The sequence below is a fragment of the Abrus precatorius genome, unplaced genomic scaffold (assembly GCF_003935025.1).
Source record: "Abrus precatorius isolate BTA unplaced genomic scaffold, Abrus_2018 Scaffold7, whole genome shotgun sequence".
NCBI classification, from domain to species: domain Eukaryota; kingdom Viridiplantae; phylum Streptophyta; class Magnoliopsida; order Fabales; family Fabaceae; genus Abrus; species Abrus precatorius.
The window spans coordinates 35,046,492-35,150,136 of NW_020874417.1; the positions used below are offsets into that span (position 1 = coordinate 35,046,492).

Sequence of the window (103,645 nt, forward strand, 5' to 3'; positions counted from 1 at the left end):
AAAAAATTAAAGTAAAATATTTTTCTAAAAATATTATTAATACATAATTTTTAATATTTTTACTTTTAAATATTTTAAACAATACCCTTGCCGGCCAAGACCCAATAAATAATAGTCATTTACAGACATGCATAACAAATTATCAACATGTTATATGTTATTCCCTCGAATTTTCATTAATTAACGGTTGAGATTTCCTTATTTTCTACTGATTATAACCCGTGTCATAGTAACTGTTATATACGTATTTCATATATAAACTTGTTTGTATTTTAATATTAACAAACTTTGGCATGGATTTATACCTTATTATGTAATAAACAGATTAAACAAATAATTTTTAAAATATTGAAAACATACTATATGAGAGTGTGGGTCAAATTAAATTTTATGAATGAGTTAATTTTGTACACACACAAAAATATTAATATTAAATTATGATATTATAATAGTACTTAACGGAATGACCGGACGCACCTCCTCGACGTAATTCAATAAAATGATTGTGCTCAGATCAATATACACTCTAATTTATAACATTCCGAGTTTTCTTTTAATATAAGATCATCATCATCAGATTGACTGTTCTTGATAATTACATTAACACACACATGGAGTATTGCGTGAAATCAATATAAATGGTAATAAATAAATTTAAAAATAAAAATAAGCTTGTGATTGAAACTGGTTGCCAAAGTGAAAAAAATGTTTTACTGTATTAAACTCTTTGGATACGTAGGTGCCAAGATTAGAAATGTAATAATAATAATAATCAAGTAAGTTATGAGATAAATTAGATATAAAAAACGAGCTAAATGTTATTTTTAAACATGCGTAATCTCGGTGCATCATAGAGAAACATAGACACTTATTATAGAAAAATAATAAAAAAATAAAGTGTGTTATTTGAGATATATACTTTTATTATTTTTTATTTGAAAGTTATTTTTGTGTATAATAACGTTATATTTATATAAATTTTATATTCAATATAAGAATAACTTTTAGTTACAAATAGTTTAGAAAATTTAAGAATATAATTTATCTATCATTTTTAACTAAATCAAAACTTAAATTATAATATTAAACTGTATCATCAAATTTAAATCACTTTTAACGAGATTAAATTGAAAATTTATTTAAATGACTCCATACAAAATCTCACTGTACTTTTACGATAAAAAATGATTTTTTTTTTCCCTAAAAATCTATTCAATGCACTCTAGGAACACCCTTAATTATAACCTAGCATTGAAACAATCAACACTATATTTATGTCATTGTCTGGACCAACACTACTTTTCCCAGCTAAACACCCTCTTTGTAGTAGTTGAGAAATAAGAAAAAAAATCAAATATTAAGAAAAAAAGGAAAAGGTGAAAATATGATTTTTTAAAATTGAAATGAAAAAAAAAGCCAAAAAAAAATTGATAGAGTACTGACTAAAAAGATAAAATTGTAAAATAGTGAGCAAAAATAAAAACTAAACCTTAAATGAGATAATATAATGTGAAGTAATAAACAATACATAAAAGCTTACATGCGAAGCTATTAGATAAGGTCTTAATTATGTTTGGCAATTGGGTTACATAGATGTTTTGTGTGACTCAGACTGTTTTGAAGTGATGCTTCTGCTTAGTCCTACCACAAATATGCTACATAATTATACACCTCTGATCGTGGACATGCCTAATCTTACACGTGGAGTTTGAACTTCAACTCCAACCCACGTACCAAGATAAACAGGGAGTAATATTTTAAGTTATTCTTTAAAATTGTATCCGTCGTATACTTCATTGTTTTTTGACTTAACAAAATAACATTTGTTTTAGTTATTTTCAATATAAAACAACAAAAAAATTAAATTTCATAATATTTTAAAAATTTATGAACAAAAATACATATTTTATATAATTTTAAAATTAATTTGAGAGCAAACTCGACAAATAAACGAACCAGTACATGAAATTAATTTTTAAATTGATAAGGTTAACATTTGAAAATTTATGTTTGATATTAAATGATAACCTGCTTAATTGTTTTGATTTGTATTCACCATAATGTACTGAAAAGAAGATTAACCACGCATTCCTTTGCGTTTTTTTCTTCTCAGCTTTGAAAAATGTAATCCATCCACTTAATTTTTCATGAAAGAAGGAAATGACAATGGAGAGGGGCAGAAAGATACAAAAATATAGTACAACCAAAACGAAAATCTTTAACCCCTACAAGGTTAATGGTTTATAACCAAACTTATATATGTTGCTATTATTTTTGGAATGGAACAACAGACAGAAACAAATATACAGCTCCTACATGGATAGAAATGAACCTGAAGTTAGAATAATCCAGCTGGGGGAATATCATTTCGAGTTGTTCCACATAAATAACTCATCAACCAGGGCTCCACTTGGTCCCATGTCTCTTATATATATATATATATATATATATATATATATATATATCTGATTGATGATATTTTCATAATCTCTTTGAATTTGCCCATGTCAACCTTAACAATTTGGACAATAATCTCCTTCAAAAGCCCTGTATGGGAGATTACAAACATTATGCATGAGTTGTGCCATTCACACATTATCTTGTCCTACTTTACCCAGTTAGAATGAAGTATCTATTGTGTTTTTCAGAATCCCAAAAACAATCTCATTTTTTGACTCAAGCTTTAATCATATCCAAACATTTTTTTCTTTTGCTTAAATTACAAATATATTTTACATGATACACTTTTCGAACAAAAATATCTATAGCATAGCAAAACTAATTCTATCAACACATTTTTTTCTCGTACATAAAATTTGAACCCAACTCCTTATTAAAAAAGAATGAAGTATATATCATTTAACCAACCCCTTGATTAAGCATCCTCTGTTTACTACGAATTAAAAAAAATAAACAACAGTAAAAGTATGTATCAAAGATTAAATTAACACTACACACATATATGATGAATAATTTTAGTAACAACTTAAAAATCATTTATGAAAACAATAGTATATATATTTTTTTATCACTAATTTGATTCTCAGAAAAGTAAGATCAGATACCTCTGGTGATTCTTTCCCCTGTACCTTGAACCATAATTATTGTAATTTTTATTCGCCAAAAATATTGAAAATGTTTTTCCACTCCAATCCAAATAATACTAAGTTACTTGAAAACAACATTCTGATTCACTCACCTAACGAGTACATGCTTGGAAGAAGGAACACTTTGGACAGGTGTACGACAAGAAGTCACTCACTACCTCAAAGTCTCAAACACTACTAGTCCACTACTTTTTTAGTCTATTTGCAAACTTGCCTATATGGCCAAAGTTTTCCCTGGCCACAACCGGTGACCTCAAAGGGTGGCCCTGCACCAACAACAACTTTGGACTCATTTTCTTAACAGTGTCAAGACCACAAATAACCCACAAAGAACATTTGCTAGTGTTTAATGGAGCTTCAGACAACAACACAACAACAAACACCCGCTCATCACTTTCCACACTTTTTCTCTAGCATCACATAAATACTTACTCAATTTCAGATCATTTATCATTTTAAGAATATTAGTGAAAAATAATGAACATGTTACTTAAATATTTAATTAATTGACAATTAAATTTAAATAAGCTTTTAAAATAATAATATTTTAGTAAAAAAATTATTTTATCATCATAATCAATTGATGATTATTTTAAGATGTATATGTAACCTTAAATGACAGATAATTTAAAACAAAGAAAGTATTCCTTTTCCTGTTCTAACTTCAAATTTAACGTTGTTCAAATGTTTTCTTATGAAGCATTAGGGACACTAAAAGGGGGCAAAGAGACCCCTACCCAGCCTGTCTCATACTCAACTGGGTCAGATTCCATTATTTTTGAAATTATTTACCTAATCCTAAAAGCATACCCCGACAACTAAATCAATGTCTCATTTCAATATTGGTCCGATTATTATTTTTTTAATCACAAATGAATAAAAATAAGTAAAATATTATAAACACTGATCCGACATCTCTAATCACAGTGAGGGTATAGAAAGGTTGTTTGTTTACTTAGAAACGGTGGCAGCAATTCTTTTTAAAAGGTTTTAGTTTTGTTTCTTCAAATGTGAGTAAAACACAGGTATTATATATCAAAACGGATTTGATCTAGAGAAATTATTTTAAAGCATAGTAACATTATTTTAGTATAGTTTTGAAATAAAGAAGTAGCCTTGGGAAAGAAATCCAACACTAAAAAATAAAAGGGTCAATGAACCTTGCCGTTTCACCGCCAATATATATAATTGTACAGTCACATGCAACAAGACCCTACTATGGTCATCTCTGTCTTCTATATTCAGTTTCCTCTGAAACTCAGCCTTTTTTAACTGAACAACAAAGCAATTTTAAAGTCTGTGACCTTTGCTGGTGGCGCTGATGGTGGCCACGTACTATTTATTTCGTTTTAACTTTTTTTTTGGACGTCACAGTATCTTTGATACTTGGATTTTCCTAAACATAAAATTTTGATATACGCAAATAATAATATTCATGATAGAAGTTGAAAACAATAATTGATTGTAGTAACGTAAGCTTTACCATTTTAGAATTCACGTGTTTTTTTGATAACCATGCATTTCATATATATATATATATGAATTCTAGTGATTATAGCTAAGTACAAATAGAATCTAATAATAAATAGAAAGAATATAGAACTAAATAAATGGATTTCGTCTTCTATTTCTAGAAGAAACAAACATATGTGTGATAATACACCTTTTTTTTTATTCTTAGTATTCCTCAATTATTATCTTATTACTTTGCTCTTGTGTGTTCTAATTTTTGATTTTCATCCCAAAATTTGTGTTTTTTTTTTTGAAATTCAAAAATGAAAAATCAAAATTTTTTTTTGCCTCTACCTCATTTTTCATTTTGAGTAAAAAAAAAAGAAAGCATGAAGTTGAAATAACTTTTTTCGTTTAACAAAATTATGTTTTCAAAGCTAATCTTTACATTTCTAGCTTCTAAGCCAAACTCTCTAGTTACAGGCTTCTTTAAAGTAGCCAGTTTTGTAGATCCAAAACCAAAATAAAATCTAAACTAATTAAAAATTTGTCCAAACCACACAATGGATTTTCATCTTCTACGCACTGTTGAACAGACAATTGTATTTACACGGTTAAAATTTCAATGTTTTAACAAAAAAACCTAAATCATACAAACCCGTTTTGTGGTGCATTCATGGGTAAGATAAAAAGACGCATACAAGTTAAATGTCAACTATATATAGGTAACAAGTCTATGTGTAATAATAACAATAATAAGAAAACGTGCATACGTTATTGTTAGTCCATATTCCGTATAACTGAAAGATAAGAGTTTAGTTTTCAAAAAAAAATTTGGGAGATATGGATTAAGCCCACTAAATTGGTGGTGAATGCAAGGCCCGTATGTAAACACCGAATAGAAATATGAATTTCTCATTCTAATAAAAAATCATACACCCTTGGAGTTGGCAGTTAGGCCCGTTAGACGAAAAATCCTCCAGAGTTATATATTAACAATTACGTCTTACGTGGCGGAACTGCTAGCACGCGCCATTAGGAGCGTGAAAGATAGATCTCATCGTCATCATCTCATTTTTCAGTGAGTTATTCTTCTCTCTCTTTCTCTCTCTCTCTCTCTCTCTCTCACACACACACAGAGAAGAGAACAGAGGAAACCTGAAGAAAAGAAGTGAGGCATAAAATCAAAACGACGCCGTAGGAGTTTGCATGCTATCCACTTTGCAACCCTCGTCCATTCCCAAAACCCTAAAACCCTCCATTCACCTTCCATTTCTGGCCATGAAGGACCGCCCCACGCTGTCCTCCTATGGCTCCATCTACGTTCCGCCGCACCACCGTCTACGCTCTGTCGCTGACTACAACAACTCCACCGCTCCGGTTCGCGCCAAGCTCCGCGAAAACCCTACACCCGCATCTACTACTATGCAATCGGAACAAGTTCCCGACAAGGGGCATTCGCGCTTCGTTTCTGCATATGACGACGCCGTTTCCGAGGAAGGCTCCGATCGTGAATTTGAACCTCCCTCACTACCGGTGAGTTATTTATTTTTTTTCCAGTGTAAGTGTGGATATTTGTGAAGTGGTGTTTGGGTTTGATGTGTATTTTCGAAATTTGGTTACCAGAGTGCTTCGCCCTATGATAACACTGATGAGTGGAAGCGGAAATTTACCATGCTCTTGAACGACAAGAGTAAGCAAGAGTTGATTTCGAGGGAGAAAAAAGATAGGCGTGATTTTGATCGAATAGCTGTTTTGGCTTGCAGAATGGGTTTGCATAGGTGACGTTTCTATTACTTTTTTCATGAACAGAATATTAGTGTTTTGAGTGACAAGTAGTGGGTCTTTATTGTTGGGAGTCTCAAATGCATTTGTTTATCGCAGCCATATGTATGCGAAGGTTGTTGTCTTCAGTAAGGTCCCACTTCCAAACTACAGATACGATTTGGACGATAGGCGGCCCCAGAGGGAGGTATATATCCTGCTCTTTAATTTCCTCTTTGGTATTTGCTCTGAGTTCAGACATTAACAAAAACTAAGGGTCTTAAAAATGTTTTTTCTTTTTCTTTTTTCCTTTATGTTTGGATTTTTATATTTGACCAATCAAATTTCTTAATGTTAACCTCATCAATGGAAAAGTTATTTCTCAAGAGAGAGTAAAGCTTTCAGGAATTGACAGGTGATCTTGCCTTTCACCACATTAAACCGAGTTAATGCATATTTCGAGGAATACCTTAACCAAAAATCCAGGATGAACAGAAGCTTTTCAGATTTGTCATTTGCAAGATCAAACAGTAGCAGTAGTATTGGTACAGATGAAGGGCTTTTTGAGCAACCTGAGCCGTTAGCATCCAGTAGGGCTGTTTCAGAAAAAATTCTCTGGCAGAGAAGCTTAGAAATGCGCGTTCAGCAGCAAGCTTGGCAGGTTACCTTCCCTCAAGTATAAAAGCATGGCATGTGTTGGTGTTGTGTGATATAATTCGAATTCATTTTGTATTTTGTTAATTCAGGTTTGCTTCGAAATTTAGAGTTGTAAGATGTTGATATAACTTTGCTACCATTTACTACTTAGTAATCTACGTTCCATGTAAAATGTTAAAAGGGTTTCGCAGGATTATATCAGGGAAAAAAACAAGAGGTTGGGATATGAAAGGTGGGTATTGTAAATCAATGGAAAATCTTAGAACATGAGTAAAGACAGTAGGTGATTGCTCATCAACAGTTGTTCAATCTAATGGTCATTGTTAATAGATATTCATGCCTAACTTTGTGGTAGTAAGTTAAAAAGAAGAAATCTACTGGTTCTTCTTGGTGGCCAATACATTTTGTCTGCTAGATCTGTACAAGTGCTTACAGATACTGGTTATTAGCAGTTACCCATTTTGATGGGTTTGCCCTGAGTCTCTGTTTAATATTTTGTAAAATATTCCAATGAAGTGTGAAAACTTTTGAGACAACAAAATGGCTTGAATGTTCTTGACATCTTGCCTTTTCATTTCAGGAATCTGCTGAAGGAAGAAGAATGCTAGAATTTCGTAAAAGTCTTGCTGCTTATAAAAGAAAAGAAGAGTTATTATCAGTCATATCAAGGAATCAGGTTTGTTGAATAATTGTATTATTAGCTTTATTTTTATGGATTAAGCCTATGTTATTTATTAATTTTATTATAGGTTGAGTTGCGTATACCTAAAATTAGTTTTACATGTATATGAGGATGTCAGCCTTTTCTGTTAACATTGTTGTAAGTGAATTCCTGTTAGCCAGTTTGACTGGCTCACAGAGGCTCAGTTGTGACTTGTGAGTTGATTTTGGAGGATAAACTCAGTGATGTTATGTAAACTAGAAATTTGTTGTGAAATTCTGAACTGCTGTAATGATGCGTTGAATTATTTATTGAAAAAAATTAAACCAATGATATCAAGTGAAAGTATAAAGGTTATGGCGGTGGTATCGTTGAATTTCAGTGCCAGCAGCAGCTGTAAAAGGGGGTTGCCAGTGGTATTATAATTGTATGATAATAAAAATTGAACTATTAGATTACCTGTTATAATGCAGCAGTCAAGTAAATATTTATCAGAGAACTATATATCAGGCTGTTTGTATCATATGGTTAGCTTTAGCAGAATTATCTGACTGAGAATGAGCAAATCAATAATCAGAAAAGCTTAGGATTTGACTTGTTTTATTTTATGTAATTTCTATTATAGCTTTATATATGAGTTGGGGTGATAAGATGAAATTAATGTTCTCAGCCATATGCAGTGGCTCCTTAAGACCCTCGGAGTAATACACAACCTTTTCAGCTTTTATATGCCCACTGCTAGTATCACTTTTTTTATGGAGCCACTGATGTTGTATTGTGACATTATGATAATCACTACAAAAATATATTATGCATCTTGGTAAAGTTCTAGGGTATCCTATACCTTGATTCATTTGTGCAGGTTGGTTGGTGATAAAAGTATGATTTAAAAGTAGTTCATAGTTTCAATTTTAATCCTTTTAAGACTAGATATCTATAATTTGATATTCAGTTATTAAATGGCATGCTTTTTAGGTAGTTATCATTTCAGGCGAAACTGGTTGTGGCAAGACAACACAAATTCCACAATTTATTTTAGAATCTGAGATAGAATCAGTTCAGGGAGCTGCCTGTAATATTATATGCACACAGCCAAGACGCATTTCAGCCATGTCTGTTTCTGAAAGGGTTGCCTCTGAGAGAGGGGAAAAATTGGGTGAATCTGTGAGTTTGTCTACCTCAGACAATTATTGTTAATACACTATCCTGATCCATAACTGTTCTGTTTTCTGAGAATTTTAAGCATTTCTTCCTCTCAATTGATTGCTCTCTCTCCATGAAAGGTTGGATATAAAGTTCGACTTGAGGGTATGAAAGGGAGAGATACCCATCTTCTCTTTTGCACCACAGGCATCTTATTAAGAAGATTACTAGCTGATAGACAGTTAAAAGGTGTAACTCATGTTATTGTTGATGAAATTCATGAGCGTGGGATGAATGAAGGTAGAATTCTGAACTTGATTGCATCTTTTGCCCTTTGAATATTTCTGAATAAATATTCATGTTCCTGCATTTTTTGTGACAGATTTTCTGCTTATTGTCCTCAAGGATCTCCTTCCCCATCGACCAGATCTGAAACTGATTTTGATGAGTGCTACCCTCGAAGCAGAGCTCTTTTCTTCATACTTCAATGGGGCTCCAATTATGACTATTCCGGTGTGTTTCCGAAACCAAGTGATATTCCTTGTCTTGTGATGGGGAATAGCGGTGGCTTTGGGAATTGCTTACAATCAATGAATAATGAATCTGTGAGTAGAAAAATATAAAATAAGATGATTTGGAAGTATTAAGCGAGTAAATGGGTGTGCATAGTAGGTATAATATCATCATAAAAGGGAATGAAATTATTCCACAATTCATGTTTTTCCATTAATTTATATTTTTGTTTTGAGTAGTGTTTATTACCCACCCTTTTCTTTGGGTTAAGCATTATAAAATTCTTCTAAAAGGATAATATTTTGGCACCAAAAACTGCCAATTTTCCGTTATCTTATTGTTTGGGTGGATATGCTTATTAATATAGGGCTTCACATACACCGTTAATACTCATTTTTTGGAGAACATTCTTGAAATGACGGGCTACAAATTGACTCCTTATAATCAAATTGATGATTATGGCCTAGAAAGGATGTGGAAAATGAACAAACAGGCCCCAAGAAAGAGGAAAAGCCAAATTGCTTCCGCCGTAGAGGTATATAAGAAATTTTGAATTGCAGTTGCTTCAGTACCTGCTTGGTATTATCTTAATTTTAGTTCATTTTGGAAAATGTATAATTAGGATGCAATTAGAGCTGCTGATTTCAAAGATTACAGCCCACAGACACAGGAGTCTTTGTCATGTTGGAATCCTGACTGTATTGGTTTTAGTCTCATAGAATATATTTTATGCAATATATGTGAGAATGAAAAGCCTGGTGCTGTTTTGGTTTTCATGACTGGATGGGATGATATAAGCTCTCTGAGAGAGAAGCTCCTGACACATGCTGTCTTGGGCGATCCAAATCGTGTTTTGTTGCTTACATGTCATGGCTCAATGGCTAGTTCAGAGCAGGTGATGTTCTGTCTGTTGATGACTTATTTTTGAAGTTGATTTTATATAATCTGTTTGTGTCACCTAACCTGTTAGGCACTCTGCTGTAGCAACAAAGCTTGTAAAATTTATGTTTGGATATATGTATAATCAAATCCCATGACAATTCATTATCTGCAAATTAACTTTTAACAATGCATTATGTGCATAGTCTTCTGTTGAAGAAAGGTGATATGCTTTGTCCCCTGCTTGCAATCAATATTTAGATACATTATAGTTATACATAATGGATATGGCAATATGCAGAGATTAATATTTGAAGAGCCTGAAGATGGAGTAAGAAAAATAGTGCTAGCAACAAATATTGCTGAAACGAGTATCACAATAAATGATGTTGTTTTTGTTCTTGACTGCGGAAAGGCAAAAGAATCATCATACGATGCACTGAATAACACACCTTGTTTGCTTCCTACATGGATCTCTAAGGCTTCTGCTCAACAAGTAAGGTTTACTTTAGTTGATTGCAGAAGTTGAATTTATCAATTATACAATAGTATGTTCAATATTACTAGGCGTCATTTTTAATCCATCATCCTTATCCTTTAGATATGCATTTTCGAACTTTATGGATAGTTCACACCAGCTTAGTTAAGTGAATGTTACATACCCTACCTGGACTGTTGAAATCATCCATCACATATGGCTTAAGTAAATCACAGCCATCTGGTCTTAAGTTTGCTGAAGGGTCATGTCATGTTAAATAACTTTGAACATCATTAGTGCCTTGTATAAATAAATTATTCAATTGGGGATTTAAATTTTTTATTCTCTAGGATTTGATACCATAATCTTTGGGCTTTGTAGTTTCCCATTGATCTTTTTAAAATGGCTCATTAGATCATAATCCATCATACTTGTGGCAATTTCCACCCAGCATATCTGCATAGACTATCAAGGATAATGTCTGATGAGACTGTGCAAGGTAAATCAAACAAACTGCATATGTCATTCAGGCAAATTAATGCAATTGCTGCTGACAATTATAACAGCCCTGACTGGAAATTGCCATTTTGTTCAAGTCTAGGCTGTGTGCCATTCTTTTATGATTAAGGATTAAAATCAGACTCCAGGATCATGATGGCAACATGTGGTATCCCAAATAGTATTAATATAGCCTCTTACCTGTGAATCTTGATCTTAAATGTTGAACTTGCAGCTATTGAACCTTCAATGTTGACAGTATTATCTGGTTTTTCCCTGAACTCATATTTTTCTAGAGAAGAGGAAGAGCTGGTCGGGTTCAACCAGGAGAGTGTTACCATCTCTATCCTAGATGTGTTTATGATGCTTTTGCGGAGTATCAGTTACCAGAAATTCTTAGAACACCTTTGCAATCTCTCTGTTTGCAAATCAATAGTCTAAGACTTGGAAGTATATCTGAGTTCTTATCTAGGGCTTTGCAGTCTCCTGAGATTCTCGCGGTAAAGATAAATTTGATTTATTCTTTATGATTCCATTTCCATCTATTTATGCACTGTTCTTTTATTTAATAAATTCATATATCGTGTTGGTTATTTATATATAAATTTATGCATCTTATTTTTTTATTTAATTATCTTATTCATAGGTACAAAATGCAATCGAATATTTAAAAATAATTGGGGCTTTGGATGAGAATGAGAATCTCACTATTCTAGGTAGGTTGATCCTTACTAGTACTGGAAAACTTGGCTTCTTACCTTTTTACATCAAAATGAACACTTGGTCTTTCAATTGACAGGGCGCTATCTGACAATGCTTCCTATGGAACCCAAACTTGGCAAGATGCTAATTTTAGGTGCTATTTTCAATTGTCTTGATCCCATTTTAACTGTTGTTGCTGGCCTTAGTGTGAGAGATCCTTTTCTAACACCTTTGGATAAAAAAGATGTAAGTTGTTCCTATTTTAGATGATTGACTAATGATTGAAAAGCTAATCCTTTTTTTGTTAAAGAGGTTTTACTTGATATTTATTGTAGACCTCTGTTACTCACTTGGCATGAAGCCATGAACATATTGCATAGCTATTATGTATTTTCTTTTTGATTTCTTATTTATGTTGTTTGGACACTAATTTCAATTGAAACCGCAAGGAAAACCCAAACAAATCTATTTTATTTTTTTTTAAATTGGGCCTCTGCTTTGTTGAATGCATACCCACGTGTACATATGATGGGAAATCTGTTCATGTGAAGAAAATTCTTTGACTAGCGATAGTGTGTATAAACCTGACTGGATTATAAATCTTGCTTCTTACCTGTAACATAAAAATAAAGCTAAGTCTTTTATTTGTTTAATTTTTATTTAGTTTTCTTCTTCCTAGTCTACCCTGTCCTCCTTGGTAAAATTTGATTAAGTTTGTGTTATGTGTCTAGTAGAATAGAACATGTTTTAATTTATTTATTTTTCAAACTCATTGCCCCTCAGCTATTGTGTTATAATTTATTTATGCTCCTTTTGCATTATATGATATATCTTTATTCTTTAGCATGGTGATTCACTATGCAGTCAATATGTGCTAACTAGTTTTATTTAATATATTTTTCCATCCGACAAAGTGAGCTTCAAACTCCACTAATTTACCCGTTAATTCTTCTTAGTTTCTTCTTTCTCTTTCTCTCTCTCTCTCTCTCACAATTTTGTTCCCTCGGGTATCTTATACCATTCTTTCTCTTGTGTTCTTTCACTAGGCTTTTCTGTTAATTATCTTATCTTCATTAAGAATCTTTTTTTTTTCTCTTCAGAATTTAAGACGAACGGTAGCAACATACTCCTACTAGGTGAACTTCATGTGAGACCCGCAATAATAAAGAATGTTGAAAAATGTGTGTTGCTAGTATTTGTTTCCCTAAAAAAGAATTAGGGAATGCATTTTGTATATTACTTTAAAGAGATTTTTTTAACTGCTTTTTAAAAATTAAATTAAGGTTCTTCATTGGGTTTCATTACGAAAATTATATCACATAATCTTTCTGACAATTTTCTCAATACAAGAGCTAGTTAGAATAAATACTGTTTCAGTTAATTAAATATATTTTCAAGTTTTTAATGTATATGGTCACTTTCATCAAAGCAATATATATAATGGCCCATTTATTTTCCAACTTATTGCTTGATGGCATTGTCGTAAGCTGAATTTCATTATTTGATGGTTCAAAATTCTTCATTTTAGCTTGCAGAGGCAGCAAAATCCCAATTTTGTGGTGCTTACAGTGATCACCTTGCACTTGTAAGTGCATATGAAGGTTGGAAAGATGCGGAAATAGACCTTGGTGGATATGAATACTGCTGGAAGAATTTTCTTTCATCCCAATCCATGAAAGCAATTGATGCTCTTCGGAGGGAGTTCATATGCCTGCTTAAGGATATCGGATTAGTTGATAGTAACCCAGCCAGCTGCAATGCGTGGAGCTCTGATGTAAATCTTATCCGGGCAGTTATTTGCTATGGTCTATATCCTGGAATTTGTTCTGTTGTGGTATGTCCTTTTCTACAACAAAACATAATATACAAGCCTTTCCCCCATTAATCAGTGGTGGGGGAGGTTGGGTCCATGAGGAGCACTTCCCCATCCACTCATCCTCTCTTTGCTTTAACTTTATCTCATTTTAACATACTGCATGTCACAGCATCTTTCCCTTGATATGCCCTTCCACAACAATCTAATCTTTGTTACATCCTAATTTTTTTTTTCCAAATCTCTTATCAAATAAAAGGAATGTTGCTATGTACACACACAAAAAAGATTATTCTAATATCCTAATCCACAATCACACTCACAAAAATAAATTGGGACTAAACTCCACTGGTCATTGATTCAAAGAATAGTTGATTGTCCAATGACTTGGTGTGCCTAATCGTGTTTTGTTTGAGTTTATAGTTTACCCTAGCATTAATCTAGAACAGTTTGTTCGTACAAAAATTGCCTTGTATTTTAGTTCTAAATTTTCTCAATTATATATGAAGAAAAATAATTAAGCATAATTTAAAATAAAATTAATGTGTTTTGTTTTGTGTAAGTAATGATACACAATGATAATATCTTATATTAGAGTTAGTATATTTGGCTCAATTATATTATTAAAAATATATCGTTATTTAAATTTTAAACAACTTTTAGTCATCAAATTCTCATCAATATATGCCCATCATGAAATTTAGTCTTGGTGACTGTCCTTAGAAATGTTCTTGGAGTTGTACAATGTCTTAACATTGTACTTTTAGTATTTTATGTTTTGAGAACATATAACAAGACATGATTTCATTTGCAGCATAATGAGAAGTCATTCTCTTTGAAAACAATGGAGGATGGGCAAGTGCTCCTGTATTCGGTTAGTCCATTCAAACCTTCACAATTTGCTTCTAGTTGTGAAACACTACTTGTATTCAGGTTTTTATGCTGTCTTTTGATTTTATTTTACTTTTGTTTTCCTTTTTTAATTTCATTTTCACTCATTTACCTAGAACTCGGTGAATGCTCGGGAAACTAAAATTCCATATCCATGGCTACTTTTTAATGAGAAGATAAAAGTGAACTCAGTTTTCCTCCGCGACTCAACAGCTGTGTCTGATTCAGTGTTGCTTCTTTTTGGTGGAAGCTTAATGAAAGGAGATGCTGTAAGTGTGATGTAATTTTTTATTGATTTTCATGTTTATTATGAATTCTATAAAATGTTAAATTTCAAATTGCTGTCTCAGTATTAGTTGTATGATGTACTGGAATTTGATCTTTCTCTATCAGGATAATCACTTAAAAATGTTAGGAGGATATCTGGAGTTCTTCATCGAGCCTACTATTGCTGAAATGTACCAGAGTATAAAGAGAGAACTTGATGACTTCATTCAGAACAAAGTAGGGGCAAATGAATTTCATGCTTCTACCAATAGCTTTCCCTTGATATTTGAATATTGGAAAACAAAAAGTTGAACATAGTTTCTTGATGCAAATGGAAGTAGCATTTGGTTTTAAGTGCTTTTTCTCTTGGCCAACCTGCATCAATGACATGAATAGTTAACTTTTGGTTTGAACTCTGTATTTGGCAGCTACTTTTTCCAAGAATGGGCATACACTTCTATCATGATCTCCTATCTGCAGTACGGCTGCTGATTTCCAACGACAAATGTGAAGGAAGATTTGTATTTGGTCGTCAGGTGCTTAAACCATCAAAGCAATCTATGATAGCCACACATCCAACCTTGGTTTCAAGGACTGAGAGTGGACCTGGGGGCGATAATTCTAAAAGTCAGCTCCAAACCTTACTTACAAGAGCAGGATATACTGCACCTGTTTACAAGACTAAACAATTGAAGAACAATCAGTTTCGGGCTACAGTTGAATTCAATGGAGTGCAGATAATGGGCCAACCTTTTAACAATAAGAAGAGTGCAGAAAAAGATGCTGCAGCCGAGGCACTGCAATGGCTGATGGGTGGAAAGCAAACAGGCAGGGAGTATATCAATCACATGTCGATGTTACTAAAGAAAAGTAAGAAAGATCACAATTAAGCAGTCAACTAAGGAGCTCAATGTGAAGGTAAAGGAGCCCATGGATCCGGCAAGAATATATAGGGGTCCTACTCCTCTTCTAGAGGGACTCGGTGATTTGACCAAAAACATAAGAGGGACACTGGTTTAATCCTGAATCATTGTGTCAATTTGTTCATGAAAACAGCCCAGCCCATATCCAACATCAAACAGACTCAATTTGAAGTTGCAAGATGCTAATTCCTGGTTTAAGCAAAATGATGGATCATCTGTGAACATGAAGTGAGAAGTTGTCAATCAAAGTTTGAGGATACTAACTGTCCAATTTGATGCTTTGTTTAACATCAATTAGAAGATAGATGGTTAGTGGTAAGGGTCATTTTACGATGAGGATTACTACATAGCATTCATTCTTTGGGGGCGATGTGCGCATTCAGCCGGAAATGATGCCATTTGAGTCAAGTATCTAATCCCATAAATTTTTTGTATATTGATTATCAATTTTGATATCATAAAATCCTAAAATTTGTTGAACGCCCTGGGCGTTTGTTCCGTGTCTGGGAGCTAAAAATGATGGAAAAGGGAATTAACAGGTTTTGGATTGCAGGTGATTGTTTAACATCTATAAGATTTGAAAAGCGATTTTTTTTTTTGGCGGGGGGGGGGGGGAGGAGGGTCTACGAAAAGCGAAATTTAAGAGTTATTTTTCGTCAAAAAATTTAGAAGTTGGAATTGTTAGCATCTTTTTTTTTTTGTCATTAAAATCTCAATCTCAAGACTGCAGTATCTAAAACAAGTGGGCCGAAGGCGATTCCGTTGCACACTCAACAGTGTATTTAGATCATGACCATGACAAAAGAAATTTAGAGGAAAAGAAAAGGAGAAAATGGGATCGAAATTCAGTTCTTAGTTTTCTTCTCTATAATATAGGGAGGATTTTGACTTCAATGAAAATAGTTTATACTATTTAAAATGGTTTTATTGAGCTACTTTTAAAATAATAACTCATCCTCTAAATAACTATAATTTTTTTAAAACAAGCCAATAAAATTATTGTGATAAGTTATTTTGAAAAATTATTGAAATAAAATTTTAAAAAAGCTTATATAACCTATAAATTATTTTACTAAGTTCTTCATAAACTTTTCCAAACTGCTCTTTATACTGGTTTATTTTACATTTAAAGCAGTTTAATTTGAATTTTATTTAGTCAAGTGCTTTTATTTTTCCCAAAATTAATAAAAAACATGCAATGTTCCCACCCGCTGCTTTCAAATTATAGAAGTTCAAAAGACCAGCATCTACACGCATTTGTTAAAATATCATGGCAAGTGCAGAAGCAATGCTTATTAACTAAACAAAAATAAAAATAAAACCGAAAAAACAACTTTAGAAAACAGTCTTGGCAAGTAATTTAGATCACTTCTCCATAAAGCTTTAAGCATTCAGATACGATGTGGATTAAATATGAATTATTACAAACGGAATAGCCAAGAGCAAAATCTGAACAGGTCAAACAAACATAAAAAAGCAGTAAACTTTGTTTTTCTTCTTTCCCATTTGGTTTTTACTAATCGCCAACCTTATCTTACTAAGGAAAAAGCCTTCGTTCTAGATCTCTCTTTATTCAAACTCATTTGCTAGAAGTTGAAAAAACGAAAATACAACACATCTAAGTCTCCTTAGAATCCACTGCTAATAAGGAATGATAAACAGTTAAAACAAAACAACTGAAGGCCAAAGACAAGGGTCAGAAACTTCTAGTAGGTATAGCCCTTGACAAACATTCCCTTCTTCGCCTCTTCACTTTCACCCTCGGCAGAATATCTTCCAAGTTGAGCCAAGGAGTTTGCTTTAGCACGAACCAAAAGAGCCTTCTGAGCAGCTTCCACATTCTCAGGGCGTCCTTGCCAAGTCTTAAGCACGGTGTTCTGCAGAGCTCGTGCATATGAGAAAGAAACATGCCATGGGTTGGGACTTTGGTTCATTGCATTGAGATTTAGTGTTGCTTCTACTTCGGATTGTCCACCTGACAAAAACTGAGAATAAAAACAGAACATTGTGAACAGCTTAATTTAGGGGATCCAAATTTCAACTTCTAACTCAAGTGCAATCTTAAATGAAAAATAATTGAAATTAGCATCATCACGATGAACAATGCATCCATTCAGATTAGAAAACTGAGATGATAGCATATATACAAAAGGTGATGTATATCTTTTAAGGATTCTGAGTTCATGTAATCCTGAAAAAGTTGCACAGGAAATCTGATAATCACAACAATTTATGTGAAGAGGAAAGAAAAAAGTGTGGCAACTGTACCATGATTCCTGGGACAGCAGGAGGGACTCTTCTTCTAAGCATGGTTAGAGTATATTTGGCAATAGTTTCTGGAGAAGCCTTCTCCTTGTGTTCAGCTCCAGGCGTAACCATGCTAGGTTTGAGCAAAATTCCCTCAAAAATGACATTGTTTTCAGCCAAATAGAAGAAGACTTCTGCCCAGACCTTCTCAGCCACTTCCAATGTCCTCTCAATTGGGTGGTCTCCATCTAGAAGAATTTCAGGCTCTACAATTGGAACAAGACCGTTGTCCTGCAACACAAATGGAGCCAGGGATGAGTGCAGTGTGAGGGAAAAAAACCTTGCTTCAGATAAACAGTAGACATGGATTTTATGTACACTGACATAGAGTATCAAACCATAAAAAGTTCACAACATGGCAAAAATTAGTTAAATTACAAAGTTACCATTCAATCAAATTTGACAGCCTCCGCACAAGTGCCCTTCAAATGAAAGAACCACCCATTTCAAATGGGTATGGAGAATGGGAAAAAAGGATAAACTATAAAAATACGTTATTAATCAGAGAGTATCTAATTTCAGCAAACAAGGTGCGAGAATACCTGAGAGATAGCAGCATAACGTGCAAGTCCCCATGCTGCTTCCTTAACAGCTAATGCAGAAGGACCACATGGAATGCTAACAACTGTCCGCCTGTATATCACAACAAAATCAAATCACCATTTCAACTGATTCACAATACATCCAATCAAGAAGAAAGTTTCATAAAGAATAAAGAAAGAATGACTTACCACTTGGCAAATCTAGCACCTTGCTTGTAGTATTCAGCAGACCTAGAAGCCAATCCATCTAACCCTTGGCACCAAGATTCATTGTTGGACCCCGGCAGAGGGACAAGACCCTAAAAAGAGAAAAACTAAAAAAAATAACCACCAAGCCAGTTTATCATCAATGAGACACGATACCAATGACACTCACAAACAAACAACAGACCTTATCAACTTTGATGCCGGGAACAATGTTCTCTTGGCGGAGGCAATCCACAAACTTCTTTCCATCAGTTGTAGACTGGTAAAGGGTTTCTTCAAAAAGAATGGCACCTGAAATGTATTCACCAAGGTCAGGTGTGGTGAGCAGAAGCTGCCTGTAGGCCTGGCGATTGACCTCGGTGTTGTCCAATCCAATGGATGCTAAACGCTTCCCACAGGTTGCATTTGACTCATCAATTGCAAGAATTCCACGACCAGCAGATGCAATAGATTTCTATACAACCAATAAACCAACCAATCACCAATCAAAGGAAACTATTCAACCAAAACGAGAGAGTAAAGTACTAGTAAAAAGTCAAACACAAGGAAATCTCACAGTAAATTGTAGAACACAAAATAATGCAACTCAACAACCAAAAGGAGAGGCACCAAAATATAAACGAGGGGCGTCCCGTAACAGCAAAGTTGAAAACTTTATAACATGAAAATGTTGTAAATAAACAGAATTGAAAAAGGGTACGAATCAATCAGGAAGAGCTATAAATTATAGAACAAAAAATAATGCAAATCAACAACCAGGCACCAAAATATTAACGAGGCGAGTCCCTTAACAGCAAAGTTGAAACCTTTATAATATGAAACACGATCAATAAAGAAGACGCATAAAGAGAAGGGGACAAACAGCGGTTTGGACGAGTTCATCGGAGTACGAAGCACGGATCGGAAGGGAGACTCGGCGAGTGGCGATGAGATGAGATGATCCACGGCGTGGAGAGAAAGAGTTGTGGGCGATCCACTGAGAAGACAAAGTGTTGAGTTTTGCACACGCCATAGCCATGATAATGAAACAAAGGGTTGTACAATACTTATGTATATTTTCAAGAGGTTTTGAAATTGTTTTGGTTTTTGGTTAGTAGTAAGAGGGTTGGTTGGTTTTCTCGGCCACTCCGCGGTAGGTGACGAAGACAGTCCTCTAAGCGGCAATACCAAACTCCAAAGGCCAACTCTTTTTCTTTTTGTGGGGTTTAAAGAAAAAATATTAATAAGGTAAATTTTATATTAATAAATAATAAGATTAATGGTTTAATTAAAATAATATTAATTTTTTAATTTTTAAATAATAAAAAATTATAATTATTAATTTAAAGAGATTATAAAATATTTTTTTAAAGAATATCGTAATAAATACCATCAATAAAATATAAAATATGTTGTTATACATAATAAAAATTAATAAATAATAAATTTTATTAAAAGTTATAATATTTAATTATATTATATAATTTATTTAACTTTGTAATCTTAAAAATATTTTTAATATAATCTATATTATTTTATTTTATTACTATCAATTTAATATATATATATATATATATATTTTTTTTAATTTTATGAATATTTTTATGTTGATCTTTTTTATATAAAATAATTAAAAAATGATCAAAATACAATGTTTTAAACAAAACAAAAAATAATATTTTTTCAAAATTGCAACAAATTTTTACCAAATCAATTTTTTTTTTAATTGTTACCAACGATTTTTTATTTTTTTAAAAATCACCTGTAATAATTTATGATTTTTTTATAATTTTTAAAAAGTTGTGAGTAACGACCTTCAAAATATTATATTTTTTAATTTCATATTTAAAAAAATATTCCTTTTTATGTTTTAAGTTGAATCTTTACCCTTTATAAGTTTTAATCAAAGATTAAAATTAAATTTTTTATTATTTAAAAATACATTAAATTTGTTAATTTTTTAAAACTTTGACAAAAATTATAAAATTTATTAAAAAAAACATATCAAACATGTTCAACGGTACTTTAACAAAAAAGTTAAATTAATTAAATTGAGATTCTCAAAATTTTAATTTAAAAATATTATAATATTTTAAAATAAACCAAAAGTTTTTATTAGATAGTTGTGAAAGAAGAAAGATCATACCTTTAAAAAAAAAAACATAATAATGACATGAACATATTTTTTTGACATGTTTTAATGAAAATTAGCAGTAGTCTCAATTTTGTCAAAAATTAAGTCGCTCTATTAAGTTAAAATAGCCTCAATTTTGTCAAAAAGTAAGTCACCCTATTAAGTTAAAATAGGGTTACATTTTGAGAGATTTTTAAAAGTTTTAAGAAAAGTTCTATTTTTTGTCGAAGAAGAAGAGAAATTTTAGAAATTTTGAGTCTAAGCTAAAAAAATATCCAAAATTAGAAGTTCCTGATAGATTTGATTGAAAACTTGTGTAAACAATAATTAAAAAAATAATCATCCTAAGTCCAAAAGATAGCTAGCGTGGAACTCATATATTTTTCTTAAAACTTGTCAAAAAAATTTACAAAGAAATTATTTTAAGTCCAAAAAGATAAAACTTTAAAGATAAACAAACATATCAAAAAAACTATGAGACTTAAAGCAACTAACAAAGTAACAGTTACTAATAGTTACCACTAATTGAAGGTCAGAGACACAAAGAACTAATTATGAACAACAACATTTATAAAAAAGGCACGATTACAAGTGATCATGGATGATGGACAACAACAGTTAAAGACAAGTATATGCAAAACGCGGAGAAGACAATTATTAAGAGACCCATAAAAAAATAATAGTTGAGACACATCTGCTTATAAATAATACCTAGCTTTACATTGTAAATAACTTTTTGGCACAAGAGACATTAGCATAAAAAAAAATTTACACACTGGAATTCTACACTAAGTCAGACACCAACTACCATGAGATTCACACGGTTGTTATTATTCACTGTGAGAGTCATATGTCTACGTTCTTGCAATTTAATTCATTTTCAATTTGCTTTTCATTTTGTAATCCCTTTACATTTAGTTCAATATTGGTTTCATTGTTTTGTACTAGATAAGACACTACTCGGTCATTATGACAAAAAAAGGAATCTGAATACCTCTTCAGCCTATAGGACAAACACCCCTCCAATCATATTAAAATAAATAACGACGAATGATTAAAAAGATTAAAATAGATAATAATTCATTATCTATTTTAGTTAGCTAAAATCAGGCTCAGTCATAAAGTTTATTAGCCCAATATATTACCTATAAAAGAAAAGGAAGATGTACAGATAAAAAAGGTTAATTTTTGAATAGTAAATAACATTTATTACCTAAATCAACACTTGACTTTATCATCGGAGTGCCTTTTACAGGTACCTTTCCCATGTCATATAAAGAAAGATCTGACATACCTACAAGAACATCACGACGTAGGACAAAAGAAGAGATAATTGAAAATTATTGTATCCTTAATGGGAACAATTCTATTATTTCTGGTCAATTTTATGTTGTATGACATTGATTCAGTCATTTTAATTACAACATACTTAAAAGAATTTAAAGAGAAATTTAGTTTTAAATTATTTTTAAATTTATTTGTTTACTAATTACAATTTTCATCATAAACACAATTATAAAATATTAAATTTGTTTATAAGTTTTTGAATAAATAATTTTTTTAGAAAAATGTTTGAATTTTTTATTAGAATAAATTATAGTTCAAATAATTTTTATTTGTTTTAGAAATTCTTAACGTATCTTGTTAAAAAAAACTATTTTTTTTTACTTATTTTAAGAAGTTATTAATTAAAATAATGTTATAAATTATCATTTGAATAATTGTTGAATTACCTGTTTATCCGGGCATACTTTAAACTCTTAAAGTTATAAATTTTGTTTATTGAAATTCTAACCATGTTTTTGTTAATATGTATAAGAATTTAATAAAAATTGTTTGAATAATTTAAAATTTTACTTATTTACTAAATTAACAACGTAGTGACTGAGTTATTTGAAAAATAATAATATAGTTCATTTATTTAACAAAAGACCTAATTAAAATGATTTACAAATTCATGAATTTAATTATAAACTTTAAAATATTTAAAATTGTAAAAATGTTTTTAAAGGCTTACAGAATGATTTTTTGTAAAATCATATCAGTTACCAATAATGAATTTATCTTTTTAAAATTTTCAATATAACTTTTTAAGATTATTCTTTTAATTACTTTCCTAATTAATAAATCTTTTAATTAGTAAAATAATTTTCATTTTAAATATAATTCTCTTTTTATTAATGTGGTAATAGTAATTAATTGATAATTGTTGAAGAGATGAGATTCATTTATTTAAAAGAATTTTTAATGTGTTTGATTTTCTTTTACATTCTTAGCTGTTAAAGGAATCAAAACAAGAATATACTTCAGGTCTTGTATTATTGCTATTATTTTTAAATTTTTACTCATTTTTTGTTTTCTTAAATTATGTTTTTCAAAATTACAGCTCAATCCACTAATTGATAGTTTTTTAAAGAATTGTTAGAAATTTACATTCTAATTTATGAATGAAACTCATTTAAAAGAGATAGCATTTAAAAAATAACCAAGTATAACAAATTTATGATATACTGGTGTGTGTTTTTTTTTAATACGTATGGAGTAGAAAAAGAGAGAGAAAAATATAAAGTAAAGTTCTCAATTTAGTCAGAAAAAGGAAAAATAGGAGATTTTTTTAATAAAAATTTCAATAGACACTACCGCAATAAAAAAAAAGGAATTATTTTTTAATATTTATTAATCAAACTATTAAAATATTTAATAAATAAATAATATTAGGAAAATATGTTAAGATAAAAATATTTTTTTGAATTTTTTATGATAACAATGAATATTATTTAATTTTTTATTTTTTATTTTTATTTTTATTTATCTAAATAAATATGAGATTTTCTTTAATTTTTTTTCTTATTTTAACTTATATTTTCTATATTTTTATTTTACATCTACACGTAATGTTGATGTAATTAAATAATATATATATATATATATATATATATATATATATATATTTATGTAATCAAGTTATGACATTGTGTAAAAAAATGAATTGCAAAGTGTATAATAAAAAATAATTATACGAGTAATATGTTAATTTTATTAATAAAATTGTTATATATATATAATTAAGATTGAATTGAATTAATCTAAAAATAGAATTTTGATTTAGTTTAATAAAAACTTAAAAATTTGTGATTTTAATTAATTATTTAATTTTTGTAATTTATATTTGATTAGATTGATTCATAAACAACCATAAAAACATATGAATAAAATATGGAGGTACAGGTAATAAAGTATTTTTTATGGCAGTAATAAAGTTGCACTTAGAGTACAAATGTGACTTATCACACATCAGTAAATCTTTAAAACTTACATTATCTTAATGAATTTAAAATCGAATCCCTTATTTCGATAAGAAAAAACGAAACTTGTTAGGTAAACTTATAGTTATTTTTTTATATTAAGAAACTTATAGTTATTAAATGACCTTATAAACCCTTTTAGATTGCCTGCAAATAAAATTGAAGTGGGATGATAATTTTCTTTTTCCATAAGAATGACATGAATTGAAACAACACTGAACCACATATCACCCTGAACCTCAATTCCACTATGTTCTTCAGAGTTTCAAACTTTGTTCAAAGCTCTCAAGAGTCATAACATGTTCTTAATTGTTGACTTCACTTTGATCTTAATTATCTTTAAAATTGTCATGCCCAGATGGATGTTGGGAATCCTTGCCTTTTTTCATTATTTGCATAAAAATTTGATTTTGATGTTGCCCTTGATCAGCGAGCCTCGTTTGTTTGTGGTAGTTTTGTTCTGCCCTGCATTGTTGCTTGGCGTGAATTGTGGGAAAATTTTGGTCTTTTTTTCTGTTTGGAAATTGATAAAAGGTTGTGTTCTTTTTGGTTTCATATCCCTTGACAGAAAACAATTTAGATGCTTTTATTCTTTTGACTTCTGGGTGGTTGCGTATAGTGACAATGGTGATGTCTGTTTAACCCGTCGGTTTCTTATCAAAGACATGGTTCCAAATCATGTATGTTATCAGTTGTCTTCTTTGTTCTAAGAGTTATGCTTCGTGTCTATTCTGAAAATAATACATCTGCTGTGCATGTTAATGGATACAGTATGTTAAATTATTTAATGATTGCAAAATTTACTAAAGTGAGACGTGTAGCTTTCATTAAATTGCTAGAGTACTTTGTTATTCCCTGAAGTAGAAAAGTAAGATTGAGAGAATATATACTGCTTTCTGTTTAATGAGGTTTAATTAGTCAAGGAAAAGAAAACGTATTTGTTTAATTAATGAGAAGTCAGTTACTGAAATAATTTAACACATCACAAACTATTATTACTAAAACATAATAATAATATATTTATCAATTGGTCTTATATAAATTTAATAAACATTATCATAATTGATATTAATAATTTAAATATATATTCTAAATAATTGATTAAAGCTATTCTACAACTAAACAGAATATTAACATTAATAAAAAAAATATTGATATAACATTTATGGAAGCTGAATATTCTCAAGCCTCTTGTTCTGGATGGTATGGATTTGTGTCTGTAATTGTTGTAGGAAATATAATTTTCGTCATGTTGGTATCACTTAGGTGCCTTTCCTAGAGCAATCTCTGAAATTCTATCTCACTTTTTGAACTTACTTCCTTAAGTGTCTCGCTTAAGTGTCTCGCAAACTGCCAAGAAATATGTCAGGTTTAAGAGTCAATTTGTTACTCTAGCATGTGTGGAAAGGGCATTCTTCAGAAGTGCCAAATTGAGCCATGGCACTAATCATTTGTTTTCTGGAAGCTAGATAAAAATCACTATTTGATCACTCCAAGATATAAATCTTATCCTAGAATGGAGTTAATTATGAATAATGGGTAGTAACTTGAAGTATAAAAAACCTCGATCCTCTGAATAAAAATAAAATAGCAGATTAATATGTTTGCAAGTACTTTTCATATCATATGTTATTTAGTTTCCGGTAATTCAAAAATTACTTGTTAGCCAAAAAAGATGATATATAGCATGGATGCTGAGAAATTTTTCACACCATCATTTCTCAGAGCAATTAAAGAAAATACCGAAGCAAGTTTTGGAAGCATAATGGCCGAACCATCTAGAGGAATTTATACGTTTGAAATGCTTCAACTACAGTTTTGTGAATTGTTGGTATCTGAGGTATCACATTTCTTTCCCTTACTTTTCCCTTTCATGCATATATAATTTTTTCCATTCTATGTTAGTGTTTTATGTTTTCTTATCAAGTTCTGACTGTTTAGGTGGAGCATTTTGAAAGATGGGTCCACGAGATCAAATTCAGAATCATGCGACCTAATACAATGAATCAATTTGGTGCTGTTCTTTATGATTTTGGCATGGAAACCATGCTTGACAGATTGATGAATGGTTTCATATCTCCTATATCTCGAGGTTTTTCTTTTCATTTTCTTGATGAGAATAGAGGAGAAAATTAGGACTGAGATGAAGCAGCTAATAAAATGATGTGCACTCACTTTTGCAATATGATTTTTTTTTCTTGTTTTGCAGTTTTCTTCCCCGAACATGGTGGATCCTCTCTGGACTCTCATCATGGTTTTGTTGTCGAATATGGAATCAACAGGGATGTGGATTTCTGTAGGTTTATCAAACTTAGGTTAAAAATTTTGTGGATTTTCTATTGCCTGGAATCTGCAATAAATCTTTTGAACCTAAAGGGAGCTTAATGTTTTAACTTTTAAGCATCTATTTATGGTTTTATATTAATTTAATTTAATCATTCTCTTTATGGTATATGCATTTAACTGTCATCTTGCAGATTTTGATTCTTTTATTTGACCAAAAACAAAAGGATTAGAAAATAAAAATGCATCAGAGTTTTCTGATTGTCTGAAATATAGAGATATTGTTTTCAGCTTTGTTATATTTTTTAGCCTCGATGCCTTTTATCCCCCTTTAGTCGTTTAATTTCTGTGTTGTAGGATATCATATCTTTCCTCTTACGATGTATTTGGGATGGATAGTTTTGGGGGTAAAAGGTTTGGAGGATAAAATTTTCATTAGAAGTATATACTCTCTAATTTGCGATATTTTTTAGAATGGAAGAAATAACATGATAATTTATCATGAAAATTTCAAACATCCCTTATTTAAAAAAAAAATGAAAACTTTATTGTCCCATCTCTCCTTTTGCTCCCAAACCCTCGGTCTAAAATAACTGAAGTTTCACTAGTCCATTGTGGAAACTTGGTTAATTCAAGTTCACTTTGTCAATCATACTTCGGTCATTTTGGCTTGTCTACTGTGAAATTTGAATGTATCTATTCTTTTACTTTTCAACAGAAAATTGTCTCTTGTTGCCATACTCATTAATCCATCACAAGTCATGATAATTAGATACTTCTCTTCATGGATTCAATTCCATACTAGATCTCTTTCCTTCTTTTATTGCTTATCTTTGATGCTTACATATTTTGTCCAGAATACAATCTTCGTATTGTAGCTTTATTTTCTTTGCTGCCTGTCTTTCTGTTTACCTCCCTCCCAACCCATTAGCTTTATGTGCTTTTGTTGAAATCTAAAAAGAACAATATTTTTGCAGGCCTTCATGTAGATGACTCAGAAGTCTCCTTAAATATTTGCTTGGGAAAGCAATTTTCTGGTGGGGAGCTGTTATTCCGGGGTGTTCGATGCGATGAACATATAAATTCAGAAACCCAACCAGAGATGTGTTATGGGAAAATTGTATTTATGCTCAATGGTTTGTATTTAACTGCATTGATCTCCAGCATGAATTTGAATTCTATTTTAAAGTAGCAATGGCTGCCAGTTGATGAATGGTACCCTTTTGGTGTTCTGGATGGTTGTGGAGTCTCATATTTTCTCTTCCTAAAAACTGAAGAAATTAAACTCCGTTTCATCTTGTCATGTGTTTTGTTCTGAATTCTTATGTGGGTTGTGGATGCACGATTGAGGCAATAATGCAATCCTAGACTGATCTTGTCTTGACTTACTATCTATTTCCCAAGTACATTAATGGACAAATACATTGTAACTTTTGAGTTGTACATCACGTTATTCATACCAAAATTGAATAGTAGTAGTGAAAAGTACACGAGTTTCACAACACATTTACTTTTTAACATATCTAACTGCAAGCATATCTTTGCACGAGATCTTTGGTTATTTCCATGTTCCTGGACGTGCAATTCTTCATAGCGGTTGTCACCGGCACGGTACTAACCCTGCAACATCTAGGAATCGGATCAATTTAATATGTGCAGAATATGAAAATGATATATTTTTGTTTTATTTTTTATCAAAGATATTGATTTCATTGATAACCACTGAATTGGACAGCAATAGCAATACATAGGGATATCCCTAACCTTACCAATAGAGAAAACATAACGTCAAATTAACTCTCAGCCTCAGAAATTCTTCATGAAGTATCTTAACCTTGAAGAGCTAGCCAAATACATGTGAAAGAAAAATTTGTCAACGCATGGAAATAATTGCAAAATACATATGAAAGAAATAATTGCAAAATACACGTGAAAGGAAAATTTGTCAACGCATGAAAATAATGCTAATGAGGCGGCTAATGAATAAATTTCCTGGTGCATGCATCATGCACGCTAGCTGTCTTTTCGAGCAACTTTTTTAACTTTGTATATAATTAGATTATTTTTTAGTCTTTGTTAAGGAATACGGACTTTTTTACATAAATAAAATTAAAAAAACTATTATTTCTTAAATATTTTTTTAAAAAAATTACATAAATGTTCTTAAAGTATCTATAACAGAAGTCGATTTAAATAGTTTTTTATTTTATTTTTAAAATTTTTTTACATAAAAATCTATTTAAATTGATTTCTATTTTATTTTTAAATATAAAAATTAATTTAATTCAAATTTCATTTTGATTTCAAATTTTGTTTACACATGAGTCAATTTAAATTAACTTTCACTCACACATGAATATGTCTTAGAAAGAAGTCGATTATAATTAACTTTGTAATACATAATTAAAGTTGATTAGAAAAGAGTCTATTATAAATAAATAAAAATTTGTCATTTGATGATAAATTTTTTTTGAAATTAAGTGTAAAATTAGAGTGAGATGATAACATTCATTAACAATGGCTTTGCAACTCTGTTATTAAATCTTACAACAAATTTTAATACAATTACACAATGTGTTGCACACAATATGCATGATATGCTGAAGGGATGTCACTCATTCCTTGTAACTTCTAGAGCTAATTTGATTGATAGGGATTGGGCTGGAGCTTAACAAGAGTAAGACAGGAAAGAGTAAGCTACCAATTAAAAGAGAAGACTGGTGATAGTTAATCGGGGGAGAGAGCAGCTCATGCGTTAGAAAAAGGAAAAAGATAGTAAAAGCTCAAGGGATTTATCACAAAGACAAGTGCTCTAGCTGAAGCTATCAATTAAAAGAAAAGACCGGCTAGTGATATTTAACCAGAGAGGGAGCAGCTTATTCATCAGAATAAAGAAAAAGATAGTAAAAGCTCAAAGATTCATCACGAAAGCAAGTGCTCCAGCAAAAAATATACTTTATTGTGGTTGTCGAAGATATTTTTTTGTTCGAACTCCCTCTTTTTTTTTCTTTTAAAGAATGGAATTCGACTTTAAAGAATGGAACAAGTAACAATAATAGCAGTAATAGATACTATTGATGACATAAAAAGAACAATTAATCCAATTATTTTTTTTAAATTGAATTAACTGTTCTTGTATTAAACACAATAAAGGCTCTTTCTTGGCTTAATTATAAGGATAGACCTTTCCTCTTAAATAAAATATGCAGAAAAAAAAAACTGTGGAACCCTAATTTAGATTAAAAGGGAAGACCGGATAGTGGTAGTTAATTGAGGGAGGAAGCATCTCATCCGTCGGATGGGATCCCTCTACTTCACATTTTTAGCTTATCTGTTTCCAAAGTGGCTTTGTCCACTTCAACATTCTTTGCTCCCAGCTGGGTATCTCCAAGGACTTACCTCTAAAAGCTACAAGAAATGAGTAACATTTTTTTATTATATCATGCATATTGTGTGTAGCACATTGTGCATTGTATCAAAATTTGTTGTAAGGTTTAAAAAAAGAAGTGTAAAACAATTGCTAATGAATGTTATCATCTCACTCTAATTTTTACACTTAATTTTAAAAATTTTTCATCATCAAATGATAATTTTTTATTTATTTTTAGGACATTTATGTAATTTTTTTTTAGGATATGTAGGGAATAATAATTTTTTTTAATTTTATTTGTGTAAAAAAGCCAGGAATATGATTTGGAGTTTAAAAATAGAGAACGTTATTGATTTGGATAATTTTTAAGTCTTTCTAACTACTAACGTCATTGAGCTTTTCATTTAACACGAGTCAATTTGGTATCTGATTTTTCAAATTTTATTTTAATCACTCAATCATACCTATATATGCATACTCTCGGGGTTCTTCATCCATGTATCTGCTGGAGATAATTACTCTTATTTGCATATAGCCATTATATTTCTTCGTGGTTAAGAAACATGTCATTCCCAGTTGATTCACCTTGGAGAGGGTGTGCTGCTAACTTTCCACAGCCTATAAACGCTGATGACGAACGTAGAGCTAAGTCTTTGATGGAAACTGTTAACCGCTACAGTTGCTACGAAGTTAGACCACCTTTGGTAGCCGTGCCAGAAATCCATTACAGGCATGAAACTGTTCGCCTTATTTTACTAATTAAGTTTGACTTGTTTTGAAATGGTAAATGGATCCGTAGAACTGATTCAAGATTTTTCTAAAATATAGATACACAATCAAAAACTTTTAAACCATAAAAATTCATTAAAAACTTAATACAACGAATAAAAGCTTATATAATAATTAAACCTAAACTAAATTACGAGAATTTGTTATTATATTCTTATATTATTATTATCCACCTATCTTAAATTTTCTGGATCCATTATCACTCATACAGGAGCAGTGACAGAGAGGAGGATGTGACCCGCCACGTGTTCCGTTGGGCCAGGGAACCTTACCAGCAGATATTTGAGAATGGGTTCCGAGCAAGGCCCCAAGAAGGGGTTCCTGATAGCACTTACTACAATGTGGAGGACTACGTTCACAATGGTGGCAGGCCAGCCCAAGAAGGGAGAACCCAAAGGCATGCCTTCGTTGGCACAACTCTTGACAGTAGCTATCGCCCACCACTGGACCCGAATGAGCAGGAGGCTAGGGTTTATAGGTATGAGATCTATGCTCCTGGGGGCATTTGGATAGCTGCGACAATTGGTGAAAAATATCAATTTCCTGGTCAAGATGAAATTTCCTTTGTTGCTGGCATTGCACGCCAATACATTCGCTCTGCTCAGTTATTTATAGGCACGCGTGACGCTGCAACCGGGTTAGTATCATCATCCATATTCTCCATCGTTCAAGTATGTTGAGGAATTTTAGAAGCTCGTCTTCAATTCTCCTATAAATATAAATATCTCCCCCATTTTAATTTTAGTGTCTTTTAATTTAAGAGTTTATTTAATTTTATTTGTCACTTTATATTTTTTATGATATATTAATTAGTTTTTTCATATTTATCTTTATATGAATTTTCTCATATACTAATAATATATTGCACAATTTTCTAGTTAAAGAGGAGCTATTTTTGTCAATACCAATTATTTTCTTATGTATATTTGTATACTTTTAATGATTTCTTAGTCCAAATATCAAAATCTTAAAAGACGCTTAAACTTAGATGGACGAATCATCAAATTTACTATTAAGTACATTGTGGCCAGCTTTTAGAATTCCATTACATCGATTATGCACATTTGTTTGGTGCTCAATTTAATTGTAAGAATACGGAGTATAACATTACTCTAATTAATGAATAATTCTAAATTTTTATACTAAATATTGCTACAATTCTCTTTATATACCAAAAAAATAAGTATTATACATTTTTTTTTAAGATTTTAAGACATTGATTACCTTTGCCTTTTTTCTTTTGTCCCATTATTTTAGTTTTAAAAGAATTTATGAAAGGATACATGTGTGTGCGTGTGAACTCTGAAAAATTGAAGTTCCACATCCATTGAAAATTGGCTAAGTGAATACTTACTGTATAAGATGGGAGAGTTAGAGATCCACTGTTTTAAGATTTTGAGTCATGATGTGGTATCCAACCCAATTATTTGCTTTTCTCACTTAGTACGGTCATCTCAGCTGGGCTTCCCCGACCCAACAAAGCATCCTATATATGTTATGATTACTTTCAGTGAGTATATATTATTTATTTTCATTGATCGTCTTTTACCGTGCAGGCATCGAAGATGGAGAAGAGCGGACAACAGAATAATAATAAATGGGTATTTTAACCCACAATCACATCCATCCAGATTGCTCAACATCCAAAGGCCAGTATTTGATTATAGGGATGAAGATGGTAATCGCAGCAGGCCCTTGACCATTGTAATCTTCAGACCACAAACTCAAGCATTGTTAGAATTAGATGAGCAAAGAGAGAAAAGACAAGTCTTAGGCTATGACGATCCTATGAATTGGTATGCGGATAAGGTAGCAAATGATCAGGGCTATATAAATGCTGCATTCCGTTCATCTAGGAAAAATGAAGCATACATATTCATGAGAAATGAGTATGCATTGTTGAATTATGCTCCTGGAACAACGGATGACAAGATTGTAAATGGGCCGCTTCTAATTTGTGATGGGTATCCGTCTCTTACTGCCACAGCATTTGGTGAATATGGAATAGATTGTGCTTTCAACACTGACGGGAACCAAGCCGTCATCTTCTCTAGCAACCTTTGTGCCTTAATAGACTATGCTCCAGGAACTACTGATGACAAAAAACTCTCTGGTCCCATGACAATTGCCGCCATGTTTCCCTTCTTCAAGGATACAGTGTTTGAGAATGGCATAGATGCTGCCTTCAGGTCATCTAGGAGCTATGAAGCTTACTTATTCAAAGGAGACCAATATGCTCTTATAAACTATAATACAAAGAATCTCATTGCAATCCGGAAAATCACTGAAGGGTTCTATAGTTTGAGAGGCACGATATTTGCAAGTGGAATTCAAGCTGCTTTCGCTTCTCACAGGACTGATGAAGCTTACATTTTCAAAGGAACACAATATGCACTTATCAATTTTGCTCCAGGAACTACTAATGACTACATCATTGGTGGTGTGCAGCCAATGCTTCCCAATTGGCCTTCTCTTCGTAGCATATTGCCTCGCAATAATCGTGGGCTTGATGACCATGATCATCACCGCAATCCAGTCGTGGGCTTGATGACCAGCAATCCAGGTGCTGATCATGGTCACGACGAAATCTGAGAACAATGTTATTTGTACATCAAAAGTGGATATAAAAAGTGGACACCATAGTGAGAGATACAATATATTCTATGAAAGAAATTAAAAAGAATTAAGGTCTGTGTATCTCTCTCAGTGACATCCACTATTAATGTCTATTTTTGGTATACAGATATTACATTGCTCCTTTTTATATATATCAATCTCCTATACCATGTATGATGGTATGATCAGAATAAAGTCGTGTGTTGTTGTTTTCTCAGTACGTCTGATGCCGTGTGTTTGCGTCTTTAAGAAATAAGAGTAACGTACCTAGCATGGTTGTGTGCTCCAACTTTGTTTTCTTCTTTCCCATTTGTTGGTCTTTACTAATCCCCAACCTTATCTTTACTAAGAAAAAAGCCTTCGTTCTAGCTCTCTTTATTCAAACTCATCTGCTAGAAGTTGAAAAATAAAATAAAATAAAACACATCTAAATCTCCTTAGAATTCACTGCTAATAAGGAATGATAAACAGTCAAAACAAAACAACTGAAGGCCAAAGACAAGGTTCACACAAACTTCTAGTAGGTATAGCCCTTGACAAACATTCCCTTCTTCGCCTCTTCACTTTCACCCTCGGCAGAGTATCTTCCAAGTTGAGCCAAGGAGTTTGCTTTAGCGCGGACCAAAAGAGCCTTCCAAGCAGCTTCCACATTCTCAGGGCGTCCTTGCCAAGTCTTAAGCACGGTGTTCTGCAGAGCTGGTGCATATGAGAAAGAAACATGCCATGGATTGGGACTTTGGTTCATTGCATTGGGATTTAGTGTTGCTTCTACTTCGGATTGTACACCTGACAAAAACTGAGAATAAAAACAGAACATTGTGAACAGCTTAATTTAAGGGATCCAAATTTCAACTTCTAACTCAACTCAAGTGCAATCTTAAATGAAAAATAATTGAAATTAGCATCATCACGATGAACATGCATCCATTCAGATTAAGAAAACAATTGAGATGATAGCATATATACAAAAGGTGGTGTATATATCTTTTAAGGATTCTGAGTTCATGTAGTCCTGAAAATGTTGCACAGGAAATCTGATAATCACAACAATTTATATGAAGAGGACAGAAAAAGTGTGGCAACTGATTCGTGGGACAGCAGCAGGGACTCTTCTTCTACGCATGGTTAGAGTATATTTGGCAATGGTTTCGGGAGAAGCCTTCTCCTTGTGTTCAGCTCCAGGCGTAACCATGCTAGGTTTGAGCAAAATTCCCTAGAAAATGACATTGTTTTCGGTAGAAGAAGACATCTGCGACCTTCTCAGCTACTTCCAGTGTCCTCTCAATTGGGTGGTCTCCATCAAGAAGAATTTCAGGCTCTACAATTGGAACAAGACCGTTGTCCTGCAACACAAATGGAGCCAGGGATGAGTGCAGTGTGAGGGAAAGAAAACTTTGCTTCAGATAAACAGTAGACATGGATTTTATGTAAAACTTGTTAATTTTTTGTTGTTATATCAGTACTAGTGTAAATAATAGTAGCTATTGTTTATTTCTATATTTTTGTAATTTTTTCAAAAATATTATATTTCTGTATTTTTTTTAATTTCATATTTAAAAAAACTCCTTTTTATGTTATGATTTTTTTAAGTTGAAGTCACTAATCTTTATCCTTTATAAGTTTTAATCAAAGATTAAAATTTTAAATTTTATTTTTATTATTTAAAAATACATTAAATTTCTTATTTTTTTAAAACTAACAAAAATTATAAAATTTATTTAAAAAAACATGTCAAAGATGTTTACCAGTACTTTAACAAAAAATGTAAAAATAATTAAATTGAGAATTTTTTATTTAAAAATATTAAATATTTTTAAATAAAAATAATGTAACATATATGTATATAAAAAATTTATTTTTATAAATATGTCACAGAATAAAACCTGCTTCACAACATCTTATCTTGCAATAAAAATTTATGATTTTTTAAAGTTTGCGAGAAAGATATTTTTATCGTCATCAACATAATAGTATGTATTTATTCTTATTGATTTAATTGAAGAAAGAAAATCTTTTTTAAGGTTTAAAAGTTATTATACTTTCGTGCAAGAAAAAGAACTACGCTTTTTTTAAGAAAAAATTTTTGAAGATCAATGTCATTGACATATCTTTTGAACTAAAACTAAAGAAGATCTTAAGTTTTAAGGAATATTTTTTGACACATTTTCATGAAAACTAAGAGAAGCCTCAATTTTTTTGAAAACAAGTCACCTTATTTAGTTAAGATAGGGTCACATGTCGAGAAATTTTGAAGGATCTAAAAAAGAGTCTTATTTTTTGTCAAAAAGGAAATCACATTTTGAGAAGCTTTAGAAATTTTGATTCCAAGGTCAAAAACATCTAGAATCAATAGAGAAAGAAAGCTCCAAACAGATCTAATTAAAAATTTGTTGAAACAGAAATTAACAAGAGAATCATTTTAAGTCTAAAAAGAAAATCATAGATTTTCTTTAAAATTTATTGAAAAAGAAATTGACAAGAGAATTATTTTAAGTTTAAGAAGACAGAGTAAAACTTAAAAGATGAAAAAACATATTGAAAGAACAATAAGGCTTGAAACAACTATAAAAGCAGCAGTTACTAACGGTTATCACCAATTGAAGGTTAGAGACACGAATAACCAATTTAGGCAACAACGATTATGGAGAAGGCACGATCACGAGTGGTTATGAATAATGGCAACGGCGGTTAAAGACAACTACGTGCAAAAGATAGTTATCAAGAGGCCCACAAAAGAAAAACAGTTTAGATGCATCTGCCTATAAAGAATACAAAATTTAACATTATAAAAGGCTTTTTGGCACCAGATACTAGTACTTAAAATTTTTTACACAATAAAATTCTGCATTGAGCCAGACACAAGCTACGAGGAGATTCACAATTGTTATTGTTCACTGCTAGAGTTGTACGTCTACATTGAGTAGAACATCAACTATTAGAAAATTCACAATTTTTATTGTTCATTGCGAGAGTTGTGTGTCTACATTCCTACAATTTACTTCTTACAATTTAATTCATTTTTAATTTGCTTTTTGTTTTGTAATCCTTTTACATTCAATTTAATATTGGTTTCATTGTTCTACTACGATTTTTGTCAATTTTATACTTTACGATGTTGATTCAGTCATTCCAATTACAAGATACTTAAAATAATATAAAGATAACTTAAAATTTAGTCCCAAATTGTTCTTAAATTTATATATTTACCAATTATAATTTTCACTCTAAATACGATTATAAAATAGTAAATTGATTTAAAAGTTTTTGAATAAATAATTTTTTAATTAATAAAATGTTTGAAATTTTTATTAGAATAAATTATAATTCTAATAATTTTTATTTGTTTTATAAATCTTTAATGTACTTGTTAAAAAAAACTATTTTTTTCTTATTTTTATAAGTTATTAATTAAATTAATGTTATAAATTATCATTCGAATGATTGCTGAATTACATGTTTTTCCAAATATACTTTAACTTTTAAAGTTATAAAATTTGTTTATTGAAATTCTAACCATGTTTTTGTTAACATGTATAAGAATTTAATAAAAAATATTTGAATAATTTAAAATTTTACTTAATTACTAAATTATCAATGCAGTAACTGAGTTATTAAAAAATAATAATATAGTTCATTTATTTAACAAAAGACTTAATTAAAATGATTTACAAATTCATGAATTTAATTATAATCTTTAAAATATTGAAAATTGTAAAAAATATTTAAAAGCATACGGCGACCAATAATAAATTTATCTTTTTGAAATTTTCAATATAACCTTTTAAGACTATTCTTTTAATTACTTTCTTAATTAATAAATATTTTTAATTAATAAAGTAATTTTCATTTCAGATTTAATTCTCTTCTTATTAATGTGGTAATAGTAATTAATTGATAATTTTTGAAGCGATCAGATTCATCTTATTTAAGAGAATTTTTAATGTGTTTGATTTTCTTTTACATTCTTAGATCTTAAAAGAATCAAAACAAAAATATACTACAAATCCTGTATTATTGTTATTATTTTTAAATTTTTGCTCAATTTTATATTTTCTTAAATTATTTTTACAAAATTGCAGCTCAATCCAGTGATTGGTAAATTTTTTAAAAACTGCTAAAAATTCATATCCTAATTTGTGGATGAAACTCAGTTTTAAAATAGATAGCAATTAAAAAATAACCAAGTCTAACAAATTTATAATACACAGCAATAAAAAGAAGTCATAAGTTTTTAATATTTATTAATCAAACTATTAAAATATTAAATAAATAAATAAATATTAAGAAAATATTTTAGGATAATTTTTTTAATAACAATAATTATTATTTAATATAGTTTTATTATTTTTATTTATCTAAATAAATATGAGATTTTCTTTAAATTTTTCTTATTTTAACTTATATTTTCTATATATTTTATTTTACATTTTCACGTAATGTTGATGTAATTAAATAAATTATATATTTTATGTAAATAATGTTGTGACATTTTGTGAAAAAAATGAATTCAAAATCTCAATTTTAAAATCATATTTCTCAAAGTGTATAATAAAAAATAATTATACAAATACAAGTAATATGTTAATTTTACTAATAAAATTGTGTGTGTATATATATATATATATATATATAATTTAGATTGAATTGGATTAATTTAAAAATAGATTTTGGATTTAATTTAATAAAAACTTCAAAATTTGTAATTTTAATTAATTGTTTATTTTTTTGTAATTTATATTAGATTAGATGGATTCATTTACAGCCCTAAAAACATGAATAAAATTTTGAGGTACAGGTAATAAAGTTGTATTTTTTTTATGGCAGTAATAAAGTTGCACTTAGAGTAGAATTGACGTACAATTTATTACAAATGTGACATATCATATATCAGTAAATCTTTAAAACTTACATCATCTTAATGAATTTAAAATCGAATCCCTTATTTCGATAAGAAAAAATAAAACTAGTTAGGTAAAGTTATAATTATTTTTTTATATTAAGAATTAAATGACCATATAAACCCTTTTAGATTCCCTGTAAATAATTTGGAATGGGATGATAATTTTCCTTTTCCATAAGAATGACATGAATTGAAACAACACTGAACCACATATCACCCTGTTCTTCAAACTTTGTTCAAAACTCTCACGAGTCATAACAATCCATCTCCTTTCACTATTTTTTTTTTTTTCTTTTTCCTTTGTTTTAGCAGAACCCACTTCTGCAAAACAAACAAACAGCATGTCCCAGAACGGTTCCTTGGAGCGCAGTGCCCAACAGCAACCTCGACCCTCGAATGGCGATTTTGTTGGGGATGGTTCCAACAGGCTCCTTGCAAGCCCCAAACGGGACCATAAGCCCGAAAACTATGAAGACCTTCAATTGGAGTTCAGTCATCTTATGTTCAGTTGTCTTGAGCATTATATGCCACCTCACTTGCTCAACCTCTCTCGTGATGTTAAGGTTAACTACTTAAGGAACATTCTTCAGCGCTATTTGCCTGAGAGTGAACGCATTCGGGTGGGTCGTATCAAAATTTGGTTCTTAATTGTTGACTTCACTTTGATCTTAATTATCTTTAAAATTGTCATGCCCAGATGGATGTTAGAGTTTGGTAGCCTTGCCTTTTTTCATTATTTGCATAAAAATTTAATTTTGATGTTGCCCTTGATCAGCGAGCCTCGTTTGTTTGTGGTAGTTTTTTTCTGCCCTGCATTGTTGCTTGAAATGGGGAGATTCTGCGTGAATTGTGGGAAAATTTTGGTCTTTTTTTCTGTTTGGAAATTGATAAAAGTTTGTGTTCTTTTTGGTTTCATATCCCTTGACAGAAAACAATTTGGATGCTTTTATTCTTTTGACTTCTGGGTGGTTGCGTATAGTGACAATGGTGATGTCTGTTTAACCCGTCGGTTTCTTATCAAAGACATGGTTCCAAATCATGTATGTTATCAGTTGTCTTCTTTGTTCTAAGAGTTATGCTTCGTGTCTATTCTGAAAATAATACATCTGCTGTGCATGTTAATGGATACAGTATGTTAAATTATTTAATGATTGCAAAATTTACTAAAGTGAGACGTGTAGCTTTCATTAAATTGCTAGAGTACTTTGTTATTCCCTGAAGTAGAAAAGTAAGATTGAGAGAATATATACTGCTTTCTGTTTAATGAGTCAAGGAAAAGAAAACGTATTTGTTTAATTAATGAGAAGTCAGTTACTGAAATAATTTAACACATCACAAACTATTATTACTAAAACATAATAATAATATATTTATCAATTGGTCTTATATAAATTTAATAAACATTATCATAATTGATATTAATAATTTAAATATATATTCTAAATAATTGATTAAAGCTATTCTACAACTAAACAGAATATTAACATTAATAAAAAAAATATTGATATAACATTTATGGAAGCTGAATATTCTCAAGCCTCTTGTTCTGGACGGTATGGATTTGTGTCTGTAATTGTTATAGGAAACATAATTTTCGTCATGTTGGTATCACTTAGGTGCCTTTCCTAGAGCAATCTCTGAAATTCTATCTCACTTTTTGAACTTCCTTCCTTAAGTGTCTCGCAAACTGCCAAGAAATATGTCAGGTTTAAGAGTCAATTTGTTACTCTAGCATGTGTGAAAAGGACATTCTTCAGAAGTGCCAAATTGAGCCATGGCACTAATCATTTGTTTTCTGGAAGCTAAATAAAAACCACTGATTTGATCACTCCAAGATATAAATCTTATCCTAGAATGGAGTTAATTATGAATAATGGGTTGTAACTTGAAGTATAAAAAACCTCGATCCTCTGAATAAAAATAAAATAGCAGATTAATATGTTTGCAAGTACTTTTCACATTGTATGTTATTTAGTTTCCGGTAATTCAAAAATTACCTGTTAGCCAAAAAAGATGATATATAGCATGGATGCTGAGAAATTTTTCACACCATCATTTCTCAGAGCAATTAAAGAAAATACCGAAGCAAGTTTTGGAAGCATAATGGCCGAACCATCTAGCGGAATTTATACGTTTGAAATGCTTCAACTACAGTTTGTGAATTGTTGGTATCTGAGGTATCACATTTCTTTCCTTTCCTTTTCCTTTTCATGCATATATAATTTTTTCCATTCTATGTTAGTGTTTTATGTTTTCTTATTAAATTCTGATTGTTTAGGTGGAGCATTTTGAAAGATGGGTCCACGAGATCAAATTCAGAATCATGCACCTAATACAATGAATCAATTTGGTGCTGTTCTTGATGATTTTGGCATGGAAACCATGCTTGACAGATTAATGAATGGTTTCATATCTCCTATATCTTGAGGTTTTTCTTTTCACTTTTCTTGATGAGAATAGAGGAGAAAATTAGGACTGAGATGAAGAAACTAATAAAATGATGTGCACTCACTTTTGCAATATGATTTTTTTTTCTTGTTTTGCAGTTTTCTTCCCCGAACATGGTGGATCCTCTCTGGACTCTCATCATGGTTTTGTTGTCAAATATGGAATCAATAGGGATGTGGATCTCGGTAGGTTTATCAAACTTAGGTTAAAAATTTTGTGGATTTCTATTGCCTGGAATCTGCAATAAATCTCTTGAACCTAAATGGAGCTTAATGTTTTAAGCATCTATTTATGGTTTTATATTAATTTAATTTAATCATTCTCTTTATGGTATATGCATTTAACTGTCATCTTGCAGATTTTGATTCTTTTATTTGACCAAAAACAAAAGGATAAGAAAATAAAAATGCATCAGATTTTTCTGATTGTCTGAAATATAGAGATATTGTTTTCAGTTTTTTTATATTTTTTAGCCTCAATGCCTTTTATCCCCCTTTAGTCGTTTAATTTCTGTGTAGTAGGATATCATTTCTTTCCCCTAAGGATGTGTTTGGGATGGATAGTTTTGGGGGTCAAAGGTTTGAAGGATAAAATTTTCATTAGAATTATATACTCTCTATAGAATGGAAGAAATAACATGATAATTTATCATGAAAATTTCAAACATCCCTTGTTTTAAGAAAAAAATGAAAACTTTAATGACCCATCCCTCCTTTTGCTCCCAAACCCTCGGTCTAAAATAACTGAAGTTCACTAGTCCAATGTCCATTGTGGAGACTTGGTTAATTCAAGTTCACTTTGTGAATCATACTTCGGTCATTTTGGCTTGTCTACTGTGAATTTGAATGTATATATTCTTTTACTTTTCAACAGAGAATTGTCCCTTGTTGCCATACTCATTAATCCATCACAAGTCATGATAATTAGATACTTCTCTTCATAGATTTAATTTCATACTAGATCTCTTTCCTTCTTTTATTGCTTATCTTTGATGCTTAGATATTTTGTCCAGAATACAATCTTCATATTATAGCTTTATTTTCTTTGCTGCCTGTCTTTCTGTTTACCTCTCCCAACCCATTAGCCTTATGTGCTTTTGTTGAAATGAAATCTAAAGAACAATATTTTTGCAGGCCTTCATGTAGATGACTCAGAAGTCTCCTTAAATATTTGCTTGGGAAAGCAATTTTCTGATGGAGAGCTGTTCTTCCGGGGTGTTCGATGCGATGACCATATAAATTCAGAAACCCAACCAGAGATGTGTTATGGGAAAATTGTATTTATGCTCAATGGTTTGTATTTAACTATTGATCTCCAGCATGAATTTGAATTCTATTTTAAAGTAGCAATGGCTGCCAGTTGATGAATGGTACCCTTTTGGTGTTCTGGATGGTTGTGGAGTCTCATATTTGCTCTTCCTAAAAACTGAAGAAGTTAAACTCCTTTTCCTTTTGTCATGTGTTTTGTTCTGAATTCTTAAGTGGGTTGTGGATGCATGATTGAGGCAATAATGCAATCCTAGGCTGATCTTGTCTTGACTGACTATTTCCCATGAACATTAATGGGCAAATACATTGTAAATTTTGAGTTGTACATCACATGTTATTCATACCAAAATTGAATAGTAGTAGTGAAAAGTTCACGAGTTTCACAACACATTTGCTTTTTAACATATATAACTGCAAGCATATCTTTGCAGGAGATCTTTGGTTATTCCCATGTTCCTGGACGTGCAATTTTGTAAATGTCTACTTTTTTAATGTGTGTTTTGGTCTCTTTAAAGACCTCTTAATCCAAGCGTTAAATCTTTAAAAGACAGATAAAATTGGACTAAGAGAGTAGTTAAATTATATTAATTATACTATATAGATACTCCCTCCCATTCTTTCATTTGACACTTTTCACTTCTGTACAAAATTTAAAAGAGATTCTCACTACAAATAGCAGACTGAGTGGCCAAAAAATAAATCTGAATAAATCCTCTATCTTCTTTATCAGACTACATATAATATTTCAACTTATCTACATAAAAGTATTTGCTTCCATCATTTTATATCTTTTATTATTATTATCCTATTTTTAAACTCCAAATTATATTCCTTAACAGAGACTAAAAAAATTATCCAAAGTTGCACGAAAAGACAGCTAGCGTGCACGATGCATTCACAAGGAAATGTATTAATTAGCCGCCTCATTAGCATTATTTCCATGCGGAGACAAATTTTTCTTTCACATGTATTTGGCTAGCTCTTCAAGGTTAAGATACTTTATGAAGAATTTCTGATAGGTATATCCCTCTGTATTGCCATTGGGGGTGGGTGGGCAAAAAAATGTGGATTTATTGACACAATCTATAACAATCACAAACTGGATTCAAATTAAAATAACCACATATCTTATCTACTTTTTTTTATTGTTTAGATATGTATTGGATTTTATTTAAAAAAATTAAATTAAATTTCTCAAAATCTGGTTTTGTTCTTTGCATGTAGACCTTTTATACTCTAATTCTTAAAATTGTAGGTTCTGATTTCTTCTATCTCTGTTCTTTATTAAGGGCTGTGCAAAAAATCTAGATTTACTACTCCAATTCATATCTAACATCTAAATTTTTAATAAAATTAGATATTTAAAATTACTTTATTTTTAATCCAGATTTATACTGAATTTAATTTGATAAATCTAGATTTTATTTATGAAAACCGGATAAAATATGTATCCCTTTCTCTTCTTTGTCAATCAATTATTAAAGTGAATGAAGATTAAGTCATTGTCCCACTCTCATCTTAATTATAACTCTGCGCATTATTTTTTAAATGATACACAATGACTCCGTCTTTTGCAACTCGATGAGTTTTATCATTTTCTAATTAAAAAAAAAATTATTAATAAAAAATTAAACTTTAGTTAGAAGTTTGAAAAATAAAAATAAAATATTATATTATAAAATTATTGTATTATTTTTTGTTAATTTAATAACAAGATTTAATAAATTAAAAAATAATTTATGTTGAAAATCACATAATAAAAAATTAATAAATAAGAATTTTATTATCAATATATATTATAAGAAATTATACGTTAATACTTTTATATATATATATATATATATATATATATATATATAATGGACAAAGAGAAAAAAATTAAAAAAATATAATTGATGGTGTCATAAAAAAATAAATACAAAATTAAAATTATAAATATTTTAAAAAAAATTTTAATGTATATTTTTAAACTATATTTTTTTTTATTATTATTATTATTATTATTATTATTATTATTATATTTAATATCACATTGAATGTTAACTCCTTTCTCAGTTATCTTATGTTGTTCGCATTTTATAGTCAGATCTTGAACTTTCAACGTTAATTTTTCTTAAAAAAGAAAACAAATAATATTGGCAATAAATGTGTTTGCGGGCTTGCGTCTTAAGAGTGGGGTTTATGGAAGAAAAAGAGGGAGTATATACTTCACAATTATGTTGATAAAACTAATTTGATTAAAATCAAATTTAAAAATTGATTTTAAATAAAATCCAAATTTTAAAATTAGTTTTAAACTGATTTTAGAAAAAATTAAATAGATTAATTTAAAAACTAATCTATATAATTATATTTAAAATAGATTTAAATTGATTTTGTGCCAATCCAGTCCAACACTCCTAATCCACTGCTAGAATCAGTCACATAAAGACTAATTAAATCACAATTTATAAAGTGAGAGATAAAAATAAAATTTAAAAAATCAGATATCAAATTAACTCACGCTAGCTAAATGGGAAGTTCAATTTAAATTAAAACTAACAGAAGGGACGTAACAAAGTATTGAAAATGCTACGTAGTTAGTGGGAATGAGATTAGTAATTTTAGGAGCCACTCCCTAACTACTTTGGCAAATTTCCTCCTTTTAAGTTGTATTGTAGTTCTTATATCAAAGTTTATAGACTGAGGAGCTTTGAGCATCTCAAGGTGATTTTTGCCACTCATCATATTTAAAGTAAAAATAAAATCTCATTTTTTAAAGAGAATTTTATTGTACTCCCATTACTTGTATTTGTGAAACATAGACTCCACTATCTTAGTTATTGCAAATTATTGTTATTTATAACAATCTATTGAAGAAAATGCAACTAACTCCCTAAAATTTAAAAATAAGCAGAATGCACAAGTTCTGAAGTCGTTCCACACATTTTAAAGAGAGAATATGCTAAGTATATTTTTCCCTAATTTATTTCATCAATAAGCTAAATCTGAATTCGACAGCAATAGCAATACAGAGGGATATCCCTAACTAGCCAAGTACGTGTGAAACAAAAAATTTTCTCTGCCATGGAAATAATTGCAAAATACGTGTGAAAGAAAATTTTGTCTCCGCTAATTAATACAATTCCTTGTGAATGCATCATGCAATTTTTTTAACTTTGTATATAATTGTATAATTTTTTAGTCTTTGTTAAGGAATATGATTTAGAGTTTAAAAATAGAGAAAGTTAATGATTTGAATAATTTTTTAGGAAGGTGTATTGGATTAGGATTTTAAAAGATTTTTTTAGTTAAAAAAGTTTTATAAATTTGAAAAGACTTTGCAGAATTTTCATGACTTTTAAGACTTTATATAATTTTACAAGATTATAAAATCAGAATTTTAATAAATTTTATAAAACTTTTAGGTCATGATTTTAATAAATTTTACATAATTTTGTGGACTTTAAAAAATTTTATATAAAGAATTTAATTTTTTTTATACATTTAAATTTAAAAAGAGTAAAAGATAAAAATAATAAAAAATAATTGACTTATAGAAATTAAAATAGAGTAAATTTAAAAATCAAAGATGTTATAAATTTTTTTGTGATTATTATAATATGTTAATTTATCAACTGCCTTAGGTAATATAATATTCTTGCTCATATTATGTCATATTATAATATTATATTATAACTTTGAGTGAGTATTATTTTATAACATATTTTAATTAAATATAATAAAATTTTATTATTAGATATTTTTATATTTAAATAATAATTTTTTAATTTAAAATAAAATAATTTGATAAATAATATAAATAAATTTTTATATTCTAAGTCTTAATGCAATATATAAAATATTTTTATTAGTAATAATATTAATATATACTAATTAATTTTAATTTTTAAAATAATTTTAACACTATCATAAACATTTTATACATTTATTTCACTTTTATCCATGTATCGCATGGGTTATATTTCACTTTTATTGACGCGCATTATAAAAAAAATTACTACTTAAAAATTGAAATTTCAAGTATTTTTTGTGTTATATATATATATGAGGAATAAACTCAATTAAATAGAACAAAATATAGCAATTTAATAACATTTTCATTTATATTTTCACCAAATAGAATAATGGAATGAGAATAATAGTATATTATTATATATAAGCAGTAGTATAGTATTATTAGTAATAAAAAAAAAAGAGACAAGAGCATAGAAAAAAAAGATAAAAAAACTCACTTAAAAATTCTTGAATCACTCAAAAAGTTATTTCAAATAATTTTCCAAACTTTGATAGGTTTGGATGAGATTGTTTTATGAATTTGGTATTTATAAATACTACTAAAAATCTTTTAAAATTTCTCTAATTCAACAATCTTTTAAAATCTTTATTTATTTTAATATTAATGAAGTTTAATAAATTCTTTAAAATTTTTTAAAAATCTAGACTAAATACCATTAAATTATTTTAAGTTACATAAAATTCTTAGTAAATACTAACAGACTTTTTTATTTAAAAAAATCTTTTAAAATCTTAAACTAATCTTTCTAACTAATAATATATATATATATATATATATATATATATATATATATATATTGAGGGATTAATATAAAATTTAAAAAATCAGATAGCAAATTCACTCGTGCTAAATGAAAAGCTTAGATTTAATTAAACCTAACCTAAGGAAAGTAACAGTGTGTTACAGGTGTGGTCCTCGTGCAAATGGTACATAGCATAATATTTGTTGTTTTTTTAAATATTTTTTATTTGTCAATTCAAACACTATATATATATCTCTCGGGGTTCTTCATCCATGTATCTGCCGGAGATAATTACTCTTATTTGCATATAGCCATTATATTTCTTGGTGGTTAAGAAACATGTCATTCCCAATTGATTCACTTTGGAGAGGGTGTGCTGCTAACTTTCCACAGCCTATAAACGGTGATGATGAACGTGCAGCTCAGTTTTTGATGGAAACTGTTTACTACTTCAGTTGCTACCAAGTTAGACCACCCTTGCTAGCCGTGCCAGATATCCAGTACAGGCATGAAACTGTTCGCTTTATTTTACTAATTAAGTTCATCGTTTTCTATTGCGGTTAAAACTCCCTACCAAAGATATCTACTGGGGTGTTGCTCTTTATAACCACATCGCATACTAATTGCGGCCAACTTTGGTTTTTTTTTTCGCATGATATTGCACTGCAATTTTAAGGTATATGTTGGATTCATGTTTTAAAAAAGATTTGATCAAGTGAGTCTTTACATGTAGTTTCATTAAATTTTTAATTAGATCTCTAAAATTTGAAAAATTTCAATTAAGTCCTTATATTTTAGAAAATTTTCAAATTGGCCTCAGGACTCCTTTATCGTTACCAAAAAAAATGAATTTAACGGAGTATTTCATATAATTCTTTAATTAATCAAGAATATTTTATTAAGTTTGACTTGTTTTGAAATGGCAAATGGATCCATAGAACCGATTGAAATTTTTTCTAAAATATAGATACACAATCAAAAACTTTTAAACCATAAAAATTCAATTAAAAACTTATATAATAATTAAACCTAAACTAAATTACGAGAATTTGTTATTGTATTCTTATATTATTTATTATCCACCTATCTTAAATTATCTGGATCCATTATCACTCCTACAGGGGCAGTGATAGAGAGGAGGATGTGACCCGCCACGTGTTCCGTTGGGCCAGGGAACCTTACCAGGACATATTTGAGAATGGGTTCCGGGCAAGGCCCCAAGAAGGGGTTCCCGACAGCACTTACTACAATGTGGAGAGCTACGTTCACGATGGTGGCAGGCCAGCCCAAGAAGGGAGAACCCAAAGGCATGCCTTCGTTGGCACAACTCTTAACAGTAATTATCGCCCACCGCTGGGCCCGGATGAGCAGGAGGCTAGGCTTTATAGGTATGAGATCTATGCTCCTGGGGGCATTTGGATAGCTGAGACACTTGGTGAACAATATCAATTTCCTGGTCAAGATGAAATTGCCTTTGTTGCTGGCATTGCACGCCAATACATTCGCTCTGCTCAGTTATTCATAGGCACGCGTGACGCTGCAACCGGGTTAGAATTTCATCCCACCCTATGTATCATCATCCATCTTCTTCAACGTCTATGTATGTTGAAGAATTTTAGAAGCTCGTCCTCAGTTCTCCTATAAATATAAATATCTCCCCCATTTAAATTTTAGTGTCTTTTAATTTAAGAGTTTATTTAATTTTGTTTGTCACTTTATATTTTTTAGGATATATTAATTAGTTTTTTCATATTTATCTTTATATAGATTTTCTCATATGCTAATAATATATTGCACAATTTCCTAGTTAAAGAAAAGCTATTTTGGTCAATACCAATTATTATTTTTTGTATATTTGTATACTTTTAATGACTTCTTAGTCCAAATATCAAAATCTTAAAAGACGCTCGAACTTAGATGAATAAATCATCAAATTTATTGTTAAGTACATTGTGGTCAGCCTTTAGAATTTTAATACATCGATTATGCACATTTGTTTGGTGGTCAATTCAATTGTAAGAATACGGAGTATAGTATAGAATAATTCTAAATTTTTATACTAAATATTCCTGCAATTCAATTTATATACCAAAAAAAAAGTATTATACATTTTTTTTAAGATTTTAAAACATTGATTACATTTGCCTTTTTTTTTCTTTTGTCGCATTATTTATTTTAATTTTAAAAGAATTTATGAAAAGATATAGTGTAAAAAAAAATAGTGCATAACGGATGTGGAACTACAATTTTTACTGTTCACACGCGCACACACGTGAACTATGAAAAATTATAATATGTGTGTGCGCGTGTGAACAGTGAAAATTGTAGTTCCACATCCGTTGAAAATTGGCTAAACGAATACTGTATAAGATGGGAGAGTTTGAGATTCAGTGTTTTAAGATTTTGAGTCAAGATGTGGTATCCAACCCACTTATTTGCTTTCCTCACTTAGTACGGTCATCTCAGCTGGCCTTCCCCGACACAACACTCATAGGATGGTAATCAGTTGGCTATAGGTAACTTACTATATTATTCATTTCTATATTTACGTTTTAAAAAAATATTTGTACTTAGTTTTATATTTATATAAGTATGAATATTAATTTACGTGTTCATATTTTACGTATCTATATATCTATTTTTTATTTATTATATGTACTTGTTTATGAAAAAAAATATTTATAAAAAAATATGTTTATTTAATTTTATATAAGTAATATAATAATACAAAAATTTAATAAGTAGTTATAGAAGGTGTATAAATATAAATAAAAAATAAATATTCAAAGATCACAAGTGTTAAATATATCTTAATACAATAATTTTTTAAACTAAAATTTTTAGAAATAATAAGCGAAATTAAACACGCAAGTTATTTATTAAAAATAATTTTATCTTGTATGAGATCCAATTGAACGACAACAACAGAGTGACAACGAGATAAATATGCATAATTAGTGATCTTTCATGTTGGATCGTGACCTCTTATATCAGTATTGACAACTAACTCTGATAAATAATATTTCATAATTGCTAAGTTTTAATGAGGCAGATATTGAAAATAAGAATAAAGTTAGGAAAAAAAAATTCAAATACTAAATGATAACAAAAAATAGATATATAAAATATTTTTTTAACTTTTGAAGTTGAAATTGTAAAAAAAAAATGAATTTAATTAAAATAATATATATATATATATATATATATATATATATTAATACAAGTATTTTTAAATCATGTATTATACGAAAGTATTTAGTTAAAAATACAAATTTTTGAAAAACTATTTTAATGAATTAAATATTTATAATATATATAAATTTTAAAAGAAACAATTTAAATAAAAGATAAGTGGTCATAATAAAATTTTATAATAAAGAAATATAAATGTATATAAAAAAGATATACTTTTTTATCCAAAGAAAAAATTAACAAATAAGAATTAATAATATATTTTTTTATATTTTATATCTTTTTAAAAACTTCTTTAGTAAATTAATAGGTAAAAATAATATTATTTAGATTCAATGCACATGTTGTATAAAAAATATTATTTTAAATTAAAATATAAAAATAAAATTTAAATATTATCAATAAATAATAAATTACAGTAATAGTGAATAATTGTAAAATTTATAAATAATTTACAATATATTTATTATTTATCATTCACTTTATAATTTAAATATCAATATGATTTTATTAATAAAAATATTTATCATATGTAAATAATATTTTAAAAAAATTTAATTTTATATCAATTGTGTAATAATTAAATTATATTAAACAATATAAAGTAGTAAATAAACTATTCTATTAAAAATATTAAAAAAATAAATTTTTTAGTTTATTTTATTATTAAATATATTTTTATATTAATTTTATATAACTTTACATAAATAGCATAATAATACAAAAATTTAATATATAATTATAAAATAAAGTTTATATATATAATTATACTCATCCGTATTCATATATAACTGATAAATATTCTACTTATTCATTGAATAAATTTTTCAGATGACCATCAATCCTTTACCCGTTATCATTCTTAATAAGTTATGACTACTTTGAGTGAGTATATATTATTTATTTTCATTGATCGTCTTTTACCGTGCAGGCATCCAAGATGGAGACGAGCAGACAATAGAATAATAATAAATGGGTATTTTAACCCACAAACACATCCATACAGATTGCTCAACATCCAAAGGCCAGTATTTGATTACAGGGATGAAGATGATCATCGCAGCAGGCCCTTAACCATTGTAATCTTCAGACCACAAGAATTGGATGAGCAAAGAGAGAAAAGAGAAGTCTTAGGCTCAGAGAATGATGACGCTGCTATGAATTGGTATGCTGATGAGGTAGCATATGCTAAGGGCTATATAAATGCTGCATTCCGTTCATCTAGGAAAAATGAAGCATACATATTCATGAGAAATGAGTATGTATTGTTGAATTATGCTCCTGGAACAACGGATGACAAGATTGTAAATGGGCCGCTTCTAATTTGTGATGGGTATCCGTCTCTTACTGCCACAGCATTTGGTGAATATGGAATAGATTGTGCTTTCAACACTGATGGGAACCAAGCCTTCATCTTCTCTAGCAACCTTTGTGCCTTAATAGACTATGCTCCAGGAACTACTGATGACAAAATACTCTCTGGTCCCATGACAATTGCCGCCATGTTTTCCTTCTTCAAGGATACAGTGTTTGAGAATGGCATAGATGCTGCCTTCAGGTCATCTAGGAGCTATGAAGCTTACTTATTCAAAGGAGACCAATATGCTCTTATAAACTATGATACCAAGAATCTCATTGCAATCCGGAAAATCACTGAAGGGTTCTATAGTTTGAGAGGCACGATATTTGCGAGTGGAATTCAAGCTGCTTTCGCTTCTCACAGGACTGATGAAGCTTACATTTTCAAAGGAACACAATATGCACTTATCAATTTTGCTCCAGGAACTACTGATGACTACATCATTGGTGGTGTGAAGCCAATACTTCCCAATTGGCCTTCTCTTCTTAGCATAATTCCTCGCGAAAATCGTGGGCTTGATGGTCATGATCATCACCTCAATCCAGGTGCTGATCATGGTCACGACGAACTCTGAGAACAATGTTATTTGTATATCAAAAGTGGATATAAAAAGTGGACACCATAGAGAGAGATACAATATATTCTAAGAAAGAAATTAAAAGGAATTAAGGTCTGTGTATCTCTTTCCGTGACATCCACTATTAATGTCTATTTTTGATATACAGATATTACATTGCTCCTTTTTATATATATATATATATATATATATATATATATATCAATCTCCTATACCATATATGATGGTATGATCAGAATAAAGTCGTGTGTTGTTGTTGTTTTCTCTTTTTATATATATCAATCTCCTATACCATGTATGATGGTATGTTCAGAATAAAGTCATGTGTGTTGTTGTTTTCTCAGTACGTCTGATGCCGTGTGTTTGCGTCTTTAAGAAATAAGATTAACGTACCTAGCATGGTTGTGTGTTCCAACTTTGTTTTTCTTCTTTCCCATTTGGTCTTTACTAATCCCCAACCTTATCTTTACTAAGAAAAAAGACTTGGTTCTAGCTCTCTTTATTCAAACCCATCTGCTAGAAGTTGAAAAAAATAAAATAAAACACATCTAAATCTCCTTAGAATTCACTGCTAATAAGGAATGATAAACAGTCAAAACAAAACAACTGATGGCCGAAGACAAGGGTCACAGAAACTTCTAGTAGTTATAGCCCTTGGCAAACATTCCCTTCTTCGCCTCTTCACTTTCACCCTCGGCAGAGTATCTTCCAAGTTGAGCCAAGGAGTTTGCTTTAGCGCGGACCAAAAGAGCATTCTGAGCAGCTTCCACATTCTCAGGGCGTCCTTGCCAAGTCTTAAGCACGGTGTTCTGCAGAGCTCGTGCATATGAGAGAAACATACCATGGGTTGGGACTTTGGTTCATTGCATTGAGATTTAGTGTTGCTTCTACTTCGGATTGTCCACCTGACAAAAACTGAGAATAAAAACAGAGCATTGTGAACAGCTTAATTTAGGGGATCCAAATTTCAACTTCTAACTCAAGTCAAGTGCAATCTTAAATGAAAAATAATTGAAATTAGCATCATCACGATGAACATGCATCCATTCAGATTAGAAAACAATTGAGATGATAGCATATATACAAAAGGTGATGTATATATATCTTTTAAGGATTCTGAGTTCATGTAGTCCTGAAAATGTTGCACAGGAAATCTGATAATCACAACAATTTATATGAAGAGGACAGAAAAAGTGTGGCAACGGATACGTGGGACAGCAGCAGGGACTCTTCTTCTAAGCATGGTTAGAGTATATTTGGCAATGGTTTCTGGAGAAGCCTTCTCCTCGTGTTCAGCTCCAGGCGTAACCATGCTAGGTTTGAGCAAAATTCCCTAGAAAATGACATTGTTTTCGGCCAAATAGAAGAAGACATCTGCGACCTTCTCAGCTACTTCCACTGTCCTCTCAATTGGGTGGTCTCCATCAAGAAGAATTTCAGGCTCTACAATTGGAACAAGACCGTTGTCCTGCAACACAAATGGAGCCAGGGATGAGTGCAGTGTGAGGGGAAAAAAACTTTGCTTCAGATAAACAGTAGACATGGATTTTATGTAAAACTTGTTAATTTTTTGTTGTTATATCAGTACTAGTGTAAATAATAGTAGCGATTGTTTATTTCTATATTTTTGTAATTTTTTCAAAAATATTATATTTCTGTATTTTTTTAATTCCATATTTAAAAAACATTTTTTTTTATGTTATGAGTTTTTTAAGTTGAAGTCACTAATCTTTACCCTTTATAAGTTTTAATTAAAGATTAAAATTTTAAATTTTATTTTTATTATTTAAAAAATACATTAAATTTGTTACTTTTTTAAAACTTTTAAAAAAATTATAAAATTTATTAAAAAAAAAACATGTCAAACATATTCAACATTACTTTAACAAAAAATATAAATTAATTAAATTGAGAAAAAAATTTATTTAAAAATATTAAAATATTTTTAAATAAAAATAATGTAATATATATGTATATATATATACAAAATTTGTTTTTAGAAATATGCTATAAAATAAAACTTGCATTACAGCATCTAGTCTCGCAACAAAAGTTTAAGATTTTTTAAAGTTTACGAGAAAGATGTTTTGATCCTTATCAACACAACGTATGTATTATTTTTATTGATTTGATTAAAGAAAGAATATTTTTTCTAAGATTCAACTGTTCTTATTAGACTTTTGTGATAGAAAAAGGACCACGTCTTTTTTAAAAGAAAACCTTGAAGATTGATGACACATCTTTCGAACTAAAACTAAGGAAGATCTTAACTTTCGAGACATATTTTTTGACACGTTTTCGTGCAAAACTGGTAGGAGTCTCAATTTTGTTGAAAAACAAGTCACTCGATTTAGTTAAGATAGGTCATATTTTGAAAGATTTTGGAGGGTTTCCAGAAGAGTCCTATTTTTGGTCAAAAAAGAAATCATATTTCAAGAAGCTTTAGACATTTTGACTCCAAGGTCAAAAACATCCAAAACCAATCGAGAAAGAAGGCTCCCACCATATCTAATTAAAAACTTGTCAAAACAAAATTTGATAAGTGAATCATTCTAAGTCCAAGAGGAACATAGATTTTCCCTAAAATTTGTCAAAAAAAAATTGATAAGGGAATCATTCTAAATCTAAAAAGTTAGAGTGAAATTCAAAAGATGAATAAACATATAAAAAGAACTATAAAGCTTGAAGCAACTATAAAAACAATAGTTACCAATGGTTAAACTTGTTCGGAGGGCAAGTGTACACATCGAGAAGTAATAAAGGGTTCTTAAATTAAGTTCTCGAAATATCGTCCCACAAGGATTGATTTTTAATTACTAAGAATTTTCTAATTCAGTTGTTTAAGCATCAAAGATACAAAATTAATTAAAAACAAGAATTTATAAAATTAATTATAAAACTAAGAGCAAGAATACACTGCACGTTTTGGTTAAACTTATCAGAGAAGAACCTAGGGCGTATGGATGTTCTCATTCAATCCTTTATGTTATTTTTCTATTTAGATCTAAATCTGATTTCCTTGTGATTACCAATCATTTATACGAATACTATTAATACCCAATGGTCATGCAATATTAATATTCTTTTCTCTAAATTAATATCTCCAATGGTCATGCAAGATATCAATTTAAGAAAGCTTAAGGAACCTATGAACTTGTTAATTTAATAACGATTATAAGAGAAAGATTGGTTTAGTCCACATAATCCTTTGTCTCGTTTTACCCTATAGATCTATTAATTAATCGAGGTACGGTCGCCTGACAATATAATCAATTAGGATTAAGAAAGAAATATAATAGGATAAAATCTAATCACATAACAGAAATCAAATTAAGATTCAAACATCAAAATCCCATAAATACATGAACAATAGTTCTCATAGTCCTAGCTATCGACTTAGTTACTCATGCTAAAGAAAAGAACTAAAACAATCATAAACAAAGCCATAATCAAAAGCGAACTAGAATGAGATGAGTTTCTGGTCTTCAAGTACGATCGCTCGAAGCTCCAAGTCTCGCTAAGCATGTGCCAAGAATCTCGTACAAGAGAGACGAGATGAAAGATGTATCCCAGAGCAAAAGCCAATGTCAAAAACAGTGTAAAACGATGTATCAAAGATGTCCTTGACGATGCCTTTCGTCTTTCTTTTAATAGGGTTTGAAAACCCTAAAAACTTTAATTAATTGGGCTTCCCACAGATGAGCACGGTCGTGCAAGGCCTTAAGCACGACCGTGCATGGGCTCGAAGCACTCCCGTGCTTGTTTAAAGGGACTGGGCGTGCTGACTGCTGCGAAGCTCTCATCTTCTATCAATTTGGGCCCAAAATGCACCCAACTTGAACCTCTTTATACCAAACTGCACAATTAATATATAAATTAGTGTAAAATTCAAATAAAATAAAGGTCAAATATGAATATATGGGCTGTAAAATAGGGCCTAATAACATACTTATCAGTTATCACAATTGAAGGTCAGAGACACTAAGAACCGATATGGGCAACAACGGTTGTGGAGGAGGCACAATCATGAGCGGTCATGGATAATGGGCAATAACAGTTAAAGATAAGTATGTACAAAGACAATTACCTACAAAAGAAAAACAATTTAGACGCATCTGGCTATAAACAATACTAAACTTTATATTATAGAGGACTTTTTGGCACCAAACACTAGCACTTAAAATTCTTTACACCCTAAAATTCTGCATTGAGCCAAACACCAACTACGAGGAGATTCATAGTTATTATTATTCACTGCAATAGTCATACGTCAACATTCCTGTAATTTACTTTCTACAATTTAAATACGTCAACGTTCTTACAATTTACTTTCTACAATTTAATTCACTTTCAATTTACTTTTTGTTTTGTAATCCTTTTTCATTCAGTTCAATACTAGTTTCATTGTTCTACTACTGTTTTTGATTAATTTTATGCTTTACGATGTTGATTTAGTCATTCTAATTACAATATACTTAAAATAACTTAAAGATGACTTAAAATTTAGTTCCAATTTTTTTTTTAAATTTAGATGTTTACCAATTACAATTTTCATTCTAAATACGGTTATAAAAGATTAAATTCATTTAAAAGTTTTTGAAATAATTTTTTTAATTAAGAAAGTGTTTGAAATTTTTATTAGAATAAAATTATAGTTTTAATAATTTTTATTTGTTTTATAAATCTTTAATGTATCTTGTTAAAAAAAACTATTTTTTTTGCTAAGAAGTTATTAATAAAATTAATGTTATAAATTATCATTCGAATAATTGCTGAATTACCTGTTTATCTAAGCATACTTTAACTCTAAAAGTTATAAAATTTGTTTAATGAAATTCTAACCATATTTTTGTTAATATCTATAAGAATTTAATAAAAAATATTTGAATAATTTCAAATTTTGATTAATTACTAAATTAGCAACGTATTGACTCAGTTATTTAAAAAAATAATAATATAATTCATTTATTTAACAAAAGACCTAATTAAAATTATTTATAAATTTATGAACTTAATTATAAACTTTAAAATATTTAAAATTGTAAAAATATTTTTAAAGGCTTACTCTACCAATAATGAATTTATCTTTTTAAAATTTTCAATATAACCTTTTAAGACTATTCTCTTAATTACTTTCCTAATTAATAAATCTTTTTAATTAGTAAAGTAATTTTTATTTTAAGTCTAATTCTCTTCTTATTAATGTGATAATAGTAATTAATTGATAATTGTTGAAGTGATGAGATTTATCTTATTTAAGAGAATTTTTAATGTGTTTGATTTTTTTTTTTTACATTCTTAGCTCTTAAAAAAATCAAAACAAGAATATACTACACATCTTGTATTGTTGTTATTATTTTTAAATTTTTACTCAATTTTTTATTTTCTTAAATTTTTTTTTCAAAATTACAGCTCCATCCACTGATTGGTAGATTTTTCAAAGAACTGCTAGAAATTCGCATCCTAATTTGTGGATGAAACAGTTTTTAAAATAGACAGCATTTAAAAAATAACCAAGTCTAATAAATTTATGATACACCGCAATAAAAATAAACCATAAGTTTTTAATATTCATTAATTAAACTATTAAAATATTAAATAAATAAATATTAGGAAAATATGTTAGGATAATTTTTTTGTAATTTTTATAATAACAATAATTATTATTTAATATAATTTTATTTTTAAATTTATTTTTAAATTTATCTAAATAAATATGAGATTTTGTTTATTTTTTTTCTTATTTTAACTTCTATTTTCTATATATTTTATTTTAGATCTACATGAAATGTTGATGTAATTAAATAAAATATATATTTTATGTAAACAATGTTGTGACATTGTGTTAAGTCTTTAAATTTTATTTTTATTATTTAAAAAATACATTAAATTTGTTACTTTTCTAAATCTTTGACAAAAATTATAAAATTTATTAAAAAAACATGTCAAACATGTTCAATAGCGCTTTAACAAAAAATGTAAAATCAATTAAATTGAGAAAATTTTTTATTTAAAGTTATTATATTTTTAAATAAAAATAATGTAATATATATGTATATATACAAAAAAAAAATATTGTTGTTGAAAGTATGTCACGTTGTAAAACCTGCTTTACAACACCTGGTCTTTGCAACAAAAGTTTAGAATTTTTTAAAGAGGGAAACATGTTTTGCTCATCATTAACATAATCGTATGTATATGTATTCATTCTTATTAATTTGATTGAAGAAAGAAAATTTTTTCTAAGATTCAAAAGTTCTTAAATTTTCGTGGCTGAAAAAAGACCACGCCTTATTGAAAAGAAAACCTTGAAGACTGATATGGCATTGACACATCTTTCAAACTAAAACTAAAGAAAATCTCAGGTTTCCAGGAAAATGTTTTGACACGTTTTTGTGAAAGCTAGCAAGAGCCTCATTTTTGTCAGAAAATAAGTCATCTCATTTAGTCAAGATAGAGCCATATTTCAAGGGATTTTAGAAGGTCTCAATAACAGTCTCATTTCTGGTCGAAAAGGAAATTACTTTTCAAGAAGCTTTAGAATTTTTGACTCCAAGGTCAAAAACATCCAAAACCAGTTGAGAAAGAAGGCTTCTAACAAATCTAATTAAAAATTTGTCGAAACAGAACTTGATAAGGAAATCATTCTAAGTTCAAGAGGGAGCTCATAAATTTTCCTTAAAACTTGTCGAAAAAGAAATTGATAAAAAAATTATTCTAAGTCTGAGAAGACAAAGTGAAACTCAAAAGATGAAGAAACATATTGAAAGAACTATAAGGCTTGAAACAACTACAAAAGCAGCAGTTACCAATAGTTATCACAAGTTGAAGGTTAGAGATACAAAAAATTGATCTTGGCAACAACGGTTATAGAGAAGACACGATCACGAGATATCATGGATAATAGGCAACAACGGTTAAAGACAAGTATGTGCAGAAGACGGTTAAAGACAACTATGAAACATTTAAAAAGAACTATAAGGCTTGAAGCAACTATAAAAGCAGCAGTTACCAATAGTTATCACAAATTGAAGGTTAGAGATACAAAGAATTGATGTTGGTAACAACGGTTATGGAGAAGACACGATCACGAGCGATCATGGATAATGGGCAACAACAGTTAAAGACAAATATGTGCATAAGACGATTAAAGACAACTACATGTAGAATAACCCAATAGTAATTGTCAAAGTCCATGTTTGCAAGAAGTCAAATCATATTCTTTCTTAGTTGCTAAAGCATTTATTAAGAGATCCATAAAAGAAAAATGGCCTATAAATAATACCAAACTTTTTGGAACTAGATATTAGCTATTAAAATTTTTTACACGTTGAAATTCTGCATTGAGTTAGACACTGGTTACGAAGAGATTCATAGTTATTATTGTTTAATACAAGAGTCGTACATCTACATTCCTACCATTTACTTCTTACAATTTAATTCACTTTTAATTTGTTTTTTGTTTTATAATCCTTTTTTATATTCGGTTCAATATTGGTTTCATTATTCTACTATTGTTTCTGGTTCGGTCATTCCAATTACAAGATACTTAAAAGAATCCAAAGATAACTTAAAATTTAGTCTCAGATTATTCTTATATTTAGGTGTTTACCAATTACAATTTTCACTCTAAATAAGGTTATAAAAAATTAAATTCACTTAAAAGTTTTTAAATAAATAATTTTTTTAATTAAGAAAATGTTTGAAATTGCTATTAGAATAAATTGTAGTTCTAATAATTTTTATTTGTTTTATAAATCTTTAATGTATCTTGTTAAAAAAAACTATTTTTTTCTTATTTTAAGAAGTTATTAATTAAATTAATGTTATAAATTGTCATTCAAATAATTGCTGAATTACTTGTTTATCCAAGCATACTTTAACTCTTAAAGTTATAAAATTTGTTTATTAAAATTGTAACCATGTTTTTGTTAATATGTATAAGAATTTAATAAAAAATATTTGAATAATTTCAAATTTACTTAATTACTAAATTAGCAACGTAATGACCGAGTTATTTAAAAAATAATAATATAGTTCATTTATTTAACAAAAGATCTAATTAAAATGATTTACAAATTCATGAATTTAAGTATAAACTTTAAAATATTTAAAATTGTAAAAATATTTTTAAAGGCTTGCATAAACTAATAATGAATTTATCTTTTTGAAATTTTCAATATAACCTTTTAAGACTATTTTTTTAATTACTTTCCTAATTAATAGATAGCATTTAAAAAATAACCAAGTATATCATATTTATGATACACCGATGTGCTTTTTTCTTTTTTAATACGAATGGAGTAGAAAAAGAGAGAAAAAAAATATATAAAGTAAAGTTTTCAATTTCGATGGCATTTAAAAAATAACCAAATTTAACAAATTTATGATACACCACAATAAAAATAAGCCATAGGTTTTTAATATTTATTAATCAAACTATTAAAATATTAAATAAAAATAAATATTAGAAAAAAATGTTAGGATAATTTTTTTTGAATTTTTTAATAACAATAATTATTATTTGATATAATTTTATTTTGAAATTTTTATTTTTAAATTTATCTAAATAAATATGAGATTTTCTTTAAATTTTTTCTTATTTTAACTTATATTTTCTATATATTTTATTCTACATCTACAGGAAATGTTGATGTAATTAAATAAAATATATGTTTTATGTAAAGAAAATGTTGTGACATTGTGTAAAAAAAATGAATTCAACATCTCATTTTTAAAATCATGACTCGCAAAGTGTATAATAAAAAATAATTATACATGTACGAGTAATATGTTAATTTTACTAATAAAATTGTGTTTATATATATAATTAAGATTGAATTGGATTAATCTAAAAATAGAATTTTGATTTAGTTTACTAAAAACTTCAAAATTTGTGATTTTAATTAATTATTTAATTTTTGTAATTTATATTATATTAGATTAGATTGATTCATAAACTGCCCTAAAAACATATGAATAAAATATGGAGGTACAGGCAATAAAGTTGTATTTTTTATGGCAGTAATAAAGTTGCACTTAGAGTACAAATGTGTTTATCAAAAATGGAATTGACGTACAATTTATTACAAATGTGACTTATCATACACTAGTAAATCTTTAAAACTTACATTATCTTAATGAATTTAAAATCGAATCCCTTATTTCGATAAGCAAAAACGAAACTAGTTAGATAAACTTATAATTATTTTTCTATATCAAGAAACTTATAGTTATTAAATGACCATATAAAAATACATGATTGCCTGTAAATAAATGAAGATAAAAAAGATAAAAAGAAATAAGCTGATTTATTAAAATATTAAAATTATATCTAATAGTAAAATTTTTATTTTATTAAAAATAATTAAAAATATATTTTTTATTAAATTAATTAATTATTATTATTAGTATTTTCAATATAATTTATTTATTTTGATTTATTTAAATGAGTACTTTTTTAATATATTTTTTATATTTATTCAAATAATATTTTTTATTAATGTAAAGAAAATAGCCTTGAAATCTGAGACTGTTATTGTATCTAGACACAGTCGTCTTCATGAAAAATTCTGGATACATATCGTAAAATTTTCAACAATTTTTAACTACCAAATAAATTGACAGATCTTCTAATAATTATATTATATAGATACTCCCTCCCATTCTTTTTGTTCGACACTTTTCACTTCTGTACAAAACTGAGTGGCCAAAAAATAAATCTGAATAAATCCTCTATCTTCTTTAGCACTACATATAATATTTCAACTTATCTACATAAAAGTATTTGCTTCCATCATTTTATATCTTTTATTATTATTATCCAATAAAATTATTTTACATTTTTTCTCATTTTCTTAACTTTCTCTATTTTTAAACTCCAAATCATATTCCTTAACAAAGACTAAAAAATTATCCAATTATATACAAAGTTTACAAAACTGTATGATGCATTCACAAGGAAATGTATTAATTAGCGGAGACGAATTTTTCTTTAACATGTATTTTGCAATTATTTCTATGCGGGATATCCTCTGTATTGCTATTGCTGTCCAATTCAGACTTAGCTTAAGGGTAAGAAAAAAATTTGGATTTATTACTCCAATCCATATCTAACACTAAATTAATTTTAAAATCTAGATTTTTAATAAAATTAGATATTTAAAATCACTTTATTTTTAATCTGGATGTATACTGAATCTAATTTGATAAATCTAAATTTTATTTATGAAAACCAGATAAATATGCATCTCTCTACTCTTCTTTGTCAATCAATTATTAAAGTGAATGAAAATTAAGTCATTGTCCCACTCCCATCTTAATTATAACTCTGCGCATGATTTTTTAAACGATACACAATGACTCCGTCTTTCGTATATAATAACAAGATTATATACGAAACTTATTGTATTATTTTTTGTTAATTTAATAACAAGATTTAATAAATTAAAAAATTGATTTTTGTTGAAAAATCACATAATAAAAAATTAATAAATAAGAATTTTTATTAAAATAATATATATATATATATTATTTTTAATAAATATTTAAATATTTTATCAACATTAAAATTGAGATAACAAAACTTTTAAAAAATAAATTAATAATAATTATAAGAAATTATACGTTAATACTTATATATATATATATATAATTAAATATAAAATTAAAATTATGGATATTCTTAAAAAAAAATTAGTGTATATTTTTAAAGTATATTTATAAATAAATTATTATTATATTTAGTATCACATTGAATGTTAACTCCTTTCTCATCTATCTTATGGTCTTCGCATCTTATAGCCAGATTTTTGTTGAAAATATATATTATTGATTTTAGTTATTGCAAAATATTGTTATTTATAACAATTTATTGGAAAAAATGGAAATAACTCCCTAAACTTTAAGGCGGATAGGTGCATTTCAGATCATTACTTTTTAAAAAATAAGCAGAATGCACCAGTTCTGAAGTAGTTCCACACATTTTAAAGAGAGAATGTGCTAAGTATATTTTTTTCCTAATTTATTTCATCAATTTAGAAAAAAAATTAATTATAGATACAAATATTAATATTATAAATTATTATAAATAAAATGTTTAATTTTATAACAAATTAATATGCACGATATTAATGGAGATAAGTTTGGTCAAAAGAAAATAATAAACATGAGAAAAATAAGATTAATTAAAAAATTTAAAATTAGTTTAGGTGTAACTTGTTTTAAGTTTATATGGAAGATGAGAGTAGGTTTTATTTTAGAATTAAAAAGGAGAGAAATGTAGCATAATCACCTCTCAAGGAGGAGGTTACTGTATTTTATATTCTATTTAAATGTTATATCACACTAATCAAGGAGCAACTGCTATGGGCATAATGTGAAAATGATATAAACACACACACAAATTTATTTATTTTTTTATCATAGATATCGATTTCATTGATAACCACTGAAAATCGGGCGACAAGCTAAGTCTGAATTGGACAGCAATAGCAATACATAGGGATATCCCTAACCTTACCAATAAAGAAAACAAAACGTCAAATTAACTCTCAGCTTCAGAAATTCTTCATGAAGTATATTAACTTTGAAGAGCTAGCCAAATACATGTGCAAAGAAATGCAAAATACATGTGTATACATGTGAAAGAAAAATTTGTCAACGCATGGAAATAATTGCAAAATACATGCGTATCCATGTGAAAGAAAAATTTGTCAACGCATGGAAATAATGCTAACGAGGGGCTAATGAATACATTTCCCCGTGAAAACATCATGCACGCAGAGTCGCGAGCTATCTTTTCGTGCAATTTTTTTTAACTTTGTATATAATATGATAATTTTTTAGTCTTTGTTAAGGAATATGATTTGGAGTTTAAAAATAAAGAAAGTTAATGACTTAGTCTTTCTAACTACTAACGTGATTGAGCTTACATCTGAATTTTTAAATTTTATTTTAATCCCTCAATCATACCTATATATGCATACTTTCTCTCGGGGTTCTTCATCCATGTATCTGCTAGAGATTATTACTCTTATTTGCATATAGCCATATACCTTTATTATATTTCTTGGTGGTTAAGAAACATGTCATTCCCAATTGATTCACCTTGGAGAGGGTGTGCTGCTAACTTTCCACAGCCTATAAACGATGATGATGAACGTGCAGCTCAGATTTTGATGGATACTGTTTACCACTTCAGTTGCTCTGAAGTTAGACCACCTTTGGTAGCCGTGCCAGATATCCAGTACAGGCATGAAAATGTTCGCTTTATTTTACTAGTTAAGTTCATCCTTTTCTATTGGAACTGCAATTTTAAGGTATAAGTTGGATTCATGTTTTAAAAAAGATTTAATCAAGTGAGTCTTTATATGTAGTTTCATTAAATTTTTAATTAGATCTCTAAAATTTAAAAAATTTCAATTAAGTCCTTATATTTTAGAAAGTTTTCAAATTGGCCTCAGGACTCCTTTATCGTTAAAAAAAATGAATTTAACGGAGTATTTCATATAATTCTTTAATTAATCAGGAATATTTTATTAAGTTTGACTTGTTTTGAAGTGGTAAATGGATCCATAGAACTGATTGAAAATTTTTCTAAAATATAGATACACAATAAAAAAAACTTTTAAACCATAGAAATTCAATTAAAAACTTATATAATAATTAAGCCTAAACTAAATTAGGAGAATTTGTTATTATATTCTTATATTATTATTATCCACCTATCTTAAATTTTCTGGATCCATTATCACTCTTACAGGGGCAGTGACAGAGAGGAGATGTGACCCGCCACGTGTTCCGTTGGGCCCCGGAACCTTACGAGGAGATATTTGAGAATGGGTTCCAGGCAAGGCTCCAAGAAGGGGTTCCCCATAGCATTTACTTCAATGTGGAGAACTACGTTCACAATGGTGGCAGGCCAGCCCAAAGAGGGAGATCCCAAAGGCATGCCTTCGTTGGCACAACTCTTGACAGTGGGTATCGCCCACCGCTAGACCCGGAGGAGCAGGAGACTAGGCGTTATAGGTATGAGATCTATGCTCCTGGGGGCATTTGGATAGCTGAGACACTTGGTGAACAATATCAATTTCCTGGTCAAGATGAAATTGCCTTTGTTGCTGGCATTGCACGCCAATACATTCGCTCTGCTCAGTTATTCATAGGCACGCGTGACGCTGCAACCGGGTTAGTATTTCATCCCACCCTATGTATCATCATCCATCTTCTTCAACATACATATGTTGAAGAACTTTAGAAGCTCGTCTTCAATTCTCCTATAAATATAAATATCTCCCCCATTTTAATTTTAGTGTCTTTTAATTTAAGAGTTTATTTAATTTTATTTGTCACTTTATATTTTTTAGGATATATTAATTAGTTTTTTCATATTTATCTTTATATGGATTTTCTCATATACTAATAATATATTGCACAATTCCTAGTTAAAGAGGAGCTACTTTGTCAATACCAATTATTTTCTTACGTGTAGTTGTATACTTTTAATAACTTCTTAGTCCAAATATCAAAATCTTAAAAGACTTAAATTTAGATGGACGAATCATCAAATTTACTATTTAAGTATATTGTGGCCAGCTTTTAGAATTTCAATACATCGATTTGTTTGGTGCTCAATTCAATTGTAAGAATAAGGAGTATAACATTACTCTAACTAATGAATAATTCTAAATTTTTATACTAAATATTTCTACAATTCTCTTTATATACCAAAAAAAAATAAGCATTATACATTTTTTTTAAGATTTTAAGACATTGATTACATTTGCCTTTTTTTCTTTTGTCCCATAATTTTAGTTTTAAAATAATTTAAGGAAAGATATAGTGTAAAAAAAATATACTGCATATATATATATATATATATATATTATAGTATAATTTTTCATAGTTCACATGAGCGTGTGAACTGTGAAAAATTGAAGTTCCACGTCCATTGAAAATTGGCTAAGTGAATACTGTATAAGATGGGAGAGCTAGAGATCCACTGTTTTAAGATTTTGAGTCATGATGTGGTATCTAACCCACTTATTTCTTTTCTCACTTAGTAGTTAGTACGGTCATTTCAGCTGGGCTTCCCCGACCCAACAAAGCATCCTATATATGTTATCATTACTTTCAGTGACTATATATTATTTATTTTCATTGATCGTCTTTTACCGTGCAGGCATCCAAGATGGAGAAGAGCGGACAACAGAATAATACTAAAACACATCCATACAGAATGCTCGACATCCAAAGGCCAGTATTTGATTACAGGGATGAAGATGATCATCGCAGCAGGCCCTTAACCATTGTAATCTTCAGACCACAAAGACAGAAAAGACAAGTCTTAGGCTCAGAGAATGATGACGATGCTATGAATTGGTATGCGGATAAGGTAGCAAATGCTCAGGGCTATATAAATGCTGCATTCCGTTCATCTAGGACAAATGAAGCATACATATTCATGAGAAATGAGTATGTATTGTTGAATTATGCTCCTGGAACAACGGATGACAAGATTGTAAATGGACCGCTTCTAATTTGTGATGGGTATCCGTCTCTTACTGCCACAGCATTTGGTGAATATGGAATAGATTGTGCTTTCAACACTGATGGGAACCAAGCCTTCATCTTCTCTAGCAACCTTTGTGCCTTAATAGACTATGCTCCAGGAACTACTGATGACAAAATACTCTCTGGTCCCATGGCAATTGCCGCCATGTTTCCCTTCTTCAAGCATACAGTGTTTGAGAATGGCATAGATGCCGCCTTCAGGTCATCTAGGAGCTATGAAGCTTACTTATTCAAAGGCGACCAATATGCTCTTATAAACTATGATACCAAGAATCTCATTGCAATCCGGAAAATCACTGAAGGGTTCTATAGTTTGAGAGGCACGATATTTGCGAGTGGAATTCAAGCTGCTTTCGCTTCTCACAGGACTGATGAAGCTTACATTTTCAAAGGAACACAATATGCACTTATCAATTTTGCTCCAGGAACTACTGATGACTACATCATTGGTGGTGTGAAGCCAATGCTTCCTTATTGGCCTTCTCTTCGTAGCATATTGCCTCGCAACAATCGTGGGCTTGATGGTCATGATCATCACCGCAATCCAGGTGCTGATCATGGTCACGACGAACTCTGAGAACAATGTTATTTGTATATCAAAAGTGGATATAAAAAGTGGACACCATAGAGAGAGATACACTATATTCTATGAAAGAAATTAAAAGGAATTAAGGTCTGTGTATCTCTCTGACATCCACTATTAATGTCTATTTTGGTATACAGATATTACATTGCTCCTTATATATATATATCCTATACCATATATGACGGTATGATCAGAATAAAGTCGTGTGTTGTTGTTGTTTCCTCTTTTTATATATATCAATCTCCTATACCATGTATGATGGTATGATCAGAATAAAGTCATGTGTGTTTGCGTCTTTAAGAAATAAGAGTAACGTACCTAGCATGGTTGTGTGCTCCAACTTTGTTTTTCTTCTTTCCCATTTGCTTTTTACTAAGAAAAAAGCCTTCGTTCTAGCTCTCTTTATTCAAACTCATCTGCTAGAAGTTGAAAAACATTAAATAAAACACGTCTAAATCTCCTTAGAATTCACTGCTAAAAACGAATGATAAACAGTCAAAATAAAACAACTGAAGGCCGAAGACAATGGTCACACAAACTTCTAGTAGGTATAGCCCTTGACAAACATTCCCTTCTTCGCCTCTTCACTTTCACCCTCGGCAGAGTATCTTCCAAGTTGAGCCAAGGAGTTTGCTTTAGCGCGGACCAAAAGAGCCTTCTGAGCAGCTTCCACATTCTCAGGGCGTCCTTGCCAAGTCTTAAGCACGGTGTTCTGCAGAGCTCGTGCATATGAGAAAGAAACATGCCATGGGTTGGGACTCTGGTTCGTTGCATTGAGATTTAGTGTTGCTTCTACTTCGGATTGTCTACCTGACAAAAGCTGAGAATAAAAACAGAACATTGTGAACAGCTTAATTTAGGGGATCCAAATTTCAACTTCTAACTCAAGTCAAGTGCAATCTTAAATGAAAAATAATTGAAATTAGCATCATCACGATGAACGATGCATCCATTCAGATTAGAAAACAATTGAGATGATAGCAGATATACAAAAGGTGACGTATATATCTTTAAAGGATTCTGAGTTCATGTAGTCCTGAAAATGTTGCACAGGAAATCTGATAATCACAACAATTTATATGAAGAGGACAGAAAAAGTGTGGCAACTGATTCGTGGGACAGCAGCAGGGACTCTTCTTCTAAGCATGGTTAGAGTATATTTGGCAATGGTTTCTGGAGAAGCCTTCTCCTTGTGTTCAGCTCCAGGCGTAACCATAGTTAGAGTATATTTGGCAATGGTTTCTGGAGAAGCCTTCTCCTTGTGTTCAACTCCAGGCGTAACCATGCTAGGTTTGAGCAAAATTCCCTAGAAAATGACATTGTTTTTGGCCAAATAGAAGAAGACTTCTGCGACCTTCTCAGCTACTTCCACTGTCCTCTCAATTGGGTGGTCTCCATCATGAAGAATTTCAGGCTCTACAATTGGAACAAGACCCAACTCCCGCAACACAAATGGAGCCAGGGATGAGTGCAGTGTGAGGGAAAGAAAACTTTGCTCCAGATAAACAGTAGACATGGATTTTATGTAAAACTTGTTAATTTTTTGTTGTTATATCAGTACTTGTGTAAATAATAGTAGCGATTGTTTATTTCTATATTTTTGTATTTTTTCAAAAATATTATATTTCTGTATTTTTATTTTTATTATTTAAAAAATACATTAAATTTGTTACTTTTTTAAAAACTTTGACAAAAATTATAAAATTTATTAAAAAAACATGTCAAAGATGTTCAACAGTATTTTAACATAAAATGTAAAATTAATTAAATTGAGAAAAAATTTTAGTTAAAAATATTGTAATATTTTTAAATAAAAATAATGTAATATATATGTATATCTAAAAAAAATATTTTTAAAAATATGTCACACTATAAAACTTGTTTTACAATATATCGTCTTGCAACAAAAGTATAAAATTTTTTAAAAGTTAAAAGATATTTTGATGGTCATCAACATAATAGTATTTATTCATTCTTATTGATTTGATTGAAGAAAGAAATTTTTTTCTAAAAGTCAAAAGTTCTTATTAAACTTTTGTGGTAGAAAAAGGACCACGTCTTATTAAAGAGAAAACCTTGATAATCGATGGCATTGATACATCTTTCAAACTAAACTAAAGAAGATCTTAGGTTTTGAGGAACATTTTTTGACATGTTTCATGAAAACTAGTAGGAGCCTTAATTTTGTCAAAAAATAAGTCACTCTATTTAGTCAAAGATGGAGTCACATTTTGAGGAATTTTAGAGGGTCTCAAGAAAAGTTCCATTTCTAGTTGGAAAAGAAAATCACATCTTGAGAAACTTTAAAAATTTTGACTCTAAGGTCAAAAATATCCATAACCAGTTGACAAAGAAGGCCTCCAACAAATCTAATTAAAAATTTGTTGGAACCGAAATTAATAAGGGAATCATTCTAAGTCCAAGAGAGAGCTCATAGATTTTTCTTAAAACTTGTTAAAAAAGAAATTGACAAGAGAATTATTCTAAATCTAAGAAGACAGAATAAAACTCAAAAGATGAATAAACATATTGAAAGAACTATAAAACTAGAACTATAAAACTTGAAGCAACTACAAAAGCAGAAGTCATCAACGGTTATTACTAGTTGAAGGTTAGAGACACGAAAAATCGATCTGGACAACAATAGTTATGGAGAAGGCATGATCACTAGCGGTCATAGACAATACAATAGTGATTAAAGACAAGTATTTACAGAAGACAATTAAAGACAACTACGTGAGAAGACAGTTATCAAGAGATCCATAAAAGAAAAATGGTTTAAACGCATCTGCTTATAAACAGTACCAAACTTTACATTATAAAGGACTTTTTGGCACTAGATACTAGCACTTAAAATTCTTTACATGCTAAAATTCAGCATTAAGCCAAACACTAGCTATTAGAAGATTCACAATTGTTATTGTTCATTGTGAGAGTTGTATATCTACATTCCTGCAATTTATTCCCTACAATTTAATTCACTTTCAATTTGCTTTTTATTTTATAATATTTTTACATTTAGTTCAATACTGGTTTCATTGTTCTACTACTTTTTCTGGTCAATTTCATATTTTACGACGTTGATTTAATCACTCCAATTACAACATAATTAAAATAACCTAAAGATGACTTAAAATTTAGTCTTAAATTATTCTTAAATTTAGATATTTACCAATTACAATTTTCACTCTAAATATAATTATAAAAGATTAAATTCATTTAAAAGGTTTTGAAATAATTTTTTTAATTAAGAAAGTGTTTGAAATTTTTATTAGAATAAATTATATTTCTAATAATTTTTATTTATTTTATAAATCCTTAATGTATCTTGTTAAAAAAATTATTATTTTTACTTATTTTAAGAAGTTATTAATTAAATTAATGTTATAAATTATCATTCAAATAATTATTGAATTACCTGTTTATCTAAGCATACTTTAACTCTTAAAGTTATAAAAATTGTTTATTAAAATTCTAACCATGTTTTTATTAATATGTATAAGAATTTAATAAAAAATATTTGAATAATTTAAAATTTTACATAATTACTAAATTAGTAACGTAGTGACTAAGTTATTTGAAAAATAATAATATAGTTCATTTATTTAACAAAAGACCTAATCAAAATGTCATGAATTTAATTATAAACTTTAAAATATTTAAAATTGTAAAAATGTTTTTAAAGGCTTGCAGAGACCAATAATGAATTTATCTTTTTGAAAATTTTAATATAACCTTTTAAGACTATTCTTTTAATTACTTTTCTAATTAATAAATCTTTTTAATTAGTAAAGTAATTTTTATTTCAAATTTAATTTTCTTCTTATTAATGTGGTGATAGTAATTAATTAATAATTTTTGAAGCGATGAGATTCATCTTAAAGAGAATTTTTAATGTGTTTGATTTTCTTTTACATTTTTAGCTCTTAAAAGAATCAAAACAAAAATATACTATAAATTCTGTATTATTATTATTATTATTATTTAAATTTTTACTCAATTTTTTGTTTTTTCAATTTTTTTTTTTAAAATTGCAGCTCAATCCACTGATTGATATATTTTTTAAATAATTGCTAGAAATTCACATCTTAATTTGTGGATAAAACTCAATTATAACATAGATAGCATTTAAAAATTAACTAAATCTAAACAAATTTATGATATACCGCAATAAAAATAAACCATAAATTTTTAAAACTTATTAATCAAACTATTAAAATATTAAATAAATAAATAAATATTAGGAAAATATGTTAGGATAAAAATATTTTTTTGAATTTTCTATAATAACAATAATTATTATTTAATATAATTTTATTTTTAAATTTATCTAAATAAATATAAGATTTTCTTTAAATTTTTTCTTATTTTAACTTCTATTTTCTATATATTTTATTTTACATCTACAGGTAATATTGATGTAATTAAATAAAATATATATTTTATGTAAACAATGTTGTGACATTGTGTGAAAAAAATAAATTCGACATCTCAATTTTAAAATCATAACTCGCAAAGTGTATAATAAAAAATAATTATACAAGTACAAGTAATATGTTAATTTTACTAATAAAATTATGTCTCTATATACATATAATTTAGATTGAATTGGATTAATTTAAAAATAGATTTTGAATCTAGATTAATAAAAACTTCGAAATTTGTGATTTTAATTAATTATTTATTTTTTGTAATTTATATTAGATTAGATTGATTTATAAATATTTTTTACGGCAGTAATAAAGTTATACTTAAGAGTACAAATGTGTTTATCAAAAATAGAATTGACGTACAATTTATTACAAATGTGACTTATCACACATCAGTAAATCTTTAAAACTTACATTATCTTAATAAATTTAAAATCGAATCCCTTATTTTGATAAGAAAAAACGAAACTAGTTAGGTAAACTTATAATTATTAAATGACCATATAAACCCTGTTAGATTGCCTGCAAATAAAATTGAAATGGGATGATAATTTTCTTTTTCCATAAGAATGACATGAATTGAAACAACACTGAACCACATATCACCCTCAACCTCAATTCCACCATGTTCTTCAGAGTTTCAAACTTTGTTCAAAGCTCTCACGAGTCATAACAATCCATCTCCTTTCACTATTTTTTTTCTCCTTTTTCTTTTTCCTTTGCTTTAGCAGAACCCACTTCTGCAAAACAAACAAGCAGCATGTCCCAGAACGGTTCATTGGAGCGCAGTGCCCAACAGCAACCTCGACCCTCGAATGGCGATTTTGTTGGGGATGGTTCCAACAGGCTCCTTGCAAGCCCCAAACGGGACCATAAGCCCGAAAACTATGAAGACCTTCAATTGGAGTTCAATCATCTTATGTTCAGTTGTCTTGAGCAGTATATGCCACCTCACATGCTCAACCTCTCTCGTGATGTTAAGGCTAACTACTTAAGGAACATTCTTCAGCGCTATTTGCCTGAGAGTGAACGCATTCGGGTGGGTCTTATCAAAATTTGGTTCTTAATTGTTGACTTCACTTTGATCTTAATTATCTTTAAAATTGTCACGCTCAGATGGATGTTGGAGTTTGGAAGCCTTGCCTTTTTTCATTATTTGCATAAAAATTTGATTTTGATGTTGCCCTTGATCAGCGAGCCTCGTTTGTTTGTGGTAGTTTTGTTCTGCCCTGCATTGTTGCTTGAAATGGCGAGATTCTGCGTGAATTGTGAGAAATTTTGGTCCTTTTTTCTGTTTGGAAATTGATAAAAGTTTGCGTTCTTTTTGGTTTCATATCCCTTGACAGAAAACATTTTGGATGCTTTTATTCTTTTGACTTCTGGGTGGTTGCGTATAGTGACAATGGTCATGTCTGTTTAACCCGTCGGTTTCTTATCAAAGACGTGGTTCCAAATCATGTATGTTACAGTTGTGTCTTCTTTGTTCTCAGTTATGCTTCGTGGCTATTCTGAAAATAAGACATCTGCTGTGCATGTTAATGGATACAATTTGTTAAATTATTCAATGATTGCAAAATTGACTGAAGTTAGACATGTGTATCTGTCATTAGATTTGCTAGATTACTTTGTTATTCCTTGAGGTAGAAAATTAAGATTGAGAGAATATAAAACTGCTTTCTGTCTAATGAGTTCAGGAAGAGCAAACATATTTGTTTAATTAGAAGACACTTTCTGAACTCACTAGATTGAATAATTTAACCCATCACAAACTATTATTACTAAAACATAATAATAATATATTTATCAATTGGTCTTATATAAATTAATAAATAATATCATATTTGATATTAATAATTTAAATAAATATTTTAAATAATTGATTAATGCTAATCTACAATTAAAACAGAATATTAACATTAATAAAAAAATATTAATATAACATTTTATGGAAGCTTAATATTCTCAAGCCTCTTGTTCTGGATGGTATGGATTTCTGTCTGTAGTTGTTGTAGGAAATGTAATTTTCGTCGTGTTGGTATCACTTAGGTGCCTTTCCTAGAGCAATCTCTGAAATTCTATCTCACTTTTTGAACTTACTTCCTTATGTGTCTTGCAAACTGCCAAGAAATATGTCAGGTTTAAGAGTCAATTTCTTACTCTAGAATGTGTGGAAAGGGCATTCTTTAGAATTGCTAAATTTAGCCATGGTACTAATCATTTGTTTTCTCGAAGCTAGATAAAAACCACTGTTTGATTTGATCACTCCAAGATATAAATCTTATCCTAGAATGTAGTTAATTACGAATAATGGGTAGTAACTTGAAGGTATAAAAATCCTCGATCCTCTAAATAAAAATAAAATAGCAGATTAATATATTTGCAAGTACATTTCATATCATATGTTATTTAGTTACCGGTATTTCAAATATTACTTGTTAGCCAAAAAAGGTGATGATTAACGAGTCCAATATTTATTGTCTAATGGTAATGAGTTTTTCTTAGTGTGACTGTGGAGATGGTGTTTCTTTTTTCCTGGTATTTTGCCTTTGGCTTGATTTTGTTGTTTAGTTTGCTGAGTTTTTGTTATTCTATGTTGGTTTGAACAGATTCAAAAGCACAAGGAATACAAGCAAAAGATCTTATCAAACTATCGAGTAAGTTTTCTGCTGAATGTCAGAACAGCCATTTTACTCATTTGTAGTTTGAAAATTTTGATGGTTTCATTTATGATTCTTTTGGAAATCATGGGAGATGCTGATGATGGCATAATTTCTATTAGACTTCTAACGGGAGACATCTTTTATTTGGTACTTATCTATGAGTATTTGGAATCAGCACTTGTTAACACTATAATTTTCTGAACTGAGAACAATCATCCTGTCTTCTTTCTGTATGTAGCACTATCATGTATGTGCCGATCATGCTTGATCTTACAAGTGATTCACTTTTGCTTGTAGCCACTGCATAAGGAGATATATAGCATGGATGCTGAGAAATTTTTCACACCATCATTTATCAGAGCAATTAAAGAAAATACCGAAGCAAGTTTTAGAAGCATAATGGCCGAACCATCTAGAGGAATTTATACGTTTGAAATGCTTCAACCACAGTTTTGTGAATTGTTGGTATCTGAGGTATTTCATTTCTTTCCTTTCCTTTTCCTTTTCATGCATATATAATTTTTTCCATTCTATGTTAGTGTTTTATGTTTTCTTATCAAGTTCTGACTGTTTAGGTGGAGCATTTTGAAAGATGGGTCCACGAGACCAAATTCAGAATCATGCGACCTAATACAATGAATCAATTTGGTGCTGTTCTTGATGATTTTGGCATGGAAACCATGCTTGACAGATTGATGAATGATTTCATATCTCCTATATCTCGAGGTTTTTCTTTTCATTTTTCTTGATGAGAACAGAGAAGAAAATTGGGACTGAGATGAAGAAACTAATAAAATGATGTGCACTCACTTTTGCAATATGATTTTTCTTTTTTTTTAATGCAGTTTTCTTCCCCGAACATGGTGGATCCTCTCTGGACTCTCATCATGGTTTTGTTGTTGAATATGGAATCAATAGGGATGTGGATCTTGGTAGGTTTATCAAACTTAGGTTAAAAATTATGTGGATTTTCTATTTCCTGGAATATGCAATAAATCTTTTGAACCTAAATGGAGCTTAATGCTTTAAGCATCTATTTATGGTTTTATATTAATTTAATTTAATCATTCTCTTTATGATATATGCATTTAACTGTCATCATGCAGATTTTGATTCTTTTATTTGACCAAAGACAAAAGGATAAGAAAACAAAAATGCATTAGATTTTTCTGATTGTCTGAAATATAGAGATATTGTTTTCAGTTTTGTTATATTTTTTAGCCTCTCAATCCCTTTTATCCCCTTTTAGTCGTTTAATTTCTGTGTAGTAGGATATCTTATCTTTCCCCTAAGGATGTTTTTGGGATGGATGGGGTAAAAAGGTTTGGGAATATACTCTCTAATTTGCATTTTTTTAGAATTGAAGAAATAACATGATAATTTATCATGAAAATTCCAATCATCCCTTATTTTTTAAAAAATGAAAACTTTAATGTCTCCTCCCTCTTGCTCCAAACCCTCCGTCTAAATAACTGAAGTTCACTAATCCACTGTGGAGTCTTAGCTAATTCAAGTTCCCTTTGTCAATGATACTTCGGTCATTTTGGCTTATCTACTGTTAAATTTGAATGTATCTATTCTTTTACTTTTCAACAGAAAATTGCCTCTTGGTGCCAATTAGATACTTCTCTTCATAGATTCAATTCCATACTAGATCTTTTTCCTTCTTTTATTGCTTATCTTTGATGCTTACATATTTTGTCTCAAATACAATCTTCATATTGTAGCTTTATTTTCTTTGCTGCCTGTCTTTCTGTTTACCTCCCTCCCAACCCATTAGCTTTATGTGCTTTTGTTGAAATCTGAAAAGAACAATATTTTTGCAGGCCTTCATGTAGATGACTCAGAAGTCTCCTTAAATATTTGCTTGGGAAAGCAATTTTCTGATGGAGAGCTGTTCTTCCGGGGTGTTCGATGTGATGAACATATAAATTCAGAAACCCAACCAGAGGTGTGTTATGGGAAGATTGTATTAATGCTCAATGGTTTATATTTAACTACATTGATCTCCAGCATGAATTTGAATTCTATTTTAAACTTTAAAAGTAGCAATGGCTGCCGGTTGATGAATGGTACCCTTTTGGTGTTCTGGATTGTTGTCAGAGTCTCGTATTTTCTCTTCCTAAAAACTGAAGAAGTCAAACTCCATTTCCTTTTGTCATGTGTTTTGTTCTGAATTCTTAAGTGAGTTGTGGATGCATGATTGAGGCAATAATGCAATCCTAGGCTGATCTTGTCTTGACTTAGTATTTATTTCCCAAGTACATTAATGGACAAAAACATTGTAAATTTTGAGTTGTACATCACGTTATTCATACCAAAATTGAATAGTATTAGTGAAAAGTACACGAGTTTCAGAAAACATTTACTTTTTAACATATATAACTCCCAAGCATATCTTTGCAGGAGATCTTTGGTTATTCCCATGTTCCTGGACGTGCAATTCTTCACAGCGGTCGTCACCGGCATGGTGCTAAACCTACAACATCTGGGAATCGGATCAATTTAATTCTTTGGTGTAGAAGGTAAAATTTGCATCACTTTTTTTACTACTTGACGAAATTCACACAGTATAGACCCTTGCTTCACTGAAACAGCAAAATTTTTCACCTATGCCCCCTTGTGACTTTGATTGAAAATTTGCAGCAGACGCTCTTCTTTTGCAATCTCAACTAATGACACTGTTGTTATTATTATTATTATTATTATTATTGAGCTTGATCTAAATGCAAAGTCTCAAGCCAATTATTATAAGCATATTTATGGTGAATTACATGTGCATCAATCTTCATGTTGTAGTTCGGCTTTTAGAGAGTTGAAGAAATATCAGAGAGATTTTTCTAGCTGGTGTGGAGAATGCAAGCGCAAGAAAAAGGAGAGAGAGCGCCAATCAGTTGATGCCATCAAATTGGTAACATTAACAATAACAAGCCTTTGATATGAAAGGAACCACTAAGATTAATCTTCGACGAAAGTAATTCTCTGTGTCTTCACTTTGCAGGAATTACTGAAGATGGAACTTAAATCAGCCTCGTGAACGACTTGTAAATCGTGCTTATATAGCTGAATCACTGCTGAGCTTCAGGATTGTATTCAATCATATGAAATAGATTTAAGTTGAAAGTAATAGGCATGCATTTCATAATGTTGATGAACTAAAGAGAAAAATAATTATACTTCAATATTTTAATGTTTTTAACTTGAAATGATGAATAGGAATATAGTTCCTGATTCTTTTGTTTTTCCCGTTTCGGCTATGCCTCTTTTTATTTGCTTTGAACATACTTTCCAATTACATTCAACGGTTCAAAAATCTTATTTTGACATATATTTTAATAATTTCCTTTAAATTATAAAAAAAATTATCTAACTTTTCATACTTTTCCACAATGTTACATTATTTTTACCACTTCTCAATTAACTTTTCGTTTGAATCCAACAACTCTTAAAAGACTTGAATAGATTTGTTGAAATGCTCTCCGATAAAGTAGGGATGTTACTCGAGTTGTTTTGATGGTTACTTATTTCTAGCAACTTGCATTGATGTTTGATGTTGGCTTTTAGACATTCATATCAAATACAACCATTTTCCAAGACCCCCAGAAAAACCTTTCTACAAATCCCCAAAAAGAACAAAACAGCCTTCTATTTTTATTTTTCTCGGTTTAGATCACATAAATTTATATGATTGGTTCCTCATTATTGAGACTAGGATTACAAAACCAATAAAATTAAGTGAGTGGAGCAAGGTTTTGTGCCTGGAATGAATTGTTCAACCAGCATTTGCATGTGGGATAAGGTCCAAAGTCTCAATCGATTACAAACAAATATCTATCTATATACAATGGGTTGCTGAGCTGTTTCATGTTTTGAACTCGTGCATCTCTCAGGCTCTTGGGTATTGTCAACTTTGACTGAAAAGAACACTGCCAATAGAAGCATTAAAAAGGCCTTTGATATAACCATTCAAATGTTCACTCTTTAACGTAGCCAACCTGACAACTCCATTGTGAGTTGAGACAAACTACCTATGATTGATTTTCTGGCACGACAATAATTGAAGACTTCTTTGCGCAAACGTAAAATCGAGATAAGCATAGCTGTTCAATGGAAGGCTTCAAATAACACTGGGTAGATAAACATAAATATAATCTTTCTCATATTATATATATTCAAATATACCATATTATATAAAATGAAAATAAGTTTTATTTTTCATGTTTAAGAAATAATAGAGTAGCTTACAGTTTTCATGAGATATTTACGTGTATTATTCTGGGTTTATGTTCTTGACGTTAATGAGATTTATATAGTAAAAAAGTAAAAATATATTTATTGTTAGGTTGAATTAAATCATCTTATTAATGGTAAACGAATTTTTACTTTTTTAAATACATCTTTTCAGTTTAATGGAGTTAAATGGCTGATGGCTATTGGCTCCATTGCATAACTAATGCAAATCTAATTATGAAATCTACGAAGCTCCGTATCGTGTTCCCCCTTTTTAAAGCTTTGATATATGAAAGTAGATGTGATAAATTTAAATTTACCGTATAAGTCTTAAAAAATGTTTACACATTTTTTAATCTTTGTCTGATCTTTATATAAATTTGTGAGTATTGATTCTTGAATGAGAGTATGCTTTCCATTTAAATAGAAACATTTTTAGAGATTAATTTATCTTTTTGTCATTTAAAGTAACTTTTTTAAAATTAAATATTTATTTTTAATTATAAAAAATTAGATTTAGACTTTTTTATTTTAAAATTTAACTCTCTATTTAGTTTAATATAATGTTTATTATTTAAAAATTTGTATTCATAAATTATATATAGGAATTGTATATAAAGTTATATTAAAAAAATACTTTTATTTAAGTGTTATCAACCTTTATATATAAATTATAAGTACCAAATAAGAGCATTTTTAAGAGTATTATCAAATGGAAATAATTTTAGGGGTTATCTTTAATGATTTTTTATATTGTGTATTTATTTATTTTATCATTAATTTAAACTTTAAAATTGTATATAATTTATTTTAAATTTTATTTATTATATAGAGTATTTATTATTTATAATTATAATGTTTTTTAAAAATTATATAATATATTTATATTTTAAAATTTTTTAAAAAATTAATTCAAAGGGAAGTGCATGAAAAACTACTAATTCTCAAAATACTCTAATAAATATTTACGGCACAAATACAAAATATTTACGGCACAAACCATCTAATAAATTGTTTGAAAATAAACGTAGTGTTTGTTTAAATTGATGTAAAATTCATTCAAACATGAACTTATTTTAATTTAATATGACTTTTACGTTGAAATGTGATTTGCTATTATTTTATTTATAAACACAGTTATAATATTATTAACTTGTTAGATTTCAATCACAATAATAATATTAACTGCATTGTTGATACAATCTAAAACATAAAATAAAGTTGAAGAAATAAATTTTAAAAAATAAGATGTATTATTTTCCTCTCCTTTTCTTCCTATTTTATGTAAACATTTTTCTTGCTCTTCGTTGACCTCTGATATTTTTGAATGAGTCGATTCTTTTTGGAAGTAAAAACAGAGATATCGAATATGGGCCTGTGTTCGAAATTCATAATTATGTTTGTTTTCATTTTGTGAGATTGTCTCACTCCATTCATTCCATTATTGCAAAAGTGTTTTGGTGCTCAAAAAGACTGAACCAATCGCCCATCATCTCTCTATTCTTTCTTTCTTTCTTTCTTTCTTTTTTAAGGTGTTTATTTTCAAATCGACAGTAATACTTAATTTAATATCTTAAAAACTTTATTATATATTTAATATAAGATTAACAAAGTTAATTATGCCACATGTAAAAATATAAAATGTTTTCTTATAAAAGGAAAAAGTATAATTTAAAAAAACTAGTAATTGAATAAAGTAATGGTAAATATATTACATGAACAGGACTAAACCTGCATCCTGGATAGGAGTAGCAAGGTACACATATTGTTTATTATTGGGTCTTAATCTGAAGGACTAAGCGTGAGTGGAATGAATACACTTTGTGGCATATTGATGTTAACGTTTGTCATCATTTTTAGCTATTGTTGTTAAATGTTACCTACCTGTTGAATGAATATGTATGACCCGTTCAACGACTCTTCCGTACCTAATATTTTTTAAGAATCTTCTGGACTTGCTACTTCCTTCCACTAACTAATTGCGCAAATTTACGGCTTTTCATCATAACACTTTCTGAACCTTCGAACCTAAGATTGAATATCATATTCAGGTTAAGCTTGTTGTAACATTATTGAATCTGTTGTCTCTGTTATAATGCCAACTCACTACTACCTTGCCAGCCACCTTGAAAGCAACCATTTCTCTGTGTCATTGTCATTCTTAATTGCTTTCTCTGTTGCCATCGTCTTCCCCCCAAATTCTATCTCGACCCTTCCATTCTCTGCCTTCGTTCATTCGGGCTGACGTAAAATTACGTAAGTTGACCATTTATTCATTTTTACAATGCATTTTTTTAAAATTATAGAGTGGAGTGTGATTTTGAATCCTATACTTATCTCTTAAAAACACTTTTTCTGTAACCAAGAGCCAATACATGTCAAAAGAGCACGTCAAGGTCAAGCGCAAAAAGATAATAAGGAAAGCTTGATAGGGTATGGCGGTTGTACCTAAACTAGATTTGCGATTTCAAATTTAATATAATGATGAGTACAATCAAGATATTTTGGGAACCTCAGGGTAACATCACACAGTAACGTATTAGAATAATTATATGTTTACGCGTAAAATAAATATTAGAAATTAAGCATAAAAAAATTAATACTTATCATCATGTTTAAATATTTGTATTTATGTAAAACTTTTTTTTATTAATTAATGGAGCTACACATTCTAAGAAAATCTAACTAAGACTGAAAATACAAATATTTAAAAAAATCTAAGTTCAATAAAGTGAACAAACAAAATGGACCCTTACTAAAAAAATAATTTTTTTTTTGTAGAATCTAAGTAAATTTTAGCAAAAATATCAGCACGTCTATTTCTATTCTTTAAGATATTTCTAAACTTAATAAAAAGAATTTTCTTTGAAGTGTTCATAATAATAGTAATAAAGAGAATGAAGAGTGGTTAGGTTGTATTGTTTAGAAATTTATATAAGAACCGATTTTCTTACACTGATATTTTAGATTAAATCATACTTTTTGTCTCTTATATTTACCCAAAATCTGAGTGTCTTTTTTTTTTTTTACTTATTTTAATTTCATTTGTTTTTTTAATGATATTAAAAAATTATCACAACTGATAAAAAGACCATATGTTTGATATTGTATAAGAACCTTCAGAATTTATTATACTAAAATAAAACCATCTAATTTAGCTACATTTACTTACACAACAATATAACCTTCTATTAGATAATAGATTATTTTAATTATTGTACTTTGAATGCATTGTGTAATAAAGTGAAAACATTAAATTTCCAATAAAAATTGAACAATTATAAGATGAGAGACGTTAAATTAAGTTTATAAATACTCTTTTTTTTTAAGATTATGTACAGTAATTAAAAAATATTGATATTCTAAATTTTATAAGAAGTTATTGCTTTATTTTTTTTATTATATTCATCATTATCATCATCCATTACATGAATTATCTCACTTATTTATTATCCTCTATCAAACAAACATTACTTATTAATATTTAAGAAGTTAAGATATTTAGCTATAAAACTTATATTTTAAACAAATTTATCATACAATTATCAAATAAAAATACATTGTACTTTTAATTTGTTTTTAAATAAAAAACACTTTATGTTTGTTCAACAGATTGATAAATTTAATTATTTCTTAATTTAATTAACAACTTCATTTCTCTTTTAAACAGCATAAGAAATTACTGCAGATTAAAACAAAATAAGCCCTATATATTAACCTTACTATGTTTACATTACATATAATTGATTTAATAAAAAAAAAAAATATGTGGGGAGGACAAGACTACTCATCTCCTTTTCGATCCGTCATTGTTGGGAGGGTTATATCATATTCTTAGAGTTAATTTAGTATAAATTTTGGATCATAATAAAAAATTTATCGGTCTAATAATTGGACTAATTGCTCTGACTGCCATATAACTTATAAAACGAGACTTGTCTACTAGAAGATAAGCCTAAGGTTATCCTTTACCAGCACTCAACTTTTAGAAAGTGCTTACTATAATTAATCCTTATATATCAACTTGTCTACTTGTCAATATTAAACAAAATTGCGTTTCTCAAGTTAGATTTCCATTTGTTGAAAACGTTTTGGACTTAATAATCAAGTTTGAGACAGTGAGAAAATAATGCTTCTAAAACTGTAAGGATTTCATTTGTTAGAAAATAAATCATTGATCTCACTCAATGTTTGAGCTTGTATCCCAACCATAATATTTGGTGGCGTGGCAGTGTATATAAGGTTTCAAATTAACTGACCAGTAATTAATTTTAAAAACTTAGCAAATGCTACTTTTTTATGTAATTTTTTACACTACACTTTTATCATTGAATAAAATTCAAGTAAAAAAATAATTTTTCAGGTAATAAATATGTATAAAGATTGGCCCTCTTAATTCATAAAAAAGAAAAAGAAAAAAGGCTGAGCATCATATTGGTACGTGACATGGAAGGATAAAAAAAACAGCTACTAGAAAGAGGATAGATGCAGTACTTAAATGTGTAGAATTTTGATGAATATTGACTTCCTTTCCATCTTTGTTTTGTCTGTAGTTTAATTTTCACTCTTTTTTTTTTCTGAATTGATTTTTCTTCCTTTTCGTTGATTAATCTCTTCATGTATTAAGTTAATCTAATTTGTTCGATCAATAAATTTTATTTAGAAGCATCATTTACAGTTTTGCTTCATTCGATAGGTTAGTGGTTAGATATAGTAGACTAAAATACTTTTAAAAGCTCCATGAATAGTGATTGAATGACAATATGAATCCCATTAAAGGTCAGCAGTGGAGAACTTATATTTTTTCTCCTTGGCTAGCAATGATCCTCAATACCTAAAGGAATCAAACGGAAATAGTATTATTAAAATAAAATAAATTTGTACAAATTTTTTAACTGAATAATTTAAAATCAAATAGTTTTGATTTGAATGCGTTATATCCTATAATATTTTAGTTAAGAAAATTTTAATGTATATTAATGGCATAATAAAAGTTTATATTTAATTTTTTAAATCAAAATTATAGAATTTAATATATTAATAATATTAAATATTATATTTTTAATGAAAAACTATCATTTCTTAAATCTTATTATTATTGAACACGCTTACTAAAATTAATATGGTGCAAAACGTTTATAACATTAAGGAGAGCTAATGTAATTAATAAGGATTGACTAGATGATTATTAAAGAAATTATAAAAGAATATAACAAACCTTTTAAAATCGTATTCAAAATTTCCTCACTTTGAAATATAGGGTCGTCCTTTTTTACTAATTATTTTTAAAAAACTAGAGTGAAGAAGAAAGAGAATACACGTTGATAGTGAATCAACGAACAAAAATTAAAACCTAACAACGGTTCATTTATTCTTAATTTCTTCTTGCCCTAAAACATGTGGTTGCTTCGTGTGTGTTGCCCCGATTTGTTTAAAACCACTAATAGTGTGGTCGGTAGATACGCGGATCTCGTTGGACGGCGTGGATTGGATTTGGGTCAATGCGGACGAATTTTGTATGCTTTATTAATTTGAGGGTTTTTAATCATTATTTATTTTTTAGATACTAATGAAAAAATAAACAAATCAATCAAATTTATTAAATTTTTTGTAATAAGTTATTGATTATATTTAAAAAGAATGTGTCTATTATTATTTTTAAATATTTAATATTATTTTTATTTAAATAATTTTTGTCTAAAACATCTTTCTTTCTTATAATTTATATAAGCATTTTATATAAAAACATTTTAAATAAGAGTGAAAAACAGAAGCAGAAGAGTGGTAAATAAACACTTCATTTAATCGCTATTCTTAAAATATTAGTTAATGTTTGTTTTAGTTTAATCAAGAAATTAATAAATAAAATATCGTGAAAGTATAATTGTTTATCATTAGCTCTAAAACTAATAATTTTGCTTGCCGTTTTAGCACTAATTAATGTGTTAAGTCTGAACAAGTCACCGACCCACCGCAGATCTTGCAAAATCTCTGTGTGTTGCAAATCTTGGTGACAATTTCGTTTGGCCCTCTCTCGTTTAACTATTAAGTCCTCACTTTAGCTAATTTAATATACATTTTTCAATTAAATGGTTCATTAATTGATTAGATACATTAATTCATGCCACGAGATTAAAGTTGGCAAAAAGATTCTTTTTATTTTCAATCACAACTAGCCAAACACGTCCTTACATTAATGCAAATTGCAGTCACAGAATTAATAGACAAACATTATTAATTAGTCTCTGACAAATCATAATTAATTAGGAATTTTCTGGTAATACCCTAATTTAATTGTTTGTTGTTTAATTTGTTAATCGAAATCTTCCATAAATGCATATAACTCGGGCCTAGTTGATTTACGTATATTCCATGTACGTTACCACCCATAGTGCAGCATGTCTCTTAATTTGGGTATTAATTTGCGACTGGCTCTGTAGGGACAAACATCACCAAATGAAGAATATCTTCAATTTCTTCTTTCAGCAGCTCAAGAATCATTTGATGATGTAAAATATATTTTTCAAAATTGTTTAATTTTTTTGTTTGGATTTAATGATATAAAATTGACTAGTGAATTTGTGTAACTAAAAAATTTTCAATTAATAAAATAACTAGATTTTATAATTTTTTAAAATGCACTTACATGCAAATAAGTTTCTAAAATTTTATTTTTTTTACCTAAAGTATAATAACAATAATCACTGATAGTATTCTGTAAATTATTTATAGTTAATAGTGTTATTTATTGTTGGACACATATTGACCATAAAATTTGAACACTTATATCTTTATAAAATCTGAATTAAATTTTTACAATTAAACTAATTTTCATTGGCTGAGTATAAGGTAATCTGATCAAATAATGAAAATTACTTCTAATAAAATATTACAATTTTTTCATTCTTTAGACATAAGGTTCGTGCTGGTCAGCTTTTGGGAAGGTCTGGGTACATCTATCTTTTACAAACACAATTATGTTGAAACGAAAAATATTTATAAAATACAATTAACTTTATTAGTGATAATTTTATTTTCATACACAACATTTATATTTGAGATGTTATTGAAAAGAAGTTAAATATAAATTATATAAACTAATATACAGAAAAGGGTTATCCTCAAGGTTCATGAAGATAAAATAAACTGGAGTTATATTTTATTTAATAGAAGCTTATCATGTCACATGTTGGGGTCTAAGCTGGTTTTAGTTGTTAAGAGTAGAAAGCAATGAAGTTCAAAGCCCTACGGCTACAAACTACCCCTTTTCTATATGAGCTGTCTTTACAGCAAAAGGTTTTTCCTTCGTCACGCTCCCCTGTATGCACCGTATTGGTTGAATTTGTAAGTTTTGAGAAAATTTTATTTTGTTCTAAATATGATAATGTGAAAATAATATTCCTGTATTTTCAACCATAAAAACTTGTATCAATATTTAGTTAATATATAATCTAATAGTTATAAATGAATTGAATTGAATATTAAATATACTCCTTAGCAGTGGGGCTCCATTCAATGACCAAGGGACCGTGCCGTTTTCCTGTTTTTTTTTTTAACAGAAGAATACGAAACAGAATGGAAAACACAATTAGAAAAAGAAAATAAATAAAAGTAAAGGAGCGCGAGGGTCCATTGCTATGAAAAATTTGTATTAATCTATAAATAAATAAATAATAAAAAGGAGCAGAGATGCAGAATATGATAGTGTGAAGGCAAACTTCAATGTCTGGACGCTCGTTACTTTGTGCATTTCTGTTTATTTATTTAAATGCTTTTGTCTTTATAAATATTTATTTATTTTCTGAATAAAAAATTATTAGTATATAATTCTTAGTAAAAATGAGCAAAATTCAATTCTTGTTAATAAGTAAACTATGACATTTTTTTAGAACGATAATGATTATATTTTGAAATTTTAAATATTTCAAATTAAATACTAACATTTTTTATAAAATTTAATTAAAAAATATTTATAGAGACTTAATTTTATTTGAACATTCTTTTTCCTCATGGAAGTGTTCGAATATGCGAGTTCAATAACTTGTATGTTCCTTGGAACAGTTAGAAGGATGTCTTTTTTTGTTTTGAAAAAAAAAATGGAAGGATAGCATTTTATCCTTATTAGAACAATCACAAGAAAACAAGTATCACTTAAGGATGACGATACCTTCACAGATTTGAAATTGATGTTGTTTGAATGGAAATAGGAAATAGATAAGAAGAAAAGAGAAAAGAAATATGAATAATTTAATATTAAAAAAAGTGAATGAAAATAAATTGTCAGAGAAAGAGCCTATAAAAATATTATATTATATTGATCACTTAAAAATAAAATATAAAAATAATAATTGTTTTTTAGCTCATATAATATAATGAAAGCAATAACAAGAAAAATGTTCAGGTATCATTATCTTACTTTCTTTATCAATATAAAACAAAAAGAGAATTATCCATTTGGGGAAAAAAAAGGATGTGATTATTTGAAAGAAAAAAAAGAAAGAAAAACTCTCTGACAAATTCTGTACATTGCATTTTAATAATATTTAAGTCAAAATATTTATATATCTGAATTTTTTAAATTAATATTTTTTGAATTTGTATAACATTATATATAATAAATATTTATGCGTAATAATTTTTTATTAAAATTTATAAAAATTAATACTAATATAATTAAAATTTTCCGTGTCCAACAAAAAATTATTATTTGATTAATATTTTGCAATATGAAAAATTTTGTTATATTAAATTTATTAAAGAGCAAAGACTGGCTACTCGAAAGAAGAATAAATTGATCTTACTTTCACACTACTCTCTTTCTTTGTTTCTTTTTTATATAAACATATTTTTTTAACATATTTGATACTCTCATTAATGTATTATTACTCTCAAATTACACTCCAATGAATAATTATAATTTTATCAAAGTTCTAACATAAAAAAAAGTGTAATTTCGTCAAAATGCATCATATAGCATGCACTTGTAATAACAAGGTAGAATCCGGAGAAAGGAATTGTAAAATAAATAGCATGCAGGCAAGTTAGAATGTCAAGTGCAAAAGGGGTTAAGGGAATAAATAATCACAATCAGTCCAAAGAGCTCTCTGAGATGACAAATTACGAAATCATGAGGTTAGTGCACAAATGAGATGCGTGAGTTAATGTTAGGGTTAAGAGGCCAAAAAGAAGTTAAAAAATATGAACGGGTACTATGCTTTACAACTAAAAAAATGTCCTTCAAATATAAAAAATGAGGACACAGAATCTTAAAGTAATCGACGTAAAAGAATAAACAATTTTTTTAAGGATAAAATGAAAAAACAAAGATTCTATCTATAAGCAGCACTGATTTACTTCTTTGACTGAAATTCTTATAGCTTGCACTAGAATAACTGAAACAACACGGCTAATTGCTGTAAGAAACGTGTAGCCATGAATCATTCATTTTAGAAATATTTTCCTGTACATACATTTTTTTAAAAAGTTTGAATAAACTAAAATGCGTAAACTTATGGTGTGTTTGTTTAAGTGCATATTTGGAGTGGAAGAAATTAAGGAGTAGTTTTGAGTGAACATGATGTTCTTTTATTTGAATGCTCTAATTTGTTTTGTTTTTGTATATATTCAAACATCGTGATCATTAATTTTTTTTATATTTATATATATTTTAATGTTTATTGCATTATTTGTCCAAAGAAACCATTAAAAAAATGTGGGAAAATAAAATTATTCCATTTCATAAAGATCCTGTCCACCTTTTAATGTTTAAAAGCATAGCTTGTTCAATGTATGAGATAAAGATCACATGCCAATTTGTAAATTTGCTCCCTTTTAAACCATCACCTTGCATTGACCCGGCTATTTATTGGTAAACCAAGAAAAATCTCATAGGTCCATATTAAATTGGGGAAATCATGCGTTATTCCGAATCAGTGACCCATTCATGTCATGGCGCTGGCAAAGTAAAATTGATTAGCAGATAATCTTACTATCCACACAAAATATTTATCTTTAAAGAAAAAAAAAAAAAGGTCCCAAAAATCATAAATATATATAAAAAAGGGAAAGGTGTAATAAAGAATGGGACCCACGACGACACACGGCCCTTGACAAAGGGGTGTTATTATTGTCCCTCTCTCACTTGTGTTCCCACAGGATGGCCTTAAGGGACACCTTGGCCTTAAGGGACACCTAATCCTGAGAGAGGCATAGAGAGAGATTTTAGGGAACCTTGTATGAACCTACCACCACTCTTCTCCATTCACATTCCTTATTCTTTCTTTCCTCACTTCACCCTCCCAAACACTTATACCCAATTCCTATCTCTCTTCTCACAATTATGTTTTTAGATAATTTACAGTAAATTTTTGAAAATATTGCATTTAAATTTACACTGTTGCCCACATCACATCAGAGGACCCCTTTATAACAGCGGGAGAACCTCTTATTCTCTCAATCCACACAAACACGACACGAGACACCGCTCTTCTCTCCCTCACACTCTCTATTCATTCACAATTCACAATTCACAAAGCCCAAATCAGAGTCAGAGAGATAGAGAGAGATGGGTTTGCAAAACCAATTAAACGACGTGTCGTCGGGTTCGATTCCGCTGCTGGTGTTGGCGCACATAGCCACCTGCGTCAACTACCTCCGCTCCATGCTCCTCGCTCTCCTCCAATCACTCGGTCTCTCCAGATTCCACACCGACCAGATCGTCGACGACAGCTTCTTCGCCGCCGTCGGATCCGGCCTTGCCGGACTCATCATGCTCTCCGATCAGCTAACCCTCAACAACCAATTCTTCTACAACGGCACCGCCGACCACGACTGCGTGGTGTGCCAGACCACTTTCAACGACGGCGACCACGTTCGCATGCTTCCCTGTCGCCACGTCTTCCACCGCCGATGCTTCGATGGCTGGCTCCACTACAACTTCAACTGCCCCCTTTGCCGGTCACCACTTTTCTCCGATGAGCGCGTGGCTCTCACGGAGCGTCGCCTCGGTCGCCAACTCGTCTCCTGGTTCTCCCTCAGCTGATGCGACGTCGTTTCCTCACTCCATTTTTCCAATCTTCTACTATCCCAGTTTTACCCCTTTCGCGGTGCTCTACACTCCTTTTTACAGAGTTGGTCCGGTTTTAATTTATTTTCCTTTTTTCTTTCTCTAATTATTAGGATTTTTATTTCTTTCGTAGGGTACTAGGGTAAACTTCTTTTTTTTTTTTTTTTTCTAGAACAGTATTTTTGCTGAAAGTATTTTTTGAAGGGCTCTCTACTGTGTGAGAATCCTTTTTGAGCTGCTGTAAATTTTGGACTCCTATGTGTGTATGGGTAATAATTGGAGATGTTAGGAAGTTTATGCTAAATTTCCATAACTGGATATATTACTCTTTTCTTTTTTCAGTTACCTTTTTATTTTTTGACAAACGAGAAACCTTTCTATAAGTATTGGAGACTTCCTTGTTCACCACTATTTCTTGGGGAAAAAAAAAGTTATTGTGGAAATTAAATAAAAAAGTCAAAGGGCAAGTTGTAGTAAATATGGCATTGGGGACCTGGGGTATATCTAAACCGGCAAAGAAAATTAGAAAATGATATACATATATATACGCTAGTATAAATTATCCAATCATTGAGTCCTAATGAATTTTCTTTTGTTGAGTCTTCTGCGGCTGTCCGTTAACTTTATAATTAATCATGATTAAAATATGATACTTCACTTGTTGGAGAAAAAAGAGCACGTAACGATTTGTTTTAATGATAGTTGATCCTTGTGTGTGGATTAGAATTTGAATTGAACTCGAAATTAACTGGGGGGAAAAGCTGGAAAGTTTTTATGGGTAGCAGAGTGTGAAATTTGGTTATTGATGAAGATGAATGACTTATATTGAGGTGGAGAAGATGGAGTGGCAATTTACAATTTCCAACTGGGAAAGGGCTGTGTTGAAGAGTTAAAGTTAAGACTTCAGAGGTCAGCATGCGGCGCAAGTCAGTGCGTCACGACTAAAAAGTGAGTGAGCTCTGTCAGAACGACTCAAGACTAAGTTAGCATCTTCGTTTGTTGGTTTAGTTTTAAAGATTTTTAAATATCTCTACTTTAGCTTATATGTTCATAATCAGTGTTCTAAGAATGCTGTGTAAAGATTTTTAAATATAATTTTTTTCATAATTCTTTTTCTCTTTTAATTTGCTAACCAGTGTTCTAAAGTCACTTAATTAACAAGATGATTTTTTTTATTTTAATTATTTTTATTAAATAATATTTTTTATTAAATTGCAATCAACAACGTGTCTCCTCCTAGAGATTTAATTTAAACAATAAAAAATAGATGCAAACGATTAAAATTGTACACAAATTAAAATATAGAAAAAAAAACCAAGGACAATAGCGATAATCATATAGTTTAATTTAATATTTATATTAAATTTAATTTTTTGGTTTAATTAAAATTATTTTGAAATATTTGAGAATAAAATTTAAGCTTGTCGTATTAAAATTAAAATATTTAGTCAAATAATATCATATGTCAACTCGTTAAACATGAATAACTTACATGTCAGATAAGCTAGGCTTTTTAACTAAAATTCGGAATTCAATAATTTCTTTTTGAGGAAAAGTTATTTATGTTGACAGCAAGTAAAGCCAAGGGATTTGGACAATTTTCCAACAAATGAATTTTCTACACGTTTAGACACAGTAGCTATTGTGTATATTAATTGATGCTTTAAAAGTGTTTATCTTTAAGGAAATATAATCCCACATAACTTATGGAGTTTGTTGGTGAACATTTTCCTTGATTTTATAAAAATTAAGACGAATTTGATCCCTTATATGAATAAAACTTCAAACTGGATGATAATTGATGCCTTGTTTATGACGAATCTAAATATCATGAGCAGCAATAATGATCCAGATTGTGAAGGGTGGAGAGATATAGGACCATTCACCCTCTCTTGTTTTCAGTCTTAGCTGTTCATTGCTCAACAAATTAAAGGAGGCTGCTGCCGAATGGAAACAAAAAAAGTATATGTACTTGCCATAATCTCAAATCGTATCTGCTCATTCGAAACTAGAGATTTTCCATTTCTGACATGTTTTGCTTTCATGTAAAACTTGAAATTTATCTCTACAATTATCAAAATTTAAGTTTCCTTAATTAAAATTTTAAGTACAACCTTAAAGAACAAGAAAAGTAGTTTCACGAGTAGTAGAAGACGAAGAATTAAAACTATTTTGAAAAACAAAATGCTAGACAAAATTTGGCATTAGTTGGCGTGGCATCAAAATCAAAATCAGAAATTGGTGGCGTTGGAGCAACTAGAGGATTTCAATGGGAAGCTTCTTTGATAAAAAATAAAATGGGGTTAAGGTGGTTGCCGTAGCAGAAAATGTTTCAAAATAATTACGACGATTGCTAAGTTTGAATAGTTTTGTCGAATTGGGGTCCCCAACACAAAACGCCTCTCCGTTCCATCGCTCTCTCAATTTTTGTTGTTTGCTTGGTTTTAGAATGGACCCAAAACGTTGCTTAAGCCACCGTCGTGCAACTTTCGTAGAAGAAATGGACTGTCATAAAAGCAGTCCACAATTCTTCTCTAATTGCATTGTCAATATTGTTATTAATCACATGGTCAATTTTTTCTGTATTTTTTGTTCATTCCCGTCCATCTCCTGCTTACCAAATTAAGGAAATAGGAGTTCAATGCCAAATAAAATTCGTGAAAGATGAGATTCTACCTTTGACACCCTTCACTTCGCATAATGCTCATCGTTATCGTCATTAAATATATATCATGTTACTCTCAACCATTTTAATTATTGCCATACTTTATACAATCGTCAGCAAAATTTATTATTTCATGTGCCTTTTAACTCTCCTAAACCATTTTCAAAGGTTATACCAAATTAAGAATAATATAATATTCACTAATATCCTCTTAATTTTAACACTCTCCAAATTAAAACTCAAGAATCATTTCCTGGTTACGTGCCCTGTTTGCCCGCGCGTGCTGACTGTCCTCTGTGATTCATATTATGCCTTGCATATCTATGCTCATATTTTTGTTTATATTTTATATTTTTAAAGTATTATCACTCGAATTTAGTTAATCTCAATAGAAATTTGAATTAAATTTTGAAATATTGGGACATCATATTAAATTGAAGATATTTATTTTTCTGAAGATAAACTAAATTTTAAAACTATTAAAATCTTTATTTCCCCGATCATATCCCATAGCGGGCTTCATAATTTTCACAGTATGCTTTCACTTTGCACGTCACCAAGAAGCTTTCTTTTCCTTACTAAAATATCTGAAGATCAAAAGTGAAAAAAGTGCTCTCTACAGAAAATATATAGACAAATCCCACTTGTTATCAAAAGTAATATCTTAATATGCATTTTGTAGAAGATAATCGATGATGGAAGTTGAATGGACCATAATCGATCGATGATGGCGGTTGGAAAATAAAACAAGTCAAAGTGATTATAATGCGGAGGACAGGTGATGCAATAACGTACGAACTTACTTAAGACTAGGAGCACCACTTCAAAAAATTAGGTAAGGTGTAGTTAATTTGGATAAACCTTTTAATGAATAATTATAAAAAAAATTACATTAATTTTTAGAAGGTTACAATTAATTTATAAACATTTTTTAAATTAATCAGGAATTATAAATTAATTTATAATAAATACTATCACACCATCTCAGATTAGGATCGCATGGACTACTTTTTCTACATTAGAGATAAAACAAATAAACCATTACATGATATGACCATACAAATGTGTTTTCACACACGTAATAGTTTTATTAAACATGCTACACGATATTATGTAACAGCACTAATGCACTCTAACGTTGAATAACTAACTCAAACCTATATATAAAGAAGTTTTCTTAAAATATTTATTTTTTTAACTTCATTTATACTATAACTTAAAATGACTTTTTAACTTAAGCATCTAAGTATTTTTTATAAAAACACTATCACCTGCAATATTACAAACACTTTCGACCACTTTAAGCAATCATCTGTATTGAAGGAATCTCTATCACCGTTATTTCCTACAAAAAAATAATAATTTAATTTTAAAAAAATGAATGCATTTAAATTAATTTTAACTTATTAAAAATTTTAATTTATTATATCCTTTATTTTTTTTCTCTTATAAATCGTTGTTAACAAGTTTATCCAAGGTGGACATAAATCAAAGATTGGCTTGGCATTTCATTATCATTTTTCGATCATAACGAAAGCGAACAGAGTAAGGTAAAATTCACGGTGGGTTGCTCCTTTTTGAGAAGTGGCCTCCGTAAATTTAGTTTGGGTATTTTCAATAACCACTCTTTTTGGTTGCCATAAGCAAGATTGTCACCACTTGAATATCCCAAAGCTGTCACTGCTCCATAATAATTTCGCTGCCGATGCAATATAACTATCGCTGTGACCACTAAGGTGTTTCTAAGAATTGGGTTTTAGGAAAACAGTAACTTATAATAAATATATTTAATTCGAATATTTTTAAAATAAATAATAAATAATAAATTAATATAAGCTTAAATTTTTAATTTTCCACTTTTTTATAAATATTTCATGATTTTTTAATTTAAAAGTAAAATTTAATATTTTCTGTTTTTGTCAACACTTCACTCCCAAATAATGGGAAGGCAGATCTCTCTGTTCCTGCGATGAAACTTTGGGAAGAAAGGAACTCATTTTATTTTTTTCAATTTTTCTCCAAAGAGAAAGGAGCTCTTTCAATCTTTCATTTTTAGCTAAAGCTCTGTTATAACACTTATTTGGGCTTGATTCAATTGGGCCAGTATTTTTTTAAGTGTCCAATTTATGAGAACAACGGTTGATTAATTCAACTTTGATTGAACTGAAGTCGAATTAGTGATAATTACATATATATTATAATGTATTAAAATATTTAATAATAAATTAACATAAATTATAAGAAAAACATTTGAAATACAATTTTAAATGAACACAAAAGGATCACATCGTATATCTTATAAGATAAACATTTGTAATAAACAGTTAAATAATAATAATTAATAAATAAATCTCATATGAATTTTTATTTAAAAATTACAATGAAAGTATTTTTAAAATTGAAAAAAATTATAAATTTATCTGTTTAAAGTACATTTTTGAGTTGATTTTTTAATTAATTTTGGTATATTTGTGATAGTTTTACTAATTATTATTATTATTTTAATTCTTTAGATTGTGTGAATTGGTGTATAACCAATTATCAATCTGACTAGTCAATCTGATTCAATTTTTAAATTAATGATACACACATCCTTCCAAGTTTTGATTAGGTATTGTAAAACTTAAAAAATGATATAGAAAATAACTGACAAAATAAATGATAAAATAAAAAAAGTGATAAAGTAATATAAAGAACAAGTGATCACGTTCTTGGTCGTCTAGATTAGAAAAACAACGCGCAATTATTAAAATTAAAAAGTGTAAATTAATATTCTCGTTGTGTTGATTTTTTTTTCAGTTAAAAAATATAAAATAAAGTCAACCAACCCACAATTATTCTTTAAAAAAACTATGTAATTTTGATGAGAGTTCTTTATTACATCAGGATATATAGGACTAATCCTCAAGCTAAATTAATTTTTTATTTATTGGTTTCTCTTTTTTTTAATAAAAGGGATAAATAAATACTCAAGATTATTTAATTTTAAACAACTAACTTAGGCTAACCATTACTTGATAGATTTACTAGAAATACAGTTAAACCCTTTTGACTTAATCTGTGGTGATCCTCATTATACGTTTTCTTATGAGACATTTTAGAATTTTAATCAATTTAATTAATCCTATAATGTGGCATACATGTACAGGTGATCAGTTATACATACGAGTGTCTTGAAAAGGTGAAAACGAGACAATCAATACCAATCTTGAGAAGTAATTGCGAATAAGGATTCTCGTATTTGGGGTGTGTGGATCTCAACAAGGAACCTCAATATACATGTATTGATAATACGTACCTCACAAAGTCCATAAACCTGATACTGTTGTATGTATTTGTGACTCACCTAAGATATGAACATCCTACGTGTGTTCGAATTGGACAGGGAAATAGAAAGTGAAGTCAATCAACTATGACGTGTAGTTACCAGCATTGTTGATATCAACTTGACAAATGGAAGTTGCAACCTGCCATCACAGTCATTAGATTCAGAAATACATGGTGACATTTGGTATCAAAAGCTTGATAGTGCTCAATCTTTAAAATTTTATATTCTTAAACATAAAATTTTGTATCCAGAGGACACTGAATTTGTTGGAGTTGGTGCTACACTGCGTTTGGTACATAACATCTGCACCGGAAGTACGTTCTATTCTGCTTCATCATGACAAACATAGCCTGCATAACCAAATTTTTTGCAACTTAAGCTTCGGATTTTGGCCTTGGAAAAATTTTACCCCAAAAACTATGTTTGTGAGGCTATTAAATAGTACCAAGAGAGGAGCTGCAAATTACATAGCACCCGAATCAAATTCAAGCAATCATGTTGCAGTTGCATAAAGTTTTTGGAAAGTTATTTTTTAAAGTGTAGTAAAAAAAATTTATGCAATTGTACAGGACACCAATCATAATGCAAGTGTCTATATTAATAGGACGTACTATAGAATATTTTTAAAATAGAAGAATAAAAAAATATCGATTGGTTTAATCCGCAATATTAAAACAAAGTCTTCAGTGAATGTTGCACATCATGATATCTGAGTCTTGAGGAGATTTTACTGAACATAGGCCCTGATAGTATTTTACCAATAAGCTTATATACAGATGATTGTGCGCTATAGCACAGCTGGTCCAGAGTTCTAATGAAAACTTTAATATAACAAGGGAATCCCAATTTAAGTTCAAAAGACCCTTACATGAGAGAATACGTTAAAATTAAATATAATATAAAATATTAATTTGTCTTCTAACAATTTTATTTTTGAGATGATTCGTTGATGATACAACAATTTAATATTGTTATGTTGGTTTTTTATTCTATTTTGACAATTCTTTAAAGAATGCAAATAAATACACATGTTAATTAAGATATTTTTTATTAGTTATATAAGAGTTTATAATATGAATTTTGATCATAAAATTTATTAAAATAAGTTATAAAAATTAGTTTGATTAGTTAAATTAAAATAATTATACAAATAAAAAAAATTATAAAATTCATATTCTATTTTTATAATCTTAAGTCAAACATGTCACATTCTGCCCTAATGGTGTCACGGTGTCAACTATATTAGGTAAAATCGTGGCAACGTAGACCATGCACTCCTAGTGCCAAATTAGGTAAAAAAAAATAAAAAATGAAAATTAACTTCTGAATTGATGTTATATACACGGTATGGTCTCCTCATAGCAAGTTGGGTAGCCACATTCTCCTTAATCTTCGGAGGACGATTATTTGAAAAACTTGACTTCATACAATAGAAGGGCCTGTCGTTCAGCGGGGTTATCAAGTGATCAAGGATGATTAGTGTCAAAACTCAAAAATTCGTTTGCTTTATTAATGTTAATGATAACTAATGTTTAGTATAGAGGTTTTTTTTATGCTTTTGGGCATGCTAAATCAAATTTATTAACTTTACCTCTGTTAGCTAGACTAGGAGAACGGTTTGTACAATTTGTCCCAGGCACCAGCAGAAAAGAGCTACTCTTTTTATTCTTTTTCTACGTCGTAACAACCCTCACCTTTTTATTTGACGCCTGGACAAATAAATACTAAAAAAAGATAGCTGTAAACGGGTGTTAAGATATATGATATTTATTCAATTGCGTTATCATTTTAAAAAAAATCCCATGCTAATCTTCAATTTCCTTATTTTTATTTTGAAAAGTAAAGATATATACAAAACTATTAGGTATAACTTCAACACCTAAGCGTTCACTTTTCACAGCGTTTTCTTGACTGTTAAGCAGAAATTTCAATAATGTATGTATTTTGAACCTTTTGAGACAATTATAAATAGTGGAGGAATAATCTAATTAATCAATAAAAATGGATCTCAATTCAAGTTAATCAATCAGTAGTTAATTTTTTTTGTTATTTATATTTGTCATGCACAGCTACATAAGTTAAAAAAACAACTAGCTCATTGTAGTGTAGGCAACTTTAATGAGGGTGCATAATATACCCATTTTGATTCATTTCTTGCGATTCAAATAATGCTGGAATATTCATTTATCATTAATTGGTGCCATTCCAAGATTGCGATCAAAAGAGAGATTAAAGTCCAAAGCGCACAGCTTTCTTTCACCAAAGGCATACTTTGCTTTTTTCCATTGCTTTTGCCTCTCTCATACTTTTTTATTTTCTTTTGAATGTTTGGTATCTTATCATTGTCTGCTTTGCATCAACTATCGAAGGAAGAAAAATAAAAAACCGAAGAACCACACACCGGAAATAAGAAAACCAAAGTCATTTCCTTTATATAAAACTCACAACAAAGCAAAATACATTGATGGGTGTAAGTGATGCATGCCAGCAGCATTAGGTTCCTAAATTAACCGCCCAAACCTAAGACAAAACTCCCATTATCCCCATTTGAACAAAACCACCATAACCAACAAGCAACCTCGTATGCATCCCTTACATCCCATGATTCCATCTTAACATAAACAGAACAATAATTAACAAAAGAGAGAGAGAGAGAGAGAGAGAAAATCAGTGACAAATACGTAAGAAAGAAGCAAAATACAAAATTTAAGAACCTAAAGTTAAAGGTAATTCGGACCGCTACCCTCAATTCCCCGCGATGCAATGATGACACTCTCCCAATTCTGCACTATGATGAGCTAGAAACTCGGGAGAGTACAATTGCAAAGCCTGTGTACTGTTGGTTCTTTCACTCACCATCAGCTTTTACCCATATTTACAAAAACACCCTTCCACCCTACACCACCGTCGTCTGCGACGGAACGAGCATCTTTCGCAGCCGCAGTTTGAACTCTCAAAGACACATTCAAAGAAGCCATATTTGTTTTCGTGAGTGATATAGGAGAAGTAATGAATAACAACGGATGAGTACCAAAGCTCAAGAAAATGGAAATGGCAAAGCTATAGCTAAAGCTAAGGCTCAGAAAATAGAGAGTGAGAGTGTGTAAGCATAGGGACAAGGGTGACATGATGGGTCGTATATAAAGGCGAGATTTTAGCTTTTGGTTCTGCATTATTATTATTATTCTCATTTATAATATGCATGTGAAGGAAAAAAAAAGTGGAGTTGAAATTCTTGGTCTAATATAGTTAAGGGCATGTTTGTGGGGAATGCCAAAATCTCCACTAACTCGGTTTCCAAAGCTCTTGGAGTTTTCATATTCATTTTTCGTGGATTAAAGAGGAAGAGGAAAAGAAAATATTGTAGGGGTTTGATGGGGTTTGTTTGTCTGCGCATGTGAACGTGGGGTAGAAAATTAGTGTTTGGTGGTGATTAACTATTTTTCTCACTTAGCTCAACACAAGCTTTTATGGGCAACTTTTTGGATTTATTACCTTATTATTGAGGGTTGGGAAAGATGATGCGTAGTGTGTAGTGGGGCATTAACCTAGATTGGAGTGAATGGATATGAGGGCGGATATGATTGGCCCAAGGTGCAGCTAACCCCACCAATTTGTGCGTCCAATTTGACGCGGATGATTGAGTAATCAACACCACACCAAGGAAAAGATCCATCCAAACAAAAAAAACAAATATGCCAAAAGCAGCCTCGTTGTAATTGGGTAACAAATTCCAAATTAGTAGACATTTAAATGTCAATTTATGTTTAGTTCCTCACTCTTAATCTAACATCCTCCGGATCTTATTTTGTTTCTACTAATAACAATATATGTTAATGTCTGTTTCTTTGTGGTGTGTAAAGTGATTTAAATAAAAATTTAAGTAGACTGATGTAAGTATTGTTATTATTTAATTAATATTAGTTTTATTTTGATTATGTGTGTTGACTTTTAATATTATTGTGCTGAGATTTAATATCAACTCTTATTATGCAAATTATTAAAACTTCAATTATTATACTTAAGTTTTGTCCAAGGTATAATTTAATAACACGTACATGCTGATTTACTCAATGCGAGTGTCAAAATTACCCAATAGGGGCTCACTTGATTAAGGAACTAAGCTACTTGATGTTAAACTAATTGATTCCAAAGATCGATTTTCTTCTTTCCACGTCCTTTCTTTGCATCTTCATTTTTAATTTTCCTTCACACTGAAACAAGTGTAATAGTTGAATAACATTCACGATTCACATCATGAATGTGCAAACAAATTTAGTCATGGATTTTACTGAAAATTTTTCCAAGTCCAGCCAACGTGCTTTATTTGATGTCTAGTGTGGACTCCACAGAAGGGGACGTCAACATTTTGAACTAAGACTATCACAATGGCATGCGCATTGAAATTTAGGAGTAGTTGCAGTAAATGGAAAGACAAGTAGAAAAAGACACTCACAAATTCAACCCTGCGCTCATGCATTCTTTCTTCCCTTTCTTAACTCCCGTTCTGTTCAAAGATTTTATTCCTACTCTTAAGGGTTGAGTTTATGCCGAATCGATTATGTTTGAACTCGTTAATTTTACTTTTGAAACTAATATTTTTCCCAATTGAGCACGTTCTTTAATTTCTATCAACACAATAAAAATGAACCCCCTAAAACTAACGTGCCTAGCTATCTATGAACATATTTTTGCAATTATTGTGTAATGATCGAGTGTAAGATTGAAAAAGGTTGAATCATGTTTGTCTTCTAGCAAGGAACAAAAGGGTCTGCTACTGCGAGTGGGATGGGTAACAAAAAAATAGAAAAGTAAAGAAATGAGAAATACGCCAGACATTGTGAAAATGAAGTTGGGGCACTAGGCTTTGGATTATAAGAAATATAATGGACGCCAAAGTCTTTGTCTACCATATTGCTGGTATGATAAAGACTAAATCTGAGACACTTGGGAACATACTTTTGAACATGATAGAGAAAGAACACATCTGTACTAACAAAATGTGCACCTCAATCACTTTACTATAGATTTGGCCATCAGAATAGAGAAAAGCAATAGAGCTTACAAAAGCACAATAACAAGTCAGCGGTGTAGATTCCTTCTTCTTTTTGCTATTGTTCAATTTTCCTTTACTTTTTCCCCTCCAATGACTTTGTTGGTTGAAAATGAAAAGCCATTTTCTTCTAGAATAATGCAATAATGCTATTTAGTCTTACACAAATGTACCTTGCAAACAAATTTGATTTGGTTAAAAAGAGGATCCAGCGTTAAGTAAGTCTTCAGTGAAACTCATTGATGATCTCGATTATCACGGGAAGAAAAGGAGAAAAAAAAAAGTTGAACTCGATTAAAATATAAAACTACTATGAAATAAAGTTAATTGAGTAAAATTATAAGACATATAATTGTGAGTATGTAGTCTCTCTCTTATTCCCTGTTCGTCTTTCTTCCTTTTTTCAAAAGACTTTTTACTAGCTTCTTCTTAAAAAATAGTCCACCAAATGTTTGCAAGAGTGACGTTACTTATAAGCACTGTTAACTATTCATCATTTTGTTTATTCACTAAAAGCAATGATGCACACTATCCTATATAAGATATATAAACTATTTTTGCAAGAAGTATATTTTGGTAATTTTATGATTTTGTTAATTAGCCTATACATTGTAACATTGGGGATACAGCATTAAGATGAACTAACAATAAGAGTAATAATACATGCTTCTATAAGTACGCTTATTATCAGAAATTGCTTTTTTCATTTTAAGAATATTTTTATGATATAGATAGAAACTAATTTCTATAAATATATTAATGTTTTCTTTTATATATCTATAAACCATACACATAAGAGGATACCATGCTTTCAAACCACAGATCAAGTATGAGTGCATACTACAGGTATAGGACATCATTCTCCTAATTGATTGAGTTTAAGTTAATGTTTGTGAAGTTTTAAAAATTTGGGATTGTGTCTTGTTGGCTTATAATGATGTTCCGTCCAATTGAATTCTAAGTCTTGTTCTACATCATCATCGTGATCGAACGTGTTACACGTTGATTTGTTGTTATTTACGATACCAATGGCGTTTCATGAGATGGCTAAGCATAGTTGACTCCAACTAGACAAACAACAATAGAATGGGACACACGTAGTAGCCTCGGTGGCAGGATGATTTCTGCCAAATTTTACTTCAGCGTTACGTCACTAATATGTCATTCATTTTTATTTACTAAATAAATATTTGATATGTTTTAAATTAATAAATTTAAAATATTTTAATAGTTCTAAAAATACTTAGTTGAATATATGAGGTAAAATAAATTAAAATAATCAAACTTTTAATTTGTAAAACTTTATTAAATGACCTGTAGTTAAAGTTTGATAATTATATAATTTGATTTTGCGTTATGCGTTTGTAATACTATTTAAATATAATTTTTAATGATATGTGTTTGTGTTGTTTTGTTGTACTTATTTGGATATATTAATCACTTTTTCGAATGCATTTTTTTTAATTTATTTTAGTTTTTAGCTCAATCTTAATTATATTCTAAACTAATTTTCTCATAAAATTTAAAATAAGATGTATCATGTTGGGGAAAAAATGCTGTTGATCTTCAACTATTTTTTACAGTTTAATGAACTTGTTCTTTAGCCAATGGTTGTTTAAAATTGATCATTTAAGTTGTCAAAATATTATGATATTATTAGGCTAGTTGTGTATTTTTATTCAAAGGACGTTGTTAGTGCCATAAGATAACTATAATAATATTTAATGATTAATTTTATAATATTGGTTTTATATAAAAAATTATTGAACAAATACATAATTAAATTGTATATCTAAACATAAATTAAACTATTGAAAATTTTCCGGTGATAAAGAAAACGCATTTTCATGGAGACAAAATTGGAGAACAGATCCTTGAGATCAAATAATGTACTTTATTAACCTCTTAAAGAGGTGCTCCAATGGCTTCGATAGTCGACCACCTCATACAGAACAAGACTCTCTAGATCTGCTGTCTCACTTTTACGTTTCAATTCCAATAGAAAAATGTTAACCAGTGTCGGGGTACTGTGTAGAATTAAAAGTAATTTTTGTTTATTAAAAAACATGAAAATATTATTTATTTATTTATTTTAAACCTTAAAAAAGTTAATTAACAAGGTCTTATAATACATAATCACCATTCCTTTTTTTATATAATTAAAATTATATTGATTGCATAAAAATAGCTCGTCTTTTTTTATGGAAAAAGAAGAAGATATTTATTGAATATGCTCAACCGGTATCATTGCCTTTTATATGTGCATATTCTATGATTCAGGAAGCAGATTAACATATAGTTAAGAGTAAAAAGAAAATGAATTTACTAATGCACATTCTTAAAATACCGATTAAGAAAATAAAAAAAAAAGTATTTACGAAATAATGGCAAGAAATGTAAAAATTGAGTTTGAATTCAATGATTGGATAGTGGATGCAATGCAGGAAAAGGAAAAGGAAAAGGAAAAGGAAGATTGGTTGCACAAAGATACGAAACGAAAGGGTGTGTTTGTGTGTCTGAGGAAGGGTTAACAAAGAGCGGCGCGTGAGGCCTCGAGAGTGTATCTGAGGCAACAATGGTGGGTCCCTTCGATGCGTTTCAAGCTTTTTCACGGCAACGCATTGGATCCCGCATGCGCAACGCAAAGCAAAACAGTTCCACTCTCTTTCTTCCCTTTTCACCTTTCCTTGTTCATCACCGCTTTCTCTTCGTTTCTTACATTCAATTCCATTTAGCCTTTCGTTGTGTGTTTTAGTGTTAATAATCATCTCACCATGCATTCACGTTAATGCACATTCTGATATGGCTACGGCCTTCGGCTTGGCATTTGCAAGCTCCCTTATTTTTCTGCAATTACAAATTAAGGAAGATATGGCGAAGCATCCCAGGCACCAATTTAGGTGTGAATGTTTGATCAACACTCTACAATCTTGAAAAGTTGTATTATTCTTTTTGTAAACCCAATTACAATGGCTTATGGTAATTAGCATAATTGGAAAGTTGTATTATTCTCTCTAAAAAAAATGCGTTGTTTGAGTGGGCACGTGAAGGCAATAATTTGGAATCAAAGCAAGTGGATAAAGACTTTTAAATTAACCAGCATAAATGAAGTTCTTGAACCTCAAAACAAAGAAATACGAGCCTTTCTGTTTTATTATGAGGGCTCAGAAAGTTGAAGATTTACATAAGTGATTTTTACGGTATTTATCTATGAAAAAGGGAAATTTCGTAAAGATTTCACATTCTGTTTACAATTGAGTTACAGGAACGCAGATTATTAGTTATGCTAGCAATTCTTTTGCATGGCTATCGACCAGAAGAAGATTACTTTATCTAATGGTAAAAATAAATAAATAAAAGCAATATTAAGGGGTCATGAATAAAAAATAAAAGTTTTGGACAAATAAATCATTCAAGATGAAAGTTCACTACTTATTCTTTCACATCATACACAGAACCTTACGTAAAATTCTAAGGTGGTATAAGAA

The 103,645-nt window shown here is 29.5% G+C and overlaps 9 protein-coding genes and 3 pseudogenes across 11 annotated transcripts; 8 read left to right on the plus strand and 4 right to left on the minus strand.

The window, feature by feature from the left end:
• Window positions 1–5,686: 5,686 nt before the first annotated feature.
• On the plus strand, window positions 5,687–16,316 carry LOC113870986 (DExH-box ATP-dependent RNA helicase DExH5, mitochondrial). The gene is made up of 19 exons (XM_027507616.1): window positions 5,687–6,095; window positions 6,186–6,340; window positions 6,444–6,531; window positions 6,739–6,984; window positions 7,561–7,656; window positions 8,617–8,805; window positions 8,925–9,084; window positions 9,167–9,297; window positions 9,665–9,832; window positions 9,920–10,192; window positions 10,478–10,672; window positions 11,449–11,652; window positions 11,799–11,868; window positions 11,952–12,100; window positions 13,383–13,688; window positions 14,482–14,541; window positions 14,675–14,827; window positions 14,952–15,062; window positions 15,254–16,316. Exons 1-19 carry the CDS (start codon window positions 5,769–5,771, stop codon window positions 15,713–15,715), a joined length of 3,543 nt encoding a protein of 1,180 aa, XP_027363417.1. The 5' UTR covers window positions 5,687–5,768; the 3' UTR covers window positions 15,716–16,316.
• Window positions 16,317–17,099: 783 nt separating this feature from the next.
• On the minus strand, window positions 17,100–19,972 carry LOC113870863 (fructose-bisphosphate aldolase 3, chloroplastic-like). Of its 3 annotated transcripts, XM_027507375.1 has the most exons (7): window positions 19,667–19,854; window positions 18,989–19,258; window positions 18,787–18,896; window positions 18,598–18,688; window positions 18,017–18,286; window positions 17,656–17,733; window positions 17,246–17,625 (listed from the first exon to the last, which is right to left on the minus strand). In XM_027507375.1, exons 1-7 carry the CDS (start codon window positions 19,820–19,822, stop codon window positions 17,455–17,457), a joined length of 1,146 nt encoding a protein of 381 aa, XP_027363176.1. In that variant the 5' UTR covers window positions 19,823–19,854; the 3' UTR covers window positions 17,246–17,454. The 3 variants fall into 3 exon arrangements, with proteins under 3 accessions (XP_027363175.1, XP_027363176.1, XP_027363177.1); XM_027507374.1 differs by having other exon boundaries at window positions 17,100–17,733; window positions 19,667–19,972; XM_027507376.1 differs by having other exon boundaries at window positions 17,466–17,736; window positions 18,016–18,286.
• Window positions 19,973–25,897: 5,925 nt separating this feature from the next.
• LOC113871882 (uncharacterized PKHD-type hydroxylase At1g22950-like) lies at window positions 25,898–28,256 on the plus strand. Its single transcript, XM_027508975.1, has 5 exons — window positions 25,898–26,062; window positions 26,164–26,314; window positions 26,432–26,518; window positions 27,483–27,607; window positions 28,053–28,256. The coding sequence occupies exons 1-5, from the start codon at window positions 25,898–25,900 to the stop codon at window positions 28,254–28,256; spliced, it is 732 nt and encodes a 243-aa protein (XP_027364776.1).
• Window positions 28,257–30,438: 2,182 nt separating this feature from the next.
• Window positions 30,439–33,256, plus strand: LOC113871883. The gene is made up of 3 exons (XM_027508976.1): window positions 30,439–30,605; window positions 30,876–31,301; window positions 32,221–33,256. The coding sequence occupies exons 1-3, from the start codon at window positions 30,439–30,441 to the stop codon at window positions 33,254–33,256; spliced, it is 1,629 nt and encodes a 542-aa protein (XP_027364777.1).
• A 417-nt stretch (window positions 33,257–33,673) lies between these two features.
• On the minus strand, window positions 33,674–34,698 carry LOC113871884 (annotated as a pseudogene).
• A 3,823-nt stretch (window positions 34,699–38,521) lies between these two features.
• LOC113871885 lies at window positions 38,522–41,991 on the plus strand (annotated as a pseudogene).
• Window positions 41,992–46,776: 4,785 nt separating this feature from the next.
• Window positions 46,777–51,563, plus strand: LOC113871886. The gene is made up of 3 exons (XM_027508977.1): window positions 46,777–46,943; window positions 47,559–47,984; window positions 50,561–51,563. The coding sequence occupies exons 1-3, from the start codon at window positions 46,777–46,779 to the stop codon at window positions 51,561–51,563; spliced, it is 1,596 nt and encodes a 531-aa protein (XP_027364778.1).
• Window positions 51,564–52,204: 641 nt separating this feature from the next.
• On the minus strand, window positions 52,205–53,109 carry LOC113871887 (annotated as a pseudogene).
• Window positions 53,110–63,652: 10,543 nt separating this feature from the next.
• On the plus strand, window positions 63,653–66,717 carry LOC113871888. Its single transcript, XM_027508979.1, has 3 exons — window positions 63,653–63,829; window positions 64,342–64,758; window positions 65,749–66,717. The coding sequence occupies exons 1-3, from the start codon at window positions 63,653–63,655 to the stop codon at window positions 66,715–66,717; spliced, it is 1,563 nt and encodes a 520-aa protein (XP_027364780.1).
• Window positions 66,718–67,259: 542 nt separating this feature from the next.
• LOC113873200 (fructose-bisphosphate aldolase 3, chloroplastic-like) lies at window positions 67,260–67,942 on the minus strand. Its single transcript, XM_027511231.1, has 2 exons — window positions 67,831–67,942; window positions 67,260–67,545 (listed from the first exon to the last, which is right to left on the minus strand). The coding sequence occupies exons 1-2, from the start codon at window positions 67,940–67,942 to the stop codon at window positions 67,268–67,270; spliced, it is 390 nt and encodes a 129-aa protein (XP_027367032.1). The 3' UTR covers window positions 67,260–67,267.
• A 3,779-nt stretch (window positions 67,943–71,721) lies between these two features.
• Window positions 71,722–77,060, plus strand: LOC113872487 (uncharacterized PKHD-type hydroxylase At1g22950-like). Its single transcript, XM_027510075.1, has 9 exons — window positions 71,722–72,195; window positions 73,763–73,810; window positions 74,114–74,290; window positions 74,392–74,542; window positions 74,662–74,748; window positions 75,643–75,767; window positions 76,223–76,341; window positions 76,616–76,727; window positions 76,818–77,060. The coding sequence occupies exons 1-9, from the start codon at window positions 71,917–71,919 to the stop codon at window positions 76,851–76,853; spliced, it is 1,134 nt and encodes a 377-aa protein (XP_027365876.1). The 5' UTR covers window positions 71,722–71,916; the 3' UTR covers window positions 76,854–77,060.
• An 11,185-nt stretch (window positions 77,061–88,245) lies between these two features.
• LOC113872787 (E3 ubiquitin-protein ligase RHA2A) lies at window positions 88,246–89,429 on the plus strand. The gene has a single exon (XM_027510610.1). The coding sequence runs from the start codon at window positions 88,611–88,613 to the stop codon at window positions 89,085–89,087; it is 477 nt and encodes a 158-aa protein (XP_027366411.1). The 5' UTR covers window positions 88,246–88,610; the 3' UTR covers window positions 89,088–89,429.
• Window positions 89,430–103,645: the final 14,216 nt, after the last annotated feature.

Bases quoted from the DNA above. Each gene is read 5' to 3' on its own strand.
- LOC113873200 (XM_027511231.1), bottom strand. From the start codon at position 67,942: ATGGTTACGCCTGGAGCTGAACACAAGGAGAAGGCTTCTCCAGAAACC. The intron at 67,546-67,830 runs GCCACACTTTTT...TTTATTCTCAGC, and splicing joins TGCTGTCCCACGAATCAGTT to TTTTGTCAGGTAGACAATCC.
- LOC113871882 (XM_027508975.1), top strand. From the start codon at position 25,898: ATGATATATAGCATGGATGCTGAGAAATTTTTCACACCATCATTTCTC. The intron at 26,315-26,431 runs GTTTTTCTTTTC...CTTGTTTTGCAG, and splicing joins CATATCTCCTATATCTCGAG to TTTTCTTCCCCGAACATGGT. The intron at 27,608-28,052 runs ATGTGTTATGGG...ATATCTTTGCAC, and splicing joins ATTCAGAAACCCAACCAGAG to GAGATCTTTGGTTATTTCCA.
- LOC113871883 (XM_027508976.1), top strand. From the start codon at position 30,439: ATGTCATTCCCAGTTGATTCACCTTGGAGAGGGTGTGCTGCTAACTTT. The intron at 30,606-30,875 runs GCATGAAACTGT...TCACTCATACAG, and splicing joins GTGCCAGAAATCCATTACAG to GAGCAGTGACAGAGAGGAGG. The intron at 31,302-32,220 runs GTTAGTATCATC...TTTACCGTGCAG, and splicing joins ACGCGTGACGCTGCAACCGG to GCATCGAAGATGGAGAAGAG.
- LOC113870986 (XM_027507616.1), top strand. From the start codon at position 5,769: ATGCTATCCACTTTGCAACCCTCGTCCATTCCCAAAACCCTAAAACCC. The intron at 11,653-11,798 runs GTAAAGATAAAT...TCTTATTCATAG, and splicing joins AGTCTCCTGAGATTCTCGCG to GTACAAAATGCAATCGAATA. The intron at 13,689-14,481 runs GTATGTCCTTTT...TTTCATTTGCAG, and splicing joins CTGGAATTTGTTCTGTTGTG to CATAATGAGAAGTCATTCTC.
- LOC113871888 (XM_027508979.1), top strand. From the start codon at position 63,653: ATGTCATTCCCAATTGATTCACCTTGGAGAGGGTGTGCTGCTAACTTT. The intron at 63,830-64,341 runs GTTCGCTTTATT...GGGCAGTGACAG, and splicing joins TCCAGTACAGGCATGAAAAT to AGAGGAGATGTGACCCGCCA. The intron at 64,759-65,748 runs GTATTTCATCCC...TTTACCGTGCAG, and splicing joins GTGACGCTGCAACCGGGTTA to GCATCCAAGATGGAGAAGAG.
- LOC113872787 (XM_027510610.1), top strand. From the start codon at position 88,611: ATGGGTTTGCAAAACCAATTAAACGACGTGTCGTCGGGTTCGATTCCG.
- LOC113870863 (XM_027507374.1), bottom strand. From the start codon at position 19,822: ATGGCTATGGCGTGTGCAAAACTCAACACTTTGTCTTCTCAGTGGATC. The intron at 18,897-18,988 runs GTCTGTTGTTTG...TTCTCTTTTTAG, and splicing joins CCGGCATCAAAGTTGATAAG to GGTCTTGTCCCTCTGCCGGG. The intron at 17,734-18,016 runs GTACAGTTGCCA...TTTTATTCTCAG, and splicing joins CTGCTGTCCCAGGAATCATG to TTTTTGTCAGGTGGACAATC.
- LOC113871886 (XM_027508977.1), top strand. From the start codon at position 46,777: ATGTCATTCCCAATTGATTCACTTTGGAGAGGGTGTGCTGCTAACTTT. The intron at 46,944-47,558 runs GCATGAAACTGT...TCACTCCTACAG, and splicing joins GTGCCAGATATCCAGTACAG to GGGCAGTGATAGAGAGGAGG. The intron at 47,985-50,560 runs GTTAGAATTTCA...TTTACCGTGCAG, and splicing joins ACGCGTGACGCTGCAACCGG to GCATCCAAGATGGAGACGAG.
- LOC113872487 (XM_027510075.1), top strand. From the start codon at position 71,917: ATGTCCCAGAACGGTTCATTGGAGCGCAGTGCCCAACAGCAACCTCGA. The intron at 76,342-76,615 runs GTAAAATTTGCA...TTCATGTTGTAG, and splicing joins TTAATTCTTTGGTGTAGAAG to TTCGGCTTTTAGAGAGTTGA. The intron at 76,728-76,817 runs GTAACATTAACA...TTCACTTTGCAG, and splicing joins CAGTTGATGCCATCAAATTG to GAATTACTGAAGATGGAACT.